Source organism: Cantharellus anzutake, assembly GCF_015039405.1.
Source record: "Cantharellus anzutake strain C23 chromosome Unknown EI90scaffold_14, whole genome shotgun sequence".
Taxonomy (NCBI): domain Eukaryota; kingdom Fungi; phylum Basidiomycota; class Agaricomycetes; order Cantharellales; family Hydnaceae; genus Cantharellus; species Cantharellus anzutake.
Genome location: NW_024066964.1, coordinates 371,408 through 509,942, shown reverse-complemented (window position 1 = coordinate 509,942; position 138,535 = coordinate 371,408). Strand labels below are relative to the sequence as shown.

Here is a 138,535-nt window from a genome sequence, read left to right as displayed (position 1 = left end):
GTGGGGAATGGCTAGCTGACTGAATAGAAAGGAAGCAGCAGCCCAAATAGGAATGAGGGAGTATAGCGGAATTGAATAGGACAATGCAATAGTTGCAAGGTCCGAGGTAAGTCCGGAAAGCCCGAACTCGGAAGTTAAACTCCGGAATATTGGCAAACGTAATTAAATGGAATGAGCTAACCAATACAATGGGTATAAGCGGAGGTGGGGTCAAAGTCCGAGGTCGGAGCTAAGACCGGAGGTTCCGGAGACGGAGACGCGAATGGGATTCCAGAGTGGAGGTCCGGAGTTGGGAGCATAGGTTTTGCGTACTCATCTGGAAGGTGTCGAGGTTGGGGTCGGACCCGGAATGTCCCGGAGTCGGACCGAAGGTGGTGTCAGAGCCGGAGGTGGGATAACCTCTTGGGAGTCAGCAAGGAGGAGGTGACGGAAGGGAAGTAGGACTCCGGAAGTCAGGTTCGGAGTTCCGGGAGCCCGGAGCGGAGGTCGGGATTGTATGGATATGACAGTTCTAGTGCGTTCATTGTTGTCTTTATTGGAATTAGGTGGACGTTGGACGTCAACCTACAAATGATTACCCAGAGGTAATCATATCCCAAGCTTGTTGGGAATGGACCTGTGAAGTCCATGGCTATTGATGACCATGGTGTCTCTGGGGTCGGGAGTGGGTGAAGCATTCCAGGATTTCTCCTGGTGCTTTTCTTTGTCGTTTGACAAGTTCCGCAAGACCTACAGAACTTGTGGGTATCCTTCCTCATTGACTCCCACCACAAGTGTCAACGGAGGGTTTCCACTGTTTTCTTGGATCCTAGGTGTCCAAGTGTTTCATGGATGTTCTCGAGGATTATTCCTTGAATGGACTTCCTTTCGTAGTTCCCTTTCGGGACTACTATTTGGGTCATTCCTCCTTCTCCAAGTTGGGTTATCAGCCCATCTTTTACGGAGAAGTTTTTGAAATTTCCTGGGTTCTCTAGGATTTCCCAGTGGATCTGGCTTTTCAAGTATCCAGATTTTATTGCCTCAATGAGGTCTTTCTCTTCGAATTGTTTTCGAAGGTTCTCTTCTGGAATTATGATTTCTTCCAGATTTTGGGTGCTCCCCCCTAGAGTTTCCTCTAGGTTATCGCTCCCCCCTAGAGCTTCCTCTAGGGTATTTCTCGCGTGTATCGCTGCGAGTCTCCTTCTCTCTGAGTTTTTACTCAGGGTACTGCTTAGTAGCAGTTCTTCGTATTCCTTGCTGTCGGGGATAATGTCTTCTGCATTTTTGTCCAGGTGGATGTCTGCCAACACATAGTCGTCAAAATGCAGATCCTCATCCGTTGACGAGTCGTAGTATCGTGAGAGTGCATCTGCCACTTTGTTCTTGTGGCCTTCCATGTATTTTATTTCGCAATTGAAGCTTGCGAAAAAGGCTTGCCATCTCAGGTGTCTACCTGAGTTGTGGTTTTTCGCTTTGAAATATTCCAAAGCTTTGTGGTCCGTGATTACTGTGAATTCATGGCCTCCCATGAGGTCGTCTTGCCATCTCATGAGTGCTTCGAGGACACCCAGTGCCTCAAGCTTGTAGGCAAAGTACCTACGTTGTGTGTTGGTGAACTTTTTGGACATGAATGCAGCTGGGCGGCAAGTCTGCCACCTTTCACCTTGTCCAATTACTGCACCCATGCCCGCTGGGCATGCGTCTGTTATGACCCAGACGTGGAGTTTGGTCCTCTCTTCTTCTGAGAGGCTTTCCGGTGGGTTCCACTGGACAGGCTTCAGGATTGGAGCCCTGCATGCTAGACGTTTGATCTCATCGAAGCATTTCTGGTGGAGTGGTGTCCACCTGAATGTCTGCTTGTTTGAGCAGATTGTTTGCAGTGGTCCTGTGTAACCACTGATGTTTGCCATGAATATCGATAGATATTCTACCATTCCCAGGAATCTTAGGACTCCTGTGTGGTCTACTGGCTCTCGCCAGTTGCGGGTTTTTTCCATTTTATCCGATTGAGTGTGGATGCCCTGTTCGTCCACACAGCTTCCTAGAACGTCTAGGATTGGGGCAAATGGCTGGAATTTTTTCCGGCTTATGTAGAATTTCACCCCTTTTAGGTGGGTGAACAACCACAATAGTGCTTTATTGTGGTTTTCCACCAAGCTTGTGCTGGTGAATATATCGTCGAACCAGATGTGTAGGTGTCTGCCTACTTCTCCTCGTAGTCCCCAGGTCAGTGCACGTTGGAAGGTGCAGGGAGGGTTGCAGTCTCCTTGCTGCATTGTGTTCGAGTTATACGTCCCGTGGGGCATAGAGAATGTTGTCCTATGGACGTCGTCTGGGTCCACACGTATTTGTTCATACATGTCCGACATATCGATCTTGGATCGGTATGTTGCTCTGGCAACTGATTCTTGGATCAGTCGCATGTCTGGCATTGGTGTGACATCGAGGATCGTGTTTGAGTTACGATTCCTCATGTCTATTACCGTGCGCAAAGATCCATCTGCTTTGTGGATGCACAGTAGCGGGCATGCTCACTCGCTGTTCGCGGGATACCACCATCCTGCTTTTACATAGCGATCTGTTTTGGTCGCTAGTGCTTCCTGCAGTGCTGCAGGACATCTCGGGGTGTTTTCCCGAAATTTCTTGTTTGGATCCTTCAACAGGATTCGATGGTTCACCTCCCTCAAGGGAGGCATTTCTAATGGCGCTGGCGCCATTACGGTTTCGAATTTTTCTCTCCACCACTCCCTGAGTGTTTCAAACTCGGGGTTGTTCATGGAGAGACCTTCCAGGTGTGGTACGTCTGGAAGTTCTAGTCCTTCCGGACTAGGATTGGGCCAACCTTCAGGGTATTTTCTTTTGATTACCCTGAGGTGTGTTTCAATCCTGCCTCCCTGTCAGGGGGGCTTCTTTTTTGGTTGTTCTCAAGCTCTTGCTCGAGTTTTCCATCTGTGTGATCTCATCACACAGTCTTCGCTTATTCCAAGGGTGTCTATGTTGCCCTTGTTCACCGTTCTCACTTTGTGGGACCGGAAGTCTAAGCTTACCTGGTTTTTGTTTAACCAGGGGGTGCCGAAGATGGCATCGTATCTGTCGATGTTGATTACATCGAAGTAGTGTTTTTCTACATGGCCGTTGATCTCAACGTCCACATTTGTTCCGAACAGGATCTGTGATCTTGTTCCTTTCGTCCCCATTTGAAGGATGACTGGGTTCTCCAATTGGAGAATTGGGATGTGGACTGCATGGACAAAGTCTGGCGATAAAGTGTCTGTTTTGGCTCCACTATCAAATAGCGCATAGGCTTTTATGCCTGCTATTTTTATGTGAACCGTTAGCGTTCTCTTCGTTGAGAGCGGTCTGTTTGCGGGGTATTTTCCCGCGTCTTTTGACATGCGGAATTTCGCATCAAACAAGGGGGACTGGGTTTTGATGGACTTTTGGTCCTTCTTCCCTTTGTCCTTGTTTTCCTTGGGTACTTTGGTGTATTTCCCCAAGGCATCTTTTCTTGGTGCTTCCACCAAGGCTTCGGCAACTTTTTCGTCTGCCGTGTTTTCTAGCTGGCGTGCTACAGCCAGTTTGATTTTGTAATTTATGTCATCGTGGTCGATGACTGACATTGGGCCCATCCTTATGGTCCCAACGTTGACTTCCTCACCCTCTGAGTCGGGTGAGTATGGAGGTCCTTTGTATGGGTCCTCTACTTCGAAGCTTGATGCTTCGGAGTTACCAGAGTTGTTCTCTGGTTTCTCATCTGATGAGCCTTTCGACTCTTCATCCATTGAGGTCGCGATCTCCATGGCAGCTATGCGCCTTGGTTTTTCATCACTTGTTACATTGTGTCTTGGGCAATCTTTCATTTGCCCTATTTTGCCGCATTTGCCGCAAATTGGAACAGACTTTTGGTCAGTTTTCCTCGAGTTCTTCGAGGATGTGTCCTCTTTCCATCTGGGTTTCAGCTCTTCAGCCTTCTTTCCTGATGGGAGGGCTCTGCCGCGGCTTGTGGTTGCCATGGTAGTTGTTCGGGTATAGTAACCTGATTTGTAGGCTGAAGACATCTTCAGCCCGTCGATTATCTCGTCTACACGAGATATTGCTTTTAACATCTCCTCGTTTGAGGAGAAGTCTGCTCTGATTCTATCATGAGCAATCATTTCCCTCTTCCATTCGAGGGGAATGTAGTTTAGGAACCTGGCGTTGAAGGACGCCTGGTCTGGTGGCGTCACCATCTGGGACGCTGCTTTGGACAGTTCTAGGTAGAACTGTTTTAGGCCTTTTTCCGCTTCATATTTGACGTTGCGGTACTTCTTTGTTGCGTTCAGCGTGGCAGAGGCTTTAATGAAAGTTCTCATCAATATGTTGAGAACTTCGAGGAACATGCCCTCGTCTCCTCTGAGGAGAGTTTCATCTCGGAGTCTAATTCCGAGGTCAAACGCGGGCCCCCCTAATCCACGAATCAAGCAGTCCAGGTGGACTTTGTCAAATTGGGGACCTTTGCATCCTGGCAAGGCAAGGAATCCCAGTAGTTCTGTGAACCACTGCCAGAACGATTCCATGTCATTCTCCCCTGACCATTTCTTGTCAGGGAATGCCGGCCCATTCTTTAGGGCTTCAGGCTTCACTCCTTCTGGGTAGGGAGTGAGTATTCTCACTTCAGCCATTCTTATGGCCTTTTCGTACCATTTCTCCAGGTACTCTTCTTGCTCCCCTGCCTTCGCAGGGTCGCTATCCAATGGAGATCTCTCCTTTGGGGGGGTTTTTGCTGGGGGAAATCTTCCTTGCAGCGTTTCTTTGGTTTCAGGCGAATTCGCCTGAAGTTGTACTTGGATTCTCTCATTGTTTTGAGAGGGTATGTTTGAGTTACCTCTCTGTTCGAGAGGTCCATCATAAGTGGACGTTTGGCCAAACCTTTGGTATGTGCCAATTCTCCTCCTGATCTCTGAACGATGCCTTCTTTCGGCATTGTCTTCTCCTATCCTTGGGAGAAGGATCTCCTTAGCGTCTCTGTTGAGTCGCTGATGATATTCCAGTGTGCTTTCACTGGTGGTTCTTTTCGTGAATTTTTCATGAGTTCTATTTATGTCCTGGATTGTGGTCCAGGGGTGTTTATTTGTTTCCTCACTCTTTTGTGAGAAATTTATTTCCTTCAGCAAGTTTGTCTGTTCGCTGATTTTTTCAGTCAACACATCGATTGCGTTGGCCATTCTTTCTAGAGTTATCTCTAGACAAGCTGTACTATTATGGTTCGTTTCCTCGATCTTTTTTTGGATCGAGTTTATCGCGTTTATTATGTGCGATTCCTGGTTTTCCAGGAGGAAGTTTGGTTGGGCGAGCAGAGACTCTCCCCAGTTGACATTTCCGCTTCTGGGGGTTCCAGAATGGGTTCTTGGAGTGAACACTCCACACTTGCTTTGTTTAGGCCGTTGCAGAGGGTGCTTCCCTTTCATAGAGGGGTCTGTTCGCTGGTTTTTCCTTACTTTTACATAAGGCTTCCTCAGCAAACTCCCTCATTTCAGTTCGCCTCCTCTTCATTATCTCGGAGACCTCCTCTGAGGTTGGCGACCTTGCCTTGTCTGGCATGGTGTGTGGGAGTGTAAACAGCAGAAGTTCTTTTGGAGCTTCCACGCTCTGGGAGATCCTGCTCTCAGGGCATATCTTCGTGCCTTCTCGGGCTTTAAGCCTGAGAAGAAGTTGGTCTTCACTTTCCGTCCTCCATTCAGACAGAACCTCGAACAAGTCCAGTAGTTTTTCGGATAGCCGACGCAGGGGCTCTTCCCTTTGTTTCCCTTTGTCTGCCGTTGGGGCTTGACTTGGGGACGTGAGGGGGGACTCCAGGGGATAGTGGGGCCCTGGAGTTTCCTGCGACTCTATCCGATCAGCTTTTTGGGCTGATCTTTCAGCGCTTATGCATTTTTCGCGCAAGTCGATCACCTCGTGAGGGGGTGAGGGATCTTCCCCAGCTTGGGTTAGATTGGTATGTCGTGGAGTTCTGGGGGTATTTGGCCCCGCACTTACTCCACATAAGTTTCTAAAACCTTCAGGGACCAGCCCTGAGGTGGTTGCTAATGCCGGATCATGTTGATCCTCGTCATTGTCTGACGATGGCTTTTGGTTTGAATCTCCCATGATGGGAGATTGCAGTTTCTTAATGAACCGCTCGTTTCTTTTTAGTGTCGCTGCAGATGCGACTTTGCCCTTGCAGGCATGTTTAGGCACCATAGGCGCTTCCGAGTCAGATGTTAAGATTATGTAGTTGTGGGTTGTGTTGTAAAACACACCTCATACACTTAAAAAAGTGTGAGGTCTTTGGGTAGCTCAGCACACAAAGCCATAAGTGATACAAGTATGTGTATTTTACGGTGGTGTGTAAGCAGTTACCCGGAGGTTCCCGCTTACCCACGTGACTATATGTATCTAATTTACATGTGACTTGGGGTTTGGGGCTATTGCCCTGACAGGTTCCCACCCCAGGCACTTTTATGTACATGCAGCTTGGGTCACATGAGGTTTGCCACATCACCCTGCATACAGCCACAGTCACCCGGGTGTCCCCATGGGGGATCCCGAGGGTGTGTGCTGGGTTGCACCATGAGGCCGTCCGGGTCATCCAGGGCTAGGTGTGTCATGCACACATTGCAGGCAGGTCAATAATACATAGATATGGGGAAAGGTCGTCCATGTAGATAAAGATAGAAGGAAGAACAACAGGACAAAAGGAAGGAAGGACAAGAAATGAGGAACAGTGATGAAGGGTGAAGGAATAAGGATAAGTGGGATACCAGGTGAGGGCAGGTGGAGCTGGGTCAGGCAGGTGTGCCCTGACATCACCCCCTCCTTAAGCCGCTTCACCTCGAAGTGGCCAGGGGGTTCATTCTCTCCCTTCCTGGGGCATGGGGGTGTGTTTGGTGGAACTCCTCGATCCGGTCAGGGGCATGGATTAGTTGGTCTCGAGGGAGCCATTCATTCTCTGAGTTCGGCCAGCCAGCGAACTTTACTAAATACCAGAGCTTCTGGTGTAGCCACTTAGAGTCCAGTATTTTCTCCACTTCATATTCCTCCTCTCCATCCACAAGTTCTGGGCCTGGGCAGGGGTCGGGGGGTCACTCTGTAATCTTGTCCAGGCAGTAGGGTCTTACGTTTGTCACGGACACAACTGGGTGTATTCCCTTCTGCCATGTGGTGAGCTGGAGCTTGACAGCAGCTAGGGAGACGACTTTGATGACCTTGAAGGGGCCTAGCCACTTATGGTCCAGCTTCTTGGTCAGGCAGTCAGTCGTATAGTTTTGGGCGCTGAGCCAGACTTGGTCGCCCTCCTGGTACTTGGGGGCTGTCTCTCAGCCCCAGTCATAGTAGTGGGCCATCTCATCCACTGCATGCTCCAGTGCTGCCTTCGCCTCTTCCTGCATCTTCATCATCCTGGATGAGAAAGCACCGGCAGCTTCTACCTTGGATGTATGTGTGGGTTCCGTCCCCATCCTGGGATGCTGCCTGGTGTCAAGCTCAAAGGGGGTCCGATGGGTGGATGAGTGGACACAGTTGTTGTAGGCAAACTCTGCCAGTGGGAGCCAGTCCGCCCAGTCATCTTGGCAGTGGTTGATGAACACCCGGAGATAGGCTTCAATTTCCTGGTTGACCCACTCCATCTGTCCATCAGTCTGGGGGTGGTAGGGCGTTGAGGGGGTTAGCTTGACCCCCCAGGAGATCTGCGAGTTCTTTTGAGAAGTGCGAGACAAAGGCGCTCCCTCTGTCGCTGAGGATTTCCTCCAGGAGCCTGTGGTGCTTCCAGACATGCTCCAGGAAGAGCCAGGCAATACCAGCCGAGTCCACAGACATCACAGTGGGGATTGTGTGGATACATTTGGACAGATGGTCCACTACAACCAAGATGGCATTATGACCTTTCGACTCTGGGAGCTCTCTCAGCTTTGTGCTGATATGTTGACATCAAGTTGTATCAATAGGTCTTTTGGGCTAAGTGTCATATCCTGGATCTCCCACCTCATTCCACCCTAGTCCTAGACAACTCCTATGACCTCCACCAGTCCTCCCAATCTCTCTTCGCTGCCTCCGGTCAATGCCAAACGATCCTAGGACTACCTTCTCCTTCGACTCTCTCCCGCTCCTCCTCCCATCTATGTCTGCATCACCTCCGGACCTCCCCTACCATACCTCCACCTCCTCAGACCCCTTGTTCGAAGGATATGGGTCTACTTGTTGTTGGTAACCCTCAACTTGCCTATCCACACTTCAGGTCTCCACACCTCTGGTCATGTATCTCTGGTACCTCCCCACTCCTAACCTACCTCCGGTCATGTTATTCTTTATTGTTATATTTTCTACAACCCCAATCTTCTGGACTACAACTTCCGGGCTCCAGACCTTTCTGGACATCTTCCCCTGTAGTCCCCTGCTCATTCATAGACAGGCCTAGGCCTTACCATTCAGTTGATTTCTAATCCTCCCACTCCACAAACCTCAGACATAATTCGGGCTTTTCACCTAGTCTATATTTGTCTTGTGGATTCCTTCCTATTTACTCCCTCTTCCCCTTGGTAACCTTTGTTTACCTTGGGATCTGTCATATCCATACACAGCCATCGACTTCCACTACCTCCACTCCTTCTTCACTAACCTTGGAGCTCCTGTATTCCGCAACCACCTCCGCTTCCCTCGATGGTCACCACCCCCTCTTTTCAATATATTACCTATGCCTCCCTAAGTACGGAGCCCCGAAGGTTTCTGGACAGCTCCAATGTCCGCTAGCGCACTCCCGCCTCCACTGGGCAATTCACTCACTTGCCCTGCAAGCCCACCTTCAGGCCTATCCCTCCTTTCTGTTTCTGGGTTATTGCCTACCATTCCGCTAACCCCATAACCTGACTTGCCGGTAATATTCAATCGGCTAATGTTTAACTCCATTAGCTCTGCTCTGCTCCGCCCTGCCATTTACAGGCCCGCCCTTGTTGTAACTATATATACTCAACTTGTACATAGGTTACACCTCAGTAATAAAATCGACTAGAGTTGACTGTCAGGGACGCGTCCGGGGTCGAGAGGGCCCGGGGGTAATGCCCGGCACTGAGGCCGTTGCGGGGTGTGGAGCGGGCGTGCGTACTGGCGGGCCCGATCCGGGACAGTGGTCCCTGGCCACTCAGACTGAAGTGGAGAATGTGTTATTATTATTAAAGAGGAAAACTATACTACTTACCTGAAGTGGAGAATGTGAGAAGAAGGTTACTTCTTCGGTTCCCACTTCAGGTACATTTATGTACATGCGGCTTGAGTCACATGACAGGTGCCACGTCATCCTTGGAGGCAGCCGCAGGCATCCGGGTGTCCCCGTGGGGGATCCCGAGAGCGTCCGCTACATGCGCGCGTGCTGGGCACAGCGGGAGGCCGTCCGGGGTGTGTGGGCCGGACGGGTCAATAGTACATCGATACAAGGGAAGGTGGTCCGTGTAGATAGAAAGAAATAAACAGGAAGAGGAACATGAGAAGAATGAAATAAAGAAAGGGGAAAGAAAAGGGAAAAGAGGGGGAGGAGAGGGAGGAAGGAGGGGGGAGGGGGATAGACAGCGGGGAGCGGGTGTGGTGTGGCCGGGTGGGCCCGGGTGGGCCCGGGTCAGGCGGGTGTGCCCTGACATTGACCCCCTTTAGTTCTCGTTGCCAGTCAGTAAGTTAGGGCACGGACGTGTAACTTGGCACAGCGCTCCTGGCATAAGTCGCTGAGGCTGAAGCCCTCTGCCACGGAGACATTCCTTCATCTTGTTCTGGTTTCTGACAGTATTTTATTACTCCCTGACTAGTACATGTCTTGTATGGCACCCAAAGCCCCTCACACTCATTTGCAACTATGCACATTAGTCCCCAACTCTGCCTCACCATCCCCAGAACCCTCGCAGCCTGGTCCTAGTTGTTTGGTGAGAAACCCAATTGAGTTTCATAGTTTTTCTAATCTAGAAACCCCTCTCCCATCGACTCCGATCATGCGTCCTGTTAGAAATCAATCACCAGTTGCAGATTCCGATTTCGGAGACACCATTGAACAGCCCATAGACCCCATTCACTTCTTTGGACTCGGTTCCGAGGTCCCCGATTTCGTCGACCCTCCTCCTGCTGATCCTCCCATCCCCACTGACCCAACCGCCAACGACACCGAACCGATCCCCAACGTGGCTATTACACAACTAGCCCAAGCCATCACCAGTTTGGCTCGTCACACTGGACGTCCACCACATCCACCATCCTCCGCTCTCTGGACCAAGGTCCGTGAGCCCGAACAGTTCGATGGAAAAGATCCCCGAGAACTCCGAGTATTTCTGGTCCAATGTGAACTGAACTTCCAGGACCATCCCCTTGCTTTTGCTAGCGACTGTGTCATCTTCGCACAGTCCTACCTCAAGGGAATGGCCCTCAATTGGTTCGAGCCGGATCTATTATTCGATCAAAATTCTATGCTTCGTCCGTGATGGATGAATAACTATCAAGAGTTCGTCAATGAACTTCAAACCAACTTTGGTCCTTGTCAGGGCACACCCCCCTGACCCGGCCCCACCCGGCCCCACTTCACCCGGTACCCTGCCACCCAGCCTTCTCCTACCTCCTCCCTCCTTCCTCTTTCTTTCTTTCTCCATTTCACTTCCTCTTCATTCATTTCACTTTCTCTTTATCTTCTCTTTATTCTACACGGATGACCTTTCCTTGTATCAATGTACCATTGACCCACCCGCAGCGCGCTCACAACACGCCCAGCCCGGGTGCCCCAGGCAACCCCCACTACGTCCAGCTTGCACGTTCACAGCGGACGCCCTCGGGATCCCCCACGGGGACACCCGGGTGACTGCGGCTGTATGCGAGGATGACGTGGCACCCGTCATGTGACCTAAGCCACATGTATATAAACATACCTGAAGTGGGAACCAAAGAAGTAGCCTTCTTCTCACCCTTTTCCACTTCAGTCTGAGTGGCCAGGGACTGTCTCCTGAGCCGGGCCTGCCAGTATGCATGCCCGCTCCACACCCCGCGAGACTTCTAGTGTCAGGCGTCTCACCCGGGCCTCCTCTACCCCGGACGCGTCCCTGACATGCAGAGACAAAAAATTAGTCTGCACCCCTGTGGACTCCACACGGACCGGGGGTTGCGATTCTTCCCTCTGTGCGCTCAAAGAAGTGCATTTAAACACGTCTTCCATCTCTGACTTATCCTCCCTCCATATTCCCGTTTCTTTTTCTCTTTCAAATGGTCTATTTTCTCCTCTCAATGTTGACCCTTTGGTTGATGTTCTACCTGCTGTAGATAGTGTTGCTGATGTACCACTCTCTCCTCCTCCCCCTCCTCCTACTTCTGTAGATCATTCCACCTCCCTCCGCTTCTCTTCTTTCTCTTCTCCTGTCTCTTCTTCTTCTTCTCTGTCCGATGATAGGACAAAAAATAAACTCTTCCGCACCTATGAGAACGTACCTGCACTCATAGACTCTGGGTCTTCGGACTGCTTCATCAATGACACATTCGTAAAGAAGTTGGCCCTGAGGACATATCAGATTAAACCCTTACAACTACACCTTTTTGACGGTAGCACCAACTCAATCATAACCCATGCTGTTGATATTCCCCTCCACTTCACTTCCGGTAACATCACTGGATGGATCATGTTCCCTAGTCCTAGGACACAACTGGCTTACCCACTACAATCCATTGATTGACTGGGTCTCAAGCAGTATTATGTTCCGAACTTCCAAACCTACCAAGACAGTTACTCTGAGCTCTCCCCCGTCATCTCTGGTACCACTGCCATCATCCGACATCCAACCATCTGATGTTCTGCCAGCACCTCAGCCCCAGGCTCCCATCCCTCCGTTACCATCTATTGAGTTCGTCAGCCGTTCCGCATTCACAAAGGCTTGTCAACTTGAAGGGTCAGTATCCTTCAGCCTAACCATTCCTTCCGAGGACAGCTGTTTGAGGGCTGCCTCATTCCACACCGACTCCGTTGACCTCTCAGCCATTCCAAAGGAGTACCACCAGTTCGCAGATGTGTTCAGTAAGAGTAAAGCCTTGACGCTGGCACTGCACCGTGAGCATGACCTGAAGATCGACCTTGAGGAAGGTACTTCACCACCCTTTGGTACTATGTACTCTCTCTCTACTTCGGCACTCAAAGCTCTCTGGGCATTCTTAGATGAACACCTAGCCTCCGGGTTTATTCACCCTGCTACTTCCGCTCACACGGCACTGGTCCTCTTCATCCGCAAGAAGGACGGATCCCTCCATCTTTGCATTGACTTCCAAGGGCTGAACAAGATCACCAAAAAGGATCGCTACCCACTTCCCTGCATCTCAGACCTCCTTGACACACCTAGCCATGCCACAGTCTATACCAGACTCGACCTCCGGCATGCCTACCACCTGGTTCGCATTGCAGCAGGTGATGAATGGAAGACTTCCTTATGCACACACTATGGTTCCTACAAGTGGTGTCAGGGGACGACTCCCAAGTCCCCATGACCCTCCCCTATGGCCCACAGCCTCAGGTCTGGCCAGCCCTATTGTCAGGGCATGCCCCAACACGCCCTGCCCGATCCCCGCTCCCCTTCCCCGCTCCGCACTGCCTCTCCCTCCTCTCCCTCTTCCTTTCTCCTGTTCTCCTTTCCTCTTTTCTTTCTTTCTCTCTTTCTCTTACATGGACCACCTTTCCCACTGCTTGATGTATCACCGGCGCACATGCCCATCCCCCCTCCTGTATCTTACATCCCTATACCGCCACCACCGCTGCTGCACTCGCCTTGCACCCACAGCGGGCCCTCTCGGGATCTTCCGCGGAAGCACCCGGAGAGCCGTGGCTGTGTGCAAGGGTGACGTGGTGCACCCCACGTGATCATTCCTGCATGTATATAATAACAGCTGGAGTGGGAACCGAAGAAGTAGCCTTCTTCTCACATTTCCACTTCAGACTAAGTGGTCGGGGATGCTCACCCCATGACAGGATCGCCGCTACGCATAGCTGCTATCCGTCCCACCAAGTCCCGCACGCCGGGACCTCGCCGCTTTCGGAGCTGTCCCTGACACCTATCCAGGGCACAATCCTACTGTGGGTCAGAGATGAGAAGGAAGTTAACTTCTCATCTTCCCACAGTGGCCACAATACATCGAAAACTTCCGGAGATATCCGGAAGTCACATGAGACCCGAGACCCGAGGTCCGGGCCATCCAGCCGCACTGAGCGTCCGGCACAGGGCGCATGCGGGGAGTGCAACAGCCTGGTGCAGTCGCGGGTGTGGGTGCGAGTGCAGGTGTGGATGGGGTATGGGCTAGGTGTCATATCCATACAATCCCGACCTCCGCTCCGGGCTCCCGGAACTCCGAACTCCGACTTCCGGAGCCCTACTTCCCTTCCATCACCTTCTCCTTGCCGACTCCCAAGAAGTTATCCCACCACCGGCTTGGACACCACCTTCAGTCCGACTCCGGAACATTCCGGGTCCGACCCCAACCCCGACACCCTCCAGACGAGTACGCAAAACCTATGCTCCCGACTCCGGACCTCCGCTCTGGAATCCCGTTCGCATCTCTGTCTCCGGAACCTCCGGTCTTAGCTCCGACCTCGGACTTTGACCCCACCTCCGCTTATACCCATTGTATTGGTTAGTTCATTCCATTTAATTATGTTTGCCAATATTCCGGAGTTTAACTTCCGAGTTCGGACTTTCCGGACTCATGTCGGACCTTGCAACTATTGCATTGTCCTATTCAATTCCGCTATTCTCCCTCATTCCTATTTGGGCTGCTGCTTCCTTTCTATTCAGTCAGCTAGCCATTCCCCACTCCCAACCTCCTTCCTTCCTCCTTGGGCCTTGGCCCTTCATTCCTCCTTTGAGAAACACCATTGAGTCAAACCCTTGACCATTGGTGTTGTTCCTCTTTCCATCTCCCTTTGTCTCCTTTCATCCTACCCTCACTCCTTTTGATTCCAGACCCCTCCTTATATACAATGTACATAGTAACTTGTAACCTCGTACAATTACCTCAGATTGATGAATAGATTGAACTAATAGACTTGATGAAGATCCACCAGGCAGCTGGAAGAATGCGACATGCCATTAGATTCCAGATGAATTCCCCAGGAAACATTGCATTGGTTTTCCCTGTTAGAATGTGCGGATTTGGACGACTCCGGAGTGGAATCGGAGACTTAGTGTGGAAGGACCTCGGCCTCAGCAACTCAGGCAGAGTGCTGTGCCATTGCTGGTTGTCCTGGGGGTCCCTAATTTCGGATCTAGCAGAGGGAAAGTCTCTTGGGGGGAATTCAGGTCGATTTCAGACTACACTGTTTGGTGGATTGTAGGCTTGCCAATGCTGTTCTTGATCGTTTCCGACATTCTTGGCCATTTGAGGAAATGCCCCTCTTGCATGAAGGCATTATCCCACCACCTTTTGGAATCCCAGCATGACTCAGCACTCAGCGTCGTTAGCAATATGCATGCCATAAGGAATGGGCTGACTGTCAAGGAATACAGGTGTGTCAATGCAGAAGCATCCAGTTCACCTTTGGTTTTTGGATTTTGCGACTGGCGTTTTGGTAGGGAATCCGCCTTTGAAACATGTTTTGACCTTGCAATAGTGACCACTTGGCCTTTCAGTTGTTGAATTTGCGCATCTTTTTCAGCCAGTTCCTTCAACATTTTCTGTCAACAGGGCTGAACAAGAGTGAATAAAAAAACTAAAAAATCAACTAACTTCATGCAGCGTCTGAATGTCTGATGGCACCTGAAATGAGTCGAATGGCCTTCTCGATTCCAGCTCTAGGTGCCTCTGAGGCACATCCATGGTCACAAAATTGGGAACATGACTATCCTGTTGACGCTGTGGGATTACTTAAGCAATGTTTGAGGTCACAAATTGACGACAATTATCATGTCAATATTATTATGCATGGACATGACATACCATGAATAGATATGCCATATATTGATGTATATTGATTGTTCCTTGAAATAATTGACAGCTATATTGTCTGGGAAATCTCAGGAGAGCATTAGGGGAGCATTAGTACAGCGGTAAAGTGTCCACTTCTTACTAAAATTATATTCCAACTGATCCAAGTTCGAGCCCTGCATGTGATAATCATTTAATGTTAGTGGCACAAATCTCACTCTGTCTTAGTCCCATACCTCCATGCAGAGTGGGAACCGGGCCCGGAGCATGCGGCGCGCAGAGCATGCGGGGCAGAGTGCACATGCGGGTGTGGGTGCGGGTGCGGATGCGGGTGCAGGTCTGGGCTAGTCAGGGTGTGTGCCCTGACAGACTTGGCTTCAGTGACTCGGAATGGAGCGCTGTGCCCATTATGTCATTGTTGTCCCCAATTTGTCAGGGGGGCTGGTGATGGAGGAACAGAGGCTGCCAGTGGAAGGGGGCCAGAAGCCCCCCCTCACTACTTAATGATGAAGGTGTTAGCGAGGGTCAATTGTTCGTCACGCGATTCATTGGGTATTATACCAAGGCACCTTTAGATGCATCTGTCACTCAGTTCTTGGTTCAGGGTTGTTGTTGTTGATATCATATTTGTTACCCCGCGGTTGTGTTGGCACGTGACAGAGTGGCATATCCCACTACATTACATCTGTACATGAGGGGACTTTCACAATGTGGAGTGTCATCAGGTTAGTAGGGTCAGGGTGACGGTGTCCTCTGGGGTCTGGTTTCGGGTTGATTTGGTTCGTCTGTGGATGGGGTTACTCCCCGGGTTCAGTGCTGTCATGATGGGTGGTTTTCTTGAAAGTTTCGGTTGATGGGAACCGAGGTACGATCGGGGGTAAGTCTGGGTCTCTTATCGATGGCGTGTGACTTCTTTAGGTATTTTGCCAGCCTGAGGATTCCTTTCGGTCTCCCCATCAGCACCATGGGTCTGGTCTGCCATCCACTACCCAGCAGGTGTCGAAACTTCCTGAGTTGCAGGCAGTTTTGTAGGATGTGGGTTCGTGTCTGGACCGCTGCGCTGCACTGGCATTCTTGGCTCTCTGTATGAATGCCGAAGCACTGGTAGTATTCCCCAATGTGCACGTGTCCGGTGCGAAACTGGATTAGTCTGCTGAATGTTTTCCGGTCTAGTGACTTAAACCTCAGGGTGGGTCTGAGTGTTGGGGCAATATGGTTCGCCAGGTGGAATCCGGAGCTGGGGGGGTTGGGTGCGGTTGACCATCGTGCCTTCCAAGCTTCTTCCATCTCCGCTCTGTGTAGGCTCTCTATGTATGCGAGTGAGTGGTAACCTGGCCTGTCTGTTCTAAGGTGGGCACCTTCCTTTGCTAGCTCATCGGCCCGGTCATTTCCTGCAATACTGCAGTGGCCCGGACACCAGTTGATTGCAATTTTTAGGTCCTCCTTTTCCTCAAGCAGCCCTCCTATCGTGTTCCTGAAGACCCACGAGTGTTCTTGTGCCTTCCCGGGTTTCCCCTGGAAGATGCGTTTCACCGCACTGGTGTTGTCTGAGTATAGGACGATGTTCGAAGGGCTGTTCGGGTTGTTCTCTAGGTAGCATTTGGTTAGTTCGGCTGCTGTGTGTAGGCCCATCATTTCGGTGTCGAAGGTGTCGACATTGCCTCCCATCACACCATTCCCTTCAAAGACGATATCGCCCACCAAGTACCCTACTACACCATAGCCTGTGATTCTCTGGCCGTCCTCGTCTGTCTTGGACCCATCGGAGTAGACAAAGAGGAAGTCCAAGTCATCTTTGTGTTCCGTGACAAACTCCAAGTGATCATCCTTCCAGGATTCTTTGGGGGATGACCCTGGGCTGTTCTCCGGGACGTAGACCCGGATCCTTTCTTCTAGATCGTGCTCGGAGAAATGCCATGGTGCCTCTAGGTGGGGCTTGACCTTCTCTGTGCCTGCTATGATGTGGTCCGCTACATGGGTGATGCAGGTGGAGAATTTCTCTCTTGGGTCTATTCGATACCTTCTGTGGAGGTCGTATATTGGGTGGGGGGGGGAGGTGGTCGGTGGTGTGCCTTGTCTTTGCCAGGAGTATAGGCAATTGGTGACAGGGTGGTCAGTGGGGAGGCAGGATAACCGGGTGGCCTCCATCTTCAGCCTGTATTCGAGGAGGATGTCGATGGGTGGTATGGATGCCTCGATCTCCATGGCGATGATGTTGGTTGTGTGGAACGCACCTGTGATCAAGCATAGGCACTTATTCTGGAGACTAGAAAGGTGCTTAACTATTGACTTGGTTTTTCTCCTCCAGTATATTGGCAATCTGTACAGCGCTATTGGGAGGATGGCTCCTACATATAGGCAGCAGAAGTGGGATTGGTGGAGGCCTGTCAGGGACCAACCCGGGGTCGAGAGCACCCAGGTGTATCGCCTGAGGCTGAGGGTCCGGTAGGTATGACACAGGCGTGCATAACAACGGGCCCGAAGCAGACAAGGGTCCCTGGCCACTGAGACTAAAGTGGGAAATGTGTTATTGTTATTATCAGGGGAAGTGTAAGCTACTTGCCTAAAGTGGGAAATGTGAGAAGAAGGTTGCTTCTCAGTTCCCACTTAGGCTGTGTTTATATACATGTGGTTGAAGGCCACATGGGAAGCACCACGTCATCCAAGCACACAGCCACCTCCGTCCGGGTACCTCTGTAAGAGGTCCTAGGAGCGACCGGTATGCGGGGGGTCGTCTGGTGTGTCCGGGTTCGGGTGCATTACACTGCAGCCGGGTCAATGGTACATTGATACAAAGGAAGCCGTCCGTGTGATAAGAAAGGAATAAAGAGGAGAGAGAATAGAAAAGAAGGGGAAGAAGAAAGGGAAGGGAAAAGAGGGGGAGGTCAGGAGGAGCGGATGGTGGGGCACCGGGTTAGGTGGGGCCGGGTCAGGCGGGTGTGCCCTGACAAGGCCTCTCATTGAGTTGCCTAACATGCGAAGCGATTGTGCTGCTGCGGTGGCTTTTGAGGAGGCTCTCTTAACGTGTTTGTTGAATCTGAGGTGGGGGTCAAACCATAACCCAAGATACTTCATTAGGTTTGATGGTGTGATTGTCTTGACTGAGTTCTCCTCATGGGATGGGATGGTTATGGATGGGCCTGGCCGTGCATTCTTGCCCGTGCCTGTGCAGGTAAAATGCATTAGGTCATTTTTGACTGGGTCAGTTCTTAGGCCCCTTTCCCTGAGCCACTTGTGGGCTGCGTGAAAGGCAAGTCTGATAACCTCTATTGCTTCCTCCCTGGTTTGAGCTGCGGCTGACAGGGACCCATCATCTACGTATAGTGTGAGGGGGAAGAGGGTGGTTAGACCATTGTTGAATTTGGTATTTAGCTCCGTGTCTGCCAAGGCCGTTTGTCTGACGCTTTCTCTAATAGCTTTGTCCATGGGAGATGTGAAGTATGCCGCTAGGATGGGGGAGACACATGAGCCTTGTGGGACACCCATGGATGTGGGTCTCAGTTGGTCCCTTTTCCTGTCTAGGCTAATGGCTGTTTTTCTGTCTTTTAGGAAGCTACGGACCCATTTTACCATTGGTAGTGGTATGTGGTATGCTCTGAGTGTGTTGATCAGATGGGCATGTGGGATGTTGTTGAAGAAACCTGTGATGTCGAAGGTGAGAGTCGAGACTACTTTTTTGTGGTTCCAGGCAGCTTCGATGTCATGGACTATTGTCATGAGGGCATCTTGTGCGGACCGGCCTGGGGTACCCCCATAATGGGTTGATGGGAATAGGCCATGTTTGGCTGCCAGGTACGCTAGTCTCCTTGCTTGGATTCTCTCTAGCGCTTTGCCTGAGACTTCCAGTAGTTGGATTAGTTGGTATGAACGCAGGAGTGAGTAGTCCCTGTTGGGTTTCTGTAAGGCTACTGCTATGGATGTCTTCCATAGTTTCGGGTGATAACCTGAGTCTGCACAGAGTCTGAGGAGGTGGAATATCTCTTCGTCCAAGGTTTTCCATGCCCAGTGCCACACACGGCCAGTGAGGCCAGATATGCCTGGGGCATTTAGCTGAGCAGCGGTGAAGATTGAGTCCCACACCTCTCTTTTGGTTACACGCGGGTACTCCAGGTCTTCATTCCTTGGGTCCAGATCTATTGGAGGTGCATCTCTTAGGTCTGGTGGGGGTGGTAGGAGACTTTCCCGTAGCATCTGGCATTTCTCCTCATGGCTTAAGGCTGGGGCCCTGTTCTCCCCACGGGATATTGGTGGGGATACATATGTTCTGTGGCACTTCGTCCATTTGTTCAGTTGCCATATGTTCTGGGGGGTAGCATCTTCTGTGATTTTGCGGAAGTACTCCTGTTTGGTCTCTTGGTTCAGGGTGGAGTAGCAAATGAGTAGAATGCTGTCATATCCGTGCATACCCGACCCCGACCCAACTTCCGGACCTCCACCCTCTTCACCTCCGGAGTCATAACCTACCGCTGCCGTTCCGATACTCACCTTCGGTCCTGGCAACACACCTCCTCCTTACCTCTCGCTACGCTTCCCCCGTCCGCTCCGATACTCACCTTCGGACCTGACTACTCTCCTCCACCACCCTTCCGCCAAGTTACGACCTTCCACCGCTGTTCCGTACTTCGCACTCGGACACCGCTCATACCTTACTCCGAGCCTCTGTCATAGTCCCTACCTCGGACTTTGACTCCACCTCGGCCTTAGTCCATTGCATTGGTGACCTCATACTATGTAAACACCATTGCCAATATTCCTCGGACTTCCAACCCCGCCTCCGTAACCTCCGTAAGCTCCGCAACCCCCGAGCTTCGCAGACCACCTTCGGCACTCTCACCGCCTGTAATGTATTTCTCGCATTTTCCCTTCATCCCTATTTGGACTACTGCTTCTTCTATTCTAGCCAGTTAGTCATCATCCCCACTTCCCCTCATCCTCCTGCCCCTCTGGGCCTCGCCCTCCCTACCTCCTTTCGGACGTATCACAGGTCTTGCCCTATGACCTTCGGTACCGCTCCGCTCCCCCTACCCTTTGTTCCCGTTCGGACGTCTTCGTTCCGATTCGGTCACCCTTTGTTCTCTTTGTGCTTTTGCCCCTTCCATTATATATATCGGCACTTGTACATACTCGTTTTGGTTTAGTCCGAAATCGACCTGAAATGCCCCCTAGAGACTTCCTGCTCACCTACTGTGAAATTAAGGACCAAATGGACAAACAGCAATGGCACAGCGCTCCGCTTGAGTCGCTGAGGCCAAGGTCCCTCCACGCTAAGTCTCCGATTCCACTCCGGAGTCGTCCGTTTCCGCCCCATTCTAACAAATGCGATAGATGTTGCAAGCGGGAAAATCGGCTACTGTCTCCAGAAAACAGTGGGTAGTGCTCCAGCTCACTCCCCAAAAACTAGGGAAGAAAGAGAAAGGGGGCTGAAAGGGTGTTGCGGTAAGAACAGGTCTGTATAATCAATGGGAGGGGGGGGGGATTTCATAACTCTGGTAACTCTTGCTTATCTTCTTTCTGTGGTGGATTTCCCTAAAGGTCATGATAGCCCTTTACCAATCATGTGGCCACTCACAGCACCCAAGTACACGGACTTCAAAAGTTGCGGGAGGGTGGATTCTGTTTCAATCGCTATGTACATATACCCATACAGCAAACATACAATTTGTGAAAAGAGTCTGAAATATATGGGTTTGGCTGAGCTAAGCCTCCACCAACAATGGTGGTAAGGTTCAGCTGCCGTTGGCTTAGAATAAAATTCCAATCAACAAAAGAAATTGAAAAGGAAAAACACAAACTTCCTCATAGCACTCCTAACACTGCGTCAAACCTCTGTCCCTTTATTCCATCCGACTCTCCTTATCCATAGCTTTCTAACGATACCGATTTTATGAAATTTGGTGGAGATTTGACTAAGAATGGGAATTCTCAGATGCGCTCCAATGACTTCTTCAGCATTTATATTATTTGACTAGCCCAGATTTTCATTGAGACTAGCTTGCACATGAGCATCCGAACAGTTCTTATTGTCCCATGACTCCTGTCATGCCCGATAATCAGAATATCTCCACAATGTCAGGGACATGTCTGGGGTAGAGGAGGCCTGGGTGAGATGCCCGACACTAGAAGTCTCGCAGGGTGTGGAGCAGGCATGCGTACTGGCAGGCCTGGCTCAGGAGACAGTCCCTGGCCACTCAGACTGAAGTGGAAAAGGGTGAGAAGAAGGCTACTTCTTCGGTTCCCACTTCAGGTATGTTTATATACATGTGGCTTGGGTCACATGATGGGTGCCATGTCATCCTCGCATACAGCTGCAGTCACCTGGGTGTCCCTGTGGGGGATCCCGAGGGCATCTGCTGTGAATGCGTGAGCTGGACATAGTGGGGGGTCGCCCAAAGTGCCTGGGCTGGGTGTGTCATGAGCACACTGTGGGTGGGTCAATGGTACATTGATACAGAGAAAGGTCATCTGTGTAGAATAAAGAGAAAATAAAGAGAAGGTGAAATAAATGAAGAGGAAGTGAAATGGGGAAAGAAAGAAAGAGGAAGGGGGGAGGAGGTAGGAGAGGACCGGGTGGTGGGGTACTGGGTGAAGTGGGGCCGGGTGGGGCCAGGTCAGGTGGGTGTGCCCTGACACACAACCACTGCACCGATTAGGGTGAAATTCAACACTGAGTCTTTTGGGCATTTTCTGGATCTTCGTGCATGAGGACATCTCAGGTTGAATTTCTCCACCAAGTTTCAACCAATTCCTTTGCGGAAAGGCTCTTTCGGTTCGTACGAAAACCCTCTTTCTTCTTTCTTAGTACTCCCTCCTACGATTCCTTTTTCCTAATAATGTACGAGGGCAGGAGCCCAATTTTGATGTATTTGCTGCATAAGGTTCCATGAAATTGAGCACACCTGTTATGCACTCCTACAACGTCCTGGGAGAGGTTTTGGATTCGAAGACTTAATATTATAACTGGGGGGAACTATTTACTAGAGGGGTATGCGTGTACATATGTATAGTAGAGACAATTGGATCCTGTCAGAGACCAGAATGAGACGAAGGAATGTCTCTGTGGTGGAGGGCTTCGGCCTCAGCGACTTATGCCAGGAGCGCTGTGCCAAGTTACACATCCATGCCCTAACTTACTGACTGGCAATGAGAACTAAAGGGTCAACTCTAGTCGATTTTATTACTGAGGTGTAACCTATGTACAAGTTGAGTATATATAGTTACAACGAGGGCGGGCCTGTAAATGGCAGGGCCGAGTGGAGCGGAGCTAACGGAGTTAAACATTAGCCGATTGAATATTACCGACAAGTCGGGTTATGGGGTTAGCGGAATGGTAGGCGATAACCCAGAAACAGAAAGGAGGGATAGGCCCGAAGGTGGGCTTGCAGGGCAAGTGAGTGAATTGCCCAGCAGAGGCGGGGGTGCGCTAGCGGACATCGGAGCTGTCTGGAAACCTTCGGGGCTCTGTACTTAGGGAGGTGTAGGTAATATATTGAGAAGAGGGGGTGGTGACCATCGAGGGAAGCGGAGGTGGTTGCGGAATACAGGAGCTCCGAGGTTAGTGAAGAAGGAGTGGAGGTAGTCCGGAGAGTTCGGAGGTAGTGGAAGTTGATGGCCGTGTATGGATATGACAGTATCCCCTTCTTAGGCCTGAACCCTTGAAGGCCCAGAATTAGTAAGATGAGGGGAGCTGTACTTACAGAAGAAAGAAAAAGAAAAAATGAAGCGGAAGTGAGGAGTGGAGAGGAAGGGAGAGATGGGAGAGGAGTCGAGGATCCTAAGGGGCTTTGGGACCAGGCTTGTCTGGGTACCCAGAGTGGAACGCTTTGACAAGGTCGGAGGCGTGATCGAGTTCGCCAGCAAGGAGCCATTGTGTCTCCTCGTCGGTCCCTTCATAGCCTAGCCGCTTGACCAGGTAGAGCAACTTGTTGCATCTACATCGGTCGATCTTGGAGTTGAGTATCTCTTTGATCTTGAACTCCATCTCGCCTTCGATTTCTATGGGAGGCGGAGGAGGCTGGTGGTGGTTTGGAATGACGTTTGGGATGGAGGGTTTGATCTGCGAGACATGGAATACTGGGTGAAAGGCTCGCATGTTTTCTGGCAGGTGGAGAGTGAGGGAGTGGGTTCCTATGTGGGCAATGATCTTGAATGGGCCGAGGTTTTTCTTGGAGAGCTTTTTGGAAGGTCGGGTGGAGTGGAAATACTTGGCCTTCACATAGACCGAAGTTCCTACCTCAAAAGCTGGGGCAGGACTCTGACAGGAGTCTGCTGGGCCCTGATAATGGATCTGAGCAAGGTGCATTTCCTTGTGAAGGAAGTGATGGAGGGAGTCAAGATCTACAGAGTACTCCTGGGCGCATACTGATGTTAGGTCTTGCTCCAGATGAACGGTGATGTTTGGATGGTAGCCTTTGTTGGTGAAGAACGGAGAGATGCCTGTGGTGGCATTCAGAGCGTTGTTGTATGCGAACTCCGCAAGAGGTAGGAGTTCGGACCAATTGTCCTGCTGGTAGTTACTGTAGATGTGCAGGTACTGCTCGAGCATCTGGTTCATCCGTTCGGTCTGTCCATCTCCTTCTGGATGATAACCAGAGGTGAAGTGGAGGCAGATGTCAAGGGCCTTACCAAGTGAACAGAAGAAATGAGAAACAAACTCCGGACCCCTGTCGGAGGTGACATGGGAAGGGACTCCGTGCTTGGAGAACATGTGGAGGAGGAAGAGCTTGGCCAGTCCCGGAGAGGTGATGGTATCGTGGGTAGGAATGAAAATGCACTGTTTGGACAGGCAGTCCATGATGACCAAGATGGAAGTGAATCCGGAAGAGGAGGGTAGCTGTTACGGATACGGAGTCTCCAACGACCATATCCGTCGCATGGTCAAAGACTTCCCCTCTCTATCGCTCCTCCCCTCTTTCTCCTTTCCGTCCTCTATCCCGCTACCCTATCCTCCTTACCCGTTCTACCCCTTTCCCCCCCTCGTGCAAAGCTTTCCCCATTGGGGTTTTGGTGCTGGCCGAGGTTGTTTGTGTTTCGCGGGATTTCCCGCGACCTTACCATTTGTAGATAGTCACGCGTCATGTACGGAAACCGCCGAAGGCGGTTCCCGCTAACTAACAACTGCACTACAACTGCTTCGTGTACCGTCTTCTGTAACAACCCTCCCTGTGACTCAACTGAACTCGTGTGACTGTACAACTCTCAATATGTCTTATAAGTCTGGGTATATCGAGTCCTCTAACGGCCCTCGCCGCGAGAACTCGAGGTCGAGAGTCGAAGACTCTCGACATGTGTATCGTCCTATTGAATCTGTACCCTATGGTTCTTCATCACTACGCTCTCCCCCAGTACTCAACATACGACATCCCATCACGATCATAGTGATCGCGAACTCTATGAGGCCCCCTCACCCGCGATGCCGGCACGTTCGCTACGCGAACGCCAAGTAGCCGCCCATCCGCCGTCTGTTACTTCCTTTGCCAGTCAACATGTGTCCCCGCCAACGGTACGTTCCCTTTGGGAACGCCAAGTCACCGAAGGCCCTAATAGTCAGTCCTCATTGCACGCCTATGATATCAACCCGCCACCGGTACGTTCGCACTGCGAACGCCAAGTACCCGATGGCAACTACACGAGGTTCTCGTCCATCCCGCAAGTCGTAACCTCGCACACGGTACGCTCCATTGAGGAGCGCCAAGTACCCGTGGCTGGCCCATCTGTCCTGGTATCTCCGACTACATATCATCAACCCCTTAATAGCTCACTACATCACCCATCACGATCGATGGGAATTCGATCGTCCACTCCCGGGCAAGACTCATCGATTACACTTCCAGTTATGGTACAAACTATACATGACCCTCGTCATCCCACTATAAGAACGGATCGAGGAATGGGGAATTTCCCCCATCCCCGTAACAGTAGCTGTTCGATGAAATCCATGGAGATGGAGTTCCAAGGATGTTCAGGGATGGGGAGTTGTTTGAGTAAGCCGTAAGGCTTATGACAGGGAACTTTGGCACGGCACAAGAAGTACAGGAGGAGACATTGTAATGGGTCTATCCAACTAGACTTGATGTTAGAACGGGCGGATTCGGACGACTCCGGAGTGGAATCGGAGACTTAGCGTGGAGGGACCTTGGCCTCAGCGACTCAAGCGGAGCGCTGTGCCATTGCTGTTTGTCCATTTGGTCCTTAATTTCACAGTAGGTGAGCAGGAAGTCTCTAGGGGGCATTTCAGGTCGATTTCGGACTAAACCAAAATGAGTATGTACAAGCGCCGATATATATAATGGAAGGGGCAAAAGCACAAGGAAAAACAAAGGGTAACCGAATCGGAATGAAGACATCCGAAAGGGAACAAAGGGTAGAGGGAGCGGAGTGGTACCGAAGGTCATAAGGCAGGACCTGTGATACGTCCGAAAAGAGGGAGGGAGGGCGAGGCCCAGAGGGGCAGGAGGATGAGGGGAAGTGGGGATGATGACTAACTGGCTAGAATAGGAAGAAGCAGTAGTCCAAATAGGGATGAGGGGAAAACGCGAGAAATACATCACAAGCGGCGAGAGTGCCGAAGGCAATCCGCGAAGCTCGGGGGTTGCGGAGCTTACGGAGGTTACGGAGGCGGGGTTGAAAGTCCGAGGGATATTGGCAATGGTGTTTACGTAGTATGAGGTCACCAATGCAATGGACTAAGACCGAGGTGGAGTCAAAGTCCGAGGTAGGGACTATGACGGAGGCTCGGAGCAAGGTACGAGCGGTGTCCAAGTGCGAAGTACGGAACAGCAGTGGAAGGTCGTAACTTGGCAGAAGGGTGGCGGAGGAGTAACAGAGGGAGGAGAGAGGGGAAAGGTAAGGAAGAAGGAGTGGTGGAAAGGAGAGTAGTCAGGTCCGAAGGCGAGTATCGGAACGGATGGGGGAAGTGTAGGGGGATAACGGGAGGGTGGAGGTGTTGTGAAGGGGGAGCAGAGTAGTAGGAGGGTGGCGAGAGGGGCGGTGTTCGGTCCGAGATGAGTATCGGAGCGGACAGAGATAGGGTCGGGGAGGTAAGGAGGAGGTGTGTTGCCAGGACCGAAGGTGAGTATCGGAACGGCAGCGGTAGGTTATGACTCCGGAGGTGAAGAGGGTGGAGGTCCGGAAGTCGGGTCGGGGTCGGGTATGCACGGATATGACACTTGAGACAGGAAGGAGGGGGATAGGAATCTCACTGAGGGTCAGGTCAATGGTGGTATATTGGTCCTCTAGAGTGTGGTGCTGATAACTCTCTAGCTAACTGTACAGCGGGTCCTGGAAGAGTCTGATAGACAAAATAGGAAAGAATATCACATGACAATAAGAAAATGGAAACATCGGCCTCTAGACATCGGAAATGGAATCAGAAAAATTAGGAAAAATAGGAAATGTGTGTAAAGAGTGTGAGGGGATATATGTAGGCTACATGTGATGGATGTGAGGTGCTTGCTGAGGGTGGTAGAATTGCGGGATTTGGCTTGTTTAGGGTACACTGGCAAATCCCCGTTACAATGTAGCTCTTGACGAAGCTACGGATGCCTGGCCAGGTATACTCACGACATACTAGATCCAGAGTCCAGTTTTGACCAAAGTGTCTGGAAAGTTGGTGGTCGTGTTTGTCTCGCAAAATGCGGAGACGAAGATTGTTGGAATCCGGAACATAGATGCAGTTGTCCAGCCTTAACAGGCCTTTGGCATCAATGGACCAGCGGGAATTGGGGAGGTTGGGGGAAGCGAGATGAGAAGAGATTGTGGTATCAGAGGAGAGGGAGGCTAGAATGTCTTGATGGAGAGCCTCTGTGTCAACGAGTACGGCTGCTCGGATTACTGTGGCAGCTAGGAACGTGGCTTGTAAGGATGCAGTGAGCTGCTCCGAAGTGAAGACTGGTTGGAAGTTTTGCGGATTGATGCGAGCGTAGTCCATATCCCCTTCTTTGGGATAGACGTCCCAGTGTCTAGTCAATGCATCTGGTTTTACTCCGAGTCTTCCGGGATGGAATCGGACAGTCATGTGGAACTGGGAGAGGAACTCTGACCAGCAGGCTTGCCGCCGGGTCAAGAGTTTGGTGGTAGAAAAATACTCGAGGTTCTTGTGGTCGGTAACGACGTCGATTGGAGTACCTGAACCTTCAAGGTAGTGATGCCACAATCAGAATGCATCATGGATGGCAAGCAGTTCCTTATCATGGGTGTCGTAATTGAGCTCCGGTGCCGAGAGTGTTCTAGAGCGGAAAGCGATGGGGTGAATCTCTCTGTCATCACAACGGATGGACAGGATTCTGGAGATCATGTAATTGGAGGCATCGGTTTCTACAATGAGGGGGGCATCAGGTAACCAATGTGTCAGGATAGGGGCGGAAGTGAAGGCTTCTTTCAAGGTGTTGAAAGCGGAGCGACAGTCATCAGAGAATAACCAGGGGGCTCCTTTACACGTAAGGCATGTCAAGGGGACCACAATGTCAGAGTATTGGTGGATGAAATGCTGATAGAAGTTAGCGAAGCCAAGGAAGGACTGGACATCCTTGACTTTATGGGGCTCGGGCCAATCTTGGACAGCTTTAACCTTCTTGATGGACATGGTGAGTCCAGAGGGAGAAAGGCAGTATCCAAGATATTCCATAGTGTCCATATGAAATTCGCATTTCTTCGGATTGGCATATAGGCCATGTTTGCGGAGTCTCCTAAGAACTTCTCGGACATGCTCCTGATGTGAAGCCATGTCTTCCGAGTAGGTAAGGATGTCGTCTAGGTAGACTACCACAGAAACATCCAAGAGGTCGGCAAAGATCGTGTTGACGAATCGCTGGAAGGCCGCAGGTGCATTCGTGAGACCGAATGGCATGACAATGTCAGGGGACGTGTGTGCTCGTGCAAGATGCTCCGATAACCTAGTTGTGATTAAAGCCAGGGGAAAGGGATGTCCCCATCTTAGGGTCAGCTATATACATGTAGAGTCCGGCAATAAGGAAACCAAACGGATTGCCGATAGAATCACATGATCATAGAATGTTCCAGAACAATGCCGGAGATGATCCGTGTTACGGATACGGAGTCTCCAACGACCATATCCGTTGCATGGTCAAAGACTTCCCCTCTCTATCGCTCCTCCCCTCTTTCTCCTTTCCGTCCTCTATCCCGCTACCCTATCCTCCTTACCCGTTCTACCCCTTTCCCCCCCTCGTGCAAAGCTTTCCCCATTGGGGTTTTGGTGCTGGCCGAGGTTGTTTGTGTTTCGCGGGATTTCCCGCGACCTTACCATTTGTAGATAGTCACGCGTCATGTACGGAAACCGCTGAAGGCGGTTCCCGCTAACTAACAACTGCTCTACAACTGTCTCGTGTACCGTCTTCTGTAACAACCCTCCCTGTGACTCAACTGAACCTGTGTGACTGTACAACTCTCAATATGTCTTATAAGTCTGGTTATATCGAGTCCTCTAACGGCCCTCGCCGCGAGAACTCGAAGTCGAGAGTCGAAGACTCTCGACGTGTGTATCGTCCTATTGAACCTGTACCCTATGGGTCTTCATCACTCCGCTCTCCCCCCAGTACTCAACATACGACGTCCCATCACGATCATGGTGATCGTGAACACTATGAGGCCCACTTACCCTCGATGCCGGCACGTTCGCTACGCGAACGCCAAGTAGCCGCCCATCCACCGTCTGTTTCTTCCTTTGCCAGTCATCATATGTCCCTGCCAACAGTACGTTCCCTTTGGGAACGCCAAGTCACCGAAGGCCCTAATAGTCAGCCCTCATTGCACGCCTACGATATCAACCCGCTACCGGTACGTTCGCACTGCGAACGCCAAGTACCTGATGGCAACTATGCGAAGCTCTCACCCATCTCACCAGTCGCGACCTCGCACACGGTACGCTCCATTGAGGAGCGCCAAGTATCCGTGGCTGACCCATCTGTCCTGATATCTCCGACTATCAATCATCAATCCCTTAATAGCTCACTACATCACCCATCGCGATCGATGGGAATTCGATCGCCCACTCCCAGGTCAGACTGGGATCACTCATCGATTACACTTCCAGTTATGGTACAAACTAGACATGACTCTCGCCTTCCCACTATAAGAACGGACCGAGGAATGGGGAATTTCCCCCATCCCCGTAACAATCCGGGTCACCGGGGCTTAGGTAAGCGGAGTAGATGGGAATTACCGGCATACTTCCCACGCGCATACATGCAGCCAGCATAGGGTCCAGGGTCATTGCTGATCCCTGACAGACAAGCCACTTGTCAGGGCATACACCCTGACCTAGTGTTAGAACCGGGCAGATTCGGACGACTCCGGAATGGAATCGGAGACTTAGCATGGAAGGACCTCGGCCTCAGTGACTCAGGTGGAGCGCTGTGCCATTGCTGGTTGTCCTAGGGGTCCCTAATTTCGGATCTAGCAGAGGGAAAGTCTCTTGGGGGGATTTCAGGTCGATTTCGGACTGAGGTTACAAGTTACTATGTACATTGTATATAAGGAGGGGTCCGGAATCAAAAGGAGCAAGGGCAGGACGAAAGGAGACAAAGGGAGATGGAAAGAGGAACAACACCGAGGGTCAAGGGTTTGACTCAATGGTGTTTCTCAAAGGAGGAATGAAGGGCCAAGGCCCAAGGAGGAAGGAAGGAGGTTGGGAGTGGGGAATGGCTAGCTGACTGAATAGAAAGGAAGCAGCAGCCCAAATAGGAATGAGGGAGAATAGCGGAATTGAATAGGACAATGCAATAGTTGCAAGGTCCGACATAAGTCCGGAAAGTCCGAACTCGGAAGTTAAACTCCGGAATATTGGCAAAGGCGATTAAATGGAATGAGCTAACCAATACAATGGGTATAAGCAGAGGTGGGGTCAAAGTCCGAGGTCGGAGCTAAGACCGGAGGTTCCGGAAACAGAGATGCAAACAGGATTCCGGAGCAGAGGTCCGGAGTCGGGAGCATAGGTTTTGCATACTCGTCTGGAAGGTGTCGAGGTTGGGGTCGGACCCGGAATGTTCCAGAGTCGGACCGAAGGTGGTGTCCGAGCCGGAGGTGGGATAACCTCTTGGGAGTCGGCAAGGAGAGGGTGACGGAAGGGAAGTAGGGCTCCGGAAGTCGGAGTTCGGAGTTCCGGGAGCCCGGAGCGGAGGTCGGGATTGTATGGATATGACATTCCCATTCTGGCACCCAGATCACAACTGCGAACTGCACTCCTGTGATGGGGCAGTTCAGTTACGTGGAACACCTGATGGATGCAGACGATATCCCATCGACCCCCTCCTTATCCATATGCAAGAGGGCAAACCAAAGCACTGGATGTTCCGATCCTGTTACATTCTTTGTGTAAGGCAATCAATTGTGACCTCATCTCCGAGAGCTAACAATCACTGAACTACAGACTCTGGGTGTGATCCTCTTTGCTGGAAAATTGCCTGAGATGGACAATGCAAAAAATGTCATCAAGTCTTGTTGGGATATTAGCTGCAAAGGTTTACAACATCCACGAGGTTACTCCAGGACTCATTGCCCTCGCTGCCATTTCAGTGAGTATTTGTCGAAGACTCTTTTATTGTTTATGCTAATATATGACACTGTCATAGGCCTGGAGAGTTTTACTTCCCCCTGAGGATCGGCACCAGGATGAAGACCGGTTCCACTTCTGGAGGAAGTGTCTTATAATGGCCATTGGTGCAGAGAAAAAACACACAAAGGGCAGACCAATGCCCTTCCACAAAACAATGTCCCAAATGAACAAATGGTTATTTGGGCAGGCTTCTGGACAAAGTGGGAACGAGAAGTTGGAACAGGTGCTGGTATCGCAAGTGACGGACTTAGGGGCCGAGTCCAACCTCTCATTGGAGCATGAATTCTTTGCTGAGTTTAAGGCAGCAGTGATGATGGAAGAAACAGAATTAGAAACTGAGGTGAGTTTGTGTGGGGTTCCCTTTGGCAACTAAGATGAGATGAACAAACCATAGGCAGGTGGGACCCCAGACCAATTGTCCAACAATGCCAACTCCAACAACGCCAACTCCAATGACACCAACTCCAATGACAGCAACAGCCATGGGACCCTAGCCACAGTGGTCACTGAGAATGCAGCTACATGCCCAGCAGTAGAACCACCCATAGGTTCTACTGCAACCACTGCAGGCACAACCCCAGCCATGCTTGCAGAAAGTGTACCAAGTGGCACTTTGCCACATCAGGAAATTGTCGTGGTCAACTTTGGACACTTCTGATGATCCTGTTGCTTCTAATACCATGAAACTGGCCGAATTGACCAATTTCCCAAAGCATTTTAGTAAAGGTGTCATGTTTCAATTCAGTTCAGAAGTGAACTCAATTGTTTTCAAACCATTTGAAGTGAAACCCTGAGGACCTTTTGCTGATGTGGTTGCTCAAGGCAGGCAGGAGAGAAAGTGCAATACACAGAAAAGCCAGGCCAAGGGGTCTGTTTGCAAGAGTCAACGTGTCAACGACCCCATGGGAGACACCAACATTCCCATTTCTGATATTTCATTGGCACTGCCCACTCAAAATAGTGCCCAAAATGCAAAGGTGAATGGGGACATCAAATAAACGAAATTTTATTTGTAGCTCAGTGCTTCAGTAGTCAGAAAAAAAATAACTAGTTCACAAAGATTCCGTACATCATTGTAACATGCGGTTGCAAGTAAGTTCGTTGACTCCGAGACTTGTTTGGGTCCATCGGAACCAATTGATTCGACGATTGACAGAACGCGTCCAAATCACATCACCACTATCCATGCCTAAAGCCCCAGCTGCTGTTTCCAAGAAGGCCAATGTTGCCTACTCAGAGTCTTGTGCTCATTGTCAAAAGAGGCTGACTCCTCAAAATCTCAAGTGGCACAAAGCTGGTTGTCGTGTCAATCAGACCCGGGATCAAGTGAGGCAATGCATGATGGATGAGGATCGACAGTGTCATATCCATCCCCAGCCATCGACTTCTGATCCCTCCGATTCCTCCAGTCTACTTCCACTCCTTCTTCACTAACCTCGGAGCTCCCGTATTCCGCAATCCCCTCGGTACCCCTCGATGGTCACCACCCCCTCCTTTCAATTTATTACCTATGCCTCCCTAAGTACAGAGCCCCAAAGGCTTCCGGACAGCTCCAACGTCTGCTAGTGCACTCCTGCCTCTGCTGGACAATACACTCGCTTGCCCTGCAAAGCCCACCTTCAGGCCTATCCTGTCACGACCACGCATTCTGACCCAGATGCCGGCCCTTATTCTGTTTCCTTTTGTTTCATTTTGTCACCTGACTCATTCAGTTTCTTACTATATATATATGTATATTACATTATTATAACTTTAGTCTGAATATCGACATGGTTTGTCCCCCCTAACAAGGCAGCCCAAGCCACTTCGAAATGTGGGCACTGAGACAGTAGGTGGGCACAGCGCTCTCTTGGAGTCGCTGAGGCTGAAGCCCAACCCCGGAGCCTTGTCCCCGCCAGTCGTCCCCGTTTGCTGACCCGTACCTAACATATCCCTCCTTTCCGTTTCTGGGTTATCGCCTGCCTTTCCGTTAACCCCATAACCTGACTCGTCGGTAATATTCAATTGGCTAATGTCTAAACCCCGTTAGCTCCGCTCTGCTTGGCTCTGCCATTTGCGGACCCACCCTCGCTGTAACTATATATACTTAACTTGTACATAGGTTGCACTCCAGTAATAAAATCGACTAGAGTTTACCCTCTTCAGTTCTGGTGGCCAGTTAGTAAGTTAGGGCACGGATGTGTTTACTTGGCACAGCGCTCCTGGCATAAGTTGCTGAGGCCGAAGCCCTCCGTCATGGAGACACTCCCTCGTCTCAACCAGGTCTCTGACAGACAGCGTCTTTATGATGCTATAGAAAGATCGAAGGGTTCAGTGGTATGTATACCTTTTTCTTTTTAGGCAGTCACTGGCAGGACTTTGAACTATGACAGCTTCTCTCTTCAGGAATGCATCGCACTCCAGGGACTGGGGATTTATTAGAAGACGTTGAAATCTTTGAGTGTCCCTTGGGTTCATTAGATGCTACAATAGCTATACAGACCGCCGATGCAAGCATGCCTGAATCATCCATGCCCACAGCTGAGGCACACCAAGGTTCGCACTGTGTCCACTTTGACATCCTTATTCATATTCCTTTCCAGACAGTTTTCCTACTCATCCCAACTTGGATGCCATCAAGATCTTTGTTAGAACCCACCCTAAAGCCTGGATGGCCACTTCATTATTATTATCTGCAGCTCCAACACCCGTTATGTCCAACTTTGAAGCATTCCACCCACTCGCCACCAAAGAAGATCTTGAATTCATGGACATCTGCATTAGGAACAACATAAAGAATGAGGTAATCGATTCTCTCCTTCAGCAACATGCGAGGATTCCAAACTCACCAATAACACTAAAAAGTCACCAGGAACTGTTCCAAATACTTGATCGGGCATCCAATGCCTCAACCACTGTAAGCACAATGCTATTACAGTTAACTGTAGTCGTAGCTAATCTTTCATCGAGTTTGAGACAGTCACCGTTGAACATCGACTGCAAACCCTCTATCAGAAAGTCAAAGTGCTTTGTAAATCAATCTTCGACTGGGTCATGGAGCTCCTGTGAGACCCCTTCATCTGTCCATCTGTTCATTGGTACCCAGAGCAACAGTACTCCCAGCATCCTGATGGTTCATGGGTGCGACGCATTGGGGAGCCGTGGACAGGTGATGACTTTTGGGCTGCCTGGGTATTTCCCTTCATAGTGTATTCTAGCTAGCTAATCTGTTCCGATAGGATGCTATCCCCAAAAGTACAAATGGAATCGAAAACTGTCTATTGGGCATCTATATCTACGCTGTAGGAGAAATAACGGTCACACTATGGAAACCCATTATGGAAATATGCCAGATAAATCACAAAACCCCATACGACAAGTAGATATGAGAAAATAGAAGAACCTGAATTTTAACGAAATTTTACGAATTATTATGACTACATACGATAAAATGGAAGAAAGGAAATTAGCAAAAATACTTCAAGCTTAGCATCAACAAGACGGAATTCTCGGTTGAATTTATAGAAAATATTAAACTAAGAATTAGGACAATTGACCAAGATTTGACTATAAAAACAACCAGAGAACCTCCATGGAAACTACTTTCCCACGTCCGCACACGTAGCCGAGGATGGAAGTACCACGGAACAAGGATTCCTCAGAAACTAATGCAAAATTCAAAGTCGTGTTTATAATAGGAAATGTAGATGTCACCCAAACGGACCCAATGAAAGTAATTACAGGGAAAACTACCCATAAACGACGGAGATATGACTGAAACCCCCAGAAAACGAGGACAATGTTTAAAAAGCAAGTGCGAAGAACAACCATTAACGACCAAGATGAGCTTGATAGCCCATTAGAAAGGAAGGGATCTAATCTTAATTCACCCAAACTTTCACAATAAAAGGATCACGCATTAATGAGATATCCAATAATGGGAATAGCGACATCAAAAGTCCGGGCTCAGGGAAAAGACGAAGTTTACGTAGGATCCATAATTAAAACATACAACGAAATTAACACGGAAATTATAAAAAATAGAGAACTATAGTTATGCAAATTTTCAGCCCAAACGGTCCAGCCGTTGTGAAGTTATACCAACGATGGGAATATAGAAATCCGCATCATGTTTAATGACACGTGAGGGTGGCAATGCAAAGGGAACCGGCTGTCGGAACCGAGATCCGCACTTCAGCAGATCGCGAAGACCAATTCCCATCCAAATAAGGAAGAGCCCAGTCAAAACAAAGCACAGAAAGTGCAAAACAACCTTAGATCATGAGGGAAAAATCTGAAATAAATCACGGAAGCCCATATGAAGGATACAAACACCCGCGCATACCATAAATCCCGAACAATTAAACAGAAACAGTGCCCACATCTGAACGACTATGGGAACGATGCACGTGATGTCAGGGACAGCTCCGAAAGCGGCGAGGTCCCGGTGCGAGGGACTCGATGGGACAGGTGTCAGCTATGCGTAGCGACAGTCCCGTTGCGGGGTGAGCGTCCCCGACCACTTAGTCTGAAGTGGGAAGTTGAGAAGAAGGCTGCTTCTTCTGTTCCCACCCCAGGTGCTATTATATACATGCGGTCGGGGTCACGTGGGAGGAGCCATGTCATCCCCGCACACAGCCGCACTCCCCTGGGTATCTCCATGGGAGATCCTGGAGGTGTGCCACTCTGCAAGCAGGAATGCGCACGGCGATCGGGGGAGCGGGGTTAGGTGTGTTAGTAATACATAGAGAAGGGGAAGTCGACCATAGAACGGAAATAGAAAGAAAGAAGGAAAAGGGGGAAGAAGAGACAAAGGGTGATAGCAGGGAAGCGGAGTAGGGTGGCACGGCACGGGGTCAGGTGGGGTGTGCCCTGACACGTGATTACTGAATGTGCGTGCAAACTTTTGCTAACTCGACGGATACCAGGAAATAGAACACAACTTTAGTACCATTGGAAAGGTGGGAATAAATGAAAATTTATGATACCAAGAATGCGAAAACCATTCAGAAATGAATGATACAAGGACATGAAGTTAGAAACCTGAAAATGTGTGGGAAGACAGCTTCAAGAGGTCCAGAGCCCTAAATAAAATACATAAAAATATGATATCTTCGAGGACGACCTACTATAACAACGAACAATACATATGAAGGATTAGGATGTGATAATACAAAGGGGAATCAGGGGAGATGAACGAAATCCACGAAATCCACTAAACTATGACGGACCATGGTGGGAATTTTAGGGAACAATATTCTAATGAAGTGGAGAGCTATAATACATTTGTTTGAGTAATTCTTGACTACTAGCAACTTTTTCTTTCGGTTCTAAACCTGAATAATTCACTCATTTACCAGTTCAAGTCTCATTTTAACTAAATGTCGCTGGATAAAAATGGAATAAATCAGCTGAAGGTCTCAGCGCAGCCATACGCATAGTAATGCGAAGTTTGAATTCAGAATCACTGAGTCATAGCGAATTTAATGGTAAATATGAGGAATTTGAAATAGGAAACTGCGACAAATGCAGCGCAGTCAAGTTCTAATTAACCATTAAAATAGTTTAGGCGAGGAAGGACAATAAGGGTTCTAGGTGCAGTCTGACTGCAGCAGAACTATAGCATGAAAATTTCATTTTTTTTTCAGTTTGAGAAAAATACACTGTAAATAAATCCTGTAAATATGAGGAAGAGCGTGAAAAAGGAAGGCGACCCAAGGAGTATAAAAGGGAGACCCTTTCTGCGACTTTTTGCCCCCCTCAGAGAAGAAAATAGAGTATTATTTTTCTCAAGCATTTCTGGTTGTCACTCCAGCGCAAAAAAGTGATATACAGTTAAGATTGCCACTGTAGTAAAAGGCAGCAATTAAGGAGAGAAATATTAAGTAGATATTTCAACAGGAGAGCTGGTTAACACTCCAGATTTCAAAGTGTAAACACAAAACAGTTATTTTGCTACTGTTAAAACAAGCAATAAAATAAGACAAAAATAAAACAAACTCAAGGGATACTCCAGACACAATCTAAATCCATTAACTGAGTAGAATCTTTGAAACTTAACCAAGTAGAAGATTTAATTCAAGTTAAAATCCAAATTAAACAACTCTACACAGAATTACACCCAGACAAATTAAGAAATTACAATAGAGGAACAGCTCCACAGGGCTTGGTTTATCTGTAAGTCAATTCTCAGAAACTTTTAGACCAACCCATAAAATAGAATTAGCCAAAACACTCGGATTGGTACTATAATTACAACAAATATTACTAGTACACTTCCCCATCCTAACTAAAGAACCAGGGAACAGCTTGGTGGTGGTCTCGTTTGAACCTCCCAACTGACCTTCCTTCATTCTCTCCTTCAATGCTGACAAATCAAAACTCTCCTCTTTCGGCTCTGTCAACAGTTACCCCGTTATTGCACAACTGGCCAATCTGCCCTGATCTATGAGAAATTCCCGAGGAGTTGGTGGTGGATGCTTGGTTGGGTGGTTGCCAGATGTAAGTGCTATTAAGCCTAATATTTGTATCATTGTAATCAGCTCCATCCAAACGGATCCGAAAGCCATGACAGCCATTGGGCTGAATTCCAAGCACAAATTTACCAACAAGCCATGTCTGAGATCCTCCGGTCACTATGTCGGCCAGGCGCATATGGACAAAACATAGTGTGTGCAGATGGGGTGACGAGACACATTTTCCCTTTCATATTTGGACTCATTGCAGACAATCAAGAAATGTGAGTATGTTATATCATGAATAATCCTGCTGATATATTGTCAGGGACAGCTCCGAAAGCGGCGAGGTCCCAGCGCGAGGGGCTCGATGGGACAGGTGTCGGCTATGCGTAGCGGCAGTCCCGTCGCAGGGCGAGCGTCCCCGACCACTTAGGCTGAAGTGGGAAGTTGAGTTATCATTAAAAGGGAAAAGCTATGGTACTTACCTGAAGTGGGAAGTTGAGAAGAAGGCTGCTTCTTCTGTTCCCACCCCAGGCACTATTATATACATGCGGTTAGGGTCACGTGGGAGAAGCCACATCATCTCCGCACACAGCCGCACCTCCCCGGGTGTCTCCGCGGGAGATCCCGGAGGTGGCTGCTCAGTATGCAGGAGTGTGCGCAGCGCATGCGGCGATCAGGGGAGCGGGGTTAGGTACATAGTGGTACATGGAGAAAAGGGAAATCGACCGTAGAATAGAAATAGAGGAGAAGGGGAAAGTGAGGAAGGAGGGACGGGGGATGATAGCAGGGAAAGCGGAGTAGGGCGGTACGGCGCGGGGTGCGGCACAGGGTCAGGCAGGTGTGCCCTGACATATATTTATGACAGATGGAGCATGTTAGCAATGCGGGGCGGTCATTCAATAATGCCATGCCCTATCTGTCTTATACCCCGGGACATGTTAAGTCGGCTCGATCTGGTGTTTGAGAGATGCACAAAGGTTCAATCGTGCAATGTCATTAATGTGGCAGCAACTATGGCAAGTAAGGGTGGGGCTGAGGAACTCCTAAAGTCACAGGGACTCTGATCACATGAGGTAAGCTTTGCACTCTCAGTGGTAGGCTCAACTCATGGCCCAAAGAGCGTGTTTTCAACAGTGCCTAACTGTGACCCCCATTGGGCTGTTACATTTGATGTTTTACATACATGGCTCAAGGGCATCTGGGGGGATCATATGTTTGCGATGATCAGAGGTGTTGTCCCTCTCCTTGGAAGGGACATTGTTGGATGATTTGAGACAATGTAAGTTCAAATATGTCAGGGACCGGTCCAGGGTCGAGAGCGTCCGGGTATATCGCCCGGCGCTGAGGGCCCGGTGGGGTGTGAAGCAGGCGTGTACGGCAACGGGTCCGGCGCAGGCAGATGTCCCTGAAGTGGGAATGGTGTTAATTATCATTAGAAGGAAAACTAAGCTACTTACCTGAAGTGGGAATGGTGAGAAGAAGACTGCTTCTCTGGTTCCCACCCCAGGTGTGTTTATATACATGGTGCTCAGGTCACATGAGAGTTGCCACGTCATCCCCATGCACAGCCCCAGCCACCCGGGTATTCCCATGGGGGATCCCAAAGGGATCCGCTGCAGGCGTTGAAGGAGAGAACGAAGGAAGGTCAGTTGGGAGGTTCAAACGAGACCACCACCAAGCTGTTCCCTGGTTCTTTAGTTAGGATGGGGAAGTGTACTAGTGTTATTTATTGTAAATAAAGTACCAATCCGAGTGTTTTGGCTAATTCTATTTTTATGGGTTAGTTTTAAAGTTCCTGGGAATTGACTTACAGATAAACCGAGCCCTGCGGAGCTGTTTCTTTATTGAAATTTATTAATTTGTCTAGGTGTAATTCTGTGTAGCGTTGTTTAATTTGGATTTAAACTTGAATTTAATCTTCTACTTGGTGAAGTTTCAAAGATTCTATTCAGTTAATGAATTTGGATGGTGTCTGGAGTGTCCCTTGAGTTCGTTTTATTTTTGTCTTTATTTTATCGCTTGTTTTAACAGTAGCAAAATAACTGTTTTGTGTTTACACTTTGAAATCTGGAGTGTTAACCAGCTCTCCTGTTGAAATATCTACTTAATATTTCTCTCCTTAATTGCTGCCTTTTACTACAGTGGCAATCTTAACTGTATATCACTTTTTCGCACTGGAGTGACAACCAGAAATGCTTGAGAAAAATAATACTCTATTTTCTTACTTCTCTAAGGGGGGCGAAAAGTCGCAGAAAGGGTCTCCCTTTTATACTCCTTGGGTCGCCTTCCTTTTTCACGCTCTACCTTCTATTTACAGGATTTATTTACAGTGTATTTTTCTCAAACTGAATAAAAAGTGAAATTTTCACGCTATAGTTCCACTGCGCTTTGCTGCGCTGAACTGCGGCTCTACTGCGGTCAGACTGCGCCTGGAATCCTTATTGTCCTTCCTCGCCTAAGCTATTTTAATGGTTAATTAGAATTTGTCTGCGCCGCATTTGCTGCAGTTCCCTATTTCAAATTCCCCATATTTCCCATTAAGTTCGCTATGACTCGGTCATACTGAATTCAAACCTCGCATTACTATGCGTGCAACTGTGCTGAGACCTTCAGCTGATTTATTCCAATTTTATTTAGTGACATTTAGTTAAAATGAGACTGAAATGATAAATGAGTGAATTGTTCAGGTTTAAAACTGAAAGAAAAAGTTGCTAGTAATCAAGAATTACTCAAACGAATGTGTTATAGCTCTCTACTTCATTAGAACATCGTTCCCTAAAATTCCCACCATGGTCCGTCGTAGTTTAGTAGTTTTTCGTGAATTTCGTTCATATTCCCTGATTCCCCTTTGTATTATCACATCCTAATCCTCCATATGTATTGTTCGTTGTTATAGTAGGTCGTCCTCGAAGATATCATATTTTTATGTATTTTATTTAGGGCTCTAGACCTCTTGAAGCTGTCTTCCCGCGTGTTTTCAGGTTTCTAACTTCATGTCCTTGTATCTCATTCATTTCTGGATGTTTTCTCACGTTCTTGGTATCATAAATTTTCATTTATTCCCACCTTTCCAATGGTACTAAGGTTGTGTCCTATTTCCCTGTATTCGTTGAGTTAGCAAAGTTTCGCGCGCACATTCGGTAATCACGTGTGTCGTTCCCATAGTTGTTCGTATGCGGGAGCCGTTTTCGTTTAGTTGTTCGGGATTTATGATATGCGCGGGTGTTTATTTCTTTCATATGGGCTTCTGTGATTTATTTCAGATTTTTCCCTCATGATCTAAGGTTGTTTTGCACTTTTCGTGCTTTGTTTTGACCGGGCTCTTCCTTATTTGGACGGAAATTGGTCTTCGCGATCTGCCGAAGTGCGGATCTCGGTTCCGACGGCCGGTTCCCTGCGCATCGCCACCCTCACGTGTCATTACACATGATGCGGATTCCTATATTCCCATCATGGGTATAACTTCACAACGGCTGGACCGTTTGGGCTGAGAATTTGCATAACTATAGTTTCCTATTTTTCATAATTTCCGTGTAAATTTCGTTGTATGTTTTAATTATGGATCCTACGCAATCATCGTCTTGTCCCTGAGCTCGGACTTTTGATGTCGCTATTCCCGTTATTGGATTTCTCATTAACGCATGATCCTTTTATTATGGAAATTTGGGAGGATTAAGAGTAGATCCCTTCCTTTCTAATGGGCTATCAAGCTTGTCTCGGTCGTTACTAGTTAATCTTCGCGCTTGCTTTTTAGACATTGTCCTCGTTTTGCAGGAGTTTTAGTCATATCTCCGTCATTTATGGGTAGTTTCCCCTGTAATTACTCTCATTGGTTCCGTTTGGGTGACATCTACATTTCCTATTATAAACACGACTTTGACTTTTGCATTAGTTCCTGAGGAATCTTTGTTCCGTGGTACTTCCATCCTTGCTACGTGTGCGGACGTGGGAAAGTAGTTTCCGTGGAGGTTCTCTGATTATTTTTATAGTCAAATCTTGGTTGATTGTCCTAATTCTTGGTTTAATATTTGCTATAAATTCCCCCGAGAATTCCGTCTCGTTGATGGTAAGCTTGAAGTATTTTTGTTATTTTTCTTTCTTTCGATTTATCGTGTATAGTCATAATAATTCGTAAAAATTCGTAAAATTCGTTAAAATTCAGGTCCTTCTATGTTCTCATATCTACTTGTCGTATGAGGTTTTGTGATTTATCTGGCATATTTCCATAATGGGTTTCCATAGTGTGGCCGTTATTTCCCCTACAGTGTGCATGCTGGGCATACCTGGGGGTCGTCCAGAGCGTCTGGGGCTGGGTGGGTCATGCATGGGTCGCGGGCGGGTTAGTAGTACATCGATCAAGGGAAGTCATCCATGTAAATAGAAATAGGAAGAATAGAGAATGAGACAGAGAAGAAATAAGAAGAGGGGGAAGTGGAGGGAGGAGGAGACAGGAAGGGGAAGAAGGGGGTACCGCATCAGCAAAAGTCCGTTATGCTCCGGAGCATCAGGAGTGGCTGGAGCATGTGGGAGACAAAACAGCAGATTGGGCACTCCTGGAGCCAATAGTGTTCTCCTGGGAGGGGGTTCAGGAGCAGCTGGGAGTGGTGAGGAGTATGCAATGTGCCAGGAGCAGTGGGAGGAAAATTTTGGTCTCTAAAAGTTGAAAAAAAAAATTTAGGGAAAAAAATCAAAAAAAAATCAGGAACTATAGTGCCTTTAAAGTGCTTTCAGGACATATAATTATTTGCAAAATTGAGGAAGAAATGATGGAGAAAAATGGAAAATACTTTTGGAGACCCGAGAAGTAATGAGAACTGAATTGATGGGAAAGTCTGAAAATTGAATAGGAAAGTGAGGGGAAGCCTTGTAGCATTGTTATTTTCTGCTGTTCTGATTTTTCCTGATTGTTCTTGGTCTCACTCCCAGCTGCTCCTGGACCCTCCCAGGAGCTTTCAGGAGCTTCCAGGAGTATTGAGCAGCTGGGAATGAGACCAAGAAGAATCGGGAAAAATCACAACAGCAGAAAATAACAATGCTACAAGGCTTCCCCTCACTTTCCTATTCAATTTTCAGACTTTCCCATCAATTCAGTTCTCATTATTTCTCAGGTCTCCGAAAGTATTTTCCATTTTTCTCCATCATTTCTTCCTCAATTTCGCAAATAATTATATATCCTGAAAGCCCTTCAAAGGCACTACAGTTCCTGAATTTTTTTTTGATTTTTTCCCTAATTATTTTTTCAACTTTTTAGAAGTCCCTATTTTTCGAATTTTCCTCATTTCCCTCTATATTCCCCTCTTATTCTCCCCCTCATTCTCCCCCTCATTTCCCCCCTCATTTCCCCCCTCATTCTCCCCCATTTCCCCCTCCTCCATATTCTGCAAGTCCGAAAGTGATTAAGTTGCCAGATTAATCATATATCAGGCCATAAATTTTGACTGTGTATTGGTGAGTCTCAGTGTCCTTGATGTATAGTATAGTGTTTGATCTAAATGTTAAGTAGTGTCTTGTTGTGTTAGTCTTGTGGTAGGAGGTATTCATGGGGAGTCTTCCCTCTTTTTTTCCTTTTCATTTTCAAATGCTCCAGGAGCTCCCAGAAGCTTCTCACCCCTATACATTTTGAAGCATTAAATTGTATTTACTGGATATGTTTGTGCACAAAGCAATGCTCCATGCCCTCCTGGGAGTGCCCTGGAGTACCTGACCAACTCCGGAGGAAATGAGCTGTTCCTGGACCGGCCAATCTCCTCCTGATTCTCCCAGTGCTCCCCATACTCCGGAGCACTCAGGAGCATAACAATTTTTTGCTGATGCGGGTGGGGTGGAGCTGGGTGGAGCCAGGTGAGGCGGGTGTGCCCTGACAAAATATTCCCAAGACTCATTCCATCTCCTGATATCTAGTGCCCTGATAGGTTATCCTCACTCCCATGATGGAAGGGCCTCAAATCATTCCCATCAGGCATCCTCAGCCAGAGTTTCAATGATGGAACCATGAAGGACCATGTACTCCAGGTAAGGAATTAATTTCAATATTGTGTTCGTATTTGCTTATTATGCCCCAGGCCATCTTGCATGCAATGCATGCATTGAATCCCAACCTAATACACTTAATACACTGTGTACGGAACATGGCAGTAATCAACATCTTGTTCCAATGTGAGATCCTGGATGATGATAGAATTTTGCGTGGACACACGGCCCTTCAAGAGCTTCAACAATTGACTCAGGTATGATTTCTGTCATTGTGCCGATTTACTCATTCAACATCTCTCACAAAAGGGAGAACTTGTGCCTGCAACACTTATTGCTCGATCAGAGGACCTCCGAGAGAAGATGCGAAGCAAGCAGGCATCCAATGGACACAAGTCCTGGTCATTCTCCAAATTCCACATCCTACTTCATCACAGTTTCTCATCCTTCACAGCCAAAGGAGTGCCTGCAAACTCAAGCACGAAACCAAATGAAAAGGAGCACAAATTTTTTCGCGATACATTTCATGCAGGCAATTTCAAGAACACCGCCAAGCGAGTTCATACCTACCACCTTAATCTGTCCCAGTAATAACATTAGAAATAGGTTACCATCCAGACACAGCAAGTCCAAATCCTGGACCTTATTCGTCAAGACATCGAACATTCCACCACCAGCACCAGTGACCCATCCACTGTGGCACTGGAAGGACCCATCAATTCTGCAAGTGAAGCACAAAGCCCCAGTGCCAATAGACCCAGAACTTTGAAAGCTGTTGCATGCTCAATTTTCTTTATTGAGCAATCTCACTTGGACGAACCCGTGTATCTTGGCTTGACTCTGAAGTTCTGAACTTTCCTTCATACTAACTATGGACTGCATAATATTGATGGATCCAAGGCAAATTGGGTACGTTGACTTGCGATAATATATGCATCATCATTTTAACTTCTCTTCTGGGTTTAGGTGATTCTATGACACTACTACAAGATCCGGTATCGATCTTTCGATGATGGAAGTTGGGGTGAAGAATTCATATGGACAAACAAGACTTTCCATGGTCATCACAGGGATGATGCTGTAGTGATGGGGGACCTGTCCAGCAGTGTGAAGTTTGCCCATGTCAGAGACTGTCAGGGCACACACCCTGACTAGCCCGGACCCGGACCCGCATCCGGACCTGCACCTGGACCCACATGTGCGCCTCCGCCCTGCACACTCCGTGCGCCGCATGCTCCGGGCCCGGTTCCTACCCTTCATGTGACTTCTGGGTATCCCCGGAAGTTTTCGCCATATTGGGGCCACTGTGGGAATGTGAGAAGTTAACCTTCTTCTCACTTTCTTACCCACAGTAGGCAAGTGTAGCCTACTTTCTATTTATCTATACACTTTCTTACCCACAGTAGGTTATGCCTTAGGATAGGCTATTTACACACAGGGCTGTGGGCTATAGAGAGAAGGGTCATGGGGACCTGGGGTCCATCCCCTGACAGAGACCTGATCGAGACAAAGGAGTGTCTCCATGGCAGAGGGCTTTGGCCTCAGCGACTTGTGCCAGGAGCGCTGTGCCAAGTAACACGTCTGTGCCCTAACTTACTAAACTGGCAACCAGAACTGAAGAGGGTAAACTCTAGTCAATTTTATTACTGAAGTGTAACCTATGTACAAGTTGAGTATATATATAGTTACAGCGAGGGTGGGTCCGCAAATGGCAGAGCCAAGCGGAGCGGAGCTAATAGGGTTAGACATTAGCCGATTGAATATTACCGACAAGTTGGGTTACGGGGTTAACGGAAAGGCAGGCGATAACCCAGAAACGGAAAGGAGGGATAGGCCCAAAGGTGGGCGTTGCAGGGCAAGCAAGTGTATTGTCCAGCGGAGGCGGGAGTGCGCTAGCGGATGTCAGAGCTGTCCGGAATCCTTTGGGGCTCCGTACTTAGGGAGGTGTAGGTAATAAATTGAAAGGAAGGGGTGGTGACCATCGAGGGGTACCGAGAGAATTGCAGAATACAGGAGCTCTGTCAGGGCACAACCCCTGACCCCACACACCCTCAGGTACCCTTCCCCCATTTTCTCCTATTTTTCCCTTCACTGTTCCACAATCCCGCATGCATGCAGACCGTGGGAACATTCTGGGCGAGCTGCTTGCCCAGAATCTTCCCACGGGGGGTGCCAATTATGGAAAGTCGGCAAAGAGCCGAAAACTGTATAGTTCCCGGCTCCCATTTGTAGCAGCTTCACAGGAGGTTGAGAAGGTTACCCTTCTTCTCAACTCATTTCCTGTGAAGGCTGGGGCTAGCCCCCTCAGTGAGTTTGAAGACCTTGGACTGGGACTAGATACCCCAGCGACTTGGAGGATCCCCTTGGGCCCATCACGGAACGAGGGCTGGGCCCTGACAAGCTCCGAGGTTAGTGAGGAAGGAGCGGAAGTAGACCGGAGGGATCGGAGGGATCAGAAGTCGATGGCTGGGGATGGATATGACAGCCCAAGTCCATGCACTGCTTGAGATATCTGCGGGATTGTCCCAGGATCTCATTGCACTAGTGTCCGACTTCCACATGGCCTCACTCTCTGAGTATATGGCACAAGACCGAGCCACTGGATTCTTGCTATTCCAACTCGACAACGCCAAAAATTCTCACTTTGTGCCAGTGATGGACTTCACTCAGCAGGCATTTTTGGCCCCTACATCTGACAGACAGCGGCCTCGCCATTACTTACTTAACGATGTAATCGATACAGACATGTTTTTTCGCTTGAAAGGTTGTCATCCCTCAGCATGTAATATTGCGGGACCCTCAGACAACTAATATGACGTGTATCACAATAATTTATATGTGGCATCCTCAGCAGCCCGTAAGAACTATGGTATTATACCCATATACAGTGTGTTCGAGTATTTTCTCATGAAGCATTGTAATGGGCCACTAAAGCATTGTAACGCATTGAGAGCTTCTTAACACGTTAAAACAAAATCCCGTGTTTTGCGACATGCGGTCACGTTAGCACGTGACAGAGCGGCATATCCCACTACATTACATCTGTACATGAGGGGCCTCGACGATGGATGTCAGTCGAGGGGGAGTTCTGCTACCACAGCGAACACCCAGCACGGGCCTAAACCTTCACACGGTGCCCCTGTTTAAAACTAATTAGGCCTGTAACATCTGAAGGGAGGATGACGTGGCCACCGTGGTAATGCCAATCAACTGCAACCCCGTAAGCCCAGAGCCGCACTGGCTGGAGAGATGCAAGAGCATGGGTGCATGTCCCGCCATCAAGCCAACCCTTCCTTTTTCTTCTCACCACTACCTTTTTGGGATGACGAGCGTGATAGTGGCAACGCCAATGGTGACCTCCATAAGCCCAGACGGGACTGGCCAGAGGACTGTGAGTTCAAGTCCCACCGTCACCCCAACCCTTCCTTCTTTTTCTCTTCTCCACTACCTTTTGGGATGGTGAGGTGCAATAGTGGTAGCGCCAATGGTAGCCTCCATAAGTCCATGGGCAGGCCGGAGGAGTGCAGGTTCAAGTCCTGCCATCACCCCAACACCCTTCCAATTCATCTTTCTCTCCACTACTTCTTCATGATGAGGCGCGATAGTGGTAGCGCCAACGATAGCCCCATATGCCGACAAAAAGTTGACTGCAAGGAATGCAGGTTCAAGTCCTGCCGTTGTAGGCAGGATAATCGCCCACAGGCAGAGCCGGCTCGGATACCCGATTTCACGACTATAAAACCACTTCCATTCACACAACAACCCGATACAAATTCGACATCTAAAAATAGTCCTAATTCTTACGATTCTGACGGTACCAAGAACATCCCAAACGGTGGAGATTTGACGGAGTTCTATGTTGGGCAAGTTAGGCACGGGCATGTGTGAGTGTGGGAATCTCAAGCGGCAACCCAGAATTCCTGCCTCACTCGTTCCCACGGCGTCTAATAAATTGGTAAAAATGCTCATTGGCTGCGTGAGAGTTATCTCCGGCTTCATTTCCAATTTTGGCCTTTAATTCCGCAAATCTGTTGAGATATCGCTTATTTTCTGATATTTTCATATTTTTGCATCATTTCAGATATTGATCAATATTCTTTTATTGTTACTGTTACTTTTTTTATTATTTCGCCTAATAAGGTACCCAGGTACCATATGGTGCCAATATTTGCCATCTATTCTTTCTAAAAATAATTATTAGATATAATCCTGTACATACCGGATTTTGAAAAGAAGTTCTCCCCTCCCCCAAATTCTCTAAGGTGCTAGGACGCGCTAGAGTGGGTGTGAGTGAGTGGAATTCCAACAGTAGGAATAAGGGCAGTGATCTAGCTCACAACAAGTGAGTAGTGGACACTGAGCCCGGACCTTGCAGAAATCCCGGAGAACCCACACGGAGTTTAAGGATCGAGAGCGTAGCGAAGTTTAGCCAAGAAGTAGGAGTTTTGGAGAGTTTGGCCCCACAAGCTTAGTTGGCATAGAGAGCTGCTAGCCCTCTTTCACCGTCACCCCAACACTTTCATTTCTCTCCACTACCCCTTCTACCAAAGGCCTATCTGCCACATGCCTTTATTCAACAAGCATGAGCAAGATGCCACCAACACCCATCACCTTTTGCTGCCACTGGAACATTCACCAGCCTACCGTGACATAAACCCGTGAAAGCACCCTCCAACTCACCCACCCGCAAGAACCGCGCACTCAAACATTGACTTAATCATAGGCACACAGCAGCAAAACATGCAACCCCAACACTGGGGGTCGTGTGTCCTTTTCTCTATCCAACCTCTTTCCACCTCCATTCTCCCTCACCCATTGTTCAATCTCAGTGCAGGGGTTGTAAGAAACCACCTCCACCTAATGCAGGCATTTAGTGTAATGGTAACACACTCTTGGTACCTATGCAGGGTTCTGCGGTTCAACTCCCAGAATGTCCATATTTTAGCATTTAGGTTCCCAAGACCATGTGTACAAATTCCAACAGGGGTCGCATGCCCCTTTATGTGTTATTGCTTCATTCTCCTTCACACCATTGATTACTCGATGTCTCATACTTCCTAGGTCAAACAAATTCCTTTCTTCACATCTTATGTTCTCCAAACTTTTTTCACCCGAGTCACTATAGTACGGCATATGCCGATAGGCACGGTTACGTACTCTAAAATGAATCCATCCATCCATCCATCTGTACATGAGGGGACTTTCACAACGTGGAGTGCCGTCGGGTTAGTAGGGTCGGGGTGACGGTGTCCTCTGGGTCTGGTTTCGGGTTGATTTGGTTCGTCTGTGGATGGGGTTACTCCCCGGGCTCAGTGCTGTCACGATGGGTGGCTTTCTTGAAAGTTTCGGTCGATGGGAACCGAGGTACGATCGGGTGTAAGTCTGGGTCTCTTGTCGATGGCGTGTGACTTCTTTAGGTACTTTATTGCAGCATGGAGTGACAGTGTGTTGGGGATGGCTTATGTAAGCGCTGACGAAGTGAATGCTTGAGCCCCACTGGTGTGGTTGTAAAACGATGATTCCGACCTCCCACACGAAAGAGTGAATCGGAACAAGGGAGTAAAAATGACACCAGAGAGTGTCGATAATTTTAAGAGCATCGTTTCTTTGGTCATCTTCTTATTTGCCAGTGAGTTCCGAGCAGATAGCTCTGCCCCTACTTTACTCAGCACAAAACATCTCTCAAGACGTCCTCGTGGTGATTCCGTTCGCAATCCGATGTACCCTTCCCGCCTTCATTGCACGTCCTCTGGAGACATTCCTCACCAAGTCACGCATAATACCGGGAAAACCATCCGCTGCGAATGAGCACCGTACAGCTTCTGCCTTGCTCGAATTCACCATTCCTATCGATCATTCAACTGCACCATTGTTGGCGGTCCTTATTCTGCTTTCGACTGGATCCATAACGGGCCGGGAAGTCAGAGATGGCGTGTTGGGATCTGATGGGTATGTTTAATGTACACCTACCAAGTTCCTCGTTTTTCAATTCTGATCCTGACCCTCTTCAAGAGTTAAACCTATTGACGTCATGGCACTCTTCATCTCGCTCGTACGTGAGAAATTCAAGTCGCGAACATGTCACTGGGCAAATTCATAAATGATGTCATCAGGCTTACATATCAATATCTCTGGATTCCACTGGCCTACTCCGTTTCTTAGCATTTTGGGTACTGAAGAAAGGTGGTTCCAAAGGTAAAACAAGTACATTATTAATGCTCCACTATGCTCATCCGCTACTGTGGAGGTCGCTTACTTTACCTCTTGCTATACATCTTTTTCTTTACCTCGGGAGTCGTGGTTGGGAATGTCAGTTTTTGATTCTCCTTCAATTCAGCATTCATAAAAGCCTTTTCCCCATTAGGATCCCGTCATCTTATCAGGAACAGCATTTCTGGCTTACATGACACGTACGGCCGGAATCGATGATCCCACTGCCTGGATTTACTCCCAATTTGCAATCGTGAACATCTGTGCGTGTTGTTCACACTTCCACGACGTTCTCTGAAGCCTAAATCCTCTCGTTCTGCAGCCTCAGCAGTGCTTGTATCCTCCAACCCAACAAACCTCGTTCTTTCAGGTGCTTTCGGTATTTCCTTCATCATCTACACAGCGAACGTTATCGTTCCAGTGTTCCTAACCGCCGCACTATTATTTCCTTGTCTCTTGGCATTTTTCATCAAGTTCCCCGACTATTCATCCATGAGAAAGGATAGGGATTCGAGAACCCCGGCATCTTTGCTCCCAAAATCTATCCACATTGATACGTTCATAAGTAGCACGTCTATATCGGGAGTTTCGGGGGCAACGAACAACATCGATCCTTCTCGTATGCTACTTATCGATCCTGGTGGAGCTTTTTTTGGGCTCCTCACTCTTGGAGTTACTCTTGTGGCTCTCTTGGCAACCAGCGCTGCTCATGTTGGAGTAGGAGTCTACGCGATCACTGTGCCAGCCGCCGTTCTCATGTTCCTCCGGGATGTGCTGCACGATTGGCGATCTAGTAGACCAGCTCAGGCCAAGGCTGGCGTCGGGACGATAGGAGACGAAGCTCACAGCGTGGATGGACATAGGCCTGGCAACCACGAATCAGTCGAGATGGATGCCCTTGACCGACCTCAGGCGCCTGCGGTGGCAATTGGAACCATCTTTTCGGAAAACCCTCAAAAGTTCCATCCATCCTTTGCGAGCACCTCATCCTTGCCACATACAGTTCCGGCTGAGCAAACTCTCACAGGGCTTGACGAAGCAGCAGTACTCACTTCTTCCGAACCCATCGATGAACCTCCATCTTCCGTGACTCTGGATAACAACAAAAACAACGAACTAGACCGTGGGCTTATCTCGTACCCTCCAGCAACGACGGCTTTGGACACTTCGAACAAGAACAAGAATCGCCCCAGGTTATTCCCTAGATCCACATCGCACCCAACCGTTCCTTCAACGTTAGAAGTCGAAGCGGCACAAAAACCACACTATACACTCATCACCTTCTTTCGCTCAGCAACATCAAAAATCTCCCGCGATTTTCCAACACCGGTAACGACGATCGCCCGTCTCCCACTCTCTTTACTTCCCTTCGCATTCTCGATGTTCATCCTCGTACAAGGTCTCGCATCCAACGGTTGGGTTGGAGTTCTCGTTGAATGGTGGGAAACGTGGGTACGTAAAACTGGAACCGTGGGCGCTGTAGGTGGTATGGGATTCATCGGAGTCATCGCTTGTAATGTGCGTCCGTGTGTATCAAATCAAGAAAGCGATGGATATCGCTAAAAAAAAATTGGGATATAGGTTGCGGGAACTAACATTGGAGCCACTATACTTCTCGCTCGTGTTCTTCAGCAATGGGACTCGACGTACACACCCTCCCTCCGGACCCGTGACGCAGCTGTACGTTCGGCTAGACTCTTCCCCCCATCCCCATCTCTCATCATACGCTAATTAATGATCACCCCCACCCCCCCCCCCCCTACCAGATATATGCCCTAGCTCTATCCTCCAACTACGGCGCCTTCTCACTATCCTTCTCCGCCTCGCTCGCAGGACTTCTCTGGCGCTCGATCCTCGCTCAGAAACACATTCATCTCAAACAGAAATATTTCGCTAGGATAAACGCTCCTATTGTTGCTTGCGCCATGATTATTGGGTGTTCGGTTCTACTGGCCCAAGTTTACATCATGAAAAAGGAGGATTAGACTATTTCGCTCGTTGTATCACCAAAAAATAAATAACTGAACATCCCTTACGGGACGATACTTGAATTAGAATTTGTTATGAACTACGTCTTGTGTATGTTGCCACTTCCGGAAGACTCAGCACGCAAGTCTTTACTTGGACTTTGGTACATCTAATCCCCCTGGGTTCGACGGATGGGTCCAACATACCTCCCCAGTTCGACAACACTACATCACTGGTTGTGACAAGTTCATATGCCGCAGCGGAGTCAGGGTCTCGGCTAAGCGAGCCTTTGAGCGAGAATCATCACCAGTCGTGTTGTATATTGATCCAGTCAAGGGTGGCAGAGATAGTGCAAATCGACAAACGATACAGTGGCAGATGAACAGAATGGTGAGATCTGGACACACAGCTGGTGATGTGTCTAAACGGTGTACAGTGTCATTGTTCTAAGATGTTGGACCGGGATGTGATGAATGTGACAATGGTAAAGCGAAATTATGGAAGAGGGATCAGAGTAAGTCACGATTGGAATAAAATGAAGAAAGCGGGGCATGCAAGAGGAAGCGAAACCAAGGAAGAAAAAAAAAAACAAGAATCTATGAAATGTCTAGGGAGACAGGTCTAAAACGAATTACGAATGTCACAGTCTAATGTTGATTGAGGCAGGGGAAAAAATGAAATTAGTTTGTCTAGGCTATAGAGTCCCGTGAAGGACAGGACTCGTCCGAAAGATGGGGAATGAGGAAATTGAAGGAATGACGTGTGCTATGAACATGCTTCGTTAATATGACTGTTCCAGTGGGATCACTGGCCAATCCGATAGTGATACTAGGCACCGGATGATACGGCCACCAAGAGGTTCCTCAGCGACGCAGAGAATCCGAGAGACTTTGGAGCCGGGAGGTTACGAACAGAACTTTTCTCTTGCTTCGAAAACCCAGAAGGTGAGTGGGCACACCCCGCGCGAGAATGAAGAACACTTTGGCGAAGTGCTGATGTACTCGCAGGAGCCGCGAGTCCATTTGATGAAGCAGATTTGTGGCTGAACAACCTCCCACTTACGCGACGGGGATGATGTTGAAGTTGGGGTGTGGAGCCTGCCACGGGAGTTACAACAGGTGGGCAAGGAGTATGATTTCGATGGGAAAATACAGACAGCCGATTAGAAGGAATGGTTGTGATGGTGCTGGAAGATGAAGCGAAGGAAGGCTGACTAGGGCGGGGACAGTCGGAAGAGAGGAAGCCATCCGTATTCTTGTTGTTTGAGCCCTTGGGGTCAAGAGTGGTCGCGGTGTCTGAGCGGCGACGACCCATGCCAAAGCGGAGCTTCTTTTGATTCGGGACGGCGGGCCGAGCAGCGGGTTGTAACTGAGGTACGGGTCGCATACCTAGTTCCCCGTACCTTTCTTTCTGACCCACGATCGTACCAATCCCAGCAAGTCCAGCCATTTGATCAGAAAGTTCTTCCATAGTTTTCTCTAAAGAGGCTATCTGTTCCTCAATGCGAAGCGAAGGTTCCACCAAAACAACATCAGGATAGTCGTCCTCCTCATCAGACGAGGAAGCAGCTGAAGACGAAGATGTACCAGCATCCTCAGTTAGGGAACTGGCCGATGAAGATAGGGAGGACGAGACAGAGTCAGTGGACGGCCCACGAGAAAGAACATTGCCCAGCACTGATGCAGTCATATACACATTAGTGTAAGATGGAGGTTCATCGACGATCCTTGCGGCAGATGACCCAGAGCCAGCGCGAGAAGATGATGATGATGTGGAAATTGAAGTTGAAACGGAAGTCTCGAGCGGTACTTGATAGGACCGAGGAGGCTTTGCTTTCGACACAGAGATTGGCTCGGGGAGCGGAACGCTGACGTCGGAACCATTCTTCTCCATTCGCTGACGCACACCTCTTGTGACACGTTCCATTGCCTTCTCGCGGGTCTCCCTATCTCGTGCCTTTTCTTCAGCCGCAAGCTTAGCAGAAAGAGCATTGACCGCAGCGACATTCTCTGGGGAAAGTTTTTTCCGAGCCTGAAGGGCGCGATGGAACCCGGAAGTACTTTCCACGGCGTCCTGGTGGACTTCAAGGAGCGGAGCCCAATCCATTAGTGCCTCCCTTTCAGTGAAGCTGAGTTTGAAGTCGAGGAGGAAAAGCATCTGCTTCTCCATCAGGTTGATCTCGCGGAGATCGAACAGATTATTGGCGCAAAACATCCAGTGGATGTTCTTCGGAGCACAGTCATTCAGATACTTTGCGGCAACAATAAGGGATGCTATGAACAAACGATGAGGAGTTCCCGGAGCAGCTGAAATAATATTCTCAGTCATTTAAACGAGTGCAAGCTTGAGAGGAAAATGACGTACCAGAGGCCAATGTGGGCATCCTGGCGCGAAGTCTGTTGAGATATATGACAACGCAAAGGAGTGTAGCCGTGTAAACATTGGATCGAGTGCAAACGTGCGTTATAAAATCCTCCAAATCGGGGATCTCCGGGCTTCCAGGAGGCTCAGGAGTCGGCAAGGAGTAGTCACCGTCACAGACGATTGACTCGGAGATCCACGCTATGTACGAGATCATCTCATACGTGACAGGGAGAGAAACCAATCGGAGGAGCCGGATGTTGTGGCAGTCCTGAGGCATCAAAGACGAAGGCAGGTTACGCACGGGATAGTTGGCGGGCATCTTGTTTAAGGTAAAGAGAGTCACGTTGGGTAGTGGAAGGAGGTGTGGGTCTTGAGGGACCAAACTCGCTGTTGCTTGAGGGACCAAACCCTAAAGGGTGAAGCAGCGAGAACGAAGCGAACAAGTGGAAGCCACGTCAATACACGAAGTGAAAAGATTGAGGACTCGAATAACGTCCACAACACGTACCTGCAATACTTATAAGTGATGTGAAGTGTTGAGTCCTACCGCGACTTTTGAAATGTCTCAACCCAAATCGAGGTTTCGGCATTTCCCGTACCTAATGTGCACCAAACCGAGCTAGTTTCTCACACGACACTGACTGGACCAGTTTCAACGTTCCACTTCAGTACAGGCTGGGACCCCACCTATTTCAACGTTGCAGACCTTCCAGGCTCATGACTCTGACTGTTGTCATCAAACTCTTTCGCTCTCTATCTGCCGATTGAAATCGACGAATACATCGCTTCAATCAAGGTGGGTGGTCCGTGGTTCAGATCCAGCTTACGAACAAATCGCATAACCATGGGTGTGGGCGGCGTGTCCCCCAGATACCTGAGGCATACTCAATTGGAGTGGGACGCTATCAATGTAGCGAGGAAATCAGTGTTTGACAATACAATTTCGAAGACTAATCGTGAAGCTTGTCTTGAATCAACCTCTGACATGGGCGCGTGGAATGGAGCGGACACGGTGGATAGCCACTTAGGACTTTGAATCCCCACCGTGGATCTGCAGACTCGGGATCCCCGTCGGTAGCGGAATCCCCTGTTTTCCACTGCCTGCCTGCATCGTCCGCTATTCCATTCGCAAAAGTCAGCCCTTTGGCTCTCAGTTCTGCTGCCTTAATTGCTGCTTCGCAGAAGGCAAGCAGGCCATCGGCCCTTCCCGCCGTCACTCCAGTACAAGTTGCACAAGGCTCTTATCAGTTTCCCATTCAGCTTCCTGCCCCAACTCCGTTCTCCTACCATAGTTGCCTCAATTGGATTACTGTCCATTCCCACGTGTAACTTTGTACCCTTCGGACACGCGGGTTACGCATTGCTCCCTTTGGCCCAGAGATGACAGGCCGAGTCGGCTACTTCTCAGCAGTTACCTCCGATTGTGTAGGAGCATCAGCGAGAACTGGTGCCGAGTTTATGTCAACCGATGTAAGCTCTGAAGGGCGTTTCGGGCACCAAACTGGCCCGTCCGCAATAGGAGCGCCATTGTTGCGGTTGATACGCTCGGAGGAAGCCAACGATCTGCAACATTCCCCAATTTGGCTCTGCTTCAAGAAAAGCGACGGAATATGGTGGAGTCACGCAGCACATGCGTGACCCCTTTGCAAACAGTCGGACGGTGTTGAACCACGGAATTTCGTGACCTTTCAGTAGATAATTTACCAGCTCGGTAGGCGGCCATGCTGAGATCTATTCAACATGGACTTTTGGAAGTGAGTTGGTAAAGCAGAGTTGGTACCAAGGATGTTTAAAAGAACACGTTGTCCCGGACCTGCCTAATGCAACGTGCAGCGCGGGATATACTGGTGGGGCCCTTTCACCCCAAAAACCATCCTTTTAATGCACTTTAGCCAGGTAGAACTCCAAACAGACTGAGGTATGACCAGCGGCCGCTCAGTTGTGGGACCGGTTGGTTTCAGATAAAGCGCGCAACTGCTCTTGTTGTCTCTCACAACCCTATGAATGAACTGGAAAACGTTCAAGTCGAGCATTGATGCTAACGTTGAGCCCAACATGATCATGACAGAACAAGCGCCGGCTACACCCAGTGAGACAGTTGAGCTACTGCACGCACTGCCAGTGTTGGCATTGACACGATCAGACCACCAATCAGACCATTTGTGGTCTGATTGTGCTTCCGACAAGGGTCCATTGTCTCAAGGTCCGAAATACGGAAGTAGCCGGTTTCCAACCAGACGAGGAATAACCCGAGCCTCATGTGATTACTTTGCGGCTATTTCCGCGAAACTCGTTGCCGACACTGCCGACATTGAACTAGCGAGGTCCCGGCTTCAGCCGACAGACAACTGATGGGACAATTCGGACCATGGGAAAGACGTTGTCTACTGAATCAGACCTTCGGACTTCGGACCATGCGACCATTTGGGACCATGTCTGCCCACTGCGAACCCGGAATTTGCCGGTCAAATGTCCATTTCAATTGGAATATCACGTGAACAGTTTCCCGCTCCCTCTAATCCCCTTTGCACTCTGATATGGAACTAGATGGTGCAGCTGAACAATTTCCGGTCCAACTTCTCCTGTACGACCTGACTTAGGTCCGCTCTTTCGTTGCCTGCGATCCCGCAGTGTCCTGGGCACCACCTCAACAGGATTCTGATGTCCTCATTCTCATGTATGAACTTGCTTATGGCCTTTCTGGACTCCCTCATATGCTCTTGTGCTTTCCCTGGAAGACACTATTGTCTACGTCGAATACTATGCAGTTTAGCTTGTGTGTGACTGTTTCATCTTCTATCCTGCGTCTGACCTCTTCTCCCACAGCTCTGAGGCCCCCACATTTCTTCATCGTACGCTTCTGCATTCCTGCACCCACATGGCATCGTGACCATGTCCCGCTACGCTGCTCCTTATGCACTGGAATAGACCAAACCCACTAATCTGGATTCTGAATCGAACTCCATGTATCGCTTTCAAACCAACCTTCAGCTTCCACTGCTCACCGTGACGTCAAGGAGAGAGCATAACTGATCGACTAGACCACCTGTGGCCTCCAATGACGAAAACTCTTCTTGTATTTAATTATACTAACCCACATCCCTCAAATCACTAGACTCACTGACACATGCTCAAAAGAGAGGGTTCGGATTCACCCACTGCTCTGTCTCCATCCCCATCTACGATAGACGCAAGAAATCCGCGCCCGGTGACGGAGATGCTCCCTGTATTCGTCCGAATAATACCATTCACACACTAAGCAACACATATCTGGTCGTCTATCTGGTGAAAAGCATTGGATCAGCTGTGACGGAGTGGGTCATGGACGTATTCCTCCGAGCCTGACCTTTGAAGGAAGGTGGGATATATGTATTGAAATCCCGTTTTCTCCGCAAGAAAGCTCTTCTCGAAGTCTCGAGCGCGAATGTAGACTGATGTGGAGTGTCATCAGTTTGCGGGAAATCTCGCATTGACACGCAGTGCACATCGCTCCGCGGCGGAATACCTACTTTGCCAAAAGGGTAGCTGTGTAGACACCTCCGAGCGGCTAAGAAGTATAATACAATGTAAAGCTAGAATTCCGTACTGAAATGAAAATGTAACTTACCAGGATGAAAATCATGTGGATGTAGTGGAAGCCGTAGAATACAAACTGCCCAAAAGTCATCAGGGCTACCTGGTGCATCAGAAGAACTGAAAATTGTCATACAGCAAACATGACGGCCAACGCCAGAACACTGGATTATAGAAACAGAGGAAGGATGGTTCGTGAAGTTCTCAATAAGTTCGATAAATCGTACCTAGTCAGCAGGCCAGTATTGATGGCATATACTGTTAATTTTCGTAACACCCTATCCGTCCTGAGGGAAGCGCACATTCAGGAATTTTTCGTTCGACCAGAAATAGACGAATCACTTACAGCCGAAACCCTGTGCGACGCTTCTGGAGGAAGTATGTCATAGCGAAGGCGATCAAGAGGTCTTCCGCTGCCTGCGAGGTATATACATAAGCGAAGTTCTTGCGCCAATGCACAGAGTGGACGTACCTCCAGTGTTAGCCAAACTGTCACGAGGTGGCGTTCATGGAGAATCGAGCTCTCAACACCGCGGTTGATATTTCTGTCAATGAGAATGGTGAGAATACGTCACTGTTTGAAAAGCTCCACTTACGCTTCGGCCCAGACCGCTGTGAATAGTGCGGAGTACAGGGAATCTCAGAAGCCGTTTGATTCTATAATTCGTGCAGCCTCTTACCAAGTCCAGTTCCTGGGTTAAGATATGCATCAGACTCTCCAACACATGTACTTTTAGGTCCACTCACCAACTTGCCCAAGGGTCAAGAGGGTCTGTTGAGGAGGATACCAAGATCGATAAATATTCAATAGGCGGACGGGTGACTACGTACGATCAGCATTGGTAGCCAGGTTGATTCACTCACTGAGCGAAATTCAAGAAAACATTAGGAGTTCACAAATGGAAAGGGAGACCATTGAGACAACTTACATCGATAAAGGCGAAGGGCGAAATAAAGTTGGACGACGCTGGAACAAATAGTCTAGTGGAAAATATGGTGGACTCGGTCCGACTCCAGGGCTAATCGTGGTCTTACCGCAGAAATCTGATAGACAGTATCATACCTGTTGTGAGGGGAGCAAAGTCACACCAGTACCGTAATGAGCTTATGGGAGAGCATACCATGCTGTAGATTTCGCCAGAAGACTGAAGCGGAAAATGAATGCCCAGATCGAAACTATCCTGCAAAATGGACAGTCCTCAAAACATATATCTGATGAAGCTTCTGACTCACACTTGAAATATTAGAACGAGCCTCCAAATGAAATGTGAAGTCAGCCGACCATACACCAGACAGTAAGTCATCAAATCAGCAAGCGCTCACCATAAGAACGCGACCACAAGTTTCAAAAAGATAGGGTCCTCAGGGAATCTGCGGTGATAGAGGAAGACCTGAATGGTAATTGAACCGAGGAGCCTATTTCAGGGCAAGAACGTGGAGTGGGCGGAACGGGCGCATGAACACAGTGGAAGGGTGGAAATGTTTATTATTCACAGAGAATATGAATGCCAATCCCATCGATATAACGCACATGCCTTGGAACACAAGCCCAGAAATGAAACCTCCGACGAGGTTTTCGCGAAGGGACATACCCATCTCTGGCGATGGTATTGGTGAGGCGATCTGTGAAATGGGCAAAGGAGGTGCCTCGCCAACTGCGAGGACTTGTTACATGGCGTTATATACATCTCTGTGGTTTTGAAATAAGTAATTGGGGAGATTGAATGTAGCCCTTAATAATTTTGTGAGTTGCTTCTTATGATCGCACAGCGCTGTTCGGAAAGTATAGCTAACAATGAACCAATTGGGGGGCTGGTGCAGAGGAAACGATATTTGAGGCTTACGGCTCCCCATTGATGATAAGAACATGATTTCCAATGACTGCGAACTTGTCGCACTTTTTGGAGATTGGACCGGTCGCGGTAAACCGAGAAAGCGTGAACGTTATACAGCGGGGGCACCCGATGTTGATAGGACCATTGGAGACGGGCACAGTAAGCCGGCACTGCCCAGGATTTGGGAGCGAAGAAGTAGGAGAAGAGCATAGCCAAGATATGCATGGTCACGGAACTACAACATCATACCACATTTACTCTGATCCATGATACACTACTGTACCTTGTCCATAGTGTCGCTACAAGAAAATAGCCAGTAAACACGAGATGAAATGAGGTGGTTTTTTTTCTATTACCCGCAGACTTCGGCGAGCGCCAAGGGCATGACATGTGCGCACCAGAGGTACTGGCGACATTCAATCGGAAATTTTCAATCCAGACCAATGAATGATTGAGATCCGCCAACCACCATCAATTCAATCCCGAGCTCCGGACTTCCCCAACCACATGCACATGGTAGGCAGCATCCCAGCCACTACTAAAGCAACCACAGCAACGGCTCCCACAACGATAACACCCCATCTTGCAAATCGCGTTAGCATAACGTAAGCGCTCACTCAGTTCAAGATAAGTGAACTAGATTCATTGTAGTGGGGTAAGCGCGAGGAGAGATATTCAGACGGTGTAGAAGACGGCGTCAAAGGATGTCATCTCGCCTCAGTTCAAGATAAGTGAGCTACGGGAGAGAGAGAGAGGTCGTGAAAAGTGGCTTTTAGGCCCTCACGTGTGCGTTCATGAACAATGAATCCAACCAAGGAAATTAGGGGGGAAAGGTCCATGTGGGGTCACGGTGGTACCTTACTGCTAATCCGCACAGCTAGTGCCAGTAAATGTGTTTCAACCATTTTGCATTGGTAGCTCGGTACCAGTGCTATGACCCATGCACGTGTATGAATTAATGCATGTCTTCATTCTTTGACCATCAACGATACACGATCACATGTAACACGTTACATTCTGAACGGCAACTGCTATGTTCCCCTATGTTATATTGCAGTGCTCAGCGAGTGTGATCCCATATTGTTCTTGATGCCATCGTAACGAAGTGGGATTTGTCGTTAATATAATTACTCCCACGTTCCTTGAGTTTGAATGTTATGTAAAACAAGGGCAAATCATTTCGCAGATGGAAAGGAAGAGGGAGCGCTCTTCCCGTTACGGCTAAGCTAGAAGCATAATACGCTCCGAAGTTAAGCTTCCGCACTGCACTGTGGGAAGTAAATGGCCGTAAAAAACCATTTTTGGTCTGGTTTTTGACCATTTACCATTGTTTTCGTGATATTTTTTTCATTGTAAATTACAATATACGTTTCATGATGCTAAATACCAGACTCTTCCCTGCATAAATCACCACTCAATTCATGGTATTCGAGCTGCGATGTATTGTACAAAGGTCAGAGGTATGGACGGCCGGAGTTCGGTTAGTCATCGTCGTCGATTGACCTTGCGAGCTTGCAACTGCGATCGATGATGGCCCAATGACGGGAATGCGTACGTACCATAGGGAAATCGGCCACATACTGAAGAGACCGAAGCGAGAGCGATAATTTGAGTGTAGTAAAAGAGGTCGGTGCCAAGGCAGCATCCATGTAAGCACCGCTATCTGAGACAAGGTCAACGAGGTGACGCATGTTCTCACAAGCGACGTTTTGTGACGTGCTCGGGGATTTGAGTCCACAGCTACTTCAGCTCAATAGTGAGAGCCATGAAATTCAAACACTCCTACCCAGACGAAGGATAAGTCCCTAAATTCAATTCGTCGTTTTTGGGCCCACATTGTGGAAACTTTGTCACCTCCCCCGACAATGCATGATTTCCCTAGCGAGGCATAACCAAGAGCTCGATTATATGTTGGTACGGCTTGTTGTAGACATTAGTAAACTAGATCGCGACTTTGCGATGGGTGGAATTGTCAGGAATGTTTCTTGTCGCGAGGAGCCCCAAGTATGGAAGCTGGCACTTAAAGATGTAAGGGTAGGTGGGCAGAGACTGTGGCGCTTAGACTGAAATCGGACTAAGTTGTTCTCGGCAGTTTCCATTCCACTCAGTGCCTTATCCTCTCCACCATACCATACACGTTCTGCAACCTGCTCATTTCCTCCCAATTTGACTATCCTTTCGCTATGCAACTAGCTACTCTTTTCAGAAGTGGCAAGTACTTATGAATATGGACACTGGGCATGCTGCCTCACTGACAGCAATGCCATGAATGGCTTCCATCTGGACGTGTTTCAACGCGTCTTTACGCGTCTTTAACTCATTGGTGAATGAGAAATAGCATTTATTTATTTCTTTATTTTAGAAAATCGTCAAGCCTCTCACAGCAAACAGGAATCTATGTTACCCAAGGGTCACACCTGTGGTAGAAAAGCTCGTGCATCTGCTTAGGGCGTAGTTTGGCCCCATGTACGCTCATTAGTTTATCTCCCAACTACCTCTTCCCCCACTGCTGCCTTGCTAATTTCCCCCTGTGCTAGTAACCAAAAAACGCGACTGGAATTCGAAAGCGATGATAATGACCAAGGCCCGATGACAACCACCTCTACTAGTACTGCCAAAAAAGAACCCCCGTGGCCGTCACTATGATGGCCCCACAACAGAAGAAAGTCTGAATCGATTAACCTGGCCCACTCAGAAGGAAAGACTGCCTCGCGAAGTTGTGCGCAAGGGTTGAAGTTCACTTATGGTATCTTCTACCGTCTTATTCACAGCCCGAGACTTCCTCCACTTTCATTAGGTTATGCTCTGTCAAATCAACCTCATCAAAATCGAATTGATGCTCGACTTTTATGCTACCTGTCTCTTGCTCGCACTCAACTCCGTACTTTTCTCGTGAGCCCAAGGCTTCAATCCTGCGTTATGCTTTCCGGATCGGGTCTTCTTCGTCACTCCTCGAATTGACCTTTCTGTCTTTTGCTCACCTCAACTCGGTTCATTTCCTCACTTGCAATGACTGCTATTCATTGCAACGTAACCTAGAGTCTCCGCTGTATATCGCCATAAATGTAGTTGTAAATGTTGGAATTTGCACGTGGTCTTTTAGGGAAACCTAAAAGTTGGACATACTGGGAATCGAACTCCAGTCTTCTGGATCGCGAACTCAGCGTGCACAGCCATTACACCATACGCCCTGATAGGCTGAGGTGGTTATTTCAACAGTAAATAACCACGTTTTTCACCAAATTAACAATATTGTAAATGACGAAATCCGACTGGTAAATTACAAAATGCACCCTTGTAAATTGACCGTTTACAATCGTTATCGTGGTGGAGAATCATTAAAAAACAGGTCATCTACCTCCTTTAACGTGGTAAAGGAATCCTGGTAAAATGCAATGGACCACATTGTAAAACACAGTTTTAATCATGTTAAAAATGAGTGTATTATACAATGGTTAAGATGATCTTTTACGCATCACTAATTCCCTCTGTGACTGAAGATGTAACTTACCAGGATGAACATCATATGGACGAAGTAGAAGCTGCAGAATACAGAGATACTTAGGCTCAGTACACAAGAAGAGTTGGAAACAGCTTACAAAAAACAAGAGGATCAATGTATTAGAATACCAACTTTGTTTACATCGGGAAGTTGTGTGGCGGTTATTCGTAGCGGTTATTCTGGGGCGCTTTGAGGCGTTGGGGGCGTTTTGCCCTTTCTTATTCAACTTAAAACTCCCTTTGTACGACGACGTTGCCACTCAGGAATGTCGCGTATATAAGAGAGAAATTCTGAGACCTTTTCTCCCTCAGACCTCTTATTCGAGTCTGAGGTGAGAACTATTTCTATCTTTTACTTTATAACTCATGTGTAATTCTTGTCGCAGTCTAACGCGACATAGTCTGAATTCCAATACAATGCTGGAACACTGGAGTATTGAAACAGAGAAAGACTGGCTATTGCCACTGCAACAAGTTTGGCAAATCGTACCTAGTCAGCAAGCCAGTATTACTTGCATGCACTGTTAACTATCGAAATCCTGTGCGGCGCTTCTGGGGGAGGTATGACATAGAGAAGGCAGGTTAAGAGGTCTACCACCGCCTGCGGGTGTGGTAGGGTGTGTACATGACCAAAGTTCTTGGGTCGATGCATAGAATGGATATACCTCCAGTGTTAGCCACAGTATCACGATGTGGCATGTGGCAGGGCGGAGGACCCTTTTAATCCCGTGGATGAGATTTCTGTTAACGAGGATGATGAAAATGCCTCGCTGTTTGACAAAGCCCCACTCATGCTTTAATTTGACCCAAATGGCTTCGCATAATGCCAATTAACAGAATAGGGGAATCTCAGAAGTCGATTGATTCTACAATTTTGAAACCTCTTACCGAGTTCAGCGTGCCTTTTACTCCGAGTCCGGGACCCCCAACAGGCATCATCTAATGAAGGAAAATCACTATGGCATCAACAATGGATGTCTTACTTCCCTCTCAAAATTTCCATAAGGTAAGGTAGAATTCAGCTGTTCGTCACGAGTGGAGGGACATTCTTGCCACTTCGGACACAGCTGCATGGCAGTGTGTTGGCGCCCAAGTTGGGTACACGTTCTTATCTAGTTTTCTGTTGAACACAATTCTTTCCCTTTATCGAGGGTCTATCACTGAGCCCTCCACAGTAACATATTTCCCCTTGCAGTTAATTTTCGAAATCAGTGCATGTGCGCAGAGTAAACTATCCAAGCCATGGTCGAGTAATTATGAGCCCTTGTCCCAATGAACACCAACCAGATCGAATTGGTGAGATAGCCTATTGGACGAGGATTTCCCGCACAAGGGGGGGGGGGAGGAGTCCAAAATATCTTGCGGAGATAACGTATGATGGGCGGGCCAGATCGCTGGGGTTCTCCCAGATCAAGATCAAAAAGGGGAAGACCTACCCAAATAACATCGATGAAGGAATAATAATCGCAGAGCTAGAACAAGTAGTTAGGAGCCGAACGAAGATGTAACTCCTTCGACATCAAGGCGGATATATATCCCTTGCTCTTGCCAATTTGCGCCTCATTATGTTGTGCCATTATCTTCCGATCATCCAGCACAACATGCACAGTGGACGTCACGCAAAAGTGCTCGTCCTGGTATGCCTCAGCGAAAGACCATGTACATGCGTGCAAACGTCCCAGCGGGGAAGCGGATCGCCACTATATATAGACACGTTTGCACAACAATTTCCGTGGTGAGTGGGGAACGACCCGGGTTGAGGTGGGATGCAACGGTGGTGGGAGGTTGCGTTCAGACAATCTGGGGGACAACTGTGCATTGGAAGTCGACCGAAACAAGACTGGTCAGGCGTGGGAAGAGTTCCGCACCTGACCAATCTCCCGAGGGCTCATGCCACCCTCAAGGGTTCTGTACCCCCGAACCCCGAAATGCGCGTAATGAGTTACTCTTAAGCTTATGCTTATGTGGCGCGAGTACGTGATCAATTCGGTCATGTATCACGGTCACCAATTAAATCCGACGGATCCGCGGACCTGGCAGAAAGTCACCCAGCCCTGGAGCACTCTTGGGTGTTCCTGGACTTGAAAGCATTTAAGAACACTCAGGGAACTGGAGGTGGTCTTTCTTGTTCAAAATCGTAAGCCGCAGGATCCATTAAGGATCTATTGCAGGTTGTGGAAGACATTCGGAGAGGACTGAACCTGGTCTTTTGGAATATCGTTATTGATTCTGATTTAGTGGAGTGGGATTGAATAACCTGGTTATGCAAGGTATCATAATGATGGGATTATCCAGTCGTCCGCTTTCTTTCCCCAAGAAAGTCCCTCAAAATCATTCCCTGATAGTTTATCCCCGCGCATGAAGCTGAAGCCCGCTGCGAGGGTTATAAAGTCGACCCATGCGTTGCCTGGTCATCTAATCTCCTCAGCTGCCTCTGGTCTTTGGTTTGAGCATGTGTGGCAAGGAGGCGCGTCTGCTGCATTCGTCACTTTCAACACCTGGAACAGAAGCCTCCCAGGTGGATCTATGTCCTCGTTCGAGTAGCATCCGGCGTGCTGAAGCTGCCAAGCTCAACGACCCCACAAGTCTACCTTACTCGGTATTCTCCCGCCACCACAAGTGGCTTATTGTTTTCCTTGCCGCTTATGCTGGTCTCATTTCGCCTCTCGCTGGAAATATCTTTTACATCGCCATCCCTCAATTAGTCAGAGCCTTCCACAAGACAACCCAGCAGATAAAGTCAGCTTCTTCTTCACTTTATTGTCAATCTTATTTATCACTGCTTCCGTGTAGCCTGATTGTGACGGCATATATGATTTTCCAGGGAATAAGTGCGTCATTTTCTTCCCATACTTCTCGGCTGGCATATTTCTGGACACTTTCTCATGATCACAGCTCCTATCCTGTGGGGAACGTTGGCAGAGGTGTATGGGAGGAGGTATCAATTACTGCCCTTTCCCTCTAACTCTACAATCAACCCATCCTTCAGGCCTGTCTATCTCACTTCTCTCGCATTCGTTGTGTCTACGTCTGTCGGCCTTGCGTTAGTTCCAACGCCCAAATACTGGCTTCTTGTGCTACTGCGGTGTATTTCCTCATCAGGCGGTGCCGTTGTCATCCCCCTTGGTGTGTCATTCTGCTACTCAGTACACCAAAAAATATTCACCATCTGTACTCTTCAGGGAGCGGGATCGTGAGTGACATTGCTGCCACTTCGGAACGTGGAATGTTTATGGGTGAGCAATTTATTTAGTGATAGGGCTGAAAGTCGAGGTCATTAAGAGTTTTCGGCCGCGCGGTTCAGGAATGGTGAATTTGGGTCCGATGCTAGGGCCTTGCCTGGGGTACGCAGCGAGCTCGCGATCTGATGCATTTTTTTTCCCTCAAAACCTCCAACAGGCCAGTAATAGGAGGGTTTATCGACCGTTACCTTGGCTGGCGAGCAGTCTTTTGGTTCTTGTCAATTTTCACTGCATGCTGTCTTGTGCTTCACTTCTGGTTTCTCCCGGAGACATTGCGAACCATTCGAGGAAATGGGAGCATTCCTTCAAGCGGGATCAGCATGACACTGTTGGATATGTGCAGGAAGATTTGTCGGGGTGGCAAGGAGGAACCATGGACTGAGTTGATGTTAGCTGCCGAACATGAACGGAAGATGTTCGTCGAGCAGAAGAAAACCGTTCATCTGGTGCCTTTTAAGGTCTCTCACAACATGGGATTCAGTACTTACTTCCTCCCATAGCTGCGCACGCTTCACTATTTTTTCGAGAAAGACGTATCAATCCTTCTCTTTTTCAATGGAGTGAACTTCATGAATATGTACATAGTCGTATGTAACCCATTTCGACTTCGTCACGTCCCCATTGACAATCGTTCTTATAGACGGCCACCACCGCGACCATAATGCAGGATACATATGGGCTGGGTCCGAGTGATGCAGGTCTTTGCTAGTAAGCAACCATGGCCATGGCTACACTCCAAGGACCCATGACATTCCAACAGTCTTCCCTTTGGTACTGGAATGGCTGTGGGCAGTGTCATAGCTGGAAGACTGATCGATCGCGATTTCCACTCTACTCTCGCAAGCTACATGCGGGATCGTCGTTACGATCGCGAAGAGCATCTTCCAAATTCACTGAGAGATATAAAGAATGGTAAGAAATCGTTGTCAGAAGAAGAGATGCTCCGGTTCCCTCTTGAACATGCAAGGCTCAAGTCGTCTCCGATTTGTAATATTCTCGCTTTTGCCATCGTCGAGCCAACCACTTACCCTTCCATCCTAGACGACCTTGTTCTTTGGTCCTGCATCGTAGCCTATGGATGGTCTGTACATTTTAAAGCCCATCTTGCTGTCCCTCTCATCTTTCAGTTCTTCCGTACGTCATACCGCTCTGTTAGGTGCAGCTTCTGATGATTTTCTAGAGGGCCTTGGTCAGGTCGCATCGAGCCAGTCTATTACTGTGCTGTTAATGGATCTCTATCCTGGAGAGGGAGCATCCATTGCCGCCAATGTAAGCATCTCATGTCTGTGTTCTAGCCCAGTGATTTGTGAACATCCTTACAGATCTACCTGGTAAGTGGGGAATTCACCACGGCCGCAGATTACTCCGACTTTACCGGATGGGTGATTACAGACTCGCTCCCTGATCGGGGCTATTGCTATCGCGATCATCGATCCGCTTCGCCGCGCCGTGGGAATGGGCCCAGCGATGGTGCGTGATCTGACATTAAGCCCTTCTCGTGAACTTGTCGTGAACTGTGTCTCGTCTGATCCTGGGAATTGGTCTAGATGGTCATTGTTAGCGTTCCCTTGTGCCTCCTTCCTCTCATGTTTCTTGAACGGAGGCGTGGAATGAGATGGCGTCAAAAACGCGCGGCAAGAGGTGCAACTGCCAACTGCTCCGACCCGGCTCAGAATAATATCCCTGATATCAGTGGCCGGACTACCCCGATACAGGGGTAGATGGCCCTATACAGCTTTCATCTCTTCCTAGAACTCCTAGTTGGGATTACTTGCAAACTTCTTCGTAATCATCTCACCGTCATTGTCTATAACTCTTCGTCTGCAGCGGGTTTACAAAAACCGCGTTCTATGGCCGTCCTCGTGCAGGACAACAACCAACAGACTGCCCCTTGTGTTCGTATTTATGAATTGTGAAGCAGAAAACAAAATGTTGTACAGGATCACCATCTTGAAAGGAAATGAAAAGTGAGCCGAGGCGAGGGCTGCGCCAATATCGACCTGCCCGGTGACCTGCAGCAACAGAAAACCTCCCAAACTCCATCACACATCAACCAGCTCCCACTGCCGAGTCAACAAAAATGGGTATACATGTGGGAGCACTTGTTGGAGATGTACGTACTTTCTGTGATGTATCGCCGTCTATGTATTTGAGGCGAACCTACGCAAGGTTTTATCTAAGGGCTGGTCAGGGCTATATCTCGATACGCAGGGCTCACATTAGCCTCAGGGTCGTCCGTCTGAGAAATGGCTAAAGTAGTATCGGGTACCAGAAGTACGTATGATTCCTCTCCGGCAATCTTTCGAATTGCCCAAAGACTATCTGGTAGTTCATTTCCAAGCGCTTCGTCTCCGTGGAATGATCTAAGGGCTTGGACGGGCAGATCGGTTGTAGGAGGTGAAATCCAGGACAGGATATATCTCTCTGACTTAGGATTCCGAATTCGATAATTATCACCCACGAGCTCAACTTCCCACTTTGTCGAAGTCAAATTCAGCATACTGAAAGCGAGTGGATCATTAATAACAATAATGAGACCGCACCTCCTGGGTATCGTAGTCCGCTGCAGTTGGTTCGGAACTCGAGACGGCTATTCCATTATGCTCTCCTTTCTCGAACGTGATCCTATCCCCTGTCCCCCTGTTCTTGAAGAACATCCGTCTCATACTAAACCCGTTAATGAGTTCATCGTATCCTTGATTGAGGTCACAAGTCAAAAACCCCTTACGAAGCGACAGGTTCGGCACTATGATCTATTCCGCCCGATCTGAGATAGTCCTGAGCTCGCCGCTGTGCATCTGCATTTATGTCTGCCTTTGACTTGCTATATTTGGGCTCATCAAGTGGGGGAATGCGGTGACCCGGCCTTTCCGGATCTTCAAAAGTCCACTACCAGGGGAGTCGACGTAACCCACTGAGCTTCCGCCACTGCAGACCACAGTTTCCGTACACATACTGCTGTAGCTTGGGAAACTGGAGTCTTGATAAGATTTACCTATTAGCACGCCCCGAATTGTGGACATTCACATTAGCTTTGATGTCTGATCCAATCTCAATGCGCTTACCAAACGATCGGACGGTCTCCGTTCCCACAATCTGCCATCCGGTAATGAGATGCTTTTTACGAAGTGAATATGTCAGTGTACAAGGCATGCCTGATAACGGAAACGGAGGCACCTAAACATGGAGTTCGTGATATGTGTGATCTTCCATTCTCTGAAGTTGCTCAGTTGATCATCTACACCATCACAAGTCAAAATGGAAGAACTGTGTGATGGATGGACCCACGCACAGAAAATGGAATCAGGATGATCAGGGCTCGGTCTAGTTCTCTCGAATGCACCGTCATATATATGAGGTGCGGAAATGGCGTACGCTCCTGTGTCCTGACTAAACCTTATGGTATGCTAGAACATTCCCGAACCAATTGTAAACACATTGGTGAACCGCAAAGGCGGAAGGGGAAGACATACCTTGAATGAGGGTAGCGCCGCGGGTAATGACGATCGATGAACCCCGATGGAGCCTGCGTTTGCTACGTGACCCGTAGAATTCATGACGGCATCATCTCCTGGCGGTAAAAGGCTTTTGATGTAATACTGAAGTTTGAAACAGGATTGTAACACATGTCAGCGCTGATTCGATGAGAGGCGTTCCCTCTACGATGTTGCACTTGCCGTTCCATCTGGGATGATTGCCATGGATTATAAGTAGCCGCGTCCTCAACGAAACAAGTTGGAGTCACGAAAAGGAAAGACGTGCTGCCTCGATCACTAAATGGTTGAATCGGACGGTATCTGCGGCGGTGCATTGGATATGGCCGGTCAATTGTACACCCTGCGACCCACAGTCACAAAGTCATTGAAAAACAACAGATAGAAAATGCATGAGAAGAAGAGGGCGCAAAAAGTGAGAAATCGGGGCGAGCAAATGCGGCCGAATGATAAACCTCGACGGCGCGCAGTGCCATGGAGTTTACAGTGGCAACCGAGCACAAACAGTCGCTTCTTACATAAAGCTACCTGGCTCATCGCTTCAATATACAAAGAATCAAAAATGAGAAAGTAAAGAAAATCTATCCTGATCACGAGCTGATATTTGCGGAGTTTGCCCTTGATTCTGTCGACCATGGTCTTTGATGTTGCGCATGCCTCTTTCATCACTGGGCTGCCTTACTTGTCCTCTTTTTTGGTTAGCTCGCTGTGCCTTTTAGGACTGGACGTGTTTCTATGCAATCCAAAGGGGTCACACTGCACTCCACCACGCATACTGGGATGCGATTTTTTTGTAGTACTCACACCCAGGAGTGTAGGACGAGTCCAAAACGGCTGCACTCTCTGATGGTTGGCTATGTGATTTCGTGCAGCCCCATTTTTGCCCTTGGGTCAGGAAAGTGATTAGGTGTAACACCAGTCTCTATCAGAACAGAGTCGTGATGTGCCAGAGCGATAGCTCATCATGACTCTATAGTTTGTGTCGAAGCTGCGGGTCTCCTGCCTGAGGAGGGCCTGAATATACCAAAATCACGATCAAGGTGATTATCCTTTAAGCGTGCAGCAAAGGGCATGCGCAAGTTAGTTCACCATTTTCATTGTTCGAACTCGAACTCTTGCCGCATGATAATTGGACCGAACTACTCGTACTCTCGTCCTCACCATCTAGGTGTTTGCCTAATGGTATCGACTTAGTGCTGGAGGCCATCCTTTAGATTGTGTTGTCGAATGACATCTGTCATCGTGTGGATGGTTAATACAGCATAAGTCAAATCTAGCGGCACCGCCCATCCTCCAATTTATGAGTGAGTGCTTGTTTCCGTGTAGAAAGGCTGGATTGATTGGAGCCAGCGATAATGCCGGAATTTGTAGTTGGATATGGCCAAGTTGCAATATCGCAAAGAGTTGCCAGGTTTTGCTTCTTGATCTGTACCCTGGGAAGGGTCGATCGATCATTGCCAATGTACGCCGCCTTTCCGCTAATGTTCCGGACCCACTCAGATTTCGTCCACTTAGAATAATCCCGTATGTTTTCGGAGAACCCTAGCTTAAAGTACGATGTTTAGTAAGTGCCATCGCGACAGCCGTTATTGATCCAATCATGAAAGCGATCAATTTTGGACCTACGATGGTTTGTCAACCCTGCTGCTGTACGTGGCACCAACGACCGTTAGTTTGTTCCCACGGCCTCCGGGAGTTGCCGGAGGCACCAAATCAATTCAATCCAAAATCTTCGTGCGACATGCGACAAACTAGTCGTTATAGTACAGCATTTCGTGAGAGACACGTCGTACGAATTATCAAACGCGGTTGGGGGTCAAATCGGTAGCGAATAAAATAGCAGCCGACGACTTGTGATCGCAGCTAAGGTGCTAGATAAAGGTTGCGCCGCGATATTGTAGGGGTGAGCGCAGACAAGATCTTTGCCAAGGGCTGAGCTGCGAGCAGCAGATAGGAAGACCACATAAATAAATGTACGTATACGATAACTGCCAGACCAGTAGGCCAGTGACCCTTTCTAGAGCACATGGCTGTCAGTGGCTACATAATACATGTATACAATATGTTGCCGCTTGAAGCCTGAACTTTGTCCTCTCTTTACGAGGACCCCTTTGACTTGATGGCCTCACTATCCGAAACACCAATTGAAATCCTCGCCTACCTCGAACATCCTTTTGACCTTCTCGCATTGCTTTCTCACGGCTTGTAATTCCTGAGTACCTAACCTACTGCTGTCCCCGAAGTTTGGAGGACATTCTGTGATAATGGGCGTTTTTCGCGAAACATTAGACATGTTTGGGCGGGGATTGGCTGCGTGTACCGCCTTTGGAACATTTGAAAGTTACGCGAATCTGGCGAAGATTCCGAGCAGGAGTACCAGGTCCAGGAAATCCTGGGCCACGCCTGGGATACAGGCGACTGTCTGTAGTTTCACATCAAATGGAGTCTTAGTGATCTCACTTGGGAAACACCATCAAGTTGACTGCATTAGAACACTACGGAATGTTACATGGAGTTGATGCCGAGGAAAGCAAATTTCTTTCAAATATTACAAGTCGGACGAGTGGTGTTTGATCCCCCTGGCAACAGGATACCGTGCACTTCAAAACCAATCCCGTTCAAGGTCGGACGCAGGGCTTTATCGGAACGCACAAGGAGTGATCGCCTTGGGCTGCCCTGAGCCAGATGGTCAGCATCCGGAAGCGATAATGCGTGCCATCTCTCACGGTTGAATGTTTTGACGAACATCAACAGGACAGGGCATGAGACGGCATCCTGTGCTGTTGTGATGTTCCCTGGCTTTTCGTGAAACACCTGGCACTCGGAAACTGCTCACAAAAGATAGGTGGACTAGATTGATGGGTGACCACACTCCACATACCCGCCAGCGAAGGATAGAGCAAAGCTTTTCAATATTGGGACCTTGACCATCCAATGAGTCGAAACGAGATGCATCGTTTACATAAAACTAAGATACGTGACAAAACTCAAAGAGCCTGGCTCACTTTCGTGAGACAACACTGTGGAAAGCGGCAAACGAATGTCAAACTAGCAATTAGCATACGTGTGCTTATTCCGAACCTTCCCAATATTTGCCTAGAGGATGACATCAAATAATACCAAATAAAAGAAAAGAAACACACTTCTGTTGTCGTCCATCTTTCAAAGATGGTCTTAATCGCCATGAAAGTCCACAAGGTTGGCCAATGATTTTCGATGTAAATGAATCAGCTTCGCCGTTAGACGCTGATAAATCTCAGGCTGTCGTGTGATCAAAGCCCAATGGCATAATTGGACGAGGTAAGGACGAGAGGGTTCCAATTGCTGTGCGGCCTCATCCAAATGTGTCATAAATCTCTCCGCATCAAACTCCCCATCGAAAAAAGTGACCGCTCTTCTCAAGCTCCAAGTCATGCATCACAATTGGGATGATTTCTGGAAGAAGCGGGACCAGGTTGCGCTTGCGCACGCGCCGGAGGTAGCGGTTATAACAGTTGCTATTATCACCCGAGTTCACTAAAATATTACGCCGATATAGGCGTACTTGAAATGAAATCATCATCAACAATCGTCAAATCCGCCAGGCATGTACCTCAGGATCGGAGTTACTTTGACTGCCATCCAAACATGGGCAACAATATCACACCTGTTGTTATCCCAACCTTCAGCGCGGTTCAGCTGAATTTCAGATGCGTGGGTTATGTTTCCACGGCCCTCTGAGGTGCTAAAACTATCGTCATTGAGGGCTTCTTCGTTCACGGGTCCATGATCATTGGCTATTCCTTGTCCATTAATTCCATAAATCGCGTCCCCGTCCGCTCATAATTGGATCGATGAGCTCAGTATCGTATTACCAGATGCCCCCCACTGCCGGTTCCTCGGATGCTGCGAATTCTGGCAGTACATCACACAGGCGAAGTGGAAGCACTTCACAGCTGATGCACTTTGTGACATTCTATGTACGTCATGGAACCGTGAACAAATTTCTAAGGTTCTCACTTTCAATCGTGAATTTCTGACCTGGAAAGGAAGAGGAGGCCAAATACATGCAGGCGATGAATGGCGCAGATAGTGTTGTCTGGAAATGCGGAATATTGTTGACTTCATAATCCTCAGACATCACAGCGATCGTCTGATGGGCGCGCACGTATCGGTTTGCCATCTTCTGTACTCGCATAATGAGTATATATACACCATCTGGAGCGCACGCCGAACACATTCTACTCGTCTGATGTCACTTCTCCCGTTGTCTCCGAATGGCAGTTGTCCTCAGTAACCATGCGACATTCTCGTACACGACAAAGGTGACGCACGTTCCAGGCAACACTCTAATAAGATTCGTCCCTAGTCCCCTATAAAATCCCCGATAGCCTTCGTCCTGCCATGTTTTGCGAGTGCAGGTACGGAGATTTGGATAGAGGTGGTTTGTAGCGTTGTTTTGCAAGCGAGAGCGGATGACTTGGTATGGGTATGTAGAAGCAAGCGCAAGGAGCTTAGCAGCAGCCGACACGAATGTATATGTGGCGTTTGACTGTACAAATGTAAATGGGTCGAAGAAATGACCGGCATCGATGCGCTGATAGATGTGAAACTCGGACAAACGTACCAGCTTCTCTTCACCTTCCCTCCACATTCCGCCTTGCTTTTCAATTCTCCGCCGTTTTCTGTAGAAAGCAAAATTCTTCATCTGTTCGTACGCCATGAATTGTAGAGCCCCCGAGCTGACGCCGAAGAGCCCTAAGGAAGTCCCTCTATAGAGACCCCGCACACCTTCGGTGCGAACGATTGATGTTAAGCCATCTGAAGATTTAAAGGGAATTAGTTTGAGTTGTCTGGTGGCTGAATAAGCCCTTACGTGCCACGCTTCTATATGCATCTGGAGCATCAGCACGTGTAGTGAACATTCGAACTTTCACCACCCATAGAGGGTTAGTAAGCACCGCTGTTATGGCGCCTAGAGGCAAAGAAAATTATTTTGAGATGAGTATGCAAAGGATCGAGCAGGCGAACTGGCTTCTGCAGATGCTAACAAATAATCTCCCGAAGTGAGCTTCTCTGAGCCGTCCGTTGCTAATCGACCCTTTATTATAGTGTAGCTAACAGCGAATGTCAAAATTAAACGCGGAACCGACACCCGACGATTGCTCACAGCCAGAAATACAAGCCCCAGCCTGCTGCATTCCCTGCGACATTGGAACCAATACCTCGATATAAACCCTTCCACCCAGAGTCGCGCTTGATGCCCGTAAGGGAGTTGTATATTTGTTTCAAAGGATTAGAATTCCCGGGTGGTGGCGACGTTGATACCTGGAATTTGATCTTGAGGAGATCAAGCGGATGCACGCAGCAAACTGCGACGGTCCCAGCCGTTATCCCGGCGAACGAATGGTCCTGCCGATGTGCACAGAGGTCATCAGGTAGTCAGGCTCCAGAAATTGGAAATTTTTAACCTACGAGGGCTGGTGTTGGGAAAAAACTAGGACCCGTCGACATGCCACTGGACACTCTACCCCAATGAAGGGCGATAATGTGCCTAACTGGGGTCGTACTGGGGTCGTACCAAAGGTGTATGGATCGAGTAGGAAGATTGAGCAAACCTTTCGGTGGCAGTGCTGTAACTTCTCGTGCCGGCCGGCTCCGACTGTCATGGCTAATTTACCGCCCACCAAGCATTGCGCCCTTCCGCGACAATGGGCCAGCGGCGCAAGGACATGGCGCATACATGACTATTAAATATAAGGTGGCCACGTTCGATGTGGTGCTGGGTGGACCGCTCACTTGTGGCTTTCATAATGGTGTCAAGCGTGAATATATATCAAGAATCCCTCGATGGCGTGGTTTCGTATGGGGTCCACACAATATTATCTTAGGGGTTGCAATACATCTTGACACGTAGATGTTTCGTATTCTCAATATTATAGCATGTCAGTGACTTTATGGGAGCTACATATGGGGCAACCCAAACGGCTCAGGAATGTGTATTGAGTTTTCATTCTCGTTGTTTACTAGTGGACAACACTTAGACTCGACATCAAAGCATGTGTTCCTCGGGACCCATAGCTTATTTCCATCGACGTCAATGACGCCGTTGACTTTGCACTTATAACTGGGGTTATTCCAGGGGCCTCGAGTCCCATCTCACGAACGCCCTCGCGATTCACCTCACCTTTCTCAGTTTCCTCGATCGTCTGATTCATGTAACGTCCGGACATCAGGCCAACAACTACTCAACGAAGGACAATTCGTCATACCTCAAACTCCAGTCGGGAGTAAATTGGTTTAGCCCGATCCCCAGTGGCTGGGAGGCAGACAGGTGCGGGAGGATTTGAGCCAACGGCTCTGCTTATGACCGAATTCATGAGAATTCTCGCATACCCTACGAATGTATGATTAGTCCCATAGACTTCAAGGCAACAAGATCGACCACCCTTCGATTCGTGCCTAGGATCAGTGAGATCAACCGTCCAGATTCCTCTGGTTTTGAGCCTCGAGCGCAGCATGCTCTTCGCGAAAAACTCATCCGATCGTTGGGAAAACTGAGTCCACTACTGGGTGTTTCCGGCTGGTAGGGAGGGGGGGGGGGGGTGAAAGCGTTGTCGCACCTGGTTCTTTAGCTCACTCGGAACCCAGAAGCAGGGACTTCAGTGGGCCTTGAACCGAGGGTGGAGTGGCGTCGACATCTTGTCCAACTTCCATATTTTTAATGGAGGATTGTCACTCGAACTCCTCCCGTGCTCTAGCGATAGGATCTGTCCAGCTTGATACTGAAATCTGGTGGAGGAAGTCCAGGAAAGTTCTCGACATTCTGTTACAAGTTCCGAATCCCATCACGCACGTAAGCACGCACTAAAATTGTGCGAGACCTTCGCTGGCTGCCTTTTGAATATAGAGCTCTTCATCACGAATTCTGTAAAGACCTTGGGCCTAACAATGAGGACGTTTTGCTGCGGAACGTAGTCCACTACTTTCCAGATAGAACTTGAGCCACAATAGGTGGATCGGCGTCACCTAGATGTGGAGACCGGGGCTACAGGCGTCGGGGCAAAGAGCGGGAGAAGAAACTTTCAGAGAATAAAGTGTGGTACGAAAAGGATGTGTGGTAGAGAGCCAAACACCGTGAATGGTACTACCCAATGTGATATTGTGGGGGAATATGAAGATGTTGCAGACTTCAAGTTGAGCGATTTGCACCAGACACCAGACCGGACCGCAACTGCGAGTATCTCCAGGAACCAGAAATATTCTGGCGCCCAACGAAGTTTGCAAGATGCTAGGTAAGTAGCCAGCAATAGAAAAAGACGCGCACCGACATCAAGTGTCTGGCCATCTATGTATGTGGTGACCGTGTTTAGCGAATGTTTGATGAACTGTGTATGAATAGTACTGTATCGTGACCAGTGGCTGTGCTTTTCTGGCAAGAACCCGACGGAGAACCTCCCTGGGTGCCATTGTTAGCCATCTCCTGGTCTATATCGGAAGCTTCCGTCGCTCGTTTAAACTTGTACTCTTTGAGGCGGGGGATTTTTTACGCCTCAGCCTTACCTGAGGGTTCATTGATCTCACGCAATTTCCCCATCGGGTCATCTGGCCTGCTTCGCTCAGGCAGCCAGAGTAGCGGGCAATGCTCGGCTCAGGCAAAGAGGATGGGGATGTAGCATGCCGCCCTTCACATGCTGCATATAAACCCAACATGCTCGAGGATAGTCGGAAAGAGTGTAGCAACTCTCCACCACTTCCAGAATCGCATTCAGGCTTTTCCAACGCTTCAGTTCCGCAATCTTTGCGCGAGTACAGACATCTGGAGGACGAGAAGAAGCGAGAGGCGCGCCTTAGGGCCGTGTGGGAAAGCTTGCCTGTGGTGTTGTCAGCAGAAAACAAAAAATTCCACTCAACTTTAAACGTTGAGATGACCTCCGAACGGGCAAAAGCGCTGAAGCACGCATACCTCGTTGAATTGACTGGAAAGTGCACGCATCCATCGCATTATCGTGGCCAAAATGCCTCATCGCGCTTGGATTGGGTTGCGTTTAAGAGGTATGCGGATGCCAAGGAGAGAGGCAAGCGAAATCCATCCTTTGTCGCTTTTGAGTCTTACATTGTTTCTAGAGTTGTGGGCGATCTTTCATGATGAGCTAGATCTCGACGGTAATGGACATTTAGATGCCGCCGAATGGGCAGCTGCGTTGCAAAAAACGGGTGAGTGTTCTGTTGATCGACCTACCTGACGATATTGACTTGGTTGCCCAAGGGATATATATGTCTCCTCAAGCTTTATCTGATTTCATGACTGCCGTCACTTCTTCTCCAGATTCCCCTGCCATATCCTTTACAGAATTCCGCGACTATTTATTACTCCTGCCGAGAGAGATCTCTCCAAGAGAAATACACCAGTATTATGAAATGAGGAGGCTCATGGGTGACGATGGACGGGGCCCAGCACGTGTCACTATGGAAGGTATGCTTTTTCGTGTGATCTCTTCCAAGTCGCGCGGAGGTTGAGGTTGAGATTGATACCAGGTGACGTCAGTCTGAGTGGTGAAGATAGCTCGTATCACACCCAATCACATCATGTAACAGCTGAATCATGGCAGCAGTCGCTGCCGACAGCTGACCATTCGTACGATGACCATCATGATGCTGATGATACAGATGAAGAGGAAGAGGAAGATGACAGTCACCACCTCCTCGGCTCTTCGTCCCTCAAGTTCCTACTGGCGGGGGGCGTCGCCGGTGTTGTCTCGCGGACAGCAACCGCCCCTTTCGACCGTCTGAAGGTGTACTTGATGACAACTTCTATTGATCTTGTGAGCTCTAACATCTCATTGAATGCTGCACCGGCGACGTCGAGTGCACTCCAACGAGGGACACAGGTAATATGGCGAGCCATCCTTAATATTTATGCTGAGGGTGGTGTGCGAGCTTTTTGGGTTGGTAATGCGTTGAACACCGCGAAAATAATGCCGGTACGAAGTGTACCATTCGGCTTTTCTAGTATGGCTAACCTCATCGCTCAAAGGAATCGGCCATCAAATTTATGTCGTACGAGACTGCAGTATGTATCGCATTATCCTTGCAACCTCTATCAACCTCACCCTGCACTCCTGTGCTGGCATAGAAACAAGCATTTGCAAAATACGTCGATAAGGTGGACGACCCACGCGAGATTTCTGGTGTTAGTCGATTCATCTCTGGTGGCATTGGTGGGATGACGAGCCAACTTGGTAGGACTACTTGACCTATCATATGATACTCTCTCACTTCACGTAAATCGTAGCAATATATCCTATAGAGACTTTGAAGGCAATTATGACCCCGAAGATCCATTTAGCTTGATCTAACTACTTCATAGACGCAAATGATGAGCACCGCTGGTAGCCAGACAAGATCATTGATGCCTTCAATAAAACGTGTCTGGGCGTTAGGTGGTTTCCCTGCCTATTATCGCGGGCTTGTTGTGGGTGCCACCTTGACTTCGACTGCTCCTTCCTCCTCTTGATTCTCCTACCCACCCAGATTGGTCTAGTTGGGGTATTTCCTTATTCCGCCATCGACATGTCCACCTTTGAGGCCCTCAAACTTGCATATGTGCGTTCAACAGGTATATCGGAGCCGGGCGTATTAGCGCTCTTGGCCTTCGGGAGCATTAGCGGAAGCGTGGGCGCTACATCCGTGTACCCAATCAACCTAATCAGGACACGGTTACAGGCGAGCGGCTCTTCGGGGCACCCCCAGCGGTATGATGGAATGATGGACGTTATAAGGAAAACCTATTCAAAGGAAGGCTGGAAGAGTTTCTACAAAGGTTTGGTCCCAACCCTTGCTAAGGTGGGTAGCATAGCTGTTCCTTGTTCATTCCATAGCTCCCGCTCATTCATCCGTGCTTCAAGGTTGTACCGGCCGTCTCGATATCGTATGTTGTTTACGAAAGCACTAAACGGCAGTAAGTCATTGCATTCCACTATAATAATCATTGCCTCACGGCGAGCACAGATTAGGGGTTGCGTGAACTTGATCGCTCTCCTGGTTTCATCACGGACCGGCCCCCGCTGGCACACGCTTGCATACACGATTTCTATGCTTAGACTACATTCTCCTACGCTACCTGTGATATTATATTATGTTAGTTGGACTCTTTGCATCCTAGGTATATGATATCGGCAATTACTTCAACTTGGTGTTCATTATGTTTACATCCACACCCGTACAGTCCGGTGCCGGTCTTACGCTTGGAAACAATCTCATTAATCATTGCACAAAACCTGTTCCTTCGATGGTCATCAGGCTACCTTTGTGGAAGGGGAAGCTCGTTTTCCAGGCCGTTGTGTACCAATCGTCCCCGAGTCCTAGTAGACTCGTACCCCATCCACCCGCTGACGTGTTGAGGTCCTGGCCACGGTGTGGCATCGGAGACGGTGCGTGGACCTGTATCATTCGTGTTGTTTGGGGGACCCATTAAAGCCTGGAGTACAATGTGCCCGTTGCCCACAGGCCTCGGGGAATGAGGATGAACCTTTAACCTGTCAATATTTCGCCATTTATATTTAAGACACCGTAGCAAACTGAATAAGCAAACGAAGGAATTTAGTCATGAATTGTACATGATAAATGCGACTCTTGGCCCTAATTTTTCCTTGCCTGCTTCTGCTTGGTAGAAAAGTGATTCCGTGATAAAGTTGTATCATGCGCCTTAGGTAACTGTTGCACGGCATTTTCAGACGTTGGGGACGTCTTCAGGGTTCACCTGAGATACGAACAACCATATTTTTGAGGCTAGTAGTACAGACGCAGTTACACAAAACATTCAAAATTTTGTGGAGATGGGGAGCCTATTTACTTCGTGGGGTCAGCGATTTTAATGTCGAAATTGTGTTCACTAGGGATATCAATGATGAGATCCCCTTCTTTGGTCCTGGTAATCTTCCTCGAGACAACCTTTGCGTCGATTTTTGAATCGATGACCACGGCCGAGTCCGACTGTGAGAAGAGACATTTAGCATAAATGCTCTGTTGACATTTGATCGACCGTGAGTGAAGTGATCACCTTCAGTATACCAAGGTACAGCTTTTCCTTCAAGTGATTGACCACGTCGCTTTCGCTCAGCCCCAATGCTTTCTTTTTTTGAAGGTCTTGAAGCTCGGAGGTCAAGTGTACATAGCCTTCAATGTCTTGTTCTGCGCGACTGTCGCAATTTGGGCACTGGTTGCGCGCGCTGTAGTTGATGAAAACATCGTGGGTACCAACAGCCTTCTTCCTCCATTCGGCAATTGTCTTTGGATATTCTTCGAGGAAGACGAATACAGAGAAACTCTTGTCGATCACGAAGCGCTTTGACAGAATGCGAACGGACCACGACAGAGCGGACCGCGTCTCTCCGGTGGGCTCGTCGCCGAAGATTGAGTACTTTCCATATAATTTGTCGACTTCCGTTCGAATGTGCGCCTTGAGTTTGTCATTGGGCACGAGGCCGCCATTCTTGTCTAGATATTCCGGATAGGTGTGATTGAACGTTTCATGAGAACGAATTTCAGCCGAAGTCCACCATTTGTCCGTGTCCTCGCCCTCGTCCTTGGGCTTCCGGAATGGGTAAAGAGCTGGAGGTGGTGAGCCTTCAGAACCTGATCTCAGACAAGAATCAGACTCCAACCTGTTGGTTCGTTTTCATGAACCCATACGTCCGGATGAAGCGTACTCCACAGAGACAACAACCTATCGACTTGGGAGTGATGAAGGAAGAACAAGGGATCAAAAGCTGAGAAGTCCAAGTCAACAGTTCTGTCTTTCGTTTGTCTAGTTTTCGGATCGCACCTCCCAGACCGCTATTGAAATGGCCGTTGAATCCCACTATGTTGTGGATAGTGTCGTGCACCGCCTCCAGACTGCTTGTACCTCCCTTACGACCCCCCCCGCTTTTTGCCTTGTTGCTAAAATCATCCCACGTGAGAATATCGAACAGGTCGTGAGTATTCACTGTAAGTTGTTTCTGTGCGGCTTTGAAGGAACTGGGAATCATAAGCAACATTAGTTTAGAACCGGATGGTTTTTTCTTGGCTCGCCTCTTGATGGATTCTGCCGAATCTCTGCTATATGGATGCCTAAGGGTTCTGTCGAAACCCTGGTACTCGGCGGGAAAGCTGCTCTTCGAGAAACGGGAGTCGAACTGATAATAAAGGAAAGGGTTTTGCAAGTGCTTGCTCCCCTCCGGCGTTTCAATATCGAAAGTCTGTGTAGAGAAAAAAATGTTGAGGAACGACGGATCCCGCTCCTTGGCCCAGTCCCAGTAAGGCTGGCGTAGATCCTCTGCTGCTCGTACCCATTTCTGTTTGTCTGTGCCAGCATATCTGTTTGCTATCTTGATAGCACGCTCCTGGATGACTTGCTGAATCACGAAGTGCATCAGGCCTGCATTCAGCGTTCCAGGAATGGTGGGGAACATTTGATGACTTACCTCGAAGAGAGCAACGTAAGGTCTATGCCAGGTCGGGAAGAGGGGTGAGGCGTGCTGGCAGTATACACCTGTGCCTGGGGCATTGTTCCAAAGAATAAGAGGAAGCCCGTGAAGCGAGCTAATCTGATAATACGACGTAATGAGGCTTTCCGGCAACTTTTTCACTTCGACTGTGAGGTGATGGAAACTGTAAGGATGACGTGAAAAAATTTAGCGTGGAAATTCTTAACTGACTCAAAGCCTGAATGTACAAAGCAAAGAACCGCTTGTCCTTACGAAACTCCTCAATCTCCAGTCGAGGAGGTGGCGTCTTACCCTCGCGTTTCTCCGGTTTGTTCGCTCCAGTAATGTCGACTGTTCCTTCAAGGACCTGGGGAACCTCCCCAAGACGCTTCTTTTGTATGTCAGGGGGTGGAGGGGGGATGCCAGTAATAATGTGAAACTCCTGCAGTTTCGTTGGTAATCCATTTTCGGGCTCCCGCACGTTATCCAGGATTATCTGCAACGGAGCTTTAGGATCCTCGTATAAAGGCGAGTATGACACAACCCACTGGTACACGGTGAGAATCCTTTGTAAGATCAAAAGTCCAAGCCCTTCCACGATTATCTTTAATCAGACTGTGACGGGGGGTCAGTAGGCGGAGACAGTACATGGGAGCTTAGCCTTCATACCTGCCTGCGCCGGTTTCTACAATATTCCACTCGACCGCATCCTCCTTGTTATTGGTGTAATCTATCTGATGGTCGTAATACCCAAATTTTGCCCACTTCCCATTACTAACTTGAATCTTTCGGCCCTCCCGACGAAACTGAAGCAGGTTCAAATAAGATCGTTGACGAAGACGATGCGTAACTTACGATCTGTGTATCGAGCCCGAAACGGAAAACATCCGCCTGTAGGCAAGAACCAGGAACGAAGGTCACTGCCAGCCTATGGCCAGTGTTGGGAACGATGATCGTTTCGTAGCCGGAAATGTCGGACATGCTGCACGAAGGATAAAGTATGCTGTTAGGATGAGGGCATCTTTATAATGGACGGAGCGACTCTAAATAGTATCCAGTTTGACACAAAGAAATGGGGACCCAGGGATCGGGTGAATGGAAATGCGCAATCGGTGCATGAAGAGCTGTGACAAGAAATGAACAATAGAAACATGAGCTCCGTATTGTTGAAGAACCGCCCTAGCCGAAAAATCACTCTACGGGTCATCCGATGGACAGTACTACCAACATGGTCGTGCTCAGCAGGTTCGACTGAGAAAGGTCATGGGGGCGACGCGCATGAATTGATACCTGATCGAGCGTGGCCTATCTGGGTCTTCCACCTGTTCAAGCATTTGCTCCATGTATTGTCCCTGACTTGCATCTATCTCCCAAGCGAAAGAACTGAGAAGCAACTTGTCCCTGGTCTGGATCTGCAACATTCTTGGAGTCAGAGGTCGTAAGCCTGGCACGACATTGAAGGCATCTATCTCGTAAGAGCTGAGATGCATGCATGCACACGGCTTCTGGCTGGTCTACTAGATCTGCATCATTCTTGGAATCGAGCCCGTAAACCGTTGATCGGATTCAGTTCATGCCTGTTTGCATATGCCGCCCCATCATGAAGTCGTGCAAAAGTATCCTGAAAGGACTGTGTATACTGTGTATTCTAATGACTAAATTTAATCACTAATAAGACCGGATGGATGCCGCGGTATTCGGCCTCATGGCGTGGCTTCTACAATCGGTGGGGGAAGTCTCGCCCAGCGGCGCAATGTCAAGCACCTGGCCCAGTTGCAGCCAGCCTTGTGACCCAATGCTTCCGAGTCAACCAGACTTCCGAATCCGCGTGTCCAGCCGTAGATACTAATGGAAAATGAAAAGCTCTACTGGATCGAGGCAGGTTTTGCTTATCGGACTACAGAGTCTCATTGGTTGATCCGCGGCGTACGAATCGATGCTCCTCGGGTCATGTCAGATCCAACCGAAGTCATCGAACTGGCGCTCGAATCAATTTCCATTCAGCCTCGTGGTCACAGGTTTGACAGCTTCATCGGCGGAGTTGCGCAATCTCCGCAGAGCAATTGTGGTTAGAGTTGTTTTTCACCCTTGCTCACGATCATTGCGCCTCTCAACTCTCCAACGGTTGTCATGGTGCACCAGGTTCTGGGGTCCGCCACTCCGCATTAGTAGTAGAGGTGGGTGAACGGATTTCATCACACAATGCTGGCAAATCGGCTGGTGGGACTAGATGCAGGTTTTCTCACGTTCCTGTCCGCTGATTCTTATCGTTGATGCAGAGATCGGCAGCATTGTATACACCGGGGTTAAGCGGGAAAACTCAACCAAATCGGCCGTTGCTGCCAATCCGTCAGTATTCACTAGCGCGCATCTACTTCATTTATTTCCCTCGTGGAAAGGTGGAGTGCGCATCTATTTTCAGGGCTGAGAAAATGCATGAATCTCGTCCTTTAGATCTGAGCCATCTTTAAAAGGTCTCAGGGATCATGCCCATATTTCGGGCTTCACATGGATGCTGTTACTTCAAGTTCCAGAGCCTCGGCGAGAGAATTATCTATCATTCGCTTCAGCAGGAATTCCTAATAGAGGCTGGTGACCTGCCTAGAATTCATCCTGATCGTGGTTGAACAGAGCTTTCGCCCTTGCGCATGGAAATGCGTTTCAATTTTCCAGGGGTCTTGTGACCCACCCCTTCCATCAAACTTTCGAACCTGCACTAGTAGGAAGCTAGAGACAGGCAAACGGATTTCACCCATAATCTGATCACGCAATAATTAGAAGTTTTGCTAGATTCGGGTTTTGCTTGTCCGTCCCGCGCAAGCTTTACTTGTTATTGGTCAACGGACAGTCTATTAATCACAGCTATAGCAATGATTGTCGTATAATTGCTGTTCGCGGATTTCCTCGGCGGCGGAAGAGACACCAGAGTCGCTCGCGCGTGGCGATGCAATAATATTTGATCGCATCGCAGAGTTCTAGCTGATCTTGACCCTTCCGCGTTGTGCCTCTTCATTTTTATGAGTTGGAGAATCCCCGTGACTCGCAGAGAGGCGATTTGGCACAAATGTGAACGTGCGGGCCAGTGGATTCGGCTTAGAATGACCATGAGGTGGTTGCGCGTGAATCGATGCCCACTCTCGTTTTCATTTGCGCGCGCATCGCTGCTTCATGCATCGTCATTATGCAATGATATCGCCAGGCACAACATGACCTCCGTAGCGAAAAGCAGCGAGAAGCCTGAATTATGCATACGGCTCGATCCTGGTCCAGATCTGAACCGATGTTGTGGAGCTGGATTTCTTGTGGAGCTTCCATCATCGGCGAGAGCGGTCTCGCCCCTGGCCCCGTTCAGGGATTGTAGTTGAACTGATCATTCACCCTTGCGCGTTGTTTCTCTAAGGGGCCTTGTGATCCACTACTTCCATCAGGCTTCTGAATTCACATTAGTGGAGATAGCCAATTTTAGTTGTAATGACTGCACAATCCTGGAGAACGGCCTGACCAGGGAAGGCTTTCCTAAGTGCAGGCCCTTCGCAGCGATCAGCAGTCTTGCCATGAATCGGTTCCATGGTGTACAACAGACATTCGGAGTTATGATTCCTATCGACGAGGATTCCCGAATGAGCCGCCATTTACTTCCCAAGACGGCCCCCTATCGCCACTGTCCATATAACACGACGGTGCCTTCATTCTATGCCCTTGTGGTGCAGCCAGTAATTCCTCCTCCATCATGGGTTCTCAACAGGAAAATATCTATACTTATGTTCGTACTCAGACCTCATCCCTTCGAGCGTACAGAACTTATATCAATGTTTAGATTGTCAACAATGAATCCAATACTGTGGCGGAGGCCGCGGGAGGCGACAACGCGGTGAGTTAGGGCCTTTATCAATGTGTGTTTCATGTGTAACATATGTTTAAACAGTGAGTGTGACTACCTGACTCGACAGTTGCATCATTGAACTAAACATGAACCATGATGACATCAAGGCTTGTTGTTGGCTATAAATTGTTGCCCGAGCGCATTGAAAATCAGAAGGTTCGGCCCAGCAGAAGCACTTTATGACTCTCATATCATCTGAGCAAATCGTTGTTTATAGTGGACTTTGGAAAAGGCGGACCAGCCTGATCTCTTCTACATCAAGACCGGGCCCAAGGCCGACTCCGGGACTGGCCAGGGCCCTTTTTACCTTAACATTGATGGCAAGCCGGTCGTCGGTGCGGTCATCATCACTACGAAGGGGCCCGGGCAGAAATGGAGGATTCGTTTTGAAGACCCTGTACTGAATACCTTCAAGTAACGTACCCTTGTGCCCGAATGCTTGAGGTACAACCCACTAAATCACTACTTAAGAATTTTGTATCCCGGAGCGCATCCCGAAGGGGAGCTGGCTGTCAATCTGAGTTATGGTAGTTCTGCGTCTGGAGCTCCTCTCATTCTCTGGGGCCCTCCGGATGAGCAGAAGCAGGACCATCAGAGGTGGAAATTCGTTCGGATCGAGCCTCCTTCGCCATTCGAATTCCACCGTCCTTATGTGGTGAGCGCTTAACATCGATTGTTATTGAGTTATTTTATGACGGACGACGAACAGATTGTCAATAGCAAAACAGGGACTGTAGCCCAACTTAAGGACAATCAAAAGGTTCGTTTGCGTTTTTTTTTTCCTTGTTTAGAAATCCATATTCTAACCTCTGTCCTTCCCGTAGTTAGCTTGAGTGTCCTTGCCCTCCATAAATGAAGCTAATTTATCGACTTGAAGCAATACCGATATTGGGGCATACCTACTCGCAGAGTATGCGAAAAGGGAGAGGCAAGAGGTACGGGTCCATTACAAACATCGACATCAGATATTGATATTATTATTTCATCGTAGTGGACGTTCGAGAAGGCCGATGAGAAGCAAAACAATTCATTTTTCATTAAAAGTTCGGCGGGATCCTACCTCGCTGTCAAAGAGGTCAAGACGGGAGCATCTATCATCCACACGAGTGATTCCAAGAACAAGGGACATTGGTATTGGGAGGCGGACAAGCGTGATCCCACAAAATTCAGGTATTTGTTCTCCCGTATCTGTTCTTCATAGGAGTGTTTGGACCGACGAAACTGCGTTTTATTCAGTATATATCTCCGGGAATCCCGGGAATCCGGCTCGAAGTTTCTTCTCGATCTTGATCGTGGTGTCGCGACGCCTGGGGCGAAAATACAGCTGTGGGACCCGAAAAGTGAAACATCTGATCCGGATAATCAACACTGGAAGTTCGTGCTGTCGACCGCTGATCCGGAACTGGCAGTCAACTTGCAGAATGAGGCGGAGGTTGCTTCTCAATACTACGACGACATATACTTCCCGGAAGACAGTATTTGGAAGGCCTGGGTTAAAGTGAATCCAAAGAGTGAAGGTATTGTCATACACCGTTTCGACCGGCTGAGGATTATGCACTTACGCCGAGTCACAATCGGGGTTGGCGGCGATCACCAGAGTTATTCTTTCCTACGCGGTAAGACACATTGCTAACAGTTGGTCTGCGCTGGGCACTGATGAACTTGAATATCCACGTTGCGCCCACCGGGTTCCCCTTTCTCCCGAAGCGAAAATAACGAGGAATACAATTCCCCAATCTTAGTTAAGAATACACATGTTCTTCAGATCAGCGGCCAAGACGACATCAAGAAATTAAGCAATCAAGAAGTGTGGATTCGGGGAGACTGGCGGTTCGCCGTCTTCCAGATTTCGGGGAAACCGCAGAAAGGACGTGAGTCTTGACGACTACTGCAGGACCATTCACCACGCTCTTACTAATCGTCTCTACTCATCGTTATGCAGGGATCCTTTACAGTGAGTGCTGCATTCAGGAGGTTCAGTGGATTAATTTGCTGATGGTTGATTATGCAGACGATGCGAAATATGTTCAAAACCAATAAGGGAACCGCTAGTTCGTCCCATTGACGTACTCGAGTGTTCAGTTCGCTTGTGCTCATCGTGAGAAGACTGCCATATGTGTATAATTTCCGATGTTGTAAATCACAATGCCTGCCCGAACGAATGGAATTTCTTTGTTATCTGCGCTTGCGATGTTGTCCGTTCATATGCCCAAATAGTCTTTAGCCGCAAGTTGCAGATAATCCCTTGCAGAACAAGGGTGCTGGTGAGGGTGGAGGATTCGCAAGGGAGAAGCAGGTAGGTGAAGCTATGGCCACAAACTAGGATTCAGGATCTGGCTAGCGCCAACACTAAATCGCAAGTGAAATCTGTCCGATCGGATGTATTGATGTCAAGATCCATAACGGGTCACCATAGATCAGATTGACGGGGAATGTGGGCAACTCTGGAAACCAGGGGGGTGTGCCAACCATGTTTAAGGGCATGAAAGGGGGCGACAGTGTGCGCAAAGTGAGCAGCGCTCGAAAGTGATAGTTGAGATGAAAGCAAGTTGAATTCAGTTTCTTTTGTTTTCCCAGTAGCCTTCGCGATACAAATGTATGTATTTGGGGTTTGTCTTGGGAAATGCCAGTTCGCGGTTGAAGTCAGTTTGACTACCAAAGATGTAAATTTCAAGCGCATTTTATTCAAACCCAAATGTTTAAGGGCGTTATTTGCGTATTGAGTGCGCTTTCACATCGCTTGAAATTTTGCGTGTCACACGTCCCAGTGGTCGATCGCATCCTGTGCCACCGCAAATCTTCTCCTTGACAATAGCTCAGTCAGTTGAAATGCAGCCCAAAACGAGAGGATATCGATCAGGTGCATGGTTGCACATGAAAACTGCGCAGCCGCGCCAAGGAAAGTGGTGTTTCAAATTCAACTACGGTTGAAATGCACGCCCGGGGGTTTGTGACTAGGGCGCCGTAGCCTTAGAGGTGTATCGTGTGTTTGATCGCTGTCCGGTTTGCCTCCCATAAATTCCGTAGCGGGGATCGTCCCGCGTGTGGGCTCACTGACTTGGAGGGTCAGGAATATCCCGTTGGTTCTGAACCAGTCCGACGGGACGCCGTCCCTTTCGGGGAGCATGCCTCTCCAGGTTTCGAGTACCAATTTTCTGGAAGGGCTTTGCTTCCATACTTCTTTCTGTCTGTCAGGACGATCGTATACGTCATTATCAATGGCGAAGAAAAGATCAATAAACAAAAAAAATAGTAGAAGAATAATAACGACGGACCTATTCCATATCACTAGAAGGCCATTCGTAGGAGCTCCTCTGGGTTTGATATGACTCAGGTTCCGGCATGCTTCGCGCGGTCGTCTCCATCCACAAATGTAGCAAGCCAGGGAAAAGGAGGTACTGAGCATTATTTAGGTTAGTACAGGGAGTAGGTGGTGTGTTATGTTTGTGGTTCAGGGCAGGGCAGATTGTTGTTTATCGTGTGCAGCAAGGTGGGGAAGGGGTCAATAAAGTCTTAGAGAGAAACGAATAATAGGTGCCTCACTGGGATGATGCCTAGCTAAGTGGCCTGGAGGAGGCAGATAGTACACAGCAAGACAGATATTGCGTGTTGGAGAAAGGAGCAGGATTAGACGATGTCGAAAGTTTGAAAGAACAAGGAAATACACGTAAGCCACATGGGGGATGGAGAGACGGAGAGACGTGGTGGGCAAGCAAAAGCAAAAGGGAATCGATTGTGAACTTATGCTGTGCATGTAGTGAGAGCACAATGACTATTGCCCATCCATATCCAAGGTTGTGCTATATGTTTGAAAGCATGACAACGTCGGATCTTCGTTGGGAAGAGGGTAATATTTCCGTGGCTCTGCCTACTAGTAAGCTGTACATAGTTGCGCAACTACTTCGTTCAATACTTAAGCATTGATACGCCACGATGTACTTAGTCTCGTTTGTGCGCCGAGTGGTCGTGTCATCGGTTTGACAAATCGTGTTGTCTGGAAGTGTCGAGTGGGTCTTGTCATAGGCAGAGCATGAGTACAGTATTGCGCGTCATGCGGTTCAAGTTAACAGAGGCTGGTTACGCTGACAGCCCAAGCTCGCGATCATGGTTGTGACGTGGAAAATGTTACGTACAGTCCGATTTCCTCTCCGAATGAAGGCGTGAGTCAAGACGTGCGAATGTTAGTGACGGAGGTTTCCGTTTTGCTCTTCAACAGGTGATGTTGGAACGCCGTGATGACCGTCTTCAACATGCTTCTTTGACTGCGGCACCCTTCTGGGCGTGCAAGGTACTATTGAGGTACTCTGTTGACTGTGCGGTTTCGCTGATATGGCCGAGTTGGAGTGCCGATATACACATGACGTGCCTGGAGTACTGTAACTGGAACCCCCACTTGTCTCATGGCCGCTGATCGATCAGGGGAAGTTATGCTTCGGTGCCACCAGCGATCAGAATATTCACCCTGATGGCGAGGGATATCCTGGTGTTCCGTGTGGCGTAGTCCACATTCAGTGTCTCCAGTCATTTTTTTGCCCATACTTTCTTTCACTGCGTGACTCGTGGATTATGTATAGTGCTTTACGCAAAATCACTACATGAGAAGAATACTTTGCCATACAAGGTTGACTTCGAGTGCGAAGTGACCACCGATGGGGAACCACTATCTTGCATGCTACGTCAACGGGCTCTATTGTTGTTAACGAATCATTGATTCAACAGATCGGCAAAAAATATATAGATTGCGTTCCTTCCTTGTGCTCCGGCTTTCGAAGCTGTACACCCGATCTCTGGCGTCGGTCAGCATGTTTCAGGCTCCTTGTGCTCCCTTGCCGTGCTTGGCGGTTCCCCCGCAACCGCTGATTGCCGTCAGATGGTCCTGATCGCCCATCTCGGGGCGGGCAATATCTCTGGAGTCATTTTCGTGGATGCTTTCGATGAATGGACGTGGTGACTATCCCCTTTGTGCCACCAATCCGCCCTCAAGTATTGTACTAGGACGTCCATGGACATGTTCTTGGCCCTACTTTAACTTTTAACGTCTCTTCCTCTCCTTTCTTCCGGCTTCTCTTATTCCTCCGATGTACGCACTGTCATACACGCACGGCGCATAAGCCAAAATCTTTAGACTTATTTCTAGTCCAATTCGGTTCAGTTCGGCTCGGTTAGATTGTTAATTACTTATATCAGATCGGTCTTTGTTGTGGATGAACAACCTCACGAGCACTGTTCCTGGTATCTATGATGTGTCGACGTCCGTAGGACTAGGATCAGGGACGATGAAACCATGATTTTACTTACGTCGAGGCAAAACCGTGGAATGGGTGCGGGTGGATGATGCCAGGAGTGAGTGAGCGATACCTATTGTTGACTAATGCCTCTGTCACAAATGTGTGCAGACAGGAATAAAGAAGGAAACATCCAAAACTCGTCCAACTTGAATCCGCTGACCACTTATCGAAAATAAAATAGGAAGGCAGTTCCGACGCTCATGTCGGATCTGGGATGAATCAATGTAAGTATGTGTGATATCCTTATGTGGTCGGCGCTGGAGGGTCCTGATTTGTCATGACCTACACATGTGGAAAAGGGGAGGGGCATTCATGGATCCATTTACCGTCATGAAACCCATTCGGCCATCTCGGTTAGGTTAGTGCCCGTCCTGGTCAACATGGTGACAACTCCTGCTCGTTGCTTGTTATTCTAAGCACCCATGAGTCCTGTTATTCAGCGCACATGAAACGATCATTCGTACTCGTCTACGTAACATTTCACTCTTTTCCTTGGGTGTAGGGCGACCTGAGAACTGGCACATCTATATATACTCTGGGCAAGAGGTGCACTATGGACTCACTCATCCCCTCATCGACTTTCGTTGACGCTTCTAAGCTTCTCTTGACTCACAAACTGCTTGGCGATCATGATAACTAGGCCTCTCTCGACCCCTTCATTCTTTAGCTTCTTTTCTCCCTTCTTCCTATTCCTCATTCAGCAACAGTGTGCGCACGTCGGGGTCTATGGAGCCAGTTTGCCGTCCCCTCGTTCCCAGTATGGAGGTCAAGATGGGGCTCGCTGGAATGCAAGTACAGATCCCATAGTTCTGACTCGTCGAGCCTCCAAATCAAATTCGTTTGAGGTTGTCGGGAATAGGTGCGTTGTGTCCATCGAATCGGAGTCAAAAATAGGAATTGAACCCGGAATTGTAATATTTTCAGTGGAGTTGCTGCACAGGCGATGTTCCTTGGAACGGAGAACAAGGTCAGTTCAGGATCTACTTCAAAAATTGTTTTGTTTTTGCTAACTCGCGTATCATGGCAATCACAAATTCCTTCGCTGCTGTTGATCCTTTCTGCCACAAACAAAAGGTCTACATCGTTGACCGTGTAGAATCGAACCCGATACAAATAGCCAACCATCCCGCTTGGGCGGCCGAATATTCGCTATCTAACAACCAGTTTAGAGCGATGGATATCAGAACGGATACATTTTGTGCTGGTGGCTCAAGTTTGGGGGATGGGAGGTGGGTGCATGTTGGTGGCACTGGCAAAGTGTCGAAGTGGGATGAAGACGGAAGCCAGAGGTGAGTGTTTCTAAAATCATTGAGTTCGTTTTATACTGATGATTCGTAGCGTGAGGTTGATATCGCCTTGTGATGATGCCTCGTGTCAATGGATAGAAGACCCGAAGAATGCTATGTCAACAACCCGGTGGTATCCTTCAGTGTTAGTATTCATTTATCTTTTCGGCTGGTACTCTTTGGCATTCAACTCGAATCTCAAATCTGGACGATTCCACTGACGATGAGCTTATCTGCCCTCTTAGGGAACCAATGGATGATGGCAGTGTGATCATCATTGGGGGGCTACATCGGGCCCCCGGTTTATAAGCTGTATGTTTGTTCCCGTTCTCTATCCATGTGCCTTCCTCCCAACAGTTCCGTTTGCTCTCCTCTTTGCAGCCCCAAGCGTAAACAATCCAACCTACGAATTCTTTCCTTCCCGTGGCCTACCCGTGCAACTTCAATTTCTCAAGGATACTCTCCCTGCCAATATGTACCCCCTTACATGGTTGTTACCAAGTGGGAGGGTATTCGTACAAGCAAATTGGGGGACAATGATATTGGATGTGAAGAGCGGGAAGGAGACCAGGTTAGATAATGTTCCGAAGTGCGTTTCTGTGGTCTTGCATAAGCGTTTTGTTTTTTGAACTAATCTTAATTCAAAAACAACAGTGCTGTTCGAACATACCCCGCTAGTGCTGCCACGGTTTTACTTCCACTGACGCCTGATAATGGCTACTCCGCTACCATTCTGATGTGCGGAGGACAGAATAATAATGTGTGGGTGCAATCAAAGAGCTTGGTAAATAAAGCCGCCAGCAATGATTGCGTGAGGATTTCCCCTGATGGTGATGCGAAGTGGAAGGGGGATGCCACCTTGCCGGAGGGGAGGGTTATGGGGAGTTTTATCATCTTGCCAGACGGAAATATTTGGCTGGGGAACGGAGCTAAAACTGGTAGGCGTGAACTCGTTTCAGCAGACATGTGGGTGCATCTGCTGATGTCGCGCACGAGGTTAGGCACGTCTGGTTATGGATCAGGATCATATTTGATTGGGCAGTCCTATGCTAGAGACCCGGTTCTGGCTCCAGTGTGAGTGAAGTTTTGAGGTCACTACAAGTCTTTTCGTAATCGTCCGGTTTACCTGCAGGGTGTATGATCCTTCGACGAGGACGTTCAGTCGGGCAGGGCTAGGTTCGAGTACAATTGCAAGGATGTATCATTCCTCGGCGACCCTTCTTCCTGATGGCAAGTCCCTTTTCTCCGCCCTCAGAATCGTCCCCAATGCTGACTCTCCATTTCATAATAATGCATATCTTTCAGGCTCCGTCTTCATTGCAGGTTCCAATCCCAATGGTGGTGTCACGGACACCACTTTCGCTACAGAGTACCGCACGGAGAAGTTTTACCCTTGGTACTATAGCAACCCACGCCCTCAGCCGATTTCTGGATTACCGGATCGATTGGGATATGGAGGGAATTATTTTGACGTGAGAGTCGCTCGCGGGGCCGGACTGCAAGGGTTGGCACCCGTAGTGGCGGCAGGAAAGACCAAGGTTGTAATTATACGCACCGGGTTTTCGACACACGCGATGAATATGGGTCAGAGGTATCTTCAATTGTGAGCAACGGATTTTCATCTTTTTTTTTTTTTTTCCCCTCCTTCATCTCGCTCATTACGTTGTGGGATTAATAGGGACAGCACGGCAAATGCAAATGCCGACGGATCTATCACAATACATGTCTCTCAAGTCCCACCCAATCCTGCGCTGTTTGCACCTGGCACAGCGTTCTTGTATGTGGTTGTAAATGGAGTACCAAGCATTGGGAAACGAGTCATAGTTGGGAACGGGATCGGGAAACAGGTAGCAAAGGCCCCACAGAGGCTACCTAGACCGTGAAAAGCGCACAAATATCGTCTGCTACACATAGCCATTCATACTATGACATTCGTCGGGAAGGATTGGGGATTATTTCACCGTGATTATGTAGTGGCATATGTAGACTGCGAGGTAATCACGGCGGTGGCACTGCTACTCCCTCCACTCCAGCTGCATAGAGCCAGTCCTATATCCATTTATTGCTATAACATGAATCCGAGCAGTTTTCGAGCTGCGCCGCTTGAATTGTGTGGGCTACCCGTACGGCTTGTTGTTAAAGAGGGACACTCGGATAACGGGGGAACAGAACTGATTAACATTGTCGCCGCACGGGGGTATAATTAGCTAAGGTAACAACAGGATATCAGACAAAAGTGATAAAGAAATGAGATGCACGTAGGCGCTACATGTGGAACGTAGTCAACAGTGAGACACGTAGCACATGTTCAAAGTTGTATCATATCATAGCCGACATGGGCATGGAACATGATGTGCTTACCGGCACGTCGTCATGTCTTTCTCAACCAACACGGCTTCCTACCAGCTACCCTCATCCCTTAGCCCTGTCGTAATAGTACATTGCATTGTATTTGGTGTTTGAGAAACACCATTGCCTGCTGTGCACTGAAGCTGTTTGGTACTGTCTCCGTAGTCCCGGCCATCTCACTGCGAAGTCCAAGGATCCAACCTGGCTTTCACGGGGAAAGCCTTATCTTCATCCGAAACCCTCATATTCTCCAGGAACGATCTCTGTGACGAGGGAAACTCGCTCCATCAGTCAGGGAACAAAAAAAAAAAAACTAGATTGATCCGGGATTTTGCGAGAACTTGGAGAGAATTGCCGAAGCACCAATACACCGTCTGCATTCGTTGTTAGGATCTGGTGTACATTGCATTGGGAGCGCCGTTCCCACCCAGAGTGAGGCTATATGACGCATTGGGTGACATGACAATTTTTGAGACGAGCCTCGCGCGGGGTAAATGTCGGTGCTACTGTCAGCGGTTCCAGCCGATCTTGAGATCCCTAGTAAGTAAGAACACTGTCTAACCCGTTCGACCCGTTTGCCTGCAGCTACACGGTGAGTGCAGTGCATGTTAGTGCAAGAGTTATGCTTCAAGTCCCCGATTAGAGCCGGGTTAACTACATACAGCTAGCTGTCTTTCCACTGATTACCACGGTACCCCTTTACGCTAATCGATCGTTGGTACTGCTGCCTTCCTAGTCGTAAATAGCACCGTAACGGACGTACGATCGGCCATGCAAGTGCGCGCACATGGCGCGATTGGCTTCGGATGTGTGTTTGTGTGCACAAGTAACGTGAAGCTGAGGGAGAAAAATGGTATATACAAGTACAACATTATAGGGTTGTCCATTGTGACGTTCCGTATGGCGTGTACCCATGTGGTAGTGGGCCACCGGCAGGTGGCGCCAGGACAGTCTTTGGAATAACGTTCCCTTAACCTAGCGTTCGCCATGCATGCGATGATTCATAATGCCAGTCACCCACGTACCTGCAGACAAGGCGAAGCTAGCCAGTGAGTTACGTAAGGAACCAGATGTACTTTCTTACGGACTGACTTTGATCGAGTACTATCAGTTGTAGAAGCACATGCGGAAAAGCCTTCCCTGCGAAGGTGGCAGTGGGGTATTGTTACTGGTGCCGTGTAGGGTACAGGAAGCTTCTTTCTTTTTGTATCACTCGATTCAGAGAATGAGGGTACACTCCACCCGGAATCCAGACTCTTGCCCTCATGTTCGTATTTGTTTTGTGTATTGTGCTGTCGGTTTCTTACGTGACTGGGTATTGGTAAGTGTGGGATAGTACCTTACGGAAGCGTTGGAGCCGAGGCCGAATGTGTTCGGGGCTTTTCTCCTCCGGTTCTACATAATTCTTCCTGTCGACAACATCCAAGTTCATGTTCTAGACAATACTGGTGTTGACGTGTGCTATCGCTATCGCTTCATGCACACCCTGTAGCTCCTGTGGACGAATGAGAGTAATGGAGGGAAGGACTGCCTTGCAATTTGCTATCGTCTGTATTTTTTCAATTTTTTGGGGTCCAATTTTACGTACGAGTGAGAAGGAAATAGTAAGAAATTTGAAAGTGGCGCTGGATTGATGTGTATGCTGGTAGATCAGGGCTTTCTCCCTTCTTCTGCACGCATGAAGCAAAGGAAAAAAGAACGGGTACATCGATGAACAAAAAGCGTTTTCATCAGAACACAAACTTCAACGGGACAAAGATTAAATAATGTCATCCCATGTTTATCTTATCGATCTATTTATTACGTCTTCTGATCAGAGTGAATTGAATGAAGGGGAGCAAGGAATTTCGTGGCGCTTATGTGCGTGTCACCGGAGGTTGTTCTCGCGTAACACCGGAAGAGGTTTGCATCCCGGGTGCCATTCTTCCACGCCATTGAATTTTTTTTTTTTTTTTTTGGAAATTTTGGGTGAAGTGACATCGATTTGTGGTGGCCTCGCTGAGTCCTCGCGTGAGCGACTTTGTGTCTGCATGAACATGTTGGGCTTAGTGTGTCAACAACGTGTCTATTTGCCGTTTTGTCGATAACACGTTTCCTAGGCCTGTTCTTGTACATATATGTTAAAGGGACGAATAGAACCATGATTATCGATAAGTTTGGAATCCATTCCCCCCCAAGTTTCTTCCTCTCTCCCACTGATCCATTGGTTTGTACTTTGACAATGAGAGGTTAGCTGAAGCGGACTGGAAGATCTTTGGCAATGAGGGTACGTTGGAGAGTGGTTTGTGCTGGGGAATTATCCATTTACGTCATTGGAACGGGTTGTGCCGATTTGGAATTGGCGGAAACGTTACCCCGCGTAATTCTCCGTTGGTCATATTCCTTCCCCGCTATATTCATTGATTTCCCACGTCAGACCACAATTCAATCTCCTCCTCCTACTGCCTACCATGTGTACCCATGTGTGTTGTCCGTGTCAAGTATCGCTATTCCCCCTCATGTGGCTCACGTATATAGCACCCCGTCTCCTCGCTCTCTTGCCTCCACCTTTTCGCCCTCGCCGCGTTCTTGCTCTTTTCTCCATAACACGCGACCAGCTTGGACTTGACCTACTACACCATCTCGTTTGTTCAAGTTCTTTGACTTGGAGTCATTATAGTAAGGCACCCCTTCATTCCTCTCTTACTTTCTATGACACGATTAATGCCTTCTCCATATGGTGAACATCCCTTAGCCTCACGCCTCACGCTTGTCATCCCCAATTATAAATCATGCTTTTCTCAGTCTCCTCGAAACTCTTCTTCTCCATTGTCTTCTCTACACCCTTCCTAGCACTCGCTGCTAGGCTTCCTTCTTCAGAGGTCCTCGCCCGTTCTCCTTCCGGGAAACTTGAAGATGGAGCCGAAGGGCATTGGGAACTTGGGCGTCAGATCGAACGTAGGGCTACTACCAATGCCTTTCAAGTAGTTGGGAACAGGTCAGCTCGTTGTTGTCCCCGCTGGAACCTTTTTGTCTGATTGGTGACGTTCTTTCTCTTAGTGGTGTATCGGCACAGATGATGTTCTTGGGAACGGCAGACAAGGTGAGTTTATTTACAGCGTAAACCCTCGAGTTCATCCCCCCCTTTTTTGTTTTCCCCCATTCCCTTCGATATGAGCGCGCCGCTCTCACTGATATAGAGTCCTGTTGTGATAACCGGGGAGATGTCCCACGGTCGGACGTATCCCGCGCCCCTGGCGCCCGCGTTCTTTGTTTCTCCGAATTGACGCCGAGACAAAGTGATTGACGACTTTCCTCCCTCCTCTCTTTTCCGCTCGCTACGCCATGGTCACCGTGATGATGACACATGTCGAGTTCTAGGTCTACATCTTAGATAAAGTCGAAAGCAACTCCTTGCAAGTCAACGGTCATTCGGCGTTCGCGACCGAGTATACGCTTTCGAGTGATGGGGTACGTGGGATGGACGTCAAGACGAATACGTGGTGCGCTGGGGGTTCTAGTTTGGGGGATGGGAGATGGATTAGTGTCGGTGGCAATCTCGGAGTGGCTGGATACGATGGTGATGGTGGGGTTGGGTGAGTGGATTTGTTTCCTTTTTGTTTTCCCTTGGCGCTTTTGAGGCAAGGGGGAGGGAGAGAAGATGAGTATCATGTACTGATAAATGCTTTCGGATCAGGGTGAGGTTCCTTACGCCTTGTGATGGAGGCGATTGTGAGTGGGATGATAATCCTGCGAATTACATTTCGACGAGGAGGTGGTATGTTACAGTGTAAGTTTTATGACTGATGGGAGAAGTTTCATCCTTTTGCGCCTAACTTGAACACTTCATTTTCCCCAACCGTCTCTCCATCCTTGTGTCCCTGCCCCTTCTCAACGGTGCTTGTTCGGCATCCCAGTGAGCCAATGGACGATGGAGGAGTGATCATTATTGGAGGATCCACATACGGTGGTTACGTCAACGGTTCGTCTCCCTCATCAAATAATTTGCTCATCTTCCAATCATATGACTCCTTCGAATCAATGGCGTCGTGTCGATCGGACGCAATCGATGCGATACTAATTAACTGTTTACCTACCATCCCCCGCCTTCCTTCGACATCCCCACGCAACATCTATCGACAACCATGACACACAGACGCAACCCGCAACAACCCGACCTACGAATTTTATCCATCCCGAGGCGGGATCAAAACGCTCAATCTCTTAGTCAATACTCTCCCTGCTAATTATTACCCCTTAACTTGGTTGTTACCTTCTGGACGACTCTTCATTCAGGCGAATCTGGAGACGGCGATTTTGGATCCTAGCAGTGGCACTGAGACCAGGATTGCGGACGTTCCGGCGTGAGTAAATATTTTAATTTGTTCTGTTACGCTTTTTTTTTTTTTTTTTTTGCCTTTCCCCTCTTCTTTTTTCGATTCCCAGCATGAGTTCTTCACTTTCGATTCGAGATTGCTTATACCAACTGACTCCCACCTCCCACACCCCTACATCAGTGCTGTCCGCACTAACCCAGCAGGCGGAGCGGCCGTTCTCCTCCCTTTAACCCCCGCCAATGGCTATACGGCGACCATCCTGATGTGCGGAGGACAGGATATAAGCGATTGGACGCCGTCCGCTGCATTGGTGAACCACCCAGCGAGCGATAGCTGTGTGAGGATCACGCCGGATGGTGGAGGCAGCTGGAGTCAGGATGCGACGTTACCTGAGGGGAGAACGCTGGGGAGTTTTGTCCTTTTGCCGGATGGTAAGATTTGGTTAGGGAATGGAGCGGGGACTGGTAAGTTTGGCATTTCCCCTTTTTGAGCTTCTCCCTTGAAGGGTCGTGATGTTGTTTTCATTCTTTTAGGGACGGCGGGATATGGATCAGGGTCGTATTTGATTGGAAGTTCGTTTGCTAAGAATCCGATTCAGACACCCGTGTAGGTTTTTTTTTTTTTCGGCGTTGATTGATGCCAATATCGACTTTCTCTCTCTTTTTGGCACCTAATGAATTGTCATTGTCATCCCTCTAGGATTTACGATCCTGCCACGAGGTCGTTCAATCGTGCGGGACTTGGGACGAGCGACGTTCCGAGGCTGTATCATTCTTCGGCTATACTTCTTCCTGATGGTATCATTTATTTCTTTCCTTAGCTCTGGATGAAACTCACGTCTGCTCCCTGGCCTTAAACATTAATAGGTTCTGTGTTCATAGCAGGTTCCAACCCCAATAACGACGTCCAAACGCGGCTTTATCCCACTGAATACCGAACGGAGAAATTCTTCCCGTGGTACTACAACCTCGTAAGGCCTGAGCCTATCGGGACGATCCCGGGACAATTGTCCTATGGAGGAAATTACTTCACGATTCAGTTGAATGGGTCGAGTTTACAGGGGCTGACGCCAAGTGTGGCCGCGACGAGTAGTCGAGTTATCATTATTCGAACTGGATTCTCGACGCATGGGTTGAACATGGGACAGAGGTATTTGGAATTGTGGGTGTGCTTTTCCTTCCTCCCACATCGAATGTTTTTTTTTGTTTGTTTTCAAATACTGATAACGATGGCATTGCTATATGTGCAACAGAAACAGCACAGCGACTCCTACTTCAAATGACTCGATTTCGTTGTTCATCTCTCAAGTCCCACCGAACCCTGCGTTGTTTGCGCCGGGGTCTGCGTTTTTGCATGTGGTTGTGAACGGTGTACCAAGTATCGGGAGGCAGGTGATGATTGGGAACGGGATTGGGTCTCAGCCGACCTTGCCTGTGCAGAGGTTGCCGGGTCCTTGAGGCCCTGCTAGATTTGAGAGGTTTGTTTATACAGTTTGTTTTTCTTATTTACAGCAACCGTCAAAAAAATCTGCGCGTCAAATCTTGATGGATATATCAGGCAAAACATGTGATTTGCGATTTAGGGAAAAAATCACCGTGTCCCAATGGCACCACCAAAAAAGGATATTACTCATCGTTCTATTGTTATAGCGGCTGCGCATGCATGTAGTGGGCAAACACCTCAAACCCGCAGCCAAGGATCTAATCATCACGATTCCTAACTCGATGAGCACACACGATATTTCAGCAGTAACCCAGCTGTCTGCATGCACCATCCATGGAATCCGCAAGTGACCAGAACCTGCCGGAATATTCTGGATTGTTGTGGGAAATCCCCAGATAATTCCAGGTTATTCATGCTTGCATATGTGTGCTTGCGCAGTTACCTATTTGACGTATATTCACATTGTAATACATTTCATGTATGTATAAATATGCACAGACGTGTGTTGACAAGATAGTTTCTAGCTTACCTCTGATTGATCGCGAGTTGAGTATTGCCTTATCAGGAATCCCCTGACCATCTTTGCTGAGACCCGTGGCTGACAACGCTCTTAGTATTCATGCTATATTATTATCCATGCCTCACATGAGTACGGAAGAGGCTCTTGTGAACCTGAAGACCCCAGCACCACGAGCGCTAAATGCCGAATGTATTGACACTGAAATTGACCCTGATTTCTGACCATTTTTGGACAAGCATGAGATCCAACTGGGGTCATGCATCCAAATCTGATGCGCAGATTTTTTTGATGGTTGCTGTAATTGAGGGGGGTGTGAAGGTGTGATCATTGGACTAGAGGCTGCATGGAATTGATATTACGAAATCATATAGGGTCTTCATTCCCTTCTTTCCTGATCTCTTCCACTTCTCTATCAATACCCTCTTCTTCTTTGACATCATCCTTTTGAGCAATATGTGAAGTTGAGTTTGTAATCAGAACTTCAATAGGAGGCTCACGGTTGAATAAATTGGATCTGAAAATCTCAAGTGAACCTAAAGTGAAAAAGTATGTCAAAGCCAGCCAATCAACCCACCCTATCAAGGGGTGTTTTTTACACTTCAAATAGGGCCTAAACGGCCTATTTCAATGTGGACATCCTGGGATGTCCTGGTAATGGGGCTTGCTGCCAACAATGTGTTGATGAGCGACTTATGATCTCGGAGCTGGACTATGAGTAATGACTCAGTCTCAGCCAATATGCGTGAAGAACTGGATATATTACCTATGAGTAATGACTAGAGGTAATATACATAATATAAGTTACAATGATAAAGCAATGAGGGAATGTAACTAACTAACCTCAGTCTCAGCCAATATGCGTGAAGAACTGAGGGAAAAGGAAATGAATTCAAATGAATGAATATGTCCGTGGCCTGGCACGGGTTAGTCCAAAATGGGCAAAAGAAGGTGTTGTGACTAAGCAGTCACATGGTGGATTCTGGGCGAGTTGCTCTCCCAGAATATTCCCACGCTAACGCAGGAACGTGGCTGTTCAGGTTAACTCCGCTGGAGTACCCTCATAGCACACGGTTCCTCCAACACAATGGACTGTTGGAAAATCTGGGATGTCTTGATAACGATATGGTGGTGGATCTGTCTTATTACCCTGCAGCCTTGTTGTGACCAGGCTAGTCACCCAACCCCTAACTATGATAGGCAATGTAGTGATTAGGTCATGGAAATGTCTGAACAGTGGCTGTGCAGATCACGTGCAGCCAAAGTTGGTGTGCACACTTTGGACAAGAAGTGATAACAACAATTTTATTGTTGTTTATGTTGGAATACGAGTCACATGATGAGACTGAACTGGAATATCCGGGAATATTCTAGGGGTTACTAGGCGCCTGCATAAGCGCTGGGCATAGAAGAGCCTGGAATGTTGTTGAGGAGTATAAATATGGGTGCTGGAGCGCTGTGTGTATTTTAGTTACTGTCATATCCATCCATGGCCATCGTCTTCCACTACCTCTGATCCTTCCAGACTACCTCTGCTCCTTCTTCACTAACCTCGGAGCTCCCATATTCTGCAATCACCTCCGCCTCCCTTGATGGTCACCACCCCCTCTTTTCAATATATTACCTATGCCTCCCTAAGTACAGAGCCCCAAAGGCTTCCAGACAGCTCCAACGTCTGCTAGCGCACTCCTGCCTCCACTGGGCAATTCACTTGCTTGCCCTGCAAGTCCACCTTCGGGCCTATCCCTCCTTTCCGTTTCTGGGTTATCACCTGCCATTCTGCTAACCCTGCAACCCAACTTGTCGGTAATATTCAATCAGCTCATGTTTAACCCCGTTAGCTCTGCTCCACTCAGCCCTGCCATTCATGGGTCTGCCCTTGCTGTAACTATATATATACTTAACTTGTACATAGGTTACACCTCAGTGATAAAATCAACTAGAGTTGATCCCCCTTTAGTTTTCATTGCCAGTAAGTAAATTAGGGCACGGACATGTAACTTGGCACAGTGCTCCTGGTCTGAGTTGCTGAGGCCAAAGCCCTCTGCCATGGAGACAACTCCTTCGTCTCGATCCATGTCAGGGCACACACCCTGACTAGCCTGGACCCGGACCCATGTCCGGACCCACTTCCACCCACCACGCTTCCCGCATGTGCGCACGCTCTGCACGCCACATGCTCCGGGCCCGGTTCCTACCCCTTCATGTGACTTCTGGGTATCCCTGGAAGTTTTGCTGATATTGTGGCCACTGTGGGAAGCTGGGAAGTTAGCTTCCTTCTCATCTTCTTACCCACAGTAGGTTGTGCCCTGGATAGGGCTGGTTACACCATGGGGCTGTGGACCATAGGGGAGGGTCATGGGGACCCAGGAGTCATCCCCTGACAATCTGGTCTCTAACAGTTACAGTTTCTCTTCGCATTTCTATATTACATCTGGGTTGCAAGTGAACCACTGAAGTGGGTTGCCATATATGGAACACCAGATTTAACAACAGTTTAGTTTTCATGTACTCCTGAATAATCTCTTTTGTTGCTTCAGGGGGTATTTAGCAGTGACCACAGTGCTTTTTGATGGCCCAAGCTGCCTCAGATCCATTAAGCCCCTGCTGGTATCCATCCATATCTAACATATAAATAATTGTTTCTGTCTGACTGACAGCTCCTGATTGGCTCCTTCCCACTGCTTATCCTATCATGCTGACTATGGATTGGCCTTTGCCCTGTTGTAACTTCTGCCATCCGCTGCCTGTCAGGGCATACACCCTGACCTAGCCCATACCGCATCCACACCCGCACTCACACCCGCACCCGTGACTGCACCCGGCTGTTGCACTCCCCGCGCGCGCCCTGTGCCGGATGCTCAGTGCGGCCGGATGGCCCGGACCTCGGGTCTCGGGTCTCATGTGACTTCCGGATATCTCCGGAAGTTTTCGATGTATTGTGGCCACTGTGGGAAGATGAGAAGTTAACTTCCTTCTCATCTCTGACCCACAGTAGGCAAGTTGTATATACTTGCCTCTCTTTTATATATCATCTCTGACCCACAGTAGGTTGTGCCCTGGACAGGGCTAGTTACACCTAGGACTGTGGACCATAGGGGAGGGTCATGGGGACCCGGGAGTCGTCCCTGACACTGCCTCAACCTCAGTCTGAACTGGTTCTCGGTTGTCTTAGGCAAGTGTCAGGGCAATAGCCCTGACCCTGAGCCACATGTAATTAAGATACATATAGTCACGTGGGTAAGTGGGAACCTCCGGGTAACTGCTTACACACTACTGTAAAATACACACCCTTGTATCACTTATGGCTCTGTGTGCTGAGCTACCCTGAGACCTCACACTTTTTTAAGTGTATGAGGTGTGTTTTACAACACAACCCACAAAAACTTAACATCTTAACAATCTGACTTGGTAGCGCCAATGGCACCTAAACATGCCCACAAGGGCAAGGTTGTGTCTGCAGCGATGTTAAAAAGAAATGAGCAGTTCATTAAGAAACTGCAATCTCCCATCATGGGAGATTCAAATCAACAACCATCGTCAAACAACGATGAGGATCAACATGATCCAGTAAAGCAACCACCTCAGGGCTGGCCCCTGAAGGTTTTAGAAACTTACGTGGAGTAAGTGCGGGGCCCAATACCCCTAGAACTCCATGACATATCAATCTAACCCAAGCTGGGGAAGATCCCTCACCTCCTCAGGAGGTGATTGAATTGCACGATAAACGTGTAAGTGCTGAACGATCAGCCCAAAAAGCTGATCAGATAGAGTCGCAGGAAACTCCAGGGCCCAACTATCCCCTGGAGTCCTCCCCCATGTCTCCAAGTCAAGCCCCAAAGGCAGACAAAGGGAAACAAAAGGAAGAGCCTCCACGTTGGCTATCCGAAAAACTACTGGACTTGTTCCAGGTTCCGTCTGAATGGAGGACAGAAAATGAAGACCAACTTCTTCTCAGGCTGTGTTACAGGAATGGGTTCCGGGGAACCCAACCTGAGCCGTTCTGCTCACAGACAGAGGTGGCTGTGTAGCCATTGAGGGGAGAGCAGGAGAAGGTCTGAGACTGGGTGTACTAATGGTAACTTGGCGCTCCGGGGAGCATACCGGCAGTGGGTGTGGTGTCATGCTAACGGTAACTTGGCACTCTGAGGAGTGTACCGGCAGCGGGTATAATGGGGACTCCTTGAGGGAGCCACCTAACAGTCGGCTAGCAGCAACTTGGCACTCCAAGGAGCGTACTGGCAGCGGGTATAATGGGGGCTCCTTGAGGGAGCCATCTAACAGTTGGCTAGTGGTGACTTGGCGCTCATGTGAGCGTACTGGTAGCATGGGTAGTTGGCACTCCTTGAGGGAGTAGCCCAGTGGTTGTCTATCGGTTACTTGGCGCTCAAGGGAGCGTACCGGTAGTGGGATTTGTTGGGACAGGCAGGTTGGTTGACCAGTGCATGGTAGTGAGTGACCGTGGGAATTTGGGCCCATAGGTACATGGCCAGGCATCCTGGGGCTGCCTGGGTCACTTCTCCCTCCCAAGAAGGGAGGAAGGGTTGTAGGACCCAGTAGGGTACTACAGGAAGGATAGGAATGGGAGCTCAACCACCCAGTGGGGGGTGGGAGCGGGAAGAGTGAGGTCTGGTGTCTGAGCACTCACTGGGCCATTGAGGTTTTCTCACAGATTGTAAGAATATCGATGTAGACATCGATATGGACCAAGTCAGATGTTACAGAGAAGGCTTACAGTGGTGGCACAATGGTGTGGCAGTTACAATCACGGTACAAGGTTTTGTGGGTTATGTATTAGATAAGGAAAAGACATTTTTCGGCATCTGCCTTACACATCATATGACTTCTAACTATCTAATATAAAAGTCATAATGGTCAAGGGAAGTCCCTTGAAACTCAACAAATCCCCCAGCCAGCACCAAAACCCGGTGGGAAAGCTTGGCATGGGGTTTGATGGAGAAGTAAAATGGGGAAGGTCCTGGGTCCATCTGCTTGCAACCACAGACCATAAGATTCTAGCCTATATCTATAACAGGCTGGAAGCCTGAGAAGGTGTGAAAAAATGCCCTGAGAGCAGGATCTCCCAGAGCATGGAAGCTCCAAAAGAACCTCCACTGTTTACACTACCCCACGCCATGCCAGACAAGGCAAGGTTGCCAACCTCGGAGGAGGTCTCCGAGATAATGAGGAGGAGGCGAACCGAAATGAGGGAGTTTGCTGAGGAAGCCTTATGGAAAAGTAAGGAAAAACCAGCGAACAGACCCCTCTATGAAAGGGAAGCACCCTCCACAATGGCCTCGCCTAAACAAAGCAAGCATGGAGTGTTCACTCCAAGAACCCCTTCTGGAACCCCCAGAAGTGGCAATGCCAACTGGGGAGAGTCACTGCTCGCCCAACCAAACTTCCTCCTGGAAAACCAGGAATTGTGCATAATAAACACGATAAACTCGATCCAAAAAAAGATTGAGGAAATGAACCACAATAGCATGGCTCGTCTAGAGATAACTCTAGAAAGAATGGCCAACACTGTCATATCCATCCATGGCCATCGACTTCCACTACCTCCGATCTCTCCGGACTACCTCTGCTCCTTCTTCACTAACCTTGGAGCTCCTGTATTCCACAATCACCTCCACTTCCCTTGATGGTCACCACCCCTCTTTTTAATATATTACCTATGCCTCCCTAAGTACGGAGCCCCGAAGGCATCCGGACAGCTCTGACGTCCGCTAGCGCACCCCCACCTCCGCTGGGCAATACATTCGCTTGCCCTGCAAGCCCACCTTTGGGCCTATCCCTCCTTTCTGTTTCTGGGTTATCGCCTACCATTCCACTAACCCTGTAACCCGACTTGTTGGTAATATTCAATCGGCTAATGTTTAACCCCATGTCAGGGACGCGTCCAGGGTAGAGGAGGCCCAGGTGAGATGCCTGACACTAGAAGCCTCGCGGGGTGTGGAGCGGGCGTGCGTACTGGCAGGCCCGGCTCAGGAGGCAGTCCCTGGCCACTTAGACTGAAGTGGAAAAGGGTGAGAAGAAGGCTACTTCTTCGGTTCCCACTTCAGGTATGTTTATATACATGCGGCTTAGGTCACATGACAGGTGCCATGTCATCCTCACATACAGCCGTAGTCACCCGGGTGTCCCCGTGGGGGATCCTGAGGGCGTCCGCTGTGGGCGTGCGAGCTGGACATAGCGGGGGTCGCCCGAGGCGCCCGGGCTGGGCGTGTCGTGAGCGCGCTGCAGGTGGGTCAATGGTACATTGATACAAGGAAAGGTCGTCCGTGTAGAATAAAGAGAAAATAAAGAGAAGGTGAGATAAGTAAAGAGAGAGTGGAATGGAGGAAGAAAGAAAGAAGAAGGGGGGAAGGAGGTAGGGGAAGACTGGGTGGCGGGGTACCGGGTGAAGTGGGGCCGGGTGGGGCCGGGTCAGGCGGGTGTGCCCTGACACCCCATTAGCTCTGCTCCGCTTGGCCCCATCGTTTATGGGCCCACCCCCGCTGTAACTATATATACTTGACTTGTAAATAGGTTACACCTCAGTAATAAAATCGACTAGAGTTGACCCCCTTTAGTTCTGGTTGCCAGTTAGTAAGTTAGGGCATGGACATGTTACTTGGCACAGCACTCCTGGCATAAGTCACTGAGGCCGAAGCCCTCCACCATGGAGACATTCCTTCGTCTTGATCTGGTCTCTGACAAACACAATTGATGAGTTGACTGAAAAAATCAGCAAGCAGACAGACTTGCTGAAGGAGATAAACTTCTCACAAAATAGTGAGGAAACAAAAAAATACCCCTGGGCCATGGGCCAGAACAAAAACAGAACTCGTGAAAAATTCATGAAAAGAACCACCAGTGAAAGCACACTGGAGTATCATCAGCGACTCAACAGAGATGCTAAGGAGATCCTTCTCCCAAGGATAGGAGAAGACGATGCCAAAAGAAGGCATCGTTCAGAAATTCGGAGGAGAATTGGCACGTACCAAAGGTTCAGCCAAACGTCCACCTTCGACAAACCTCTCGAACAGAGAGGTAACTCAACCACACACTCTCAAAACAATGAGAGAATCCAAATACAACTTCAGGCAAATTCACCTGAAACCAAAGAAACGCTGTGAGGAAGATTCCCCCCAAAGGAGAGATCTCCATTGGATAGCGACCCTGCGAAGGCAGGGGAGCAAGAGGAGTACCTAGAGAAATGGTATGAAAAGGCCATAAGAATGGCCGAAGTGAGAATACTCACTCCCTACCCAGAGGGAGTGAAGCCTGAAGCTCTAAAAAATGGGCCACCTTTTCCTGACAAGAAATGGTCAGGAGAGAACGACATGGAATTGTTCTGGCAGTGGTTCACAGAACTACTGGGATTCCTCACCTTGCGAGGATGCAAAGGTCCCCAATTCGATGAAGTCCATCTGGACTGCTTGATTCGTGGATTAGGGGGACCCGCATTTGACCTCGGAATAAGACTCCAAGACGAAACTCTCCTCAGAGGAGACGAGGGCATGTTCCTCAAAGTTCTCAACATATTGATGAGAACCTTCATTAAAGCCTCTGCTGTGTTGAATGTGACAAAGAAGTACCGCAACGTCAAATATGAAGTGGAAAAAGGCCTAAAACAGTTCTACTTAGAACTGTCTAAAGCAGTGTCCCAGATGGTGATGCCGCCAGACCAGGTGTCCTTCAATGCCAGGTTCCTAAACTACATTCCCCTCGAATGGAAGAGGGAAATGATCACTCATGACAGAATCAGAGCAGACTTCTCCTCAAATGAGGAGATGTTAAAAGCAATATCTTGTGTAGACGAGATAATCGACAGGCTGAAGATGTCTTCAGCCTACAAATCGGGATATTATACCCGAACAACTACCATGGCAACCACGAGCCACGGTAGGGCTCTCCCATCAGGAAAGAAGGCTGAAGAGCTGAAATCCAGATGGAAAGAGGATACATCCTTGAAAAACTTGAGGAAAACTGACCAAAAGTCAGTTCCAATTTGCGGCAAATGCGGCAAAATAGGGCAAACGAAAGACTGCCCAAGACACAATGCAATGAGCGATGAAAAACCAAGGTGCATAGCTGCCATGGAGATCGCAAACGCATCAGAAGAAGATGTCATGACCCGACATATCTGTCACTTCCGTCAATGCATCCTAGTGCCACTTGGCCCATCCCGCTTGCTATCATCATCATCCGTCCATCCATCCATCCACCCGTCACCCTCATCCGCACTTCCTCCCCTGCGTGTGTACCTTCCAACCTAGGTTGCCCACTTCGTTGTTGTCCACCCGCCAGCTGGATGGCTTGCTAGATGGCCAGATGGCCAGATGGCCTTTTCTCTTTTGTCCACTTGTGGACTATTGTTCCTCCTTTTGTTTCTCGCTTGCCTTTTGTTGACCAAGTTTGCCGATATTAACTATTTGTCTCTTTCTTCATTCATTAATATCGTGCTTGATCCGCCACTCCTTCCGGGCCGGTCTTATTTAGTTACTTGTGTTTATAATGCGTGTAGGTTACACCAGATGTACCTCAGTTTGTATATCGACTTGGATTCCCCCTCTAGACTCCTCTCCTCATCGTAAGGCTTTTGTCTGAAATTGGGACACCAATGTAAGAACGAAGCGCAGCACTCCACCTGAGTCGCTGAAGCTAAAGTCCTGCCCCTCCAACCTTACGAGCCCGGACAACTTCGCATGCCTTGCGGGTCACCTGGATACACGTCTGACACGTTCCTGACAGTATATACGAACTCAAATCGCTCTTACGTTCTTTCCTTGCTCTATCATTGTTTCACTGAACTATGTCTAGAGCTTATCAGACTGTCAGGGGATGACTCCCGGGTCCCCATGACCCTCCCCTATGGTCCACAGCCTGTGGTGTAACCAGCCCTATCCAGGGCACAACCTTCTGTGGGTCACAATATCAGCAAAACTTCCGGGGATACCCGGAAGTCACATGAAGGGGTAGGAACCGGGCCCGGAGCATGCGGCGTGTGGAGTGTGCATGTGTGTGGGAAGCATGGCAGGTGGAAGCGGGTCCGGATGCGGGTCCGGGTCCGGGCTAGTCAGGGTGTGTGCCCTGACACAGACCCATTCACAGACGTGCACTGAACCTGGTTCTTCTAGGCTTCCAGGTCTCGGTATGCTTGAAGAACTTCTGCGCAGACACGATCTAGACCCTTCTGAATGTCTGCCATTCCAAAGCTTTATGGCCGACCATGACGACCCTACCTCCTCCTCCACCCCTGCACCCTCCCATCGATTTCGTCGTTCCATATTCCAAGACCATGACAAGGCGGCTGCTGTTGAGAGAGATGTCAATCTGGACAGCCAAGCTGATGACTATGACCCCAAAGCCTCTCATAACCCTACTCCACGTCCTGATCCTGCTAATCCTCTGGACCCGCCAGACGCCCCACCCAACTGTGGTAACAGTGGTGGTGACAGTGATGGTGGTGGTGGTGATGACAGTGGTGATGATCTGCCTGAGGATCAGCTGCCAGATGACCTGGGTAGCCGTGTGTTGGCCCAGTTGACAGACGCTATTGCTGCCCTGGCCTGCTCAACCACTGCTGCTTGCCAACCCCCAGACCCCAGCCATAGGACGAAGCTTCGTGAGCCTGACCAATTTGATGGTACTGACCCTCAGAAACTCCGTACCTTCCTTGTTCAGTGCGAACTCAACTTCCAGAACTGCCCCCAAGCATTTGTCAATGAGCATACCAAAGTCATCTACGCTACGTCATTCCTCAAGGGGATTGCTCTGAGTTGGTTCGAGCCTGAACTTCACGGTAACCCGCTTCGCCGTCCATGCTGGATGGACGACTATGAACTCTTCATCTGAGAACTCAAAGAGAACTTCGGCCTGCACGACCCATTTGGTGATGCTGAACAATGTCTGAGTACCCTGACTATGTCGGATAATCACAGAATCGCCAAGTACATCATCGAGTTTAATCGCAATGCTTCACAGTTACCCGGATATGGTGAGGTTGCCTTGAGGCACCATTTCTATAATGGGTTGCCAGATAGGATCAAGGATGAGATCACTTGTTATGGTAAGCCACGCTCGTTGCATGACATGCACTCTCTTGCCCAAGATATCGATGGACGATATTGGGAGTGCAAGGGCGAGTTGTTGCACCGTCCGAGAGATTGAGCCACCTCACCCGACTCCTCCAAGCAGAATGTGAAATCGGGCAAGAACTCGAAGTACTCTAAGTCCTCCAATTTTCCTGACTCCACGTCCGACCCTTCCACCTCCGCTGACCACTCTACCAAGGACCCTAAAAAGTCCAAGGGAAAGCAACCCGACTCTGATTTGTCCTCGAAACTTGACAAGAGTGGCAAGCTCACCAAAGAAGAACGCCAGCATCGTTTCGAGAACAACCTCTGCCTCTTCTGTGGCGCTCTGGGCATGTGGCCAAAGAGTGTCCTAAGTCCTCCCATGTGGCCAAAGCTAGGGCAGCCCAGGCTGAGGATGTCGCGGATTCTGTGGTGGATTCAGATGTGGAAAAAAACTAGATAGTGACCCTCCAGGCCCCGTACGACCGGTTGGTCATGCTGACCCTCCTCGTATGTCTAGAGTCCTGCGCTTGAACGCGTCTGGACTATCTGCTCTTCATTCTCTTTCTGTTCCGATCTCTTTTTCTCCTTGTTCTGATGATGGTCAATTTCTGACTTCAAGGGAGTGTGCTCCCGGCTCTGATCTGTTTTCTGTTTCAAGGGAGAATGCTCCCGGCTCTGCTCTGTTTCCTTCTTCCGGGGGGTCTGAACCCCGTAAAAATATGTCTTTTCCTTCTTCTCTTCCATCTGGAAACTTTCCCGCTCTTATTGACTCAGGATTTTCTGACACATTTGTAGATACGTCCTTCATCAATAAACATCACATCTCCATGTACCCTGTCACGCCTCTGCAACTCCGACTATTTGATGGCTCCATGAACTCCATGATCACCCAAGCCATCAATCTGCCCATCCGATTCACCATGGTGAGGATACTCCGACAACATGTTATGTCACATCGTTGGATGGCTCTTGCGCTATTGTCCTAGGACATGACTGGCTCACCTGACACATGATAAGGAGCTCCTGGCTATCTTTGAAGCCTTCCGCTCTTGGTGACACTACCTTGAAGGCTCTGGCACTCCAATTGACGTTGTCACAGATCATAAGAACTTGGAATATTTTACCACTACCAAACTCTTGACCCGCAGGCAGGCACGCTGGTCAGAGTTTCTCTCACAGTTTAACATGGTTGTCCGTTTCCATCCGGGAAGACTTGGCGCAAAACCTGATGTGTTGACTAGACGCTGGGACATCTACCCCAAAGAAGGGGATAGGGACTACGCCCACATCAATCCGCAGAATTTTCGCCCTGTCTTCACCACAGAACAGCTCTCGGCCTCCCTATGAGCCACTTGTCTAGCCACTCCAGTCCTCTGGGCCAGCTCTATGGTTGATGTCGAAGCTATCCACAAGGACATCATTACCGCCCTGCCATCTGACTCCTCTGTTGCTGAATATCTCTCTGGTCCTATCCCTGCAGACTCTCGTTGGTCCCTAGACGTGGATGGCCTGTTAAGGCTCGATAAGCATATCTACATACCGGACGCAAACAATCTTCGTCTCAGGATCTTGAGATACAAGCACAACCACCCACTCTCCAGACACTTTGGTCAGAACCGCACATTGGATCTGGTCCATCGAGAGTACACTTGGCCGGGTATCTGTTCATTTGTTAAGGACTATGTCTTGTCCTGTACTGCCTGCACCCATGCCAAGGTCCCTCGTCACAAGCCCTATGGCTTGCTGAAACAACTCCCTGTCCCTGGTTGCCCATGGAACTCGATATCCATGGACTTCATTGAACAGCTTCCCCTGTCCTCTGGCTCCACGGCCATCCTGGTAGTCGTTGACCGTCTTTCTAAGCATTGTGTCTTTATTCCTACACACAATACCATTGATGCGCCTGGTCTCACCAAGCTGTTCCTCCTCCATGTATTCTCGAAACACAGCGTACCCTCTCACATCACTTTGGATCGAGGATCCGAGTTCGTATCCCATTTCTTCCACTCTCTAGGTAAGGCTCTTGACATCCGCCTTCATTTTACTTCGGGTTATCACCCAGAAGGGGATGGTCAGACTGAGCGGATGAACCAGATGTTAGAACAGTATCTTCGGGTGTATTGCAACTACCAGCAGGATAATTGGGCTGAGTTATTGCCCCTGGCTGAGTTTGCATACAACAATGCCCCCAATGCTACTACTGGCGTCTCCCCATTCTTTGCCAACAAGGGATACCATCCGACTCTCTCCATCCATCTGGAACGAGATTTGACTTCAGTACGTGCCCAAGAGTACTCGGTTGATCTCGATTCCTTACATCAGTTCCTACATGAGGTAATGTCCTCAGCGCAATGACGATATCAAGGCCCTGTGGACGCTAGATGCTCACCCGCACTCGATTTCGAGGTTGGTACTATGGCCTTTGTTAAGGCTAAGTATTTTAGATCCACCCGACCCTCAAAGTAACTCTCAGAAAAGAACCTCAGGCCTTTTGAGATCATCGCTGCGCCAGGAACCCACTCCTGCACCATCCGCCTTCCTGAGACTATGAGAGCCATGCACCCGGTCTTTCATGTGTCCCAACTTGAACTGGCCATCCCCAACACCATCCCCAACCGCGTACAACCTCCACCTCTGCCCGTTGAGATTGATGGTGAACCTGAGTATGAGATTGCTGAAATACTAGATTCAAAGTTAGATCGTAGGCATCGTAACTGTAAGTTACTGTACCTGGTACGTTGGCTCAGGTATGGTGGGATGGATGAGGAGACTTCTTGGTTGCCGGCCACAGAGCTTGGCCATGCCTCTGACTTGGTTTCTGACTTCCATGCGCTGTATCATGACAAGCCGGGCCCTCACTTTTCTTAGAGTACTTGCACGTCAACTGGCCATGTTGATTAGGGTATGGCACATTGGAGGTATATACAAAAAAAAAAAAATAGAGATTTCAGGGTGACGCGCCCACACCACGGGAAGTATATGTGGGTGGGTCACCTGCTCCCCCACCATCCGATTTCTCCTTCTTCTTCCTTGACCTCTCCTCCTGCGTAATCTTGGCGACCTCGCTGGACAACTGCTTCACAGCGTCGGTCAGCTCCCTGAGGGTGTCAACAATTGCCTCACCCCACTTCTCCATGTCACCCCCATCCTCGTCCCAATCATCCTCCTCATCCTCCGTATCCTCTCCCTCATCCTCAGACGCTTGTGCTGGCACCTTGGGTGAGATCACCCACAGTTTCTTCTGCTGCGAGGGCGTCGCAGTCCCCACCTGAATCGTAACCAGGTCGCATTTGGCCCTGGCACACATGCAGTTCGTGCATGCCTGGTACCTGCCCTGCTCACAGACCAGCTGGGACTTGATACAATGACCACAGGGGGGCTTCTCCCTTGTGGCCTGTGGAGGGTCGACTGAGGCCTGTGCTAAAAAACAAAAACAAACAAAAAAATTGCATGTGTTAGCCTCAGGGATCTCGTGGCAGCAAGTGTTTAAAGATGCTGGCTACTCACCTTGCCTTTGGACGACCCAGCCGCCCACGCCTGCTGGTGCTTCACCTCTGCCTCCCGCTCCCTGGCTTCCTCTTCCTCATGCTTTTTCTTTTCTTCAGCCGCCCGCCTAGCTGCCTTGGCTGCTTTCTTGGCCACCTTACGCATCACCCGCTCATTCAGCTTCGCCTTGTTAGAACCGGGCGGAAACGGACGACTCCGGAGTGGAATCGGAGACTTAGCGTGGAGGGACCTTGGCCTCAGCGACTCAAGCGGAGCGCTGTGCCATTGCTGTTTGTCCATTTGGTCCTTAATTTCACAGTAGGTGAGCAGGAAGTCTCTTGGGGGCATTTCAGGTCGATTTCGGACTGAAACCAAGACGAGTATGTACAAGCGCCGATATATATAATGGAAGGGGCAAAAGCACAAAGAGAACAAAGGGTGACCGAATCGGAACGAAGACGTCCGAACGGGAACAAAGGGTAGAGGGAGCGGAGCGGTACCGAAGGTCATAGGGCAAGACCTGTGATACGTCCGAAAGGAGGTAGAGAGGGCGAGGCCCAGAGGGGCAGGAGGATGAGGGGAAGTGGGGATGATGACTAACTGGCTAGAATAGAAAGAAGCAGTAGTCCAAATAGGGATGAAGGGAAAACACGAGAAATACATTACAGGCGGCGAGAGTGCCGAAGGCGGTCCGCGAAGCTCGGGGGTTGCGGAGCTTACGGAGGTTACGGAGGCAGGGTTGGAAGTCCGAGGAATATTGGCAATGGTGTTTACGTAGTATGAGGTCACCAATGCAATGGACTAAGGCCGAGGTGGAGTCAAAGTCCGAGGTGGGGACTATGACGGAGGCTCGGAGTAAGGTACGAGCGGTGTCCGAGTGCGAAGTACGGAACAGCGGTGGAAGGTCGTAACTTGGCGGAAGGGTGGTGGAGGAGTAACGGAGGGAGGAGAGAGGGGACAGGTAAGGGGAGAAGGAGTGGCAGAAAGGAGAGTAGTCAGGTCCGAAGGTGAGTATCGGAGCGGACGGGGGAAGCGTAGGAGGATAATGGGAGGGTGGAGGTGTTGTGAAGGGGGAGCGGAGTAGTAGGAGCATGGTGAGAGGTAAGGAGGAGGTGTGTTGCCAGGACCAAAGGTGAGTATCGGAACGGCAGCGGTAGGTTATGACTCCGGAGGTGAAGAGGGTGGAGGTCCGGAAGTCGGGTCGGGGTCGGGTATGCACGGATATGACACGCCTGCATCATGGCAGGCTCGTCATCCATCGCCTCTTGGATATCCTCTTCCTCCCAGGACACGATGTTGAGGAGGTCAAGGTGTTTGGACATGAAAGGCGGGGTATTGAGTAGAGTTGTTGGGTAATGACTGGACTTGGTCAAATTGATGGAGAGAATGTTTGATTTCACACGTGGACTCAAAATTCGGAATTGGCTGAATGATTCCCACATGCACCAATTGGGCCTCCAGGGGTGTTGGCCCTAAGAAGGGGATACTGTCACGACCCGACATATCCATCACTTCCATCAACGCGTCCTAGTGCCACTTGGCCCGTCCCACTCGCTATCATCATCATCATCCATCCATCCATCTGTCCACCCGTCACCCTCATCTGCACTTCCTCCCCCATGTGCGTACCTTCCAACCTAGGTTGCCCGCTTCATTGTTGTCTGCCTGCCAGCCAGACGGCTTGCTAGATGGCCGGATGGCCTTTTCTCTTTTGTCCACTTGCGGACTATTGTTCCTCCTTTTGTTTCTTGCTTGCCTTTTGTTGACCAAGTTTGCTGATATTAACTATTTGTCTCTTTCTTCATTCATTAAAATCGCGCTTGATCCGCCACTCCTTCCGGGCTGGTCTTATTTAGTTACTTGTGTTTATAATGTGTGTAGGTTACACCGGATGTACCTCAGTTCGTATATCGACTTGGATTCCCCCTCTAGACTCCCCTCCTCATCGTAAGGCTTTTGTCTGAAATTGGGACACCAACATAAGAACGAAGCACAACGCTCCACCCAAGTCACTGAAGCTAAAGTCCTGCCCCTCCAACCTTACAAGCCCAGATGACTTTGCATGCCTTGTGGGTCACCTGGATACGCGTCTGACATGTTCCTGACAGAAGAGTCGGAAGACTCATCAGATGAAAAACCAGAGAACAACTCTGGTAACTCCAGAGCATCAAGCTTTGAAGTAGAGGACCCATACGAAGGACCTCAATACTCACCCAACTCAGAGGGTGAGGAAGTCAATGTCAGGACCATAAGGATGGGCCCAATGTCAGTCGTTGATTACGATGACATTAATTATAAAATCAAACTGGCTGTAGTGCACCAGTTAGAAAACATGGCAGATGAGAAAGTCGCCCAAGCCTTGGTGGAAGCACCAAGAAAAGACACCTTGGGGAAATTCACCAAAGTACCCAAGGAAAACAAGGAAAAAGGGAAGAAGGACCAAAGTCCATTGAAACCCAGACCCCCTTGTTTGATGCGAAATTACACATCTTGAAAGATGCGGGAAAATACCCCACAAACAGACCGCTCTCAACAAAGAGAATGCTGACAGCTCATATAAAAATAGCAGGCGTAAAAGCCTATGCACTATTTGACTGTGGAGCTGAAATGGATGCTATATCGCCAGACTTCGTCCGTGCAGTCCATATCCCAATTCTCCAATTGGAGAACCCAGTCGTCCTTCAAATGGGGATGAAAGGAACAAGATCACAGATCCTGTTTGGAATGAACGTGGATGTTGAAATCAATGGCCACGTAGAAAAACACTACTTCGATGTAATTAACATCAATAGATACGACACCATATTCGGTGCCCCCTGGTTAAACAAAAACCAGGTAAGCTTAGACTTCCGGTCCCACAAAGTGAGAATGGTGAACAAGGGCAACATAGATACCCTTGGAGTCAGCGAAGACCATGTGATGAGATCACATGGATGGAAAACTCGAGCAAGAGCCTGAGAACAACCAAAAAAGAAGCCCCCCTGACAGGGAGGCAGGATTGAAACACACCTCAGGGTAATCGAAAGAAAGTACCCTGAAGGTTGGCCCAATCCTAGTCCGGAAGGACTAGAACTTCCAGACATACCACATCTGGAAGGTCTCTCCATGAACAACCCTGAGTTCGAAATACTCAGGGAGTGGTGGAGAGAGAAATTCGAAACCATAATGGTGCCAGTGCCATTAGAAATGCCTCCCTTGAGGGAGGTGAACCATTGAATCCTGTTAAAGGACCCAAACAAGAAATTTCAGGAAAACACCCCGAGATGTCCTGCAGCACTGCAGGAAGCACTAGCGAACAAAATAGATCACTATGTAAAAGCAGGATGGTGGTATCCTGCAAACAGTGAGCAAGCATGCCTGCTACTGTGTATCCGCAAAGCAGATGGATCTTTGCACATGGTAATAGATGCGAGGAATCGTAACTCAAACACGACCCTCAATGTCACACCAATGCCAGACATGTGACTGATCCAAGAATCAGTCGCCAGAGCAACATACCAATCCAAGATTGATATGTCGGATGCGTACAAACAAATATGTGTGGATCCAGATGACATCCATAGGATGACATTTTCTATGCCCCATGGGACGTACAACTCGAACACGATGCAGCAAGGAGACTGCAATGCTCCCTGTACTTTCCAGCGTGCGCTGACCTGGGAACTATGAGGAGAAGTAGGCAGATGCCTACATGTCTGGTTTGATGATATATTCACCAGCACAAGCTCGGTGGAGAACCACAATAAAGCATTATTGTGGTTGTTCACTCACCTCAAGGGGGCAAAGTTCTAATTCCAGCCATTTGCCCCAATCCTAGATGTTCTAGGAAGCCGTGTGGATGAACAAGGCATCCATGCTCAAGCGGATAAAATGGAAAAAATCCGCAACTGGCAAGAGCCAATAGACCACACAGGAGTCCTAAGATTCCTGGGAATGGTAGAATATCTATCGATATTCATGCCAAACGTCAGTGGCTACACAGGGCCACTGCAAACAATCTGCTCAAACAAGCAGACATTCAGGTGGACACCACTCCACCAGAAATGCTTTGATGAGATCAAACGTCTAGCATGCAGGGCTCCGATCCTGAAGCCTGTCCAGTGGAATCCACCAGAAAGCCTCGCAGAAGAAGAGAGGAGCAAACTCCACATCTGGGTTATAACAGATGCATGCCCAGCAGGCATGGGCACACTAATTGGACAAGGCAAAAAGTGGCTGACGTGCCGCCCAGCTGCATTCATGTCCAAAAAGTTCACCAACACACAATGTAGGTACTTTGCCTACAAGCTCGAGGCACTGGGCATCCTCGAAGCACTCATGAGATGGCAAGACGATCTCATGGGAGGCCATGAATTCACAGTAATCACGGACCACAAAACTTTGGAATATTTCAAAGCAAAAAACCACAACTCAGGTAGACACCTGAGATGGCAAGCCTTCTTTGCAAGCTTTAATTGCAAAATAAAATACATGGAAGGCCACAAGAACGAAGTGGCAGATGCACTTTCACGGTACTACAACTCGTCAACTGACAAGGATCTGCATTTCGATGACTATGTGTTGGTGGACATCCATCTGGACAAAAATGGAGAAGATACTATCCCTGACAGAATCAAGGAATATGAAGAACTGCTGCTAAGCAGTACCCTGAGTAAAAACTCAGAGAAAAAGAGACTCGCAGCAATATGCATGAGAAATACCCTAGAGGAAGCTCTAGGGGGAGTGCCCAAAACCTGGAAGAAATCATAATTCCAGAAGAGAACCTTCGAAAACAATTCGAAAGAAAAGACCTCATTGAGGCAATAAAATCTGGATACTCGCAAAGCCAGATCCACCAGGAAATCCTAGAGAACCCAGGGAATTTCGAAAACTTCTCCATAAAAGATGGGCTGATAACCCGACTTGGAGAAGGAGGAATGACCCAAATAGTAGTCCTGAAAGGGAACTATGAAAGGAAGTCCATTTGAGGAATAATCCTTGAAAACATCCATGAAACACTTGGACACTTAGGATCCAAGAAAACAGTGGAAACCCTCCATCGATACTTCTGGTGGAAGTCAATGAGGAAGGATACCCACAAGTTCTGCAGGTCTTGCGGAACTTGTCAAACAACAAAGAAAAGCACCAGGAGAAATCCCGGACTGCTTCACCCACTCCTGACCCTGGAGACACCATGGTCGTCAATAGCCATGGACTTCACAGGTCCATTCCCAACAAGCTTGGGATATGATTACCTCTGGGTAATCATCTGCAGGTTGACGTCCAACGTCCACCTAATTCCAATAAAAACAACAATGAATGCATTAGAACTAGCGTTTGTATTCCTTTGCAAAGTTGTAAGACTTCATGGTCTACCACACTCGATCGTATCAGATCGAGACTTGAAATTCACATCAAAATTTCGGCATGAACTACACTGAATACTCGGTGTGCAGTTGAAATTCACAACTCATTCCACCCGCAAGGCGATGGCCAAGTGGAAAGAATGATACAAAAAGTAGTACTGTCAGAGACCAGATTGAGACGAAGGAATGTCTCCATGGTGGAGGGCTTCGGCCTCAGTGACTTATGCCAGGAGGGCTGTGCCAAGTAACATGTCCATGCCCTAACTTACTAACTGGCAACCAGAACTAAAGGGGGTCAACTCTAGTCGATTTTATTACTGAGGTGTAACCTATTTACAAGTCAAGTATATATAGTTACAGTGGGGGCAGGCCCGTAAACGATGGGGGCAAGTGGAGTGGAGCTAACAGGGTTAAACATTAGCTGATTGAATATTACCAACAAGTCGGGTTATGGGGTTAGCAGAATGGTAGGCGATAACCCAGAAATGGAAAGGAGGGATAGGCCTGAAGGTGGGCTTGCAGGGCAAGCGAATGTATTGCCCAGCAGAGGTGGGGGTGCGCTAGCAGACATCGGAGCTGTCTGGAAGCCTTCAGGGCTCCATACTTAGGGAGGCGTAGGTAATATATTGAAAAGAGGGGGTGGTGACCATCGAGGGAAGTGGAGGTGATTGCAGAATATGGGAGCTCCGAGGTTGGTGAAGAAGGAGCGGAGGTAGTCCAGAGAGATTGGAGGTAGTGGAAGTCGATGGCCATGGATGGATATGACAAGTACAGATACTACACGTGATGGTCAGACCAGATCAACACAACTGGGCAGCGAAGCTGTTGATGGCGGAATTCACGATCAATGCGAGCTCAAACACATCAACAGGATTTGCCCCATTTGAATTAATCTATGGCCACATGCCAAAGATGTGCCTAACAGCACCACCCTCGGACTACCTGGGAGTAAACGACTTCGCCCAAAGGCAAAGGAAAACCTCATGGCAGCACACAACATGATAATACACAATCACGCTGCTCAAACAATCCAGGTGAATAAGAAAAGATGCCTGGACCTGCCTTTGAGAAAAGGCGAGCTTGCATACTTATCCATGGATAAGCTGAACCTACCCAAAGGGAGAGCAGGTAAACTAAAGCCCTTATACATAGGGCCTTACAAAATTCTGGAAACATTTCCAGAGATGTCAAACTAGGTCCTCAAGTTGCCACCACAACTTGAACAACATGGAATCCACCCAAGATTCCACATATCCCGGCTCATACCTCACGAGCCAAATGACCAAGAAATCTTCCTGAATAGGGAAGTAAACATATTCTACAATTTTGGGGAAGACCCCAATTGCGAAGCAGTAGTTTGCGAAATCTTAAACCACATGTGGGTTCACAACGAACTCTGGTTTAAGGTTAAATGGGAGCTAGGGGACACCACATGGGAACCCCTAGGAAATTGCAACGACCTTGTCCACCTGGACAAGTACCTCACACTACAAAATGTGAGGGAATCAGAAAACCTCCCTATCAAAGAAGACAGGGAACTCTCGGCATCACTATGCCCCCAAAAAACAGAGGTGGAGGAAGTAAAGCTGAGGGACAATTGCCCACAGCCAAGAGTGTGGGAAAGTTCTGGGCAAGCAACTCGCCCAGACAGCCACACCATGTGCTAGAGATCACATGGGCCAGGCAAGTAACTCGCCTAGACCACGTGAACCACAGGCTCACATGTAAAAGCACACACACAACTGGGCGAATCCCATGCACGCAAGAACTGGAACCCCTCCCACCACCATGAGAAACATAATGACGAAATGTTGTTCTCTGGGGGAGGTAACCCTCGATTCAATCCAAACAAGCCACTGGACATCGAGATACGACAACCTGGGGAGCAAGGCTCTCCGGAACAACAACAACACCAGGTGCAGATAAGTGCCATGGACTACATGATGCATGCAGCACAAATGAGTGCTGCGAACCAACATCCATCCACATTGCCAACAGGCACCGCATACCCCCAGCCTCCTCAAAGGGGCTTCCAACCATATGCGGTGCAAACTGCACTGATGGCACAACAAGCGCCATTCCAGGGGCAGCATTTGCTGCTGCAGCCCCAGGTATACTCCCCAGGGAACTTCCCTGGCCAGATCAACCCCTGGATCGGCCAATTTGGCCCAGGTCCAACAACACCACAGCCAAATGCAGGCTGGGAATCAGCTATCGCATCAGTGGTAGCTGCTCAGACAGGTCAGCTCCATGAGGAGCTGAAAGAGATGAAGTCCCTCGTAGGAGGGAGATGAGGGAGCGACAGCGGCTCCTCATCCAGACCATCCAAACGGGCATGGTCTAATAACTCGAGGGCATCAGAAGACGCCTGCAACAATTGCGCCCATTGGAGGCACAAATACAACAGAGCATGAAGAGATGCCGAGGGCATCTTCGACTCTCTGAAAGACACAGAGAGAGAGGTCGATCTCCAAAAGAGGGAGATTGAATTACTAAAATGTGAGCTCAGAGAGGCACGTGCACTGGCAGACCTTGCTGCCAAACCCATCATGATGGGGGCCTCCCAGGTCAGGGGGAGGGGATATGGTGCCAGGGCACCGACTATCCTGCCACCCTGTGGGCAGGCAACCCTGTCTGGGTTGCATAAGGGCCCGCCCTCAGAAGGGCAAACCCATGTCGAGGGGAAGAGGGAGAGCAGTAGGCAATTGACAGCAGACCCTAAAATGGGGACCACTGCCAGAGGTGGCAGGCCGCTGAGTACCTCAGCACCCTATGGGCAAGCTACCCTGCAGGGAAGTGTCCACATGTTATACAAGACCACCAAACTCAACGAGTTCGGCAAAGTCAAAGCTCCAGTCGACGTAACAATCAACCCCAACTTTCCCATGAGGAGAATAGTGGGGTCAGAAGTGGTGCACGATGCCGCATACACTTGGTGGACAAGCGTTGTTGTGGGGACAACTCCGTGTACTGCAAAAAGTCGGATTCTGCGGAATTTGGCCACCAACATACACCACATACCCTCTGACGCTCCCGATGCTCATTCTATCACTATCCAACACTCCTTACACTCACTCCTTATTTTTCCATATTTTTCCCATCATTCCCGACAACCCCAAGCAAAATTCCCACGCCCAACCATGCCGTCAATTCCACCCCCTCTCCAGACCTCCATACCCACACACACAACCCAGCCGTTGTTCCACCCGATAGTGATGCTCTACCATCTTTCTTAACCCCCGGAGCATTTTCCAGAATGGCAATCCCATGCCTGGATGGTTCAGCATGGAGCGGAGTCTCATGTGGTCTTGACAGCACCTGTCAATGGCCACATCTCAAGAAGTACTGCACCAATTGGGATGAATAAGGGCTCGTTGGAAAGCTGGAGACGAGGAGATTGCTGACGGGAGGATAGGCGGGCGCTGTGGCGAAGTGTTGCGGAGTTAACTTTGACAATTCCCATTTCGGGCCCGTTATCATATATTCCCCATTCATTTATATTTTTTTTATTGTTTCTTTGTTCCCAATTAGATATTCATCATTTACGGTTGCCTAACGGCCCGTTTACATTCCCCCATTCCATTCATTCCATTTCCAACTCATATAAAATAGATAACAGCTTGTACATAACAAGTTAGTACTGAATAGACCCATGAAGGGACAAGCAGAAGTTACATCCAAGTGGCAAAGACGCCATCCACGACCCTAACGCCCCCCTTGAGCTAGTTGCTTACGTCTAAGACCCCTCTTATCAGAATCCTCAGCCTTGACGTCCAAGAGAGACATAGGTGAGTGTTTGTTTGAGGTTCTAGCAAAACCTGGCCCCACAAACCACACCCAAGCACACTACCACCCTCCCCCTTCTCTCTGTCTTGAGTCTAGGCGATAGACCCATTACAGTGTGAGTGGGAAAGAATTCGTACACTGGTATGAACAGGCCGAAGCCACCTTCAAAAGCGGCAAGGTACATAGAGTCCTTCACGAAAAAGTGAAGGAAACCGAGAAATACTTCTTGGGACTCCCAAGTATTGCAAGACTTGTGGAGGAGTACGATTCCCCAGAGAACAAGGGAAAAATCTCCTGGGAAAGTCTAGGCAAAGCTGCCTATATAAAGTCCCAGTTCAAACCACTCAGGACTCCTGAGGAATGTGCCACAAGAACTGCAGAGCGGGAAGCAAAAGCTTCCAAATACTGGGAAAGAGACACAAGTCTCCATGCTGGACAACCAGGCCAACGACCACCCTTCCCCATGGGAAGAATGGTAGACCTACTGTACTCCACACCTGTCAGAGACCAGATCGAGATGAAGGAATGTCTCCATGGTGGAGGGCCTCGGCCTCAGTGACTTATGCCAGGAGTGCTGTGCCAAGTTACACATCCATGCCCTAATTTACTTACTGGCAATGAGAACTAAAGGGGGTCAACTCTAGTCGCTTTTATTACTGAGGTGTAACCTATGTACAAGTCAAGTATATATAGTTACAGTGGGGGCGGGCCTGTGAATGATGGGGCTGAGCGGAGTGGAGCTAATGGGGTTAAACATTAGCCGATTGGATATTACCAACAAGTTGGGTTATGGGGTTAGTGGAATGGTAGGCGATAACCCAGAAACGGAAAGGAGGGATTGGCCCGAAGGTGGGCTTGCAGGGCAAGCGGGTGTATTGCCCAGCAGAGGTGGGAGTGTGCTAGTGGACATCGGAGCTGTCCGGAAGCCTTCGGGGCTCCATACTTAGGGAGGTGTAGGTAATATATTGAAAAGAGGGGGTGGTGACCATCGAGGGAAGTGGAGGTGATTGCAGAATACGGGAGCTCCGAGGTTATCAGAGGTAGTGGAAGTCGATGGCCATGGATGGATATGACAACACCTGAGCCAAGTAGCTCAGGAACACAACAACCCGCTCCCACCCAGGGAGCGCCCACTTCATTGAGCCCACAGCTCAACAATGTAGCCCAGGCTATGTCATCGCATCCAATGCAGCAATCGGATGTCCAGATGAACAACCCAGAGGAAAACCCTCTTCCAGGGAAATAACTCCACCCTTGAGGAAAGGGAAAGTGACATGGTAATATGCCATCAAGGCACCCATGAAAACACCTTCCCCCAACTCAAGGCCCCACACACAATATTGTATGCGAGGAACTGCAAGTAACAATTGCGGAAATCTCTACTTCATCAAAAAACCCACATCCACCACCACTCATGTGTAAACACCATTTACACATGAACCCTCATGGAACAAGTGAGGAACACCAAAGACATACAACCTTTGGGTCAAAATTCATTTTTGACAAACTCCATTACTTTCCTCTCTGCGATACCCATGTATCACCGCTCACTTCAAAGTGATGGCCCACACTCACTTATTCCCTAAACCTTTTTCTCTCTCCTTCACCGACATGTACAAATCGCCCACTTTAAAGTGGCAACAATAAAATGCTCATTGATAATTTCAAACTCGATGTGAATCAATTCTTAAACTTTATTTTCTTCACCATTAACCTTGTATGCATCACAAATGCAATGCAAGGGGGGAGAATGTCAGGGCAATAGCCCTGAACCCTGAGCCACATGTAATTAAGTCACATGGGTAAGCAGGAACCTCCAGGTAACTGCTTACACACTACCGTAAAATACACACCCTTGTATCACTTATGGCTCTGTGTGCTGAGCTACCCTGAGACCTCACAGGAGGCATAGGTAATATATTGAAAAGAGGGGGTGGTGACCATCAAGGGAGGTGGAGGTGATTGCAGAATACAGGGGCTACGAGGTTAGTGAAGGAGTGGAGGTAATCTGGAAGGACTGGAGGTAGTGGAAGATGATGGCCATGGATGGACATGACATGATCAGCCCAAAGGTGTTAGATACAGTGAGTTTGGATGACTCCGGAATGGAATTGGAGACTTAGTGTGGAAGGACCTTGGCCTCAGCGACTCAGGTGGAGTGCTGTGCCATTGCTGGTCATCCTGGGGGTCCCTAATTTCAGATCTAGCAGAGGGGAAGTCTCTTAGGGGGGGAATCAAGTCGATTCCAGACTGAGGCTATAAGTTACTAGGTACCTTGTATATAAGGAAGGGTCCAGAATCAAAAGGAGCAAGGGTACTCCGAAAGGAGACAAAGGGAGCTGGAAGGAGGAACAACACCGAGGGTCAAGGGTTTGACTCAATGGTGTTTCCCAAAGGAGGAGTGAAGGGTCAAGGCCCAAGGAGGAAGGAAGGAGGATGGGAGTGGGGAATGGCCAGCTGACTGAATAGAAAGGAAGCAGCAGCCCAAATAGGAATGAGGGAGAATAGCGGAATTGAATGGAGCAATGCAATAGCTGCAAGGTCCGAGGTAAGTCCGGAAAGTCCAAACTCGGAAGTTAAACTCCGGAATATTGGCAAAGGTAATTAAATGGAATGAGCTAACCAATACAATGGATATAAGTGGAGGTGGGGTCAAAGTCCGAGGTCGGAGCTAAGACTGGAGGTTCCGGAGACGGAGACGCAAATGGGATTCCAGAGTGGAGGTCCGGAGTCGGGAGCATAGGTGTTGCGTACTCATCTGGAAGGTGTTGAGGTTGAGGTCGGACCCGGAATGTTCTGGAGTTGGACTGAAGGTGGTGTCAGAGCCGGAGGTGGGATAACCTCTTGGGAGTCGGCAAGAAGAAGGTGACAGAAGGGAGGTAGGGCTCTGGAGTCAGTTTCGGAGTTCCAGGAGCCCGGAGTGGAGGTGGGGATTGTATGGATATGACACTGACACCTTTCCTCTCTCCTCTCTCTTCCCTCTGGCCCTCTTCTGCCAACCTTCCACCAAGTTACAACCTTCCGCCGCTGTCCTGTACCTTGTACTCAGACACCACTCATACCTTCGCTCTGAGACTCCATCATAGTTCCTACCTCAGACTTTGACTCCACCTCGGCTTTAGTCCATTGCATTGGTGACCTCATACTACGTAAACACCATTGCCAATATTCCTCGGACTTTCAACCTGTCAGGGCACACCTGCCTGACCCGCCTCCACCCGGGCCCACCTCACCCGGTTCCCCTTCTCCCACCCTGCACCCCTCCTTCATACCCCTTCCCCCTCTATTCCTCTCCCACTTCCCCTTCTATTTCCATTTCTATTTCTACTTCACACGGACGACCTTTCCCTTATATCCATGTATTATTGACCCGCCCGCGACGCACACACAACGTGCCTAGCCCCGGACGACCCCGGACGGCTCTAGGGTGCAACCTAGTGCGCGCGCGTGCAGCATACACCCTCGGGATCCCCCACGGGGACACCCGGGTGACTGCGGCTGTATGCGGGGTGACGTGGCGGACCTCATGTGACCCAAGCCGCATGTATATAAACACACCTGGGGTGGGAACCGAAGAAGTAACCTTCTTCTCAACATTCCCACTTCAGTCTAAGTGGCCAGGGATCGCCGTCCCGCATCGGGGCTGCCAGTACGCACGCCCGATCCATCCCCCGTGAGGTCCTCAGCACCGGACGCTACGCCCGGACCGCCTCGACCGCGGACGCGACCCTGACACAACCCCGCCTCCATAACCTCTGTAAGTGTCAGGGCACACCCCACCCGACCCCACGCCACACCGCCCTACTCCGCTCCCCTACTATCACTCCCTGTTTCTTCTTTCCCCTTTCCTTCTTTCTTTCTATTTCCATTCCATGGTCGACTTCCCCTTCTCTATGTATTACTACACACCTAACCCTGCTCCCCCGATCGCCGCGCCCACTGCACACATTCCCGCTCACAGAGCGGCACACCTCCGGGATCTCCCACGGAGATACCCAGGGGAGTGCGGCTGTGTGCGGGGATGACATGGCTCCTCCCACGTGACCCTAACCGCATGTATATAATAGCACCTGGGGTGGGAACAGAAGAAGCAGCCTTCTTCTCAACTTCCCACTTCAGACTAAGTGATCGGGGACGCTCACCCCACAACAGGACCGCCACTACGCATAGCCGACATCTGTCCCATTGAGTCCCTTGCGCCGGGACCTTGCCGCTTTTGGAGCTGTCCCTGACAGTAAGCTCCATAACCCCTGAGCTCCACAGATCACCTTTGGCACTCTCACCGCTTGTAATGTATCTTTCACATTTTCCCCTCATCCTTATTTGGACTGCTGCTTCTTCCCATTCTAGCCAGTTAGTCATCATCCCCACTTCACCTCACCCTCCTGCCCCTCTGGGCTTCACCCTCCTTACCTCCTTTCAGATGTACCACAGGTTCTGCCTTATGACCTTTGGTACCACTCCGCTTCTGTCATCCCTTTGTTCCTGTTCAGATGCCTTTGTTCCGATTTGGACCCCCTTAGTTTCCTTGTGCTTTCGCCCTCTCCATTATATATATCGGCGCTTTTACATACTCGTTTTAGGCCTTTAGTCTAAAATTGACCTGAAATGCCTGCTAGAGACTTCCTGCTCGCTGCCTATGAAATTAAGGACCAAATGGACAAACAGCAATGGCACAGCGCTCCGCTTGAGTCACTGAGGCCAAGGTCCCTCCTTGCTAAGTCTCCGGTTCCCCTCCAGAATCATCCGCCCTCACCCAGTTCTAACAGAGTTGGCCACAAGATCGAGGGGAAGAGGGGAGAGGGATGGATGAAATGAGTCAAACGCTGGAGGGCCAATGAAATCTGTCGGGAGGGACTTCAGATAGCACTCATGCATGAGCTCATACAAATGGACCAGTGGAATGGAAGTCCACTTAGTGTGAATGGCATCCAGCCACTCAAACACATCCTCACATGCTCTAGATCCTTGTCCCTGTAGCTCCACAAAGCCCTGTGATGCATGATCCTAATGATGGCATCTATATATTCACATGCTGAAATCCACCATTGCATGCAGTCATCCGAAATGACAGTGGCCTTGAGACTGCTGGCAAGGGCATTGTAGGTGGGCACAGCTGGTACCATGCAAACAAGCCGATTATCACGATTATACCACTCTCATCAAGCACCCCACTTCCGAAACACATCCACCACTGTTCCAAATACCCCTTCCACGTTTTCCATATTTTTTTCGATTTCTCCAAGCCATTCCTGAACGTTAATATTTCTTTGATATCACTTTTTTCTTATTTGTCCCTTGTGGATCTGTTGCTGTCCTAAACCTGTCGGATCATTCAAATTTCCATGCATACTTTTTTCGTATTTATAACTGCCTCTTTCCTGTATTTTACAAAGAGGACTCCCCCAAACAGAGAGAGGTGCTCCCCAACAGACATGAAGTTTTAGCAAATGTTACCAGTGCCCAGAGTGGCGAATACAAAGCTAAAGAGGCTCAAGATATAGTGCAGGGACAGAGTTCCCATCAGTTTGATATTTACAAGTTTTTCATTTTTATCACATCACACCCAGACCATTTCCTCCCCCTTCCTCATCATCTGAACCTCCCCTGAGCACTCCCAACTCTGTGGCCCCCCTCTCTTTCTCATTAGGGTGGTAGATCTCTTGCCCCCTCACAGCATCCATCATGTTGTCAGCCTGCTTCATCACCTCTTTGCATTCAGTCATCTCCCAATATTCTTTGCTACACTGAGGGAAAATATCCCGGCAGGGAGCTTGTGTCCATCAAGCCAGTACATTGCGAAGTGGGTGTGTACAGCTGTGCACACATGAGTGTGTTGCCAAAGAGTACCAGTACATGTGTGAAAGCCTGGAGGGCACTGGTGCTTGTCTAGGATGCTGTCAGCACATAAATAATGCATGGGGCAATATCAGGGGTGCTGGTGCAAGTGTCTCAGTGTGCATGAGTACTATTATCATGTGTGTTTCCAGAAAAGTGTGTAGGGATGCATGGGGATGTGGAAGGTATGGGTGGAGAGCAGGTTGAGTACAAGTGCGCATTTCTAGGTGCATGCAGGCATGTGTCTGAGAGTCACACATGTGTGGATTGCACATGTCAGAACTGGGCAAGGGTGGACAATTCCAGAGGGGAACCGGAGACTTAGCAAGGAGGGACCTTGGCCTCAGCAACTCAAGGGGAGCACTGTGCCATTGCTGTTTGTCCATTTGGTCCTTAATTTCAGAGGTGGTGAGCAGGAAGTCTCTAGGGGGCATTTCTAGTCGATTTTAGACTGAGGGTCCAAAACAAGTATGTACAAGTGCCTGTATATAGTGGGGAGTTGAAAGCACAAGGAAATCAAAGGGGGTCTGAATCAGAACAAAGGCATCCAAACAGGGACAAGGGGATGATGGAAATGGAGTGGTACTGAAGGTCATGGGTTGGACTCTATGGTACATCTGAAAGGAGGTAGGGAGGGCGAAGCCCAGAGTGGCAGGAGGATGAGGTGAAGTGGGTTGATGACTAACTGTGTCATATCCATACAATCCTGACCTCTGCTCTGGGCTCCCAGAACTCTGAAACTGACTCCGGAGCCCTACTTCCCTTCCATCACCTTCTCCTTGCCAACTCCCAAGAAGTTATCCCACCTCCAGCTCTGACACCACCTTCGGTCCGACTCTGGAACATTCTGGGTCTGACCTCAACCTCAACACCCTCCAGATGAGCATGCAACACCTATGCTCCCGACTCCAGAGCTCCGCTCTGGAATCCTGTTCACATCTCCATCTCTGGAACCTCCAGTCTTAGCTCTGACCTTGGACTCTGACCCCACCTCCACTTATACCCATTGTATTGGTTATTTAATTGCCTTTGCCAATATTCCAGAGTTTAACTTCCAAGTTCAGACTTTCCGGACTTACTTCAGACCTTGCAACTATTGCATTGTCCCATTTCAATTCCACTATTCTCCCTCATTCCTATTTGGGCTGCTGCTTCCTTTCTATTCAGTCAGCTAGCCATTCCCCACTCCCATCCTCCTTCCTTCCTCCTTGGGCCTTGGCCCTTCACTCCTCCTTTGGGAAACACCATTGAGTCAAACCCTTGACCCTCAGTGTTGTTCCTCCTTCCAGCTCCCTTTGTCTGCTTTTGGAGTACCCTTGCTCCTTTTGATTCTGGCCTCCTCCTTATATACATAGTAACTTGTAACCTCAGTCCAAAATCGACTTGATTCCCCCCTAAGAGACTTCCCCTCTGCTAGATCCGAAATTAGGGACCCCCAAGACAACCAGCAATGGCACAGCGCTCCACCTGAGTCACTGAGGGTGAGGTCCTTCCATGCTAAGTCTCCGATTCCACTCCGGAGTTGTCTGAATCCACCCAATCTAACAAACTGGCTAAAATGGAAGGAAGCAGTATGTCAGATACACGGTGAGGAGGGCAGTGTGCCTGGACCTTTCCCCCGAAGGAGGCTGGAGGTAGAGGATGGGCAGAGGGACCGTGGCCTCAGTGACTCAGAGAGGAGTGCTGTGCCTACATTTGGTAACGCTTAGGAGTCTGGTCCTTAACTTCAGAACAAGGGGGTGTGAACTCTGGGGGGTAGTCTAGTCATCGATTTTGCACTGAGGTGCCATCAACTACAGTACAGGACTTATATACATAATAGAAGACAAATGGGAACAAAGGGGAAAACCCAAGGGGGACTTACCCACTTGCCAGGTCAGCGAGCTCGTGAGAGAATCACCTTATTGAGTGTTGTGGCATGGGTAGATGAAGGGTGGAATTAGCGACAGCTACTGGAGAGTGGGAAAACCTTTGCGGAGTGGGTGGAGGTCCTAGGAGGCCTGTAGTAATATTGGGTAGGTAGAAATATTAATAAATGTATAAGGTGAGGATAAGAGGTACCAGAGAAGGTACCAGAGATCGGAGGCAGAGGTGGACTGGAGGTGAACTGGAGGGTATGGCAGAGGTGTGGGGGAAGGAAGGACTGGAGGTGGACCGGAACAGTGGCAGAGTAGAGTGGAGGTGAGGCAGAGTTGGTATGGATATGACACAGTAGTCCAAATAGGGATGAGGGGAAAGTGTGAAAGATACATCACAAGCAGTGAAAGTGCCAAGTATGGTCCATGAAGCTCAGAGGTTGCGGAGCTGTCATATCCATCCATGGCCATCGTCTTCCACTACCTCCGATCCTCCTGGACTACCTCCACTCCTTCTTCACTAACCTTGGAGCTCCCATATTCCACAATCACCTCCACCTCCCTCGATGGTCACCACCCCCTCTTTTCAATATATTACCTATGCCTCCCTAAGTATGGAGCCCTGAAGGCTTCTGGACAGCTCTGACATCTGCTAGCGCACTCCCACCTCTGCTGGGCAATTCACTTGCTTGCCCTGCAAGTCCACCTTTGGGCCTATCCCTCCTTTCCATTTCTGGGTTATTGCCTGCCATTCCGCTAACCCTGCAACCTGACTTGTTGGTAATATTCAATCGGCTAATGTTTAACCCCATTAGCTCTGCTCCGCTTGGCCCTGCCATTCATGGGTCCACCCTCGCTGTAACTATATATATACTTAACTTGTACATAGGTTACACCTCAGTGATAAAATCGACTAGAGTTGATCCCCCTTTAGTTCTCATTGTGTCAGAGTCCGCGCGTCAGTTCGCGCGTAAGAATCTCCCCGGGAAACTAGTCGTTGTAAAAGCTGGGGGGCCAACCCAGCTGGCGATAAGGCCTTATATACATGAGTTCCGCAACTCATAAGAGCGCGGCTACACTGGGAACACATGGTAGCCGATAGAGAAGCGACATGAAATAGGAGAATAGATCATGCGGATAAGGGGGCGATAACGGGTGAGGGATGACGCGATAGCGGAAATAGCGCATTGAATACAGCCTGCGTTCTAACTATGGCAAATCACACGCAGATATCGGCTTACGGGTACTCAACCTATCCGGATAGAGGTCCGGGCCGGCCGGATAACCGTCCGTGCCCTGACACATTGCCAGTAAGTAAATTAGGGCACAGACATCTAACTTGGCACAGCGCTCCTGGTCTGAGTTGCTGAGGCTGAAGCCCTCCACCATGGAGACAACTCCTTCGTCTCACCCCGGTCTCTAACACCGGCAATTCCCATCTACTCCGCTTACCTAAGCCCCGGGGTCCGGATCATATCCGGAATTGTTCTGGAACATTCTATGATCATGTGATTTTATCAGTGATCTGTTTGGTTTCCTTATTGCTGGACTCTACATGTATATAGCTGACTCTAAGATGGGGACCTTCCTTTCCCCCAGCTTTAATCACAACTAGGTTATCAGAGCAACCTGCATGAGCACATGTGTTCCCTGACATGTATCTAACACCCTGGATGTTGTGACATAGCCGAGCTCTGCTGTCTTTGTGGGCTGTCTCAAGTTCCCCAGTAGCCCAAGATTGTTTGGTTGATGTCCGACTGAGAATGCTTCCAGGGTCTGTTGAGTAATACCAACATCTCTATTCCGTGAAGTGTTAGGCCTATTTTTATTCTTGGAAGCAAGTTTTTGGTGCTCGAATGCTTCAACTGGATTTTCTCAAGTAATTTGCTTTATGGTCCACTTTGGCCTTTGCACTATTTGATGAGCAGTAGGTAGGTCATCATCTGGATTATAGCCCTCAGAATTAGAGGGAGGGTGTGGCAAAGTATCCAAAGGACTGTAGACAAATTGATCCGGTTTCTCAGTAGCATCACGTAGTTTACCATCTGGACCCAGCATTGGGTTTTCAGGGTCTGTGTGCCACTCACTTCCATTGTCAAAGTGAGTATCCATCTCAAGGATGTTTAAAATAGATGCAAAGGTGTAAGAGCTGAAAACAATTTCCATTTGTGATTTTTCGGCCATCCCTGAATATGACTGGCAGAATAATTTAAAATTGTCAGAGCCTTTGCACATTTTTCATTTGTGTGATGTAAGATACTAGTAAGGTTTGGAGCATGACAACATTCCTACGGTTCTCTGGTTCAGTTTGGTTCAGAACCGGTTCACATTTTCCCCCTAACTTAGAGAACCAAAACTGAACCATGAGAGAACTGGGTCAAAACCGAACCACAGTTTGGTTCCAGCACGGTTTGGTTCTCAGTTCGGTCCCGGTTCAAAACAGTTCTCTGAGAACCATGGCACTGCCCCTAGTGACCTCGGCCATGGAATGCAAGTTAGACAGGCACGCAATTGGGATGAGGAATTGGCGATTTTTCGTTTCTAATCTAAGTATGTACTCAAAAAAATACATTTGCATAGTCACCATGCCACCAGTGATGTGTTGTGTGACACCGGTTGCTGCCCAGCATGATACGTGACATGATGGTCAAATTGGCCGGACCGCGAGGCCAGCGTGACATGTGACAGGTAGTTGGTCGTGTGCATATCATTTCATTCTGGCCTGCCTTCCAAGTCCCACTGCTCATTGTGAATGGGTTTGCCCAAATGGCATGACACCGGACTTTTGAACCGCTATACTCGTGTGACGCGTGAGTACAGTATCCATATTTGTGTAAATCCATCAAACACGTGATTTTTTGCCCTCAGGTCACTGTTTTGTAGGTTCACGCACTGCTCTCCAACAGGCACAGCCCTCCCACCACAAACTTTCAGGCAGAATCTTGTTGTGCATGTTGTAGAAGGCTCCCACCAACAAAAAATCCTGCAAGGGACATGTGCACTAGGACACAGGACAATACCAATATCTTCAATTCAGAAGCAGTGTTACCGGAGTTGTCACGGATGAAGAAAGCAGCCAATGAAAGCCATCTGCATCACACATGCGTAAAGCGGAGTCAGACAGGACTTATCATTCATATGATGGAGATGAGAGCCATAAGCGATAGGCACAAGCTGCTAGGCAGGTACCATGACCAGCCTCTGTAACTGCATCCTATCAGCACTTCCGCAGGTTTCATAAGAAGATCTCGCTAATAATTCTGAATGAACCCGTGCGGGGGGTGTCCACTTTGTCGCGTTCAGTCTCTGGCACGTAGGGCGAAGAAAACTTAATTGGTAATATAGTTACCTTGTAGGTGAGCGCTAGGAACTGATGTTGACGTCGGTTTCGCCCATCTCTACCTTTCCTTTTTGACAAACATAACACCCGACTAATGGTCGCACCCCGGATTTCTAGACGCGCAACGTGCTGCAATTCTGTGCGCTTGCACAACTATTCAGTACTGATAATGCCGATTCGTGACTACTGGCACAAATATGGAGGATTAAGCGAGATCAATATTTAATATTTCGCCATCAAGATTTTTCCATTTCTTCCACCCTGGGATTTCTCATTTAAAGGCTCACCTCCTTTTTTTCTTCCCTCAAGCTACGGCGGGGTTTTCGAACATGTTCAAGGGCGCTGCTCTTTTCTTGTTTCTCTTTACGGCTTCTGTCTTCGCCTTCCCTTTTCCTCAACGGAAGGTGTTACGCCGCCTTGCGCCTCAGCTCCGGGACCCTATTCACGGAGAAACGAACGCGCAGCGACTCGCGAGGGGCTTGCCTCCTTTGCCCCCAGCTAGGAGGTGGAATATTGAAGCTTCACCAACTGAGAGTAAGTCTGCAGCCACTTCACTGACACGTAGCACGAAGATGTATGGCGGGATTATAATTCGGTTTGATCTCCAGCTGCCAAAAGGGCACAGGGCAGCGACACATACTACTGGAGCGGCAAAATTCAAATAAATTCCACGCAAGGCGGGAAATCACTTGGATACCTCGAGTTCATCAACGGGTGGTACTCAATAGGGGCGGAGGCCAACGGCGATACTTTCTCGGCCTCCTTCCATAAAAATGGCATCAGTCAGAGCGTGAGCTTTCGGAGTAATTCAGTGCGTTATCTCTTCACCCCCCCGTTTCAATCTCCAAATGCAATTTCTCCAGAATGGCCATCCCTATTTGGCAGGTCTCGTAGATCCGGGGGTTGCACTCGGTACTGGGAAGGGAACATATGCTTTTTTGGGAACTTCATCAGTGCCAAGTACGTCAGTCCGGGAGCACTCACCGCCTAACTTGATCTAATTCCCCTTAAACGTCAAACCCAGCTCAAGCCAATGACACCCCTCAATCTGATGGCGTGGTTTCCTCTTCTGGAAAGCACTTTCTGACGGCGTTTTGGCAGTACGATCCTACAACTTCCATTATCACAGCCACTGGATGGGCAGATAATAATACCAGTGAGTGTCTCTTTTTTTCCATTCGGGGATTCATACCCTTGGCAGCGAAGGGCCTCTTTATCCACATTGCACCGCGACACTCACTTGGGGCACTTCCACACAGACACGCTAACGCTATCAATTATGAGGGGAGATTGGTACGCTAACAAGATCTATCTCACGGCAGATCCGTCGACCATCATGGCCAATGATCGTACCACACAAAATGTGGTGCGTCACAATTGCAGTCTCGAGTTGTGTATGAACATGGGTTGCTGATTTTATGTGTCTCTTGCAGATTCTCTCTGCACATCATCTTGGTATCTAGACATCCATCCAGTTATGGATCGTGACGACTTGAGAGTGGAGCAGTGTTTGGTGCATTCCTTGGACAGAACGGACAAGCACACCCGAATCGGACTTACCTCTTGATATTTTCATGTATTTACCCCGACCCTGCCCTTAGCACTCTCACGAGCAGCTTATAGTTTTCAGGATAAATATCCAGAACTAGAGTGCGTGTCTTCGCACGCGCTGACCTGCACTGCCCCTCAACATCCTTGTCAGTTGTATTGTTCAACGTAATGGGTGTTGAAGTTCAAACATGACGCTGAGATCAAAGCTTCAGTGGCACTCCGGGTTCATGATAGAGACAAGAAATGTAACAGCTATCGATACAATATACATCAAAATGTGAAAAGGTCGTTAAATGGGGAAAAAAATATGAAGACATAAAGGGAAAAACAAAGGAGGAATGTTCTGGTGAAGGTACAAAATTTCTTGTTGGAAGGGGAAGAACCCAATGAGCATTCAGATGAACAAGGAATATCTCCTGCCCCAATGATGCACAACAGTGGAGAGTTTGAATCCCACTTTTTTGAGGCCAGAACCTCTCAATTCAGTGAGGCATTTCAAATAACAGTCAGTGACAACCATATGACCGGAGGTATTTTGATCAAATTGTTCATTCTTGCTATGTTGAACAAAGAACCTGTTGGCTGCATTATACACTCTGTCTTTGAAGGGTTTCTTCCAAAATGGATTAAAATGTTTATGAAAAAAAAATAGGATCAATAATAAGAAATGACAAACCGCAGGACTCCAAGTGCTGATGGGAAGGAAGACTTCATTAATATTGTAAGACTGTATTCCCTCTAGGTATAGAAGGGCATAATGTACACTGTCAAGTAACAGGTTCAAAACTGTATTGCTTTACAGCTGAAGATGTATTTGAGGAAGGCCATTGACAATAAAAGAAAAATGGGATTTGGCCAATCCATGGGAGCAACCCTGTAACAATGGAGGATCAGTGCAGGAAATGCAATACCCACCTTCTTGTGTCCTCATCAAGTCAGAATGATTTTGAAGGGGACAACTGGATGGAATGGATTCATTCACCATTCCTTTGTTTCCTGTCATGAAAACAATCAAATACAAAACACAAAAGGGCATGAAGCAAAAGGTGGATCAGTGGCAAGTCACTTTGGATGGTGTCATATTGTCAGGGCAATAGCCCTGAACCCTGAGTCATATATAAATTAGATACATATAGTCACGTGGGTAAGTGGGAACCTCCGGGTAACTGCTTACACACCACCGTAAAATACACACTCTTGTATCACTTACAGCCTTGTGTGCTGAGCTACCCAAAGACCTCACACTTTTTTAAGTGTATGAGGTGTGTTTTACAACACAACCCACAACAACTACATAATCTTAACTTCTGACTCGGTAGTGTGTATGGCGCCTAAACACGCCCACAATGGCAAAGTCGCATCTGCAGCGACACTAAAAAGAAACGAGCGGTCTATTAAGAAACCGCAATCTCCCATGATGGGAGATTCAAACCAAAAGCTGTTGTCAGACAACGACGAGGACCAACATGATCCGCCATTAGCAACCACCTCAGGGCTGGTCCCTGAAGGTTTTAGAAACTTACGTGGAGTAAGTGTCATATCCATGCATACCCGACCCCGACCCGACTTCCGGACCTCCACCCTCTTCACCTCCGGAGTCATAACCTACTGCTGCCGTTCCGATGCTCACCTTCAGTCCTGGCAACACACCTCCTCCTTACCTCTCACCACCCTCCTACTACTCCGCTCCCCCTTCACAACACCTCCACCCTCCCGTTATCCTCCTACGCTTTCCCCATCTGCTCCGATACTCACCTTCGGACCTGACTACTCTCCTTTCCGCCACTCCTTCTCCCTTACCTTTCCCCTCTCTCCTCCCTCTGTTACTCCTCCACCACCCTTCCGCCAAGTTATGACCTTCCACCGCTGTTCCGTACTTCGCACTCGGACACCGCTCGTACCTTACTCCGAGCCTCCGTCATAGTCCCTACCTCGGACTTTGACTCCACCTCGGTCTTAGTCCATTGCATTGGTGACCTCATACTATGTAAACACCATTGCCAATATCCCTTGGACTTTCAACCCCGAGCTTCGTGGATTGCCTTCGGCACCCTCGCCGCTTGTAATGTATTTCTCGCGTTTTCCCCTCATCCCTATTTGGACTACTGCTTCTTCCTATTCTAGCCAGTTAGTCATCATCCCCACTTCCCCTCATCCTCCTGCCCCTCTGGGCCTCGCCCTCCCTACCTCCTTTCGGATGTATCACAGGTCCTGCCTTATGACCTTCGGTACCTATCCGCTCCTTCTACCCTTTGTTCCCGTTCGGACGTCTTCATTCCGATTCGGTTACCCTTTGTTTTCCTTGTGCTTTTGCCCCTTCCATTATATATATCGGCGCTTGTACATACTCGTTTTGGTTTAGTCCGAAATCGACCTGAAATGCCCCCTAGAGACTTCCTGCTCACCTACTGTGAAATTAAGGACCAAATGGACAAACAGCAATGGCACAGCGCTCTGCTTGAGTCGCTGAGGCCAAGGTCCCTCCACGCTAAGTCTCTGATTCCACTCCGGAGTCGTCTGTTTCCGCCCAGTTCTAACAGTAAGTGCAGGGCCAAATACCCCCAAGAACTCCATGACATCCCAATCTAACCCAAGCTGGGGAAGATCCCTCACCTCCACATGAGGTGATTGACTTGCACGAAAAACGTGTAAGCGCCGAA

At 48.8% G+C, this 138,535-nt stretch overlaps 18 protein-coding genes and 1 non-coding gene across 19 annotated transcripts; 11 read left to right on the top strand and 8 right to left on the bottom strand.

Annotated features, from left to right (window-relative positions):
• Positions 1–30,347: 30,347 nt before the first annotated feature.
• EI90DRAFT_3120718 (uncharacterized protein) lies at positions 30,348–31,136 on the top strand (the record flags this gene model as incomplete). The annotated part of the gene is made up of 3 exons (XM_039063333.1): positions 30,348–30,437; positions 30,495–30,818; positions 30,873–31,136. 3 exons carry the CDS (start codon positions 30,348–30,350, stop codon positions 31,134–31,136), a joined length of 678 nt encoding a protein of 225 aa, XP_038918331.1.
• Positions 31,137–32,713: 1,577 nt separating this feature from the next.
• Positions 32,714–33,526, top strand: EI90DRAFT_3120717 (uncharacterized protein; the record flags this gene model as incomplete). The annotated part of the gene is made up of 4 exons (XM_039063332.1): positions 32,714–32,794; positions 32,851–33,013; positions 33,061–33,374; positions 33,428–33,526. The coding sequence occupies 4 exons, from the start codon at positions 32,714–32,716 to the stop codon at positions 33,524–33,526; spliced, it is 657 nt and encodes a 218-aa protein (XP_038918330.1).
• Positions 33,527–36,829: 3,303 nt separating this feature from the next.
• On the top strand, positions 36,830–37,200 carry EI90DRAFT_3176211 (uncharacterized protein; the record flags this gene model as incomplete). The annotated part of the gene is made up of 2 exons (XM_039066345.1): positions 36,830–36,958; positions 37,000–37,200. The coding sequence occupies exons 1-2, from the start codon at positions 36,905–36,907 to the stop codon at positions 37,198–37,200; spliced, it is 255 nt and encodes an 84-aa protein (XP_038918329.1). The 5' UTR covers positions 36,830–36,904.
• A 5,846-nt stretch (positions 37,201–43,046) lies between these two features.
• On the top strand, positions 43,047–43,740 carry EI90DRAFT_3120716 (uncharacterized protein; the record flags this gene model as incomplete). Its single annotated transcript, XM_039063331.1, has 3 exons — positions 43,047–43,145; positions 43,198–43,446; positions 43,495–43,740. 3 exons carry the CDS (start codon positions 43,047–43,049, stop codon positions 43,738–43,740), a joined length of 594 nt encoding a protein of 197 aa, XP_038918328.1.
• Positions 43,741–46,332: 2,592 nt separating this feature from the next.
• Positions 46,333–46,770, bottom strand: EI90DRAFT_3120715 (uncharacterized protein; the record flags this gene model as incomplete). The annotated part of the gene is made up of 2 exons (XM_039063330.1): positions 46,333–46,632; positions 46,693–46,770. The coding sequence occupies 2 exons, from the start codon at positions 46,768–46,770 to the stop codon at positions 46,333–46,335; spliced, it is 378 nt and encodes a 125-aa protein (XP_038918327.1).
• A 1,661-nt stretch (positions 46,771–48,431) lies between these two features.
• EI90DRAFT_3048795 (uncharacterized protein) lies at positions 48,432–51,104 on the top strand. The gene is made up of 9 exons (XM_039059641.1): positions 48,432–48,517; positions 48,576–48,837; positions 48,901–48,940; positions 49,002–49,083; positions 49,136–49,197; positions 49,253–49,361; positions 49,421–50,616; positions 50,680–50,778; positions 50,865–51,104. The coding sequence occupies exons 1-9, from the start codon at positions 48,454–48,456 to the stop codon at positions 51,081–51,083; spliced, it is 2,133 nt and encodes a 710-aa protein (XP_038918326.1). The 5' UTR covers positions 48,432–48,453; the 3' UTR covers positions 51,084–51,104.
• Positions 51,105–53,151: 2,047 nt separating this feature from the next.
• EI90DRAFT_2913963 (cyclin-like protein) lies at positions 53,152–53,749 on the bottom strand (the record flags this gene model as incomplete). Its single annotated transcript, XM_039054514.1, has 2 exons — positions 53,152–53,372; positions 53,431–53,749. Coding segments are annotated over 2 exons (540 nt in total), but the record flags the coding sequence as incomplete, so codon positions are not given.
• A 2,798-nt stretch (positions 53,750–56,547) lies between these two features.
• On the bottom strand, positions 56,548–58,599 carry EI90DRAFT_3014748 (uncharacterized protein; the record flags this gene model as incomplete). The annotated part of the gene is made up of 16 exons (XM_039056820.1): positions 56,548–56,654; positions 56,777–56,861; positions 56,940–57,002; positions 57,038–57,106; positions 57,140–57,167; positions 57,231–57,290; positions 57,350–57,420; positions 57,476–57,548; positions 57,600–57,615; positions 57,751–57,775; positions 57,835–57,866; positions 57,933–57,984; positions 58,039–58,066; positions 58,125–58,184; positions 58,327–58,419; positions 58,535–58,599. 16 exons carry the CDS (start codon positions 58,597–58,599, stop codon positions 56,548–56,550), a joined length of 927 nt encoding a protein of 308 aa, XP_038918324.1.
• EI90DRAFT_374084 (uncharacterized protein) lies at positions 58,348–59,174 on the bottom strand. Its single transcript, XM_039067528.1, has 3 exons — positions 58,798–59,174; positions 58,539–58,735; positions 58,348–58,419 (listed from the first exon to the last, which is right to left on the bottom strand). Exons 1-2 carry the CDS (start codon positions 59,061–59,063, stop codon positions 58,672–58,674), a joined length of 330 nt encoding a protein of 109 aa, XP_038918323.1. The 5' UTR covers positions 59,064–59,174; the 3' UTR covers positions 58,348–58,419; positions 58,539–58,671.
• A 2,781-nt stretch (positions 59,175–61,955) lies between these two features.
• EI90DRAFT_t95 lies at positions 61,956–62,029 on the bottom strand. Its single transcript has one exon. It is a non-coding gene; the product is annotated as a tRNA-Ala (tRNA).
• Positions 62,030–65,058: 3,029 nt separating this feature from the next.
• Positions 65,059–67,516, top strand: EI90DRAFT_3048775 (major facilitator superfamily domain-containing protein). Its single transcript, XM_039059640.1, has 15 exons — positions 65,059–65,078; positions 65,133–65,170; positions 65,235–65,277; positions 65,329–65,465; positions 65,522–65,575; positions 65,644–65,683; positions 65,739–66,027; positions 66,082–66,168; positions 66,222–66,289; positions 66,342–66,568; positions 66,623–66,715; positions 66,762–66,850; positions 66,904–66,912; positions 66,974–67,051; positions 67,129–67,516. Exons 2-15 carry the CDS (start codon positions 65,152–65,154, stop codon positions 67,300–67,302), a joined length of 1,407 nt encoding a protein of 468 aa, XP_038918322.1. The 5' UTR covers positions 65,059–65,078; positions 65,133–65,151; the 3' UTR covers positions 67,303–67,516.
• Positions 67,517–68,193: 677 nt separating this feature from the next.
• On the bottom strand, positions 68,194–69,614 carry EI90DRAFT_373484 (uncharacterized protein). The gene is made up of 8 exons (XM_039067527.1): positions 69,594–69,614; positions 69,259–69,418; positions 69,055–69,180; positions 68,957–68,988; positions 68,759–68,797; positions 68,647–68,698; positions 68,538–68,561; positions 68,194–68,470 (listed from the first exon to the last, which is right to left on the bottom strand). Exons 2-8 carry the CDS (start codon positions 69,280–69,282, stop codon positions 68,306–68,308), a joined length of 462 nt encoding a protein of 153 aa, XP_038918321.1. The 5' UTR covers positions 69,283–69,418; positions 69,594–69,614; the 3' UTR covers positions 68,194–68,305.
• A 3,684-nt stretch (positions 69,615–73,298) lies between these two features.
• On the bottom strand, positions 73,299–74,689 carry EI90DRAFT_2993327 (mitochondrial FAD carrier protein). The gene is made up of 5 exons (XM_039056149.1): positions 74,530–74,689; positions 74,225–74,466; positions 74,086–74,171; positions 73,931–74,029; positions 73,299–73,875 (listed from the first exon to the last, which is right to left on the bottom strand). The coding sequence occupies exons 1-5, from the start codon at positions 74,566–74,568 to the stop codon at positions 73,310–73,312; spliced, it is 1,032 nt and encodes a 343-aa protein (XP_038918320.1). The 5' UTR covers positions 74,569–74,689; the 3' UTR covers positions 73,299–73,309.
• Positions 74,690–76,831: 2,142 nt separating this feature from the next.
• EI90DRAFT_3153090 (mitochondrial carrier domain-containing protein) lies at positions 76,832–79,175 on the top strand. The gene is made up of 11 exons (XM_039065845.1): positions 76,832–77,132; positions 77,182–77,271; positions 77,324–77,530; positions 77,593–78,038; positions 78,092–78,127; positions 78,191–78,296; positions 78,350–78,375; positions 78,425–78,529; positions 78,589–78,900; positions 78,963–79,015; positions 79,066–79,175. Exons 1-11 carry the CDS (start codon positions 76,982–76,984, stop codon positions 79,079–79,081), a joined length of 1,548 nt encoding a protein of 515 aa, XP_038918319.1. The 5' UTR covers positions 76,832–76,981; the 3' UTR covers positions 79,082–79,175.
• An 890-nt stretch (positions 79,176–80,065) lies between these two features.
• EI90DRAFT_3014743 (uncharacterized protein) lies at positions 80,066–82,505 on the bottom strand (the record flags this gene model as incomplete). The annotated part of the gene is made up of 8 exons (XM_039056819.1): positions 80,066–80,691; positions 80,721–80,825; positions 80,882–81,452; positions 81,522–81,691; positions 81,756–82,020; positions 82,073–82,139; positions 82,194–82,330; positions 82,380–82,505. The coding sequence occupies 8 exons, from the start codon at positions 82,503–82,505 to the stop codon at positions 80,066–80,068; spliced, it is 2,067 nt and encodes a 688-aa protein (XP_038918318.1).
• Positions 82,506–85,218: 2,713 nt separating this feature from the next.
• Positions 85,219–87,591, top strand: EI90DRAFT_3048746 (uncharacterized protein). The gene is made up of 13 exons (XM_039059639.1): positions 85,219–85,287; positions 85,342–85,395; positions 85,516–85,563; positions 85,625–85,821; positions 85,879–86,062; positions 86,117–86,166; positions 86,285–86,342; positions 86,399–86,577; positions 86,644–86,924; positions 87,005–87,023; positions 87,115–87,278; positions 87,350–87,361; positions 87,419–87,591. Exons 1-13 carry the CDS (start codon positions 85,255–85,257, stop codon positions 87,445–87,447), a joined length of 1,308 nt encoding a protein of 435 aa, XP_038918317.1. The 5' UTR covers positions 85,219–85,254; the 3' UTR covers positions 87,448–87,591.
• Positions 87,592–91,715: 4,124 nt separating this feature from the next.
• On the top strand, positions 91,716–93,864 carry EI90DRAFT_2914199 (glyoxal oxidase N-terminus-domain-containing protein; the record flags this gene model as incomplete). Its single annotated transcript, XM_039054517.1, has 8 exons — positions 91,716–91,984; positions 92,034–92,126; positions 92,227–92,282; positions 92,363–92,570; positions 92,636–92,919; positions 92,983–93,055; positions 93,114–93,584; positions 93,660–93,864. 8 exons carry the CDS (start codon positions 91,716–91,718, stop codon positions 93,862–93,864), a joined length of 1,659 nt encoding a protein of 552 aa, XP_038918316.1.
• Positions 93,865–97,101: 3,237 nt separating this feature from the next.
• On the top strand, positions 97,102–100,103 carry EI90DRAFT_3120703 (glyoxal oxidase N-terminus-domain-containing protein; the record flags this gene model as incomplete). The annotated part of the gene is made up of 11 exons (XM_039063329.1): positions 97,102–97,307; positions 97,370–97,412; positions 97,691–97,905; positions 98,007–98,099; positions 98,227–98,291; positions 98,466–98,673; positions 98,827–99,110; positions 99,180–99,252; positions 99,346–99,443; positions 99,513–99,807; positions 99,899–100,103. The coding sequence occupies 11 exons, from the start codon at positions 97,102–97,104 to the stop codon at positions 100,101–100,103; spliced, it is 1,785 nt and encodes a 594-aa protein (XP_038918315.1).
• A 34,319-nt stretch (positions 100,104–134,422) lies between these two features.
• Positions 134,423–135,884, top strand: EI90DRAFT_371568 (uncharacterized protein). The gene is made up of 5 exons (XM_039067526.1): positions 134,423–134,858; positions 134,933–135,135; positions 135,188–135,284; positions 135,349–135,690; positions 135,758–135,884. The coding sequence occupies exons 1-4, from the start codon at positions 134,654–134,656 to the stop codon at positions 135,624–135,626; spliced, it is 783 nt and encodes a 260-aa protein (XP_038918314.1). The 5' UTR covers positions 134,423–134,653; the 3' UTR covers positions 135,627–135,690; positions 135,758–135,884.
• The last annotated feature ends 2,651 nt before the right edge of the window (positions 135,885–138,535 follow it).

What these genes read in the sequence shown, in the direction of transcription:
- EI90DRAFT_3048775 (XM_039059640.1), top strand. An exon ending in AGAAGAAAACCGTTCATCTG is followed by an intron (nt 66,028 to 66,081) that starts GTGCCTTTTAAG and finishes TTCCTCCCATAG; the next exon opens with CTGCGCACGCTTCACTATTT. An exon ending in GCTCAAGTCGTCTCCGATTT is followed by an intron (nt 66,569 to 66,622) that starts GTAATATTCTCG and finishes CTTCCATCCTAG; the next exon opens with ACGACCTTGTTCTTTGGTCC.
- EI90DRAFT_371568 (XM_039067526.1), top strand. Translation starts at nt 134,654, where the DNA reads ATGTTCAAGGGCGCTGCTCTTTTCTTGTTTCTCTTTACGGCTTCTGTC. An exon ending in TGAGCTTTCGGAGTAATTCA is followed by an intron (nt 135,136 to 135,187) that starts GTGCGTTATCTC and finishes CAATTTCTCCAG; the next exon opens with AATGGCCATCCCTATTTGGC. An exon ending in GGGAACTTCATCAGTGCCAA is followed by an intron (nt 135,285 to 135,348) that starts GTACGTCAGTCC and finishes CGTCAAACCCAG; the next exon opens with CTCAAGCCAATGACACCCCT.
- EI90DRAFT_3048746 (XM_039059639.1), top strand. Translation starts at nt 85,255, where the DNA reads ATGGGTTCTCAACAGGAAAATATCTATACTTAT. An exon ending in AGCGCATTGAAAATCAGAAG is followed by an intron (nt 85,564 to 85,624) that starts GTTCGGCCCAGC and finishes CGTTGTTTATAG; the next exon opens with TGGACTTTGGAAAAGGCGGA. An exon ending in CCTGTACTGAATACCTTCAA is followed by an intron (nt 85,822 to 85,878) that starts GTAACGTACCCT and finishes TCACTACTTAAG; the next exon opens with AATTTTGTATCCCGGAGCGC.
- EI90DRAFT_3048795 (XM_039059641.1), top strand. Translation starts at nt 48,454, where the DNA reads ATGACACCAGAGAGTGTCGATAATTTTAAGAGCATCGTTTCTTTGGTC. An exon ending in GAAGAAAGGTGGTTCCAAAG is followed by an intron (nt 49,084 to 49,135) that starts GTAAAACAAGTA and finishes GCTACTGTGGAG; the next exon opens with GTCGCTTACTTTACCTCTTG. An exon ending in TCGGAGTCATCGCTTGTAAT is followed by an intron (nt 50,617 to 50,679) that starts GTGCGTCCGTGT and finishes ATTGGGATATAG; the next exon opens with GTTGCGGGAACTAACATTGG.
- EI90DRAFT_374084 (XM_039067528.1), bottom strand. Translation starts at nt 59,063, where the DNA reads ATGCATATCTTGGCTATGCTCTTCTCCTACTTCTTCGCTCCCAAATCC. An exon ending in AGCCCCCCAATTGGTTCATT is followed by an intron (nt 58,736 to 58,797) that starts GTTAGCTATACT and finishes AAAATTATTAAG; the next exon opens with GGCTACATTCAATCTCCCCA.
- EI90DRAFT_373484 (XM_039067527.1), bottom strand. Translation starts at nt 69,282, where the DNA reads ATGGCAATCATCCCAGATGGAACG. An exon ending in CGGCGCTACCCTCATTCAAG is followed by an intron (nt 68,989 to 69,054) that starts GTATGTCTTCCC and finishes GGAATGTTCTAG; the next exon opens with CATACCATAAGGTTTAGTCA. An exon ending in ATCACGAACTCCATGTTTAG is followed by an intron (nt 68,699 to 68,758) that starts GTGCCTCCGTTT and finishes CTTCGTAAAAAG; the next exon opens with CATCTCATTACCGGATGGCA.
- EI90DRAFT_2993327 (XM_039056149.1), bottom strand. Translation starts at nt 74,568, where the DNA reads ATGTCGACGGGTCCTAGTTTTTTCCCAACACCAGCCCTC. An exon ending in TGGGGCTTGTATTTCTGGCT is followed by an intron (nt 74,172 to 74,224) that starts GTGAGCAATCGT and finishes ATTCGCTGTTAG; the next exon opens with CTACACTATAATAAAGGGTC. An exon ending in TGCATATAGAAGCGTGGCAC is followed by an intron (nt 73,876 to 73,930) that starts GTAAGGGCTTAT and finishes TTAAATCTTCAG; the next exon opens with ATGGCTTAACATCAATCGTT.
- EI90DRAFT_3153090 (XM_039065845.1), top strand. Translation starts at nt 76,982, where the DNA reads ATGACCTCCGAACGGGCAAAAGCGCTGAAGCACGCATACCTCGTTGAA. An exon ending in AGCACGTGTCACTATGGAAG is followed by an intron (nt 77,531 to 77,592) that starts GTATGCTTTTTC and finishes GATTGATACCAG; the next exon opens with GTGACGTCAGTCTGAGTGGT. An exon ending in TTATGTCGTACGAGACTGCA is followed by an intron (nt 78,128 to 78,190) that starts GTATGTATCGCA and finishes GTGCTGGCATAG; the next exon opens with AAACAAGCATTTGCAAAATA.